At 53.7% G+C, this 112,093-nt stretch overlaps 4 protein-coding genes and 1 non-coding gene across 11 annotated transcripts; 2 read left to right on the top strand and 3 right to left on the bottom strand.

Moving 5' to 3' along the window:
• The first annotated feature begins 458 nt into the window (after positions 1-458).
• ZNF79 (zinc finger protein 79) lies at positions 459-13,866 on the top strand. Of its 3 annotated transcripts, none has more exons than XM_057722321.1 (5): positions 459-880; positions 5,080-5,168; positions 7,180-7,306; positions 7,853-7,948; positions 12,563-13,866. In XM_057722321.1, the coding sequence occupies exons 2-5, from the start codon at positions 5,136-5,138 to the stop codon at positions 13,732-13,734; spliced, it is 1,428 nt and encodes a 475-aa protein (XP_057578304.1). In that variant the 5' UTR covers positions 459-880; positions 5,080-5,135; the 3' UTR covers positions 13,735-13,866. The 3 variants fall into 3 exon arrangements, with proteins under 3 accessions (XP_057578304.1, XP_057578302.1, XP_057578305.1); XM_057722319.1 differs by lacking the exon at positions 459-880 and adding an exon at positions 1,085-1,380; XM_057722322.1 differs by lacking the exons at positions 459-880; positions 7,180-7,306 and adding an exon at positions 1,191-1,380.
• A 1,626-nt stretch (positions 13,867-15,492) lies between these two features.
• On the bottom strand, positions 15,493-19,242 carry RPL12 (ribosomal protein L12). The gene is made up of 7 exons (XM_057722323.1): positions 19,084-19,242; positions 18,338-18,411; positions 17,250-17,348; positions 16,834-16,915; positions 16,158-16,244; positions 15,711-15,823; positions 15,493-15,542 (listed from the first exon to the last, which is right to left on the bottom strand). The coding sequence occupies exons 1-7, from the start codon at positions 19,118-19,120 to the stop codon at positions 15,537-15,539; spliced, it is 498 nt and encodes a 165-aa protein (XP_057578306.1). The 5' UTR covers positions 19,121-19,242; the 3' UTR covers positions 15,493-15,536.
• Positions 16,327-16,453, bottom strand: LOC130847229 (small nucleolar RNA SNORA65). The gene has a single exon (XR_009052014.1). It is a non-coding gene; the product is annotated as a small nucleolar RNA SNORA65 (small nucleolar RNA).
• Positions 19,236-58,797, top strand: LRSAM1 (leucine rich repeat and sterile alpha motif containing 1). Of its 5 annotated transcripts, none has more exons than XR_009051384.1 (26): positions 19,236-19,361; positions 19,751-19,906; positions 21,500-21,602; positions 21,908-21,950; positions 22,619-22,663; positions 23,697-23,774; positions 24,873-24,941; positions 26,979-27,063; positions 27,826-27,947; positions 28,861-28,951; positions 31,916-32,046; positions 35,677-35,706; positions 36,110-36,232; positions 36,585-36,724; positions 37,586-37,630; positions 43,370-43,440; positions 45,914-46,013; positions 47,533-47,620; positions 48,589-48,663; positions 50,251-50,331; positions 51,873-51,968; positions 53,866-53,964; positions 54,711-54,842; positions 54,984-55,065; positions 56,651-57,639; positions 57,733-57,846. XR_009051384.1 is itself a non-coding variant. In XM_057722317.1 (26 exons), the coding sequence occupies exons 3-26, from the start codon at positions 21,531-21,533 to the stop codon at positions 57,856-57,858; spliced, it is 2,172 nt and encodes a 723-aa protein (XP_057578300.1). In that variant the 5' UTR covers positions 19,236-19,361; positions 19,751-19,906; positions 21,500-21,530; the 3' UTR covers positions 57,859-58,797. The 5 variants fall into 5 exon arrangements, 1 of the variants encoding a protein (XP_057578300.1); XR_009051381.1 differs by having other exon boundaries at positions 21,908-21,964; XR_009051383.1 differs by having other exon boundaries at positions 19,675-19,906; positions 21,908-21,964.
• A 1,182-nt stretch (positions 58,798-59,979) lies between these two features.
• NIBAN2 (niban apoptosis regulator 2) lies at positions 59,980-111,189 on the bottom strand. The gene is made up of 14 exons (XM_057722318.1): positions 110,928-111,189; positions 80,030-80,160; positions 75,004-75,132; positions 72,889-72,994; positions 71,536-71,703; positions 66,906-67,021; positions 66,226-66,330; positions 65,972-66,134; positions 64,726-64,913; positions 63,879-64,034; positions 63,294-63,410; positions 63,068-63,175; positions 62,860-62,971; positions 59,980-61,991 (listed from the first exon to the last, which is right to left on the bottom strand). The coding sequence occupies exons 1-14, from the start codon at positions 110,980-110,982 to the stop codon at positions 61,399-61,401; spliced, it is 2,247 nt and encodes a 748-aa protein (XP_057578301.1). The 5' UTR covers positions 110,983-111,189; the 3' UTR covers positions 59,980-61,398.
• Between the last annotated feature and the right edge of the window lie 904 nt (positions 111,190-112,093).

Raw genomic sequence — 112,093 nt, 5'->3', positions numbered from 1 at the left:
GTAGCCTTGAAGACACCTTGATTTTAGCCCAGTGAGATCCATCTCAGACTTCTGACCTCCAAAGTTCTAAGCCCCGAAATCGCACAAGCCCAAGGTAGAGAAGGGCTTATCTCAAGGAGATCTGTGGGTGTGACTTGCCTAATGGAGTGAATCCCAATGAGATTCATAGAAGACCCACAAATTTAGAATTATATTAGGAAAAACACTACCAGCTGTGACTGAAAGGGACAGAGACAGTACAAAATGAAAAAAGGCTTAGCACCCTCAAACTCATTTCTGCTTCCCAGGTAACACATCCTCATCTCCTTAACGTCAAAATGCCCCTAAAACTAAATTGGTCATCAGAAAATTGCTTGATTAGTGAAGATCAACAGGCTTGTGGGGAACTTTCATCAGTGTTCTGAGGAAGCCCCCTGAAATACCCCCTGGGGCAGCACGGAAGCCTCCAAGGACAGAATATTCAGGATATTCTGATCGGACACTATTCAAGTGTGCGTCTGCCCCGGAAATTGATAAAGACGTCCCTTCCTGCTGATAGGTTTTTATCCTAGCGTTCCTGGCCAACCCGCGGCTGCCCCGTTCACACTGAGGAGCCCTCGCTTCCCTTACCCCTCCCAAACTCTTAGGAGGGCTCGAGAGGACCGTAAAGGCGGCTGGGTTTGGACCCTGAGCTGAAGGACGAGGGGGAGGACCTCGTGGAGCCGGGGTCCCGGGCACGTCCAACCTTGAGAAAAAACCAGGAGCCTGGCGCTAGCGCAAGTCTGCGCCTGCGCGAAAAGCCCCGCTCCCGGGAGCCTTCGCGGCCAAGTCGCCTCCAGTCCAAGAGGCCCCAATCATTGGACTCGGTGGACCTGAAAGGCATGTGTAACAAAGCGTGATGGTAAATAGATTCTGAGAGCGAGAACAGGCGGAAGCCGAGCTGGGAAATGCGGTCCACGGGGGTGTGCGCGTCACAACCCGGCACCGTCCGGGAAAAAAGGCTTTGGCCAGGAACGGGGCCCGGAGGTTTCTGGGAAATGGAGTCCGGTGGGGCGGGGAAGCATATGCGCATGACCGGAAGTGGCGCCATTCAGGCGCGCGGCCTTTGGAGCGAGAGGCGGGCCTGCGACCGCAGTCTCTGAGTTCGCGCCGGTAGCGGGCGCCGGTAGCGGTTGCCGGTAGCTTTCTCCCGTAGCGGGCAGCGCTTTTTCACGCGGTGTTCTGCCTGAGACCGAGTCGGCGGTGGCGCCACGGGCTCCCCAGCCGGGGCTGGACAGGCCGGACCGAGCTCAGCGCCGCAGGCTCAGAGCGGGGCTGGGGCTGCCGTGAAGCGACGCTGACGCTCAGAGAACTGCTGGAAGGCAGTGGCGCGAGGTGGGCCCCAAATGCTGGAGGAAGGAGGTGAGGAGTTGGTGGAGCGGTCTGTGGCTTCCAGCTTGACCGCTGGCACTGTTTGTGACTCGGATCAGAACTCGGCGGTCATCCTTTCCACGAGTAGTTGAGGACGATCCTTTTTTTTGAAGAAAGAATTCCGGGCTCACAAAAGTTTGGGGAGCTCAGCCCTGGATCATCTCCGAGTATCCTGTTCCTTACTCCGCTCTGTGGATGGACCCATGGCATTAGGAAGTAGAGAGAAATGGGCCCTGGGGAGGAAAATGGGACGAACTCAGAGCCTCCTCTGTTGCCTCTGATCTTCCAGCCCTCTTGAAACATCCAGGGATGCTCGGAATGGGAGCCTCTTGGCTTCCCCTGATATTGAGGATGGGTTCAACCCATTTGGATTGTGAAATCGTGGAGGATGCTGGGGATTTAGAGTCAGAAGGCTAGGATTCCTGTTTAAGCTGTGGGGTACCAGCTAGGTCTCTTAACCTGTGTTTCTTCATGAAGGAAAAGATAAAATAAGGTTAACTACCTCGTTCACCTCTAAGAACTGTAAGCATCAAATAAAATGACGTTTTTGAAAGCACCTTGAACGCTTTCCAGAACAGAACAAATGTGTATGTAATCTTAACCACCGAGGCAATGCCATCCTTCCCTAGATCACAGGGTCCCTGTATGGGTCTGTCACTCTTCAAGTGCAGTTTCACATCCAGTGTTTCATGTTTTCTTCCTTCAGAGACCTGGGAGCACAAGCAGGGTGGTTATCATCCTCCCCATAGTAACAAAGACGGAAATAAGTACAGTGAATAGGTACAGATAGGTACAGCTCGTAACATGAAGTCTGTACTAAGACCAGTGTACAGCCCTGTTCATTTTTTTTGAGCTATTTCTGAGGACTGCACTACCTCTATCATTTTTAAAATTCAGATATAAATTACGTGCTATAATATTCACTTTTAAAGTATACAATTCAGTGGCTTTTAGTATATTCTGAAAGTTATGCGACCATCACCACTATTGAATTCCAGAACATTTTTATCACCCCGAAAAAGAAACTGGTATGACTCCACATTCTCCCTTCCCCCAGTCCCTGGCAACCATTAATCTACTTTCTGTCCCTATGAATTTGCCTATTGTGGACATTTCCTGAAAATAGAATCATACAATGTATGTGTCTGGCTTCTTTCACTTAGCATAATGTTTCAAGGTTCATCCATGTTGTAACATGAAGGAATGTACTTCCTTTTTATGGCTGGATGATATTCCGTTACATGGAATATATCATGTTTTATCTGTTCCACAGTTGATAGACACTTGGGTGGTTTCCAGTTTGGGCTATTATGAATAATGCTCTAAACATGCATACACAAGTTTTTGTGTGGACATGTTTTCATTTTTCTTGGGTATATACTTAGGGGAGGAATTACTGTATAACTCTAGTGACTTTGGTAACTCTGTTTAACTTTCTGAGGAACTGTCCAGACTGTTTTCCACAGTGGCTGCACCATTTTACATTCCCAGTAGCAATGTATGAGGATTTCAGTTTCTCTACATCCTCATCAACACTTTTTTTTCCATCTTTTTAATTTTAGCCATCTTAGTGGGTGTGAAGTGGTATCTTACAATGGTTTGATATGCATTTCTTCCGTGACTGATGATGTTGAGCATCTTTTCATATACTTATTGGCTCTTTGTATCTTGCGTAGAGATATATATTCAAATCCATTGCCTGTTTTTAAGTTGGGTTATTTGTCTGTCTCTGTTGAGTTTTTCATATAAAGAATTCTTTATATAGTGTGGATACTAGACCCTTACAAGATATATGATTTGCAGATCTTTTCTCTTTCTTGATAGTGTTCTTTAAAGCACAAAGTTTTTAATTTTTATGAAATTCAGTTTAGTTTTTCTTTTGTTGCTTGTGTTTTGGTATCATGTCTAAGAAACCCATTGCCTAATCAGAGGTCATAAAGATTTGTATTTGTATTTTCTTCTAGAAGTTATAGCTTTTACATTTAGGTCTTTGATCCATCTTGGGTTACTTTTATACATAGTGCAAGGTAGGAGTCCATCTTCATTCTTTTGCATGTGGATATCCAGTTGTCCCATCTCTATTTTTTTTTTTTTTAAGAAATTTTAATTTCTTGGCACTTTTGTTGAAAATCAGTTGTCCATAAATGTATGGATTTATTTTTGGACTCTCAGTTCTTCTCCATTGATCTATATGTCTATCCTTATACCAGTACCACACTATTTTAATTACTGTTGCCTTGTGGAAAGTTTTGATATGGTGAATGAGTCCCCCAGCTTTTGTTCTTCTTTTTCCAGATTGTTTGGCTGTTCTATATCTCTTGCATTTCCATGTGAATTTTAGGATCAGCTTATAAATTTTTGCTTAAAAAGCCAGCTGGAATTTTGATAGGATTGCATTGACTCTGTAAATTAATTTAGTGAGTATTGTCATCCAAGATTATTGTCTTCCAATCCATGAACATGGAATGTCTTTCCATTTATTTAGATTGTCTGTAATTTCCTTTAACAAAGTTTGGTACTTTTCAGTGTAATGTCTTGCACTTCTTTTATTCAGTTTATTCCTAGGTGTTTTGTTCTTTTAATGCTCTCGTAAATGGAATTGTTTTTTTAATTTCATTTTGAATTGTTCATTGCTAGTGTATAGAAATACAGTTGGAGAACTGTTTTTTCAATCCTTTGCCCATTTTTCATTGAGTTGTCTTTTTATTGTATATTCATGTTGTATCCTGCAACCTTGCTGGACTTGTTTAGCTATAATAGTTTTTCTGTGGGTTCCTGAGGATTTTCTGTATATAAAATCATGCCATTCACAAATAGAGATAGTTTGAATTCTTCCTTTCCAATCTGGATGCCTTTGGTTTGTTTGCTTATTTTTGCTAATTGCTCTGGCTAGAATTTCCAGTATAATATTGAATAGAAGCAGCAAAAGCAGTCATCCTCATCTTATCCCTGATCTTAGGGGGAAACCATCAGTCTTTAGCTCTGGGTTTTTCATAAATGCCTCTTACCGAGTTGAAGAAGTTCCTAGTTCATTGGATGTGTTTTATCATGAAAGATATCAGATTCTGTAAAATGGCCTTCTTGGTGTTCATTGAGATGATCATATATTTTTTTTCCTTTGTATTAATATAGTGTATTATATAGATTGATTTTCGTGTGTTGAACCAACCTTGCATTCCTGGGATGAATCCCACTTGGTCATTACATTGCTTTTTTTGATTAAGCAAATGTCTTAAATTTGCAGAGCCACTTTCTCCAAAGAACTTAATCGGTAATAGTTGTACGCCGTATATTTACGTGCTAAGCATTGTGTCAACTGCTTTGACTGCATTTAAATCTTCACAGCAACTTTACAAGGGATTGTTATCCTCATTTTACAGATGAGAAAATTGAGACTTAGAGAGGTTGCATGATTTGCACGCTGCTGGTAAGTGGTGGGTTTGGAATACTTGAGAGTCTGTTATACTGTAATGCCTCTCTATGTCTGAGTGAATTGATGGAACTTCTGAGGTAGGGCGAGGATTGGGAAAATTTATATCACATTGCTGGTCTGCAAATTCAGCCTCATTCCAGTGAGCCCTGGGACGTATAATGTCATCTGAACACTATCTTTAGTATGAGAATATGAGACTTGCTAGCTTGGTGAGCTATAAACTTTTATGCCTCGTTGGTTTCTTTCTCTTCCTCCAGAGCCACCTTCTCCGGACCCTGCCCTTCCCCAAGGGGAAGACACAGAAGAGGAACGAATGGCAGCTGGTCTCCTCAGAGCCAGGCCCCAAGTAAGTTGGAAATTTACTCTGAGAGGCAGGCTCTTTTTTTTTTTTTTTTTTTTATTAAGGGTGTTTGGTTCTTGATTACAAAAGGAATTCATGTTCTTTGTAGAAAAATCTGAAAAATATAGACAACATACCTGCCCCCCCCCCCCCGCAAAATCACCCTTAATCCCACAAAGAAAAAACACTTAATATTTTGATTTGTGTCCTTTAAGTTATTCTTTTTTTTTTCTGTTTTCCCAAAATGGGTTTGTCCTGCTTTGTAACCTTTTTATTTCCACTTAATAGAATCTGATTAATATTTCCCCTACTTCATTAAGCCTATTCTATGGAATTATTTCTAATAAGTTCCATTTTATAGTCCTTCTATTAGGGTAAGAACTGTCTTCTTTTTCTTGACTAGACTAGGAATTGGTCTGTTTTCATTTTTAGAAAGTCTGCTCTTGGATTTCCTCATCAGTTCTACTCTTTATTAACAAAATCTTCTTTATTAGATTTTTTGCTTTTGCTTTCCTTAGATTTATTTAAAAAAATTTTTTTTTAATCTCTTGAGTTGAAAACTTAGTTCATCTTCCTTTTTTGTTCATATATGTTGAATGTTTTTGGCTGTGGGTCTTTATTTTTTAGATATGCCAACATTATGACTTTGGTTTCTTGTCTGCACATTTAGCTGGTCTGTGCTCCATGGAGACACAGTTTGTGTCTCTTGTCCACACAGAACTTCCAGCTATAGTGTGATTACAGGGCATAGGGTTTTACAGCTCTGTTAGCTCAACCTTATTAAATTACCTATTTCTTCCATACCTTTATTTTGTTGTTTATTTTGTATTAACTCTGTCAACAACTGAGCTGTTTAACATTTCTCATAGCTATAATATTTTAAATTTCTCCTTGTACTTCCTACAGTTTTTTCTTTATGAATTGTATATTTGTTATTTGGTTCATGACCCTTATATCTTCATAGTGGATTTTACTCTCTTGCTTATTATAAAATGACCCAAATATTTTAAATATTTCATCATTTTTAAAAATGACCCATTTAATGCATTTCCCAGTGTGAATGATGTATTGGAAGGACAAGTAAAATTAGAAATCAGGAGACGAGTTATGATTTGGGAAATGATGCTGGCTTAAAACAAGGCAGTGGCAGGGGCATGGAGACAAATGGGTGAATTCACATGCTATCGAGGAAGAATGAATTTGCAGCTGATTTGTGGGGAGCTGCAGGAAAGGGGAGGATAACACCCAGGTATCTGACACGGCCAACTAGGTGACTGGAGGTACCATTTCCTAAGCTGAAAAAAGCAAAGACTTTCTTGCCTCCATGGCTTTGCTCATGATGCCTCCCCTGCCTTGGGTATCCTTCTCTTTCTCCATCTGAGGATCCTGCTTCTTCAAGGCCAGCTTGGTGACTGCCTTCTCTCTGTGGTCTTCCCTGAGTGTCCTACCCCTGCCTTCCATCTAGGATTCCTCTTCCATTATCCTAGTAACTAGTCTGTCCATCTCTTTGACACATTATTACAGGTGGTTGCAAATGTGCCCTGCTCTCTTGCTGTACTGTGGTGTCTGAGTTCATGGGAATATTTATTAAATGTTTCGAAAGCATTCATCATTTACATTTCTTTGCTAATTTGCAGCTGATTCCTTGTTGCATAAACTCACACATTCTAATTTTGTTTTTTCTATATTGGTGCTTTTAATTCCCAAGCACCTGTTAGTTTGTGCCCAGTTACTGCTCGTATATATATATATATTTCCTTCTATTTATATATAAAGTCTACCAGAATTATAAACATGTGAAGACAAGAGAGACTGTGTTTTATTTATTTTGGGACATTAATATCTAGTATCGTGTTAGGCACATAGGAAGTGATCAATAAATGCTTTTCTGGAACTACCCTGAGTCCTTTCAAAGACCCTTTGTAGGCTCACTAACCAGCACACCCAGAGCCGCCACCCTCCCCACCCCTCATATTCTAAGGGCACTGGGCAAGAAGAAATGTGCTTGTTGTTTCAGGGACCCACACCTCTCAGCAGTGTGACTGTAGCTTTTACCCAGGAGGGATGGAGGCAGTTGGCCCCTGCTCCGAGGGACAGGTTCAAGGAAGGGATGCCAGAAAAGTCCAGAAACCTGGTCCTACTGGGTAAGGAAACCATTTAAAATTCAGAATTTGTTGAATTCTGAAAACCTGTGGCACTTCCCAGTGCTGAGTGATCCTTAATGGTTGTGATGCACCAGAAGGATAGTGTTTTATTCCCCCTCATGCCCTAGTGAAAGTCTCTGCATTCTGGGTTGGGAAATAGGCAGTTTCATTTTGTCCCCCCCAAGTCTGTGCCTCCCCATTTTCTTATTTCCCAGGAGGGGTGGGGTAATCTTCAGACCAGTTCCTCCACAGTCAGTAAGTTCCCATCTTCCTAAGTAGCTTGCTTTATGGGCTTGCTTAAGCTCCCTGGCTTGACCTCTCCTTGAGGCTGTTTCTTTAGCTCCTTTCCGAAATGCTCTACCAAGATCTTGGCACCGTATCTGTCTTCCTTACTGCTGTGTCTCCTAGTGCCCAGTACCAAGTCAGTGCTCAAATATTTGTTGAATGAATGAAATGAATACCCTGTTTCTATTCCCCTCGGTTCTGGGTGGCTGTTTATACTTAATACAAATCTCTAAAGCCCACTTTTTTTTCCCCCTTAAATAGGACTTCCAGTCTCCCAGCCTGGTATAAACTCCCAGTTGGAACAAAGGGAAGGTTCATGGATGCTGGAGAGAGAAGGCCTAAAGAGTACCTGTCCAGGTATGTGAGCAAGCACTAAACCAGTCATAGTCTCAGGGGCAAAAGCCCCTTTGAAACATGCGTTAGTGCACTGAGTATGTTAACAACCAGTGAGGTAGATATTGTTGTCCCTGTTTTATAGTTGAGGAAAATAAAGCTGAGAGAAGCTAACCCACTGGTTCAGAGCCTCACGGCTAAAGTGGCGAGGCTGGGGTTTGAAGCAGTATCAGTCAGACTCCAGGCCCTCTGTTCTGCACCGTCTCCTCAGTCTCCCCTGGCAGGAGGTATTTGGGAGCACAGGTGGTACTGCTGGCCAAGCACATTCCCTGCTTCATGTTTGCCTCACTGAGGATCTCAGGTGCCCACCTTTCCCCATGCTTAGCTGTGACACCTACTGCTGTTCTGCTCTCTGACTGACCCTTTATTGGATTCTGCACCTGCACCCACACCCCCACACCTTCTCTACCTCTTCATGGCCATGCCGGAATTTTCTGAGAGGCTGATACTAAGAAACTCAGGAAAAACAAAAGCAAGGGAAACCATAGTTTCTGCGTTTATCTCTTGCTACTCATCTAAGGCTGCTCACTCCACCCCCACCTTCGTATTTCAGACCTTGCAGATGTGTGACCTCTGGCAGGGCCTGTGGTTCCAGCCACTTTTGATACTTTGAAACTCAAAGCATCAGAGATACAAATGAACATAACAACTTTAAGGTGACAAAATTTTAAAGTTTTCTGTAACTGCAGCCTAATGCTTTATATCTTTAGCGACTGATTGTGATTGCTGTAGGACAATGAAAACAAAGCCTCTGGATTACTTTGCGCACGGTTCACCCAAACTCTCTTCCTCCCATTTCATCCTCTTTCTAAGCAGCCTGTCACGTGTCACCTCAGCCCTGGTTGTAACTCCAGGCACCACTCACACTTGCTGAAATACTTCCCTTTACAGGGCGCCTCCCTGCGTGGTGCTTCCTTCTCCCAAACCCCCGCTTCCCAGCACAGCATACTTGCTATGCAGGACCTTTTAACTTGGATCCAGAGACCTTGTGTGGAACTTCAGGAATTGAATGCAGTGTTTTGTGGCAATAACTGCATTTTTCTGGGAAAAGGTTTCATCATAGTCTCAGAGGGCTTCAAGATCCTAAAAAGTTACTGAAAAAGATTCAAATCACTGTGTTACTAGAAACAGAAGTTGGGAAAAGGTGTTACCACGAAGGATCTGTGCTCTGAGGTATTAGTGTAGAGTGTCAGTGTGGAAGCAAGTCTGGATGTGCACCCACGAAACACGCACCCAGGTCCTGGCTTGCTACGTGTTAACTGCATGGATTCAGAGTAAACCACTAAACTGTGGTCATCTGTTTCTATATCTGAAAACTGCATTACAAAACCTGTCTTACTTATTTGACAAACTAATATATATGAAAAAAAGTTGTTGACAATGTAGGGCTGTATTAATTTTGTGAGGGTGAAGTAGCTGGAGGGAAGTTTAAAATCTGGCTATTAGAATAACTAAAACACTGCTCTTGGTACGCTGCACCTCCTCTCTGAGACCTACCGAGCGTCCTGGGCATCAGTGTGCCTCATGGGCTGGTTTTGGGGCTATCATTCCATCCCACCCCTCCCACGGTGACAGACAGACCAGGTCTTCAGCATGCCTTTGCCTCACTGCTTGGTACATGCCTGGTGTTGTTTTAGCTACTGGAGGTGCAGCAGAGAACAAGCTGTAATCCCTGCTTACATCCTAGTGAGGAACGTAAATAAAATGAGTAAACAAAATAACCAATATAATATTGGATAGTGATGAGTACTGTAAGAATGGGAATGCAGGTGGGGGTGGGGGCTCTTCTAGATTGGATGAATAGAAAAGACCACTTTGAGGAGGTGACATTGGCGCTGAGATCTGAAGGAAGAAAATGAACCAGCTGTGTAAGTATCTGGAGGAGGAATGTTCTGGGCGACACCACGCATTGAGGCTTTGAGTTGGGAGTGAGTTCGACTTGTATTAGGATCAGAAGACCTTAGGACTCAGTAAACAAGAGGGAGAGTTCTGGGCAGGGGGCAGATCGTGTAAGGCTTAGAGGCCATGGAAGGCGTTCAGGTTTTATTCAGATAGGAAGATAGAAAGCCACTGAGAGCTTTGAGCAGGGAAGGGATAATATTTGTGTTTGAAAAGATTATAATATGTATGGAGACTAGACTTTCAGGGTTCAAGACTAGAAGTAGGGAGATCAGTTAGGACATTCCAGTGACAGGATGGTGGCTGGTAAGGAGAAGGATTCAGGACATACTTGGGTGTTAAAGCCAACAGGACTTGTTAGTGGATTGGGTGTGAGAGGGAGAAGCATTAAGGATGACCCTGGCCTGAGCAGTTGGGTCAATGGGAAGACTGACAAAGATACTAGCTTGAAAAGGAAAATCAGCGGTTCTGTTTTGGGTATATTGGTCTCAGGTATTATTAGACCATCTTATACAGGAGCCAGCACTCAGGGGAGAGGTGGGCTGAGGCGGGACAGTTCATGAACATCACATGGTCTTTTTTTTTTTTTTTTTTTTTTCCCTATTGGCCACACCAGGAGGCATGCAGGATCTTAGTTCCCTGGCCAGGGATCAAACCCATGCCCCCTGCGGTGGAAGGGCAGAGTCCCAACCACTGGTCCTCCAGGGAACTCCCCACATAGTTGTTTTAATTGCTCCTTTCTCCCACACTGCTTCTTTTGTTGTCACTTTTCTTCTTCTTTCCATCTTTTACTCAGATAGATGGTCAGTTTTTGAGAGCTGTCAAAGCCATATAAGACCAAATACCAACTAACACAGAGATACCCACAACCCGAAACAGGGACTTCTGTGCCCTCGGTAGCCTGGGCTTAAAATGCATGTGCAACTTAGAGGGAACCCTGCTTAATGGGAAACCATTTAATGTGATTTCCAAGGAAGAGGTCCAAGATACTAACAAGCATTCATGTAACACTTGCTGTTCCTCAGGTATCGTTCTGGGTCTCTTGTGTTTCAGCTCATTTAGGCCTCATAATAATTCTGTAAGAGAGCTACTTTCACAGATAATAAATCCAAGGCCTAGTAATTTGCCCAAAGTCACACAGCTAGTAGGAGGTAGAGCCAAGATTTAAACCCAGGCAGTCTGGGTCAAGATTCTGTATAGAAATTCAAATAACCTGCTATTTTCCTAAATAAGCTAGAAACAGGAAGAATCTTTTCAGGAAAGTGGACCCTTGTGAAAAGAAGCTCCATAGCCTGCCCTTAAACTTCACTCCCTTAGCTGTAAGCCTCTATGACGGAGACAGAGAGAGATGTCTGGGACCAAAGGGTTCACTTAGTTTTAACACTTCCCAAAAATTATACATTAATTCACACTTTAAGGTCTTCTCTTAAAATGAATGAGGTCCCAAAGAAGATTAAGAATCATTAACTCTTTTTTAAAGATATCACTCACCCCCATCCGTATTATAAAAGCAATGTTATTCTTTTTAAAATAAACTTTTTTTTAATAAAAATAAGTTCATTTAAAGTTTAGAAAAGAATAAAAAAATTGAGATCTTATCATCCCACCACACAGAGGTAAACTTCAGTTTTCATATTATGAAAAGAAGTGATCTTTTTCCTAAAATTAAGATTAACAGTATGTAATTTTACATATTTTCTTTCACCTCACAGCATATTGTTTATTTTTATCCCTGCATATTCTTTGAAAGCAAGGTTTTTATAACTTTTTATTATAAAAATAATACTGTCATTGGAGAACATTAGGAAATACAGATAAGCATTGAAGAAAATAAAAATTACCCCTGCCTAATCCCACAACCCAAAGACAACACAGCTTATTTTCATATTGTCTATCTTGCCAGTGTTTTTTCAATAATACCTTCCTACAAAAGGAATTACAGTGTACAGATTTCAAACATGACTTACTGCTAAATAGTGTCCCTTGACTGGCTATACTGTAGTCATTCCTTATTAAACAGGTGTTTGCTTTTCATCTGACAAATGATGCAGTGCTGGTGACAAATGATGTCAGTGCAGCTCTGTGTAATTTCTCATTAGTTCCTTAGGATAGATTCTTACAAGTGGAATTCTGATGTCAGCATTGTAAAGACTCTTGACACAGGCAGCCAGGTTGCTCTCCAGAAAGCCTGTCCATTTATGCAGCCGCACCAGTGTGTGATATCCCAAATGTTGCTGTCTTACTAACATTCTAGAATTAACTTTTTTTTTTTAAATCTTGCTGATAGGTGAAAACATTCATCTTGCTGGTATCAGTCATCAGCTTTTTAAAGTGAATTGTTCAAACCTGGTAAGCAGGTTGCCCAAAACCACACCAAGAATTGCGACTAAGAAGACAGCTTAAGACAACCCAGTACTTGGGAAAAGCACAGGAGAGGAGTGCATCTGAGGCAGGATCAGTATAAACTTATGCTGTTTAGGAGAGGGAGCAAAGGGTGCTCATGTCCATGAAAAGCTTGCTGGTCGTGATTTCGAACAGAAGCATCCTGGGTGAAAGGGGGTGAAACATCGAACCTATCCCACATTAAGAGCTCAGCCAGACTCCTTCAGCCTTTTGTTTTTCAGTATCTTTTCTTTCACCAAAAGAATTTTTAAAATTGCTTCCCTAAATTTTCTTCAGATTGGAAGGTTGTATCTGAATCACCACCTGAACAAGACATTTCTGAAGAATCATTCCAAGACCCAAGTGTACAGATGCCCTCTGGGGAGTCAGATCACAGGAACAGTGAACTAGGGAAGAGCTTCAACCTGAGACCCGTTCTTTCTCCACAACAGAGAGTTCCTACAGAAGTGAGACCCCGTAAATGTGAAACACACAGAGAAAGCTTCAGGAAGAATTTAGATATAATTAAACCTCACAGAGCAAAGCCATACACGTGTAATGAATGTGGCAAAGCCTTCAGTTACTGTTCTTCCCTTTCTCAGCATCAGAAGAGTCACACTGGGGAGAAGCCATATGAGTGCAATGAATGTGGGAAGGCCTTCAGCCAGAGCTCATCTCTTATTCAGCATCAGAGGATTCACACTGGAGAGAAACCATATAAATGCAGTGAATGTGGAAGAGCCTTCAGCCAGAATGCAAACCTCACAAAACACCAGCGAACTCATACCGGGGAAAAGCCCTACAAATGCAGTGAGTGTGAGAAAGCCTTCAGTGACTGTTCAGCCCTTGTTCAGCATCAGAGAATTCACACTGGAGAGAAGCCTTATGAGTGCAGTGACTGTGGGAAGGCCTTCCGCCACAGTGCAAATCTTACAAACCACCAGAGGACTCACACAGGGGAGAAGCCCTACAAGTGCAGCGAGTGCGGGAAGGCCTTCAGCTACTGCGCGGCATTTATTCAGCACCAGAGAATCCATACAGGGGAGAAACCCTACAAATGTAACGCATGCGGGAAGGCCTTCAGTCAGAGTGCAAATCTCACAAACCACCAGAGGACTCACACTGGAGAGAAACCCTACAAGTGTAGTGAGTGTGGGAAGGCCTTCAGCCAAAGTACAAATCTTATAATCCACCAAAAGACCCACACTGGGGAGAAGCCTTACAAGTGTAATGAATGTGGGAAATTCTTCAGTGAGAGCTCAGCCCTTATTCGACATCATATAATTCACACAGGAGAAAAACCCTATGAGTGCAATGAGTGTGGAAAGGCATTTAACCAGAGCTCATCCCTTAGTCAGCATCAGAGAATTCACACTGGTGTGAAACCCTATGAATGTAGTGAGTGCGGGAAGGCCTTCAGGTGTAGTTCAGCTTTCATTAGACATCAGAGACTCCATGCTGGAGAATAACTGGAAACGTAACCAATGTGGATGGGGATGTGACAGGTAATGTCAAGGCATCTGGGACATCTAAATCTTGGTTCAGAGCCACATGCAGAAGCACCTTTATTAATAAAGTCACTATTTTACATGTTGCAGGTGGAAGGTGTCAGGTGCTCTTTCTCAACATCTTAATAAGCATAGACAGCCCAACTTCAATTACACCGTTGTAGAGGTTTACCTTTAATCACTCCAGAAACCTTGGTTTATAAAGAATGAAGGACTTCGTTCTTCCTTAAAAGGCCAGGTGTTTTGCCAGTGGTCTGGGCGTAGTGATCTCTGCTTGAATGAGGGCTGTTGCAAAAGGAGAAACAAGAACATTGGCCAGGAACAACCATTCCCCATAATGGGGCCACAAAGGTATTGATAGATTCGGGAGTGAATTCAAGCAAGCAAGGAAATTCTGTGGCCGTTACTATGGGGCTGGGGGAGGGTGCTGAATCTAGTCACAGCTGCACACACCTACACTTTGAGCTGCTCAAGTGCTCTATTCTAGTTACTGCTGTCAAGCCAACACTGAGGGAAGGACAGTGAGGTTGAGGGTGCAAGAAGAAACTAATGAAATCCGTCAGCAAGGCACTTACTTTTAAACGGAGTCCCTAAGGGAGGGAAGGCTGATAAGACTGGGGCAATCTGACGGCAGCCATGCTTCCCTAGCTCAGAGGCAGGTAGGTCATGTTTACTTTGCCCTCTTCCTGACAGCTGAGTATCTTTCAGATCAAGCTTTTAGCCTGTTGGCCTGCTTCCTTTTCTCCCTTGCACCCCACTAGTATAGATCTCATCTCAGCACTTATAAACTCCTGTGAGCTTACTTGGTTTTTGGTTAGGTAAGCTTGATTCCAGAGACTCCTCGTTACTGGTCTACTGTAAGTGAAGCTGGTTGTACCTGCAACCATCACCCAAGGCCTCTAGCTTTGATTCCTTGGTGACTTGCCATGTCTTGGAATGTTCCTCACTCCAGAGATCTAAGGTAGTCCTTTCCACTAAAGGCAGTTTTCCACCCATTTGCACCTGTAATTAAAAACCACCTAAACCACCATGACAAAATGCGACAGCAAAGTGACTAATGGCAGGGACTTCAGGCTTCTCAGGGGTAGCTTTGTCTCAGTGTCCATGTGTTTGAGGTTCACTCACTGCACATCAAATATCAAGGTGAAAGTGAGTGATGAGCTCTAGACAGAAAGTCAACAGAAACAGAACTAAAGACATGGGAAGCTTAGGACAGGTGAAAACATTCATTAGAAAATAGTCTGTTACTGGTTTAATGCAAAACAGGGTAGGACTAGGAGCTGCTAACTGTAGTTAGTAGACTTGAACTTCATTTTCACCTTAACTTACGATCAGTCAAGGACTCAAAGGTCAGCATCCTTGGTTGTCCCATCAGTGGTTCTGAACCACAGCTGTACAGTGGAATGGACAGCACAACCCTGAATCATGCACCCTGACCCCGCAGACCCACAAATGATTAAATTGGTTTGGGATGAAGAGCTCCTTCCCCATGTGTTTCTTATGTTTAACTGTCAAGTTTTCTTTCTGACCAGAGTTCCATGAATGTCTCCAAAAAGCAGACTTCCTCTCTAGGTGTCTTCTGAGCTAGTCCCATACAGGACAGAAATCTGTTGTCCAGATTGCTGCTTCATCCCCGGTTCTGTCACCTTGGCCACAATGACCACCATTTGACCACAAAGGCTAGGCTCCCCCAAGGAAGAGGCCACATCAAATAGTGTGTTGGTTGTCAAATAACCCTTTATTACTTTTCTTTGCAGTTCTTCTTAACTCTGTGGAAAGGAAAAAAAAAATCCTCTCAGTAATAAGACAAAAAACCTTTATCTCCAAGCCCCACTATTAGGCACTCCTAGAATTTTCTACCTTATCTCCAAGGATACATTAGCTCCCCCTCCAGCTCTCACCCTAATTTTAAGCAAATCAACGCAGAAGTCACTTACAGCTGGGCATTCCACCGCACCACTGTTGATGTCATCTATGATGTCGTGAGGGTGGCGGCCATCAACATTGCAGCCCACAGACTGGGCAGTCCCCAGGATCTCTTTAATGGTTCCTATAATTAAGATAAGGTGGAATCAGAGGGGCTGTCAGTCCCTAACAATCCTCAGATACCAGTGGGGAAATACAGGCAAAGAGACGAATAACTGTCTGATGGAATACAGGAATAATTATCACTGTTCCCCTAATCCAAAATTCAGAGCTCCGTATATATAAAAGTTCCTAATACAAAAATATCCACAGGTCCCATGATACAGTCTTTCAAACCCAGAAGACGCCACACCCCAATCTCAGATCTTACAGAATAACGTCCCCTCTAAGTGGGAAAATGCCACTAAGTGAATACATCTCACGTGACAATTAAGGTGGCCCTCTTATTCTGTTCTTACCAGAGAGTTCTCTAGCTAAAGATCGATGCCGCATCTGTCGGGCAATGTTGACAATTTCATCAAAAGTAATGTTTCCACTGTGCTTAACTGCAGAAAAAAAAAAACAAACAGCAAAAGGTTTGTTACCAGATGAGGGCAGAGCAGACCAGTCCTCTCTCATCCATTTCTAACCTGTTCCCATGCTTTCGGCACAGAGTCATCCACATGAAGAACAACCCTGTTTCCTAAGCTGGGTTTAGTGTCAGCTCACCACTGGATTGCACCAGCCAACAGAACTGGTCAGGTGCAGTGGCGGGTGGCTAGGGACAAAATCAAGTCTTTGCTAACCTTATGTGGAAAGGACTATCTGTTTTGAAGAGGAGAGAAAAACAAGCTGAAGTGACTGGAGTTGGTTAAAGCTATTCATAGTGTCTGTCACCAGCTAGGAAGCTGCCCTTTCCTGATAAGTGGTTTTCTTTCTCATCACCCTGCCTGACATTTCCCTCCTGCAAGCACTAAGTGGGATCTGTTCCAGGGATTGGGGAGAGCCACATGGCACTTTTTGGCAGTGCCTGGCTCCGTAACAGCTTAATACCTGTGCCATCCCTAGGTTTCATTAAACGGAGCATGTGCAGCTGTGTATCAAACACTGGGCACACAATACCACTCACAAATTACCAGGGAAAAAGCCACTCACTGTTTTTCTGCTTCTTTCTGTCTCTTGGCGGTTCTTTGAGGGCTTTGATGATCAGGGCAGAGGCAGAAGGTACCACCTCAATCTGTGGAAGAGATTCTCAATATGAATAAGCCCATCCTCCAATGAGAACCACCAATACTACCATGCACCTTGGCTCTCAGGAACCATGGGCCAGACACTACATTTACTGTATGCTCAGGTAACTTTCACAACCTGGAACACGTCCTACCCCAGCAGACATAAGTGATTTACCCAATGGCTCAAAAGTGAGAAGAGTTAAGATTTGACCCATGCTCTCAAAGCCTTCACCACAGATAAAACTGCTCTTAGCTCACCACTGGTGGTGGCAGGTGGCCATGTCAGCAAAAACCTTCCTCCCAGGAATCCCTACCTCTGCCCTCCCTCAAACCAAGTACCTGGGCCTGTCTGTTCTGAATGGTCAGTTTCACTGTAATCCTCAGACCTTTCCAATCACCAGTTGCCTTGGCGATGTCATCACCAACCTTTTTTGGAGACTGCAGAAATAAAAGGTCTATAATCACACCATGCCCTAAATCAAACCAGTCTGAAAATCTGTCCAGTCCTTCTCACCTGGCAGCACAAGCGAGCTGTTTGAAACACATTTAACTTTGCCTACCCAATCAAAGCATGGCTATCGTCATAATAAATTGGTAAAATGAGGCTGAGGCTGTGGGTTTAGTCTGTCCAGGGCATAAACCACAGGTTCATGGCCACAGTGGGGCCAGGTTCCTTAACTATCCTCTCTTAAGGACCCATGTGGTAATTTTTAACCCTTTTACATTTGAATCACTGGAAGATCTTTAAAGACACCAGGTTCCAGTGTCTGACGAATCCTAGTCAATCTGTGCGGATGAGGTCTGCACATTTGCTGCTTTACACTTAAACAGGAGAGATGTCCAGGTGAGTGCCAGCTGGGCTAAGGGCAAAGGAAGAGTAATGAGGACACTGCTTAAGCAAACCCAAAGTAGGAGAGCTTTTCAGATAGGAGACCACCGCTCAAGGAATAAAGGCCTAATTACATTCAAGAAAAAGGAACTTCAGTAAAGAGTATAAACAGCAGGTAAATAAGTCTGATCCCAGGTAAAACCAGTCATATCAACCTGTAAGTTCAGACCAAAGCTGTTAATACAAGCTACTGTGACTTTCACCAACATCTTCATGTCACAGCCCATTTAATCTTCCCAGCAGCCATACGCCCATTTCCCTAGAAAACAGGCCCAAGTAGGCTGGACAGTGTCACTAAGCCACTCGATTTCTAAAACCTCCTCTATCCTGTCCCTCAGGGACGCTGTGAGCAGCAAAGAGACCCTGGAAAGTTACAGGTTCAAGGACTTTTCAATGGTGGCTAGTGCCAGTGCAGGCCCATTGGGGGATGGCAATCTCTCACTGTCAATGGCACCTCAGACACAATCGTGTTTGCACGAGCCAGAGTCTAACTCTGCTCTCCTCATACAAGAAGCGCCCCTCCGCAAGGATGACTTACCAGACCCAGGGGGCCGATCTTGGGGGCCAGGGCAGATGTGGCACCGACTTCCCCACCGGTGCACCTCAGGTACACTGGGAGAAAGAAAGGATTAGTGCCACCGCAAGGGAAGCCCTAAGTCACAGCCCTCCCTCCGCATCTTTCCGGACCTGGCCCGCAAGGGAAGCCCTAAGTCACAGCCCTCCCTCCGCATCTTTCCGGACCTGGCCCGCAAGGGAAGCCCTAAGTCACAGCCCTCCCTCCGCATCTTTCCGGACCTGGCCACACCACCTCTTGCCTCTTCTCAGAAGAGCGCCAAGGACCTCGGCGGGGAGCGAGGCAGGGCAGCCCCTCCCCCCAAGGCGTGGACCACTCCAAGCGCCATGTGGGACAGCGGGCTTCGGCTTGGCTACCGCTGCCGAGGCCCACAGCGCGCTGCCGTAGAGGCAGCCGCGGCCGCCGGCCAACTCAGCCTAGGGGAAAGCGCCCAGAGACAAACCTTACCCTAAGGCGTGCGGGCTGCAAAGCCGCGACAGCTCGTCCGGTCCTCCCTCCCCACCTACACGTGGGGAAGCCGAGGCCCAGAAACAATAAGAAACTCGGCCAGGACCACAGAGCGCCCCGAACGCAGCACCAGAAGGCCGGCCTCTAGGGGGCTGCGGGCTAAAGCCCGACGTGGGGAAGCCAACTGCGGCGGGGGCCGCAGGCCGGACGGAATGCGGGGGGATGCTCCATCCGGAAGCCCCGGCCACATCTAAAGCACGCACCGACTTTGATCTCGTTGGGGTCGAACTTAGGCGGCATGGTGGAGGCGGCTGGTGTCGGATGAACCCGGATTCGGGACGACCGAAGAAAGTTGCACCTAGGCCTCCTCCGAGCCGAAAGCGGAAAGACCGGAAAGTACGACAACTGCGCCAGATATAGACCTGAAAGGGCAGCTCTCGCGAGAACTGCCGTCTCCACCCAACCTTCCAGTGACGCCCTTGCCGCCATATTGCTTGTGGGCAGGCACCTAAGACTGACGGCAGCAGAACCTAGCACTGCGGTGAGCTGTGGCTGGGGGTTTTGAAGGGAGGGTTCGGGCAGTTCTCCTGGGGGAGGCAGACAACAGAGGGCTGCTCCCGAGATCCCAGGCCCCGCTGCTCCCCGTTCTCCCTTATCCTGAGGGTCACCCCATAGTCCCTGTCACCCAATCCCAGAGCCCCGCCCCTCTCCTGAGGGTCCGCACCCGCATTTCGAGACCCCACGGCCACAGCGACCCGGACCACCTTCTAACTCTCTCGTGATGTGTGCATTTTAGCTATTAAAACCATTTTATTAAATAAGAGTCTAAATCCGGTCCGACTCTTAATTCTAAGATTCTGCGGTCCCCGCTCTCAGACTTCGTCATCCTGGTCTGCATGACTTTCTGAGATTCTGAGTTTCGGTCCCCAGTTCCTGTGTTTGGAGGAGACCAGACTCTGTCTCCGCCGGGCCCGTGCCGGGTGGTCTGTCACCCCTCGTCCATGACCAAGCCCTACGAGAGGTCGGCCTGCCTTCAGGTCCACCCGAGGAAACGAACGCCGGGGACCTGTTTATCCGCAAAGCTAGGTTGGGCACTGCGCACTCCAGCCAGGGGAGGATGGGTGTGGCTCTTCGCATCTGGGCTGGACGTCGGGGGAGGGGACGGGTGCAGGTTGGGAAGAGCTGATCTTCTAGGAGGAATGGAGGAGAGATGGCCATTGGGGAGGAGGTGAGGGAAGGTTAGTCACAGGAGCAGCAGGATAAGAGCTGGTCGTCAGGGAGAGATGGGGGAGGGCTGTTTTTAAATTATTCCCCATCCCTGCAGACAGGTGGGGTGACATGAAGGGCCTGAGCCAGCTCTGCAGGCTTGGCCAGCTCCCCAGATAGCCTTCGCCTCTGTTGGCCAAGACCTGTGATCTCTACCCCTCCCGCTGAGGACTGGGTGTATGTCTTCAACTGCATCTCTTCCCTGGCCCCTTTCTCTCTAGCTCCTTCAGCTATAGTAGGCCCTGAATAAATGCTTGTTAGATGTGTGGTGCTATGTGGTTAACATTTATTGCATACTCATCATGTGCCAGGTACTGTGCCATGGGCTTTACAAGTATGGAAAGACTTGTAAAGACTTACAGATAGAGGAAACAGGCTCAGAGAGGTGAACCAAGGGGACATGGTTGGTGGGTGAGAGATCTGGGATTCAAAACCAGTTAAAGAAAACAGAAAGGAAGGAAGGAAAAAAAGAAAGAAGGAAGGAAGGAAGGAAAAAATTCGATTTCATCCCAAAGCCCATGCTGTTAACCGTAAGCTTCTCTGTGTGATTGCTTCCTGGCTTGTCAATGTCCCATATCAAGTCTGATATTTTCTGATACTGGACAGACGTAGAGCACCTGGCTTCTGAATTCAGGACAGTGTACTTAATGTGTGTGAAGTTATCAAAGCACCAAGGAGTTGGGCAGACTCCACAGAATGAGAACTTGAAAGGGCAGAGTTCCAGGCTGGTCTTCCTGCAGTCCAGGCTGTACCACCAGATCACTGGACTTGATGAGCACTGTAAAGAGGGCTGTGGTGACAGTCAAAGAGAATAATAACTGTGAGAGTGGCAGGGTGCCTGAGGATTGCTGTTGAATTTTATTTAGCTCAGAAATCTCTTTGGTTATGATGTAGTTGGGTTCCCCAGGGTCAAGATTAGAGCTGGCAAAAGCCATGTAGTTTTGGTTTGCTGGTGCCACTCTGATAGTGTTTCAGGTGCTAAAAGTGATTCATCAGCCAAGTCTGTTAGAGTCCTCAAAGAGCATCCTTAAAGGACCAAAGGAAACTTCTCCAGGTCAACCCCCTTGTCTAACATGGAGGAGAGATGGGGGCCCAAAACAGGGAAAGGGTATGCCAGGGTCTCACAGTGGGTCAGGGGCAAATGTGGGCTCAAACCCAGGTCACCTGGCTTGCTGTTGTGCTGTTCCACATCCTGCTGCTTATTGTTTAGTCAACAAAGAGCAAAGAGTACTGAGCACCTGCTGTGCCAGGCACAGGGCACAGATTGATGGTCAAGATGGACACAGCCCCTGCCCTCAAGGAACTTATAGTCCAGCAGATGAGCTACATGCTCTATGTTACTGTGCTACTTGTCCTGGGTGTTTGGGACCTGTGACAGATTCCCCAGATCCTAACTTCTCTCCTATGCCCTAGTGTTGTGAAGATTGCTCTAGGAAAAAGAAGGATGCCGCTCTTCTTCCGCAAGCGGAAACCCAGTGAGGAGGCTCGGAAACGCCTGGAGTACCAGATGTGTCTGGTGAGGGAAAACAGGTTTTCTCTGAATCCATCCCCATCACCACCTCTGCCCCATGCAACAGGGCTCCACACGGCACTTCCCCTCCAAAGACTGATCACACTCCTCGTTACTTGTTCATACCCTTCCTTGCTGGACCTCAAGCCCCATTAAGGCAGGGATCATTGGGCCACCTTCAGAAAGACAAGTTGAACCAGATGGCGTCTGTGATCCCTTGAAGCCCTTTAATCCTATATTTCTTTGCCTGATTTGTCTACTCTGGGAGGATGTTTTGCTCGAACCCTGTTTTTAACTCTTTTTATCCCTAGGCAAAAGAAGCCGGGGCAGATGACATTCTTGACATCTCTAAATGTGAGCTCTCAGAGGTAAACTGAGGTGGTGGTCTGCCTGTGAATTTTTGTCTGCCCTTCTTTCTTGCATCATGTGTCCCTGGTGAAGATAGATGTGGACTGAGGCTTTTGAAAGGCCAGAAGTTCTAGTCAAGAGATATTTCCTTAGATTTTGTTCTTATCTGAGAGAATTGAGATGATCTTTTGGCCTCAACATCGTCTTCAAGAGTCAAGGGCAGTCCAGTGGTTAAGACTCCACACTTCCAATATAGGGGGTGTGCGTTTGATTCCTGGTTGGGGAACTAAGATCTCACATGCTACTTGGCCAAAATAATAATAATAATAAGTTTAGCTTAAAATTTAAAAAAAAATTTTTTAAAGAGTCAAGGAGGCTAGAAAATGTACCCACGGATTCTCAGGGCACTGGGAGGGCCACGGATTCTCTGCAAAGCACCAGAGATCTTTCTTTTGCCCCTCACAGAGTTCATGATGGGGTGGGGTGGGTGGGCAGGGGGGTCAGCCGACTGCTGATTGGAAGGGAGGGCTGACCACCCGAGCAGCATCCTCCAAGCCTTCCCCACGCTTAGACGTATCCACCTCCTGCCCCATCGCTCCCCAGTGTGTGTGCTGCTCAGGACGGAAGTTAAAGACTGGCAGGAGAAGCACTGATTCTTCTTTATCTTATCTTAGATTCCATTTGGGGCCTTTGCAACATGCAAAGTTCTGCAGAAGAAGGTGAGAGGGATCTTCATTTTCAGAGAATTATTTATTGCATGTTTGCTTGTTTGAAATCAGGTGGGAATTCTAGGAGTTTTCTTCCTGGCATAGACATCCCGCTTACCTCAGAATCGCATGCTTTCAGCCTGCAGCAGGTGTGTTCACAGGAGAGCAGGTTTTGGCATTGGGCAGCTCTGGCTTTGCCGTCCTGGCTTTGCCCCTCCTGAATTGGGCAACTTCCTTAGACTCTTACATCTCAATTTCTTCATCTATGAAATGAAGACATCCCTGGTTGTACTCTCACAGAGGTATTATGAGAATTAAATGAGCGACAGATGGGTAGGCAGGTTGATAGCAACATAAATGCCCCGAGTATAATGCCTGCCACATAGTAGACACTGAGTAATAAAAACTACATTGTTATTAATAATAAAAACTACACTCATTTCGTTCTGGTCACCCAGGGGAAATTGAGTGGAATGAGTGACTTTTCAGAAAGGTATTGCAGCCTGGAATGCATGTAGGTGAGAGTATCCTAGGTGAAGTGTCTAAATGAAGGTAGGTAAACAGTGTTCCAGCAGAGCAGTGAGCTCCTTGACACTGGCGGTATCCAGGCAGGGGTCTAGGCCTAACAGAAACAGCAAAGATGACTCGGATTGAGCGCCGGACCACGTGCTGGCCCTGGGCTCGGTGCTTTTGGTCTGTTAGCTTGTTAACCACCAGTGGCAGCCCTCGGAGGCAGGAATTTATTATTCTCTGTTTTCCACAAGAAGATGCTGAAGCTGAGGGAGGTTAAGATCAGGACAGCTGCACAGGGATCCAGTCTCAGGATGGAGGGTAGAATTAGACCTCTAAGGTCCCTTTCGTCCTGGAAATTCCAGATGTTAAGGTCATCTGGTTCCACAGTTGGAGACATCCATTGTGATGTCTGCAAGAGGGGAGAACTGGGCAGGATGGGGCCGCTGGCAGCCTGTGCTGAGCTGGCTGCCCCGCCTCCAGCCTTCCGTACTGCTGCTCTTCTTCAGCCTAACGCGCCTTCTTTTCCACACAGGTGTTGATTGTCCACACGAATCACCTCACTTCCCTGCTTCCTAAATCCTGCAGCCTCCTGAGTCTCGCCACCATCAAGGTACTGGGGCCCTTCTCCCAGGCGTCGGGACTCTGCGTGGCGTTGCAGGTGGCAGTCGGCACGTCTCCTCTGTCAGAGTTCATGCCAGACGCGCCTAGTGTCATGGCGACTCTGGGGTTTGATCAGCACTGTTTATGGGGTACCTTGTCTGTGCTTTGTGTGGGGCGGGGTTGCAGGCCCTGCCCTCAGGGAGCTTATCTGATTGGTGGAAGGCAAACCACAAGCTCATAGCAAGTGAGCTGGGAGGGCAGGGAGACCTATGGGCCCAAACAGAAAGGAACAGGAAGGACGCCAGGCATTGTGTGGTCAGTGAGAGAAAGCTTGGTGAGCTGGGGCAACTCCCTCCTGACCGCCAGCTCCTCCAGGACAGGACTGGGATGTAGTCACAGTGTACGTGAGGCGGGACCCCAGGATGGTTCCGAGGGAACGTGAGCTGTGACGGTGGGTGTACACACTGGGACAAAAGACGGGCAGCGTGGGCTTCAAAGTGGTTTTCATGGCTCATGCCGGTGTGCAGGGATTAGGGGTGGCTTTTACTTCTCTTCGCTGTTCTAGTCCAACATGCATTATTTTTATAATCAGGAAAAAAGATAACAGTAAAAACTATGTTCATGTATGTGTATATTTCACATATATGCATTTTATAGTACGTATGTGCACACACGCACACATATCCTATTCCTTTTTTGCTCATTTTCATTGTTAAAAACATTAGCAAATACAGTTAAGCATCAGGAAAAACATAATTTCACACTCCTGAGAACTACTATCACTATTTTATTGCATATTTGGTAGTCTTTTACTATGCAGATATATGTTTATATGACGAGGCGTTTGCAATGTGAATATTTATGCATACTGTTTTATAGCATACTTTTTTCATTCAGCAGTAAAAATAAATATTTGATAAATAAGAGAATGAAATGGTATACTGCTTTTAAAAAGGAAGTGAGCTGGAGTGATCATTTAGTTGAGGGGGAAGGGTTGGCTTCAATGAGGGCCTCTCACCCCACCACCTCCTGTCCCTCTGGTGCCTGAACCCAGAGGGGCTTTCTTAGTTGGTGACTGTTAGGTGTTAAACTCGTTTCCCTTCCACAGGTTCTGGATCTTCACGATAATCAGCTGACAGCCCTTCCTGATGATATAGGGCAGCTGACAGCGCTCCAGGTATGGCTTCAGGAAACAGAAAACCCACCTCTGACTACCTAAGTAAGAAACTGCAGCCACACAGACCTGGAATGTTCTGGTCATGCTCTGTCTAGCCAGGGCTGCCCTTGGTGCCGCCGGCTCCTCCCCCTTTGCTGTTGAGATGCCTAGTGATGGCATCATCGTTGCAGTCTGGGCTGTGGGCATCTCGCCACCATATTTTTGGCATGGACTCTTGGGATTTCATCATGAGGCTTCCACAACTTTACAGAAAAAGAGCACCCAGTGAGTCTGCCTTTTCCAGACGCGGAGTTCAGCACTCTGACTCGCCCGTCTCACAGCCCCTGCGCTTGCTGGGCGCTCATTGCACACCAGCGCCAAGCTCAGCGCTCCGCTTGTGTGGTCAATCAGTCGACTGCCTCACAGCCACGCTGTGAGGAGGTATGAGCATCATCCCCAGTTCACAGAGGAGGACGCACGTCCTTCACACTTAGATTAAAATCCCTTCTCTTCACTGTGCCCTGTCAGACCCTGTACATTGGGCCCTCCTGTCTTCCCTGCCTCCGTTCCCTCTCTCTCCTCTTGGCTGTCTGCACCCAGCTCCTAAAACCCTCTGGCCCTCTGCACCCCACCCCCAGCGAGGCCTCTCCAGGTGGCTCTTCCTCCTGCCCGAGTGGCTCTTCCTCCTGCCCGAGTGGCTCTTCCTCCTGCCTGAGTGGCTCTTCCTCCATCTCAGCCCAAATGTCCCTGCGAATCCTCTCCGACCTCCCCATCTAGGTGGGTCCACGCTATTCGCGTCTGTCTCAACCCGTGTGTTTCCCTGAGAGCACTGACTGCAGTCTGTAATTACTAGTTATGCCCGGCTGGCTCTCCTCCTGAACTGTCATCCCACATGGAGGAGACTCAAGGTGATTTGAATGCACTACCTGCGATGTGGGTGATCTTATCACATTTTACAGAAAAGAGAACAGGTCTCAAAGAATGACTGTAACTTGCCCACGATCAAGTGGAGAACATGTGGCAGAACAGTAGTAGCTGCCCCCATTTGAGAATGAGCCATAGTGAATACTTGGGTGTAGGTTCCTTTGGGAGTATTTTACGTATATATTTTTGTGGAATTGCTGCATTCACTATTTCATAATCTTTGGATATCTGGTAGTGATAACTCATAACCATCCTTTGGCTCATCAGATATTCATCTGCCACATTATTTGTAATGTGTTTACCTTTCTGTTGTACCTATTTTTTTTTTAATTTTATTTATTTATTTTTTTTGGGGGGTACACCAAGTTCAATCAACTGTTTTTATACACATATCCCCATATTCCCTCCCTTCCTTGACTCCCCCCGCCGAGTCCCCCCCACCCTCCCCGCCCCAGTCCTCTAAGGCATCTTCCATCCTCGAGTTGGACTCCCTTTGTTATACAACAACTTCCCACTGACTATCTTACAGTTGGTAGTATATATATGTCTGCGCTACTCTCTCGCTTCGTCTCAGCTTCCCCTTCACCCCTGTTGTACCTATTTTTAATGGCTTCTTTGTGTGTCATCCTGCTGGTGTCACTCACCCCTTGGTGCCGCATCATGGAGGGAGCAGGGCCTCCGGGATCCAGCGGGTTTCAATCCCAGCACCAACAGCTGCGGCCTTGAAGCCTTGGGCAGATCCCATTGCCTTTATGCGCTCAGCTTCCTTCTGCTAACACTGGGGTAACTAGGCCTCCTCACGTGCTGCCTCCCCAGATCTCTGAGTCTGCTCATCCCCTTCTTCCTCCCACCCTGATTGTGGGGCCATTGTTGGCTCTTTTGTGGTCAGTAGAAATGATAAAGCCTCAGCAAGAACCAGGTTCGAAGTCTGGCTTTGCCCTCTTGGATGCATGACTTCACCGCTCTAAGCCTCAGTTTTCCCATCTCTCAAATGGGATCATACAATCTATATTTTTCTCACAGGACTGTCAGGAGATAAAGAGGTGTGTGTGGTACCCAGATGACACCTGGCCTGAAGCAGGGTGGACACTATTGTCTGTGTGTATACGTTCTCGTGCCATTTTTCTTTCTTAGGTCTTGAACGTGGAAAGGAATCAACTGACGTATCTCCCACGTTCCATTGGGAACCTGATCCAGCTCCAGACCCTCAATGTGAAAGGTAGGAGCCAGGAAGCCCTGTGCATGCAGCTGGCGTCCACAGGGTGCTGCCTCTGGGAACCATTTGGCGTGAGGGCAGCCAGCCCTCAGGTGTCACTCTAGACTGTGTGACCTCCTGTTCGGTCCGTCTGTCTTCATGGTAACCAGAGACAGATCATCTAGACGGTTCCTGTGACTCCTCCGAGCCAGGGCCTTACAGGGAGGAGGGCAGACGGTGTTGACAGCTAGGCCCCAAGCCTTGGTCATTCGAGTTTAGAACAGTGGGCAGTGGTGAGGGTGACAGAGCTCAGATTCTAATGCGTGCCTCCCCATACCCCCAGCTCTTTCATTTCTTATTGTCCTTAAGTACTTTCTGCACAGAATGCCCCAGTTTACCCATTTGTAACATACAATGAGAAAAATAATAGCACCCAATTTACTAATCCCTATGTGGTCGGCACTGTGCTGAGCACCTCACGTGCATAATCTCGTTGAATCCCTCCGTATTCCTATGAGGCCAAACAGTATTATCATCCCCATTTTACAGATGAGGAAACTGTGGTCCAGGGAGGTCGGCAGTTTTCCAAAGTCACTTGGCTAGTAAGTGGTGGAGTGGGAACTTGAACCCAGGTCGCTGAAACTCCATTGCCATGTTCTTCCTCATGGAGCCTTGGGTTCCAGGCCCTGGCACGTGCCCCCACCTCCCCGCATCCTGGCAGGTGTCAGGCAGGAAGATGGTGAAGCGGCTCTGGGGTGCTGAGCTGTGCCATTGTTCTCTCTCCAGACAACAGGCTGAAGGAGCTTCCAGACACCTTGGGGGAGCTTCGGAGCCTACGTACTCTCGACATCAGTGAAAACGAGATTCAGAGGTTGCCACAGATGCTGGCACATGTTCGAACCCTGGAGGTAGGTGGGGAGATGTTCTCACCTGGGGTTCTGCCTGGCCTGCCCACCGCTCCCCTCCCACATTCCTGGAGGCCTGTGGGTGCCCTGGTCACAGAGTGCTGGAGTCACAAAGATCGCAAGGTCCTCAGGGGCTCACGGAGCCTGAAGTGTGAACGGTTGTAATTTTGTGACTTTTGCTGCCGTAACGGAGGCAGAAAAGCAGATTTCTAGAGTGAAGAGAGCGTGCCGAATCCTGAAGGGGTTAATTAATGCTCTGAAAGACGAGGCGTTTGAGCCAGACCTTGTGAGAGGAGAAAGCTTTGGAGAAGTGGACACTCCAGGTGGAGGGAACAATTTGGGAAAAGGCAGGAGGCGGGAGAGCACAGGGCGCGTTGAGGGTGGGGGGAGGGTTGAAGTTGCTGTGGTTGAAGTTGCTGTGCCTGGAGGGTCCGGAGCATAAACAGCTGCGATGCCATCCAGGAGGGAGGGGCCTCCGCCTGGAGCTGGGGAAACTGCGAATCACCAGAGCAGGGCTGGTGGGCAGGGCAGGGCGAGCGCCCGGGGCGCTGTGGTCGTCTCCCAGGGCTGCCCTGAGGGACCCCAGGCTGGGGAGGCGAGACCAGAGACCTGTATTCTCTCACGGATCTGGAGGCTGGAAATCCAAGACCAAGATCTCGGCAGGCTTGGCTTCTTCTGAGGCCTCTCGCCTTGGCTTGTAGGCGGCTGTGTTTTCCCTGTGTCCTCACATCGTCCTCCCTCAGCGTGTGTGTGTGTTCTAATTTCCTCGTCTCTTAAGGGCACCAGGTCACACTGGTTTAAGGCCCAGACTGGTGACTTTGTTTCGAACCTGATTACCACTTAAAGACCTTATATCTTGATTGTGTTGAGCAGTGACGTGAATGACATATAAAGAGGCATCCCCTTGTGTCTGTAGACTCTGAGCCTCGACGCGTCGTCCATGGTCTACCCCCCACAGGAGGTGTGCGGCGCTGGCACTAAGGCCATTCAGCAGTTCCTCTGCAAAGGTAAAGCTGGGGCAGCCTCCTCCTTTGCTCAGTAAGCACCAGACGTGGCCTCAACCAGGCGGTTGGAGGAGGCCACGGTCCTTGCCTGCTCAGAGCTCTCCAGATCTGGCAGGAGAAACAGGCAGAGCAGCTCGTCACACAAGGAAATAAGATTACCGATTGTGGTTAAGAGAGTAGAATGGGGTGCCTAGTTTAGGCTGGGGCCTCAGGGAAGGTCTGTCCAAGAAAGTGGCTCAGCTGAAACCTGAAGGATGATTAGAAAAGAGAGAAAGATGTTCCCGGCAGGAGGAGGTGCATGTTGAAGGGCCTGGAGGGGCAGGGGAGTGGAAAGCATGATGGAAAGAAGGCCGAGTGGGCGCAAAAGCAGAGGTGAGGGGAATGGGATGAGGCTGGGGAGGGTGCCCAGTACAGATTTGCTTTTCACAAAGACCACTCCAGCTGCAGTAAAGAGAAGGGATTGGAGGAAGCAAGGACGGGGACCAGTTAGGAGGTCACTGGGGTTGTCCAGGAGAGAGGCCACGGTGGGTTGGACTTGGAGGAGGGCCACCCCTGGTCTGGGTGCCAGGAGGGGAGAGCAGTACACCCAGTTACCCCTGTCAGCCTGGATGTTCTCACCTAGGGGCTCTCGTCCGCCCGTGGAACTTTTAGAACATGGCCAAGCCTCACATACACATGGTCACCTGGTGTGTGATGGAGGCACCTTTGCAAAGCAATGAGAAAGAAACGCAAAGGTCTTTTCAATGAGCAATCCTGGATCAATTGGATATCCCTGTGGGGCAAAAAGAACCTTAACCTCTTCCTTAGACAGGCAGCACTAACCAGAAAAGACTAATAGATGAGATTTCATTAAAATAAAAAACTTCTCCTCTTCAAAAAACACCATTTGGGGAAAGAAAAGGCAAGCCATAAAGTTGGAGTTGGTACTTGCAAAGGGTACACATCCAACAAAGGACTTATTCCTAGGAGGTGAAAAGAACTCCTACAGATCAGTAAGAAAAAGCTGTCAAGAGACTTGAACTGGAATTTTATAGAAGAGAATATCCAGAGAGCCAAAATATCTGAAAAAAGTGCTCAACATTGTTTTCGTCAATTAAAAAAACTGCAAATTAAAACCACAAATACTTAAACCCTAAGACACCCACTAACATGGTCAAAGTGAATCTGTCAATACCAAGATTAGGAAGAAGCAGAGCAGCTGGAGCGTCCATACTCTGCACATAGGAGCATGAACCGGAAATGACTTCAGAAAATTGTCAGTATCTACTCAAGCTGAACGTTCAAAAATACCCTGTGACCCATTGGCTCCATAGCTCGGTGAATGCCCAAGAGAGAAACGCACATGAACAAACGCCCAAAGCCGTGTCTGGAAGTGTTCATAGCAGGACTATTCGTAACAGAGTCCAGTGATGAGCTGTTTTATGCTCCCATATGAGCACCACGCAGTAGCCAGAGAGGACAGACTGCCGCTGTGCTCAACCACCTGGCTAAGCTCGCAGACAGTTGTGGAGTGAGAGGAGCCAGACGCGAAGGAACATGCACTTTCATCAGCACCTGAGCTCTGAACCAACCCTGCTTCCTGCTTCTAAGAGTGTGCTCACTTTTCAGCATGCATCAAGCTGTTCATGAAGATTTTGTGCTCTTTTCTGTGTATGTGTTATACTTCAGCTAAAAAGGAAAGACGTTACACACGCATCACACAACAGCTGATCAGGCCACATATCTACTAGATTAGTCTTTGAGCAACAGGTGATTGTAATGGGTACCCAGGCCAACGGTTGAGCTAGACCAAACCCTTTATTTAAAAAGATTTTAATGTTATGCAATAATAGGTGTACGAAAGGCATAAGGAACAAAGCAGTGAGCACATGTATACCTACCATACAGCTTAAAAAATAACCCTTCTGGGGAATTCCTTGTGGTCCAGTGGTTAGAACTCAGCACCTTCACTTCGAGGGCCCGGGTTCCATCCCTGGTCAGGGAACTAAGATCCCACAAGCCAAGCAGTGCAGCGAAAGGAAGGAAGGATCCTCCAGTTTATTTAAACTGTGTAGCAGGTATATATACGTATGTAATATTTTTTGTTTCAATCTTTTAAAAACGTAAAAGAAAAAAACCCACAGAAGATGTCATACTAGGTGATTCTATGCCCTGCTTTTTTCACTCAAGAATAGGCCTTGGGGGCTTCCCTGGTGGCACAGTGGTTAAGAATCTGCCTGCCAATGCAGGAGACACGGTTTCAAGCCCTGGTCGAACCCGTGGGAGGATCCCACGTGCCAAGGAGCAAACTAAGCCCACAAGCCACAACTACTGAGCCTGCCCCACATGCCTAGAAGCCCATGCTCGACAGCAAGAGAAGCCACCGCACTGAGTAGCCCGCGCACCACAACAAAGAGTAGCCCCTGCTTGCTGCAACTAGAGAAAGCCTGTGCACAGCAGCAAAGACCTAATGCAATAAAGAAACTAATTAAAAAAAAAGACAGGTTACCACTTGGAAGAAGATAGTGTGACATATGTTATAGACTCAAGGTTATTAACTAAAATATGTAAAGAGCACCTACAAATCAGCAAGAATAAGGCAAAATGGGAAAAGGGTATGAATCCTTTCAAATTATGCAGGAGAAAACTACACAGGAAATTATGAGTAAAGCTGAATCTTGGACCCAGGCTTCTCTACTAAGCTCAGGTTTTTTTCCTTCACCTCATTCTCACTTGGATGGTAAAGAGGCAGGGGGTGGGGGGCTTTATTCACTCAGCTGAGGCTTATTGAGCCCTTGCTACATTTAAGGCTCAAGCATTAGGCCTGTGAGCAGCCCAGGAGGGTCCAGCGTCGGGGACCAGTGGACTGAGGCGGGGATGGGACAGCATCCTGGGAGGAAGGGAGGGAGTGAGGGCGGCAGGAGCGGACTGCTCTGGGTTCCAAGGCTGTCTCCTCCCTCTTGGTCAGCTAGTGTCCGTCTCTTGCAGAGTCAGGGCTGGAATACTACCCCCCTTCTCAGTACCTGCTGCCAGTCCTGGAGCAAGATGGAGCCGAGAACTCCCGGGACAGCCCTGACGGGCCCACGGACAGGTTCTCCAGGGAGGAGGTAGAGTGGCAGGTAAGGTGCACCCACCTGCTGGGGTGTGGAGTTGGGGTTGTGGTGTACGCCAGGGACTCTGGGCACTGGGGGGACATTCAGAGCGTCAGTCCCCGGATTCCTCCATCAAACTAGAGTTCACCTCCCTTCAAACGGACGTGCTTAGAAGCTTTCACAAGGCCTCCTAGGCAGCCTCACCCCACTAGCTCACCAGCCTTGCTGTGCTCCTCTCTGTCCCTGAACCCTGTGGGGCCTTGGAACGTGCAGTTCCCTCTGCTGGAATTCTCCCTGCTCACCTTCTCCCGTTAACTCCATCTCCTCCTGCAGTTCCCTGTTGAAACATCACGGCCTCTGAGAAGCCTTCCCTGACACGGCAGCCCAGGTCAGACCTGTGCGCCTTCTCAGAGCGCCCTTGCGTTTCCTTGGGAGCGTTTATGTTGCTGGACTCAGGTTCAGCTGCTCGTCATTCAGGAATCCGATGCTGAGAGACACGTGTTGGGTAAAAGGAGAGAGCTTTACCGGGGAGGCTGGCAATCCTGGGGAGAAGGCGGACGCATGTCCTGAGGAACCCACTCCGCACCGTGGATCAGGGGGCAAGAGCTTTTAAAGGGGAGTTTCGGGGGGTGCGTAGGCGGAGGGAGGGTCTCCATGCGGAGAAGCACTGGCAGCTCTGTCACCTTGAAGTTGGTCAGGTGGCGGCCTGGGCAGCGTCACGTTGATTGTTTTCGGCACAGTTAATCTTTAACTGCAGGGTCGGTTTGTTCCCATTTCCTTGAGACCAGTTCTTGGAATGGTGTGAGAGGGAGCAGTTTGTCATGGCTGCAGTCTAGTTTTCATGTAGTTAATTTCTTCCACCTGGTGGGGCTTTCCGTCTCTGCAAAACAGCTCAAAGTATATGACTCAGAATAGTATCTATAGCCTTTGAGGAGGAACTGAATGTCCTTGACTTTGTTTAATGGCTCAACTATTATTATTTTGTCTTGCTTGAGTGTTTTTTGTGGGTTCTTTTTTTTTTTTGCTTGTTTTTTCTCGTTTCTGTGATTAAATTTCTTCTTTGGCTAAAGTCTCTCTACAGACAAGAGGCAATGGAGGACATTATGGGGGGAGCAGGAATCTGTCCTGGGAAGGCCCCACAGGGCCCTGCTCCGTTACAATCACCACCCTCAATTACATGAAGAGTTACACAGGAGAGGATTTGTGTACTGTGTCTCCCTGCTGGATGGAGCTTCAGGAGAGTGGCCCTCCCGGGTTCCTGGGGGTGACCTAGCTTAGGTCAGGGATGGGGCAGGAGGCTTGCAAGGGTTTGTTTTGCCACAGTAGCCAGGGTGCACCTGATGGCGGAGCCAGACAGAAACTGCCTCCGCTCACCCCCACAGCCCTCCTGCTCCCCTACAGGAGGCCCACACACCGGAGCCTCTGGTGGCTGGTGGGGGGGTGGGCACCAGCTGTAGCCAGTTTGGCTTCATATCCTCTCATGATTTTTTGGGAGGATATGATTTTTTGGATTATTCTCTGGTCCCCTGATGCCACCCTTCCCTGTATTCCAGTGCTACTGTGAATGCTTTCGTAGGTTTGTATTCCCTCTGACAGCTCAATGAGAATTCTCAAGGGAGGAGATTACTGTCCAGGAAAATTGTGTCAATTTATACATTTCAGTTCAGTCTGAAGGATCAGCAGACTGAACATACAGAGAGCTCTTTGGAATCAGTATGAAGCCGAAAACCATCCTAAGAGGAAAAAATAGACCAAAGATACTTTAGAGGATAAAACAGTACAAATGATCAGTAAACATTAAAAAAAAAATGCCCACTTCACGAGTAATTAGGAACAGGTAAATTAAAACAATGAAATACCATTTTCCTCCTCAGATTGACACAGATTTCACTTTGATAATTTCTGTTAACCAGAGTGTGGGGAAACAGTGGCCCCATAAATTGCTCTTGGGAATGGAAATCAGTATCCCCACAGTGGAAGATAACTTGACAAAATATGTCAGCATTTTAAATGGGCACAGCCCACAATCCAGAAGTCCCACTTCTCAGTATATACCCCAGAGAAACACTTGCACAAAGAGACACTTAGAGGAATGTTCATCGCAGCCTTACTTGCAGTAGTGAAATATTGGCAGCCCTTGAGATTCTGTCAGTGGGAAGAGGCTGAACCGATGTGTCCTATTCATACCATGAGAAAGATCTACTCAGGCTTGGGTCACAGGACAGATGGTTAAGTTGAAAGGACAACTCACAGAACACAACAAATATATTTCCATTTTTATGTTCAAAAAGGAATTTCAAATACATAAAACAGATCCGTAATTGCCAGTGACTGGGGGTGGGAGGAGGGTTTGATGGCAAGGGGCACAGGAAATTCAGGTGGTTATGGGGGAGCTGTTGTATATCTTGATGGTAGTGATGGTTACCTGACTGTATGCAGTTGTCAAAACTCTTAAAGCTGTACACTTCTTTAAAAGGATGGATTTTACAGTATGTAAATATACCTTCATTAAAAAAATGTTTATATACGCACATACAAATATATATATATTTCCAAAGGCACAGATTGTACGTAACTAGATGCACGGACTTGGGTCTAATAATGATAATTCCAGGGGACCCAGTGGGGTGAGGGGACAGGATGAGGCCTAAGAGTGGTCAACGGGTACTTTTATATGCCATGCTTAGTTTTCTGTAAGGAGATTATGTTCGGATATTATCTGTGTAATTAAAGATTCACTTAAATTTTACCGCTACCTCAGCATAGGAAACATCTTGCTTATCAGGTGCTGCTGCTACCGCTCAGACTGACACTGACCCTGGTCTCAGAGCCAGATGACTACATAGAAGGGCCGCTTAAATAAGCTTACGTGTGTGTGCTGACGCTTGACTACAGAAGTCATTCACGCTCCTTGTTGTAAATCTAAACAGTAGAGAAATATGTGATGCGACTGTCACCCCCCTGCCCTGCAGCCCCAGCCCCTGGCAGGGATCATCCTGAGCTGATTAACGCGTCTCCTTTGTGGCTTTCATCTCAACAACCACAAAGCTGACAACTGAGTTTAGTTGGTGGTGTTTTCACAAGAGCGGCATCGCGCTGCGCAGAGTGGGAGGGGGCAGACATCCTTCTCTGGCTGCACCCACATTCGCCCCATCGTTTGACAGCTGTGTAACAATCCATTCTATGGGCGAACCGTGACTTCCTGAAGTAATCGCGTGTTCATGGGCATTTGAGTTATTTCCGCTGTTTTCACTCTTTTGAACAATTCCACAGGAACTTGGGCACACACCTCTGTGCATGTGTAAGTGTTTCGGTGGCTGGAGCTGGTACTGCAGGTGTGCAGACATACAGGGGAATCAGATACCCACTCTTGGTCTCCTTTTTGGAGCACCATGCCTTCTCAGTGCTGCATTGCCAGAGCTGTCTTGAAGACCTTCTCATAGTGTGCCAAGCCCAGTAGTTCTCAACCCTGGTGTCCACCAGAACCATCTGGAACCCGTTATCAAACAACACCCCCCTATTCCCACCGGCCCCAGCACTCTGATGCAGTCCTCCGGATGGACCTGCAGATCTGAGCAGTGAGAGGCTGCCCCGGGGATTCTGGTCCAGTGAGGACCTGCCCGCCTTCTCTTGACCACTACCTTTTCTTCCTCCCAGAACAGGTTCTCAGACTATGAGAAGAGAAAGGTAAGAAAATGCCTTTTGTCCTCTGTCACTTTTCTTCTCGTTAAACATCTCAACCATTATAAAAGAGGAAAAAAGTTCTTCCTGGCTTTAAATTAGGGTAAAGTAAAGCTTTCCCCTTACATACATAGCCTCACCACAGTCTCATGCAGCTGGGAGGATGTTGCCACTTGACAGATAAGAAGACTGAGGCTTGGAGAGGTTGAGCCCAACCCCAGGCTCTAAACCGCAGGCCTGTGCCAATGAAGAGCCTGTTTGATTACAGTCAGGCCCTGTGGGGGTGGCAGCTCAGTGTTCAGACCTGCAGCCTGCACCGTTCAGCGTTGGGGGGTGGATTCCCCCTGCTCTCATGTCCTAAAGCCCACAGAGCCTGTGCCAGCAGTCACCAGGGTCTACATGCTTGCAGGAACAGAAGATGCTGGAGAAACTCGAGTTCGAACGGCGGCTTGAACTCGGGCAGCGCGAGCACGCCCAGCTCCTTCAGCAGAGTAACAGCCAGAAGGACGAGATCCTTCAGACGGTCAAAGAGGTTTGTGAACGGCTGAGTGGGGTCCAGCCTCTCTGCTCCCTCTGCCGGGGGCCTCTTGACTCAGGCCGAGGGCCCTCTGACGTGGGAAGGCAGTGGGAGTGAGTTCTCTCACTTCCCTCCTCCAGGACGTGGGCGGTGGGGGGGCATCCGTACAGATCACCTAGTCCAGGCTCCTCCCATGTGTGGACCCCCTGAGGCCTCGCGAGGGGAGAACCTGGTCCAAGGTCCACACAGAAGGCGCTGGCAGGACAGAGGAAACCTCGTCTCCTCATCCCAGCCCAGGGCCCCTGGCAGCCCTACGGCGTCTGAGGGGGTCCCAGCTGGCTCGGGACCTCTGCCTGTCCTGCCGCAGGAGCAGTCCCGGCTGGAGCAGGGCCTGAGCGAGCGCCAGCGCTACCTGGATGCAGAGCGTCAGCGGTTGCAGGAGCAGCTGAAGCAGACGGAGCAGAACATCTCCAACCGGATCCAGAAGCTCCTGCAGGAGAATCAGAGGTCAGGCTCCCAGCCACCTGGCCCCCAGACCTTCCCCCACATGATACCCTTTGAAGAGCTCCAGATGAAGGTCTTTTTCTCCCTCACGGTCTCTGATTCTGCCCAAGGTCTCGGTGCTGCAATTCACACCAACGTATAAGGAGACTGATCTGGGCATGACCAGGTTTGCCTCTTGTCTTGGGGCTGCTACTGATTGGCCCTTTGCCTCCCAAGTTTCCCATCTGTAAAATGCATAGGTTTAACAAGTCAAGATCACGTCCTTTTCCAGCATTTTGGGTTCCAAGTCACCAGTCTCACTGAGGTCAGCCATTCGCCTTATAGTGAGATTTGCCTTAACACAGATCCTGTCCAAGGCAGGAGCTGAAGGGAGCAGGTCCCGACGGAGCTTGGGAGAAAGCAGGTCAGGTAGAGATCTCAGGAAGCCTGAGAGGTTTAGTTGGGGGTCTCTTGGGGGAAGATTCCAGAAACAGGCTTCTGCCATCCCCCCACCCCCACCCCCCACTGCTTCCAGCCTTCCTGTCCACTGTCCTCTGAGTCTCTTTCTCCACCCTCACCCGCAGTTACGCAGCCGGCTAGCCTGCCGTGCTCAGTGAGCCCACCACCGAGGGCACCGAGGAAAGCTGCCATCTGTTGGGTGCTTCTTACATGCCAAGCACTTTATGTCTGTTTTCTCATTCACTCCATGAAGTTTTAAGAAATTATTGTTCCCATTTCACAGATGAGGAGCTGGGGTTTGGAGTGGTTGAGGCATTGGCCTGAGAACACAGAGCCCCTGTGTGGTCGGTTCCCAAGCCCCCCTGAGCAGTTCTGTTGGAAATGGGCCATCTGGTGACTGCAGGCTTTTCATGGTTTTCTCCACAGGCAAAAGAAAAGTTCCGAGATTCTAAAGTCACTGGAAAATGAAAGGTAAGTGTTCTGCTCTAGTGCTTCTTGGTGCTGCTTCCTTCCTGGGGGTGCATGGCTCTGGGGAGAGAAGATCTCATGATTCTCAAGGATTATGCCAGAAAGTTTTCCTAAAGCTATGAGGAGATTCACCTCTTTAGGGAGTATTGAATTAGAAAGAATTGCTGCCTTCCAGTTTGTTAAAAACACATAGACACTCCTGAGAAGAATCAGAAACGTGAATAAGGATGTATGTATAATGTCCAGCTATGTTTCTAGAATAAAAAGAATAGAAAAAAAAATCCACATTTCTGGGAAGAAAAACTTTTACATAAATTATGTACAGAGGAATAATCTGTAGCCATTAAATATCTTTTTTTAAAATTTATTTTTGGCTGTATTGGGTCGTCATTGCTCTGCTCAGGCTTTCTCTAGTTGTGGCAAGTGGGAGCTCCTCTTCGTTGCTTCTCATTGTGGTGGCTTTTCTTGTGGAGCACAGACTCTAGGCGCACAGGCTTCAGTAGTTGCAGCACACAGGCTCAGTAGTTGTGGCTCATGGGCTTAGTTGCTCACAGCACGTGGGATCTTCCCAGACCAGGGCTCAAACCCGTGTCCCCTGCGTTGGCAGGCGGATTCTTAACCACTGCACCAGCAGGGAAGTCCCTTAAATATTTTACAGAATATTCCTTATTAAGGAAAACACACCGTATTGCTAAGTGGAAAAGTGGTGTCTATAGTGTATCATTTCTTAAAGACACGCTGCCTATATCTGTGCTCAGAAAGCAAAAGGATATTGAACATTTTTGAGATGCAGGCATTGGAGGTGATGATCTTGTTTTTTCCCCTTTGTGTCTTCTGCACTTTCCAAGTCGACTGCATTGAGGTGCCCACCTTAGTGGTTAGAAAAGGAGGGACGGCCCCTACCCTCCACTCCCTGGGTATTAATTAATTATTTAACCAGGGGTGTTAATTAATCCCTTCTGGTTCTCAGGGACCCTAGAATAGCAGTGTGGATCTGGCTGCTGTGCCTGGGGGGAGTCTCCCCTCCCTGAGGGCCCAGCCTTCCAGGCTGCCTGGGCAGGCCTCCTGCAGAGGGCTCCTGGGGTGTTGCAGGGTAGCCCCACCACCCAGCCCGCTTCAGCTGGGGTGGTGGCAGCGGGGGGTGGTCAAGGCTGAGCTGAGCTGTGGCCGATGGCATCGCTTATTCGGCACACTGACTGAGTGCCCTCTCTGGGGTGGGCCTGGGGTCCAGGGATGCACAAGATATGGCCTTCCCTTGAGCAGCCTTGGGCCTGGGCGGGAGGCAGGAGTGCTTAGACGATACGTGCTGCTTCTAATGAAGTCAGACCCTGCAGGAAGCAGTGAAGGATGTTGTCTCCCTCCAGCCACTGTGCCAGTTTGAGGAGGAGGGGCGGGGGGGGAGGAACTGTACATACAAGCAACATGCACATACATACACGCAATTACTTTTTTTTTTTAAGAACTTTTATTGAGATACAGTTAACAGACAATAAACAGCATATATTTAGAGTGTACAATTTGGTATCCCAATTTCCCAGTTCATTCTCCCCCCAACCCTCTCTGCTTTCCCCACTTGGTGTCCATATGTTTGTTCTCTACATCTGTGTCTCTATTTCTGCCTTTCTGACTCATTTCACTTTGTATGACAGTCTCTAGTTAGTTTATTTGGGATTTTTCTTGTTTCTTGAGGTAGGATTGTATTGCTATAAACTTCCCTCTTAGAACTGCCTTTGCTGCATCCCGTAGGTTTTGGATCGTTGTGTTTTCATTGTCATTTGTCTCTAGGTATTTTTTGATTTCCTCTTTGATTTCTTCAGTGACCTCTTGGTTATTTAGTAATGTATTGTTTAGCTTCCATGTGTTTGTGTTTTTCACAATTTTTTTTTCCAGTAATTGATTTCTAATCTCATAGCATTGTGGTCAGAAAAGATGCTTGATACAATTTCAATTTTCTTGAATTTACCAAAATGTGATCTATCCTGGAGAATGTTCCGTGTGCACTTGAGAAGAACGTGTAATCTGCTGTTTTTGGATGTAATGTCCTATAGATATCTATTAAATCAAGCTGATTTATTGTGTCATTTAAAGCTTGTGTTTCCTTATTAATTTTCTGTGTGGATGATCTGTCCATTGGTGTAAATGGGGTGTTCAAGTCCCCGACTATTATTGTGTTACTGTCGATTTCCTCTTTCATAGTTGTTAGCATTTGCCTTATGTATTGAGGTGCTCCTATACTGGGTGCATATATATTTATAATTGTTATCTCCTCTTCTTGGATTGATCCCTTGATCTTTATGTAATGTCCTTTCTTGTCTCTTGTAACATTTTTTATTTTAAAGTATTTTATCTGATATGAGTATTACTACTCCAGCTTTCTTTCGATTTTCATTTGCATGGAATATCTTTTTCCATCCCCTCACTTTCCGTCTGTATGTGTGCCTAGGTCTGAAGTGGGTCTCTTGGAGACAGCATATATATGGGTCTTGTTTTTGTATCCATTCAGCCAGTCTGTGTCTTCTGGTTGGTGCATTTAGTCCATTTACATTCAAGGTAATTGTCGATATGTATGTTCCTATTACCATTTTCTTAATTGTTTTGTTGCTGTTTTTGTAGGTCCTTTTCTTCTCTTATGTTTCCTGCTTAGAGAAGTTCCTTTAGCATCTGTAGTAGGGCTGGTTTGGTGGTGCTGAATTCTCTTAGCTGTTGCTTGTCTGTGAAGCTTTTGATTCTCTGTCGAATCTGAATGAGATCCTTGCTGGGTAGAGTATTCTTGGTTGTAGGTTCGTCCCTTTCATCACTTGAAATATATCGTGCCACTCCCTTCTGGCTTGCAGAGTTTCTACTGAGAAATCAGCTGTTAACCTGATGGGAGTTCCCTTGTATGTTATTTGTTGTTTTTCCCTTGTTGCTTTTAATAACTTTTATCTGTCTTTAATTTTTGTCAACTTGACTACTATATGTCTTGGCTTGTTTCTCCTTGGATTTATCCTGCCTGGGACTCTCTGTGCTTCCTGGACTTAGGTAGCTATTTCCTTTCCCGTGTTAGGGAAGTTTTCAACTATAATCTCTTCCAATATTTTCTCAGGTCCTTTCTCTCTCTCGTCTCCTTCTGGGACCCCTATAATGCGAATGTTGGTGTGTTTAACATTGTCCCAGAGGTCTCTTAGGCTGTCTTCAGTTCTTTTCATTCTTTTTTCTTTATTCTTTTCTGCATCAGTGATTATCACCATTCTTTCTTCCAGGTCACTTATTCGCCCTTCTGACTCTGTTAATCTGCTGTTGGTTCCTTCTAGTGTATTTTTCATTTCAGTTATTGTGTTGCATATCTCTGTTTGTTTGCTCTTTAATTCTTCCAGGTCTTTGGTAAACTTTTCGATCTTTGCATCCAGTCTTTTTTCAAAGTCCTGGATCATCTTCACTATCATTATTCTGAATTCTTTTTCTGGAAGAGTGCCTATCTCCTCTTCATTTAGTTGTTTTTCTGGGGCTTTATCCTGTCCCTTCATCTGGTACAAAGTCCTCTCTTTTTCATTTTCTCTATCTTTCTGTGGCTGTAGTTTTCAGTTCCACACTGCTGATACTGCTTGATACTGCTGTCTGCCCTCTTGTGGAGGAAGCTATCTAGGAGCCTCCTGTGTGCTTCCTGATGGGAGGGACTGATCTCTTTTTTCCTTATTCTTTTCCGCATCAGTGATGATCACCATTCTGTCTTTCAGCTCACTTATTCGCCCTTCTGCCTCAGTTAATCTGCTATTGGTTCCTTATAGTGTATTTTTCATTTCAGTTATTGTGTTGCATATCTCTGTTTGTTTGCTCTTTAATTCTCCTAGGTGTTTGGTAAACTTTTCAATCTTTGCATCCAGTTTTTTTTCAAAGTCCTGGATCATCTTCACCATCATTATTCTGAATTCTTTTTCTGGAAGGGTGCCTATCTCCTCTTCATTTAGTTGTTTTTCTGGGTTTTTATCCTGTCCCTTCATCTGGTACAAAGTCTTTTGCCTTTTCATTTTCTCTTTCTGTGGCTGTGGTTTTCAGTTCCACAAGATGAAATACTGCTGATACTGCTTGATACTGCTGTCTGCCCTCTTGTGGAGGAAGCTATCTAGGAGGCTCTGGGTGCTTCCTGATGGGAGGGACTGATGATGGGTTGGGCTGGGTGGGTGGAACTCAGTAAGATTTTAATCAGCTTTGGTGGGCGGAGCTCAGTAAAACTTTAATCTGCTTGTCTGCCAATGGGTGGGGCTGTGTTCCCACCTTGTTTGATGTTTGGCCTGAGGCTACCCAGCACTGGAGCTCACAGGCTCTTTGGTCACGCCAATGAGCACTTCCCAGAACCCCTGCCACCAGTGCCCCCGTCTCCTCGGTGAGCCACAGCCTCCCCCCACCTCCGCAGGCAACCCCCCAGCACCAGCAGGTGGGTCTGGTTCAGTTCCTATGGGGTCACTGCTCCTTCCCCCTGGGTCCTGGTGAGCACACTTTTTTGTGTGCCCTCCAAGAGTGGAGTCTCTGTTTCCCCCAGTCCTGTGGCGGTCCTGCAATCAAATCCTGCTGGCTTTCAAAGTCTGATTCTCTGGGGATTCCTCCTCCCGTTGCTGAACTTACAGGTTGGGAAGCCTGACGTGGGGCTCAGAACCCCGACGTGGGTGGACTTCTGCAGTATAACTGTTCTCCAGTTTGTGAGTCACCCACCCAGCATTTATGGGATTTGATTTTAACGCAGTTGCGCCCCTCCTACCGTCTCATTGCGGCTTCTCCTTTGTCTCTGGATGTGGAGTGTCTTTTTTGGTGAGTTCCAGTGTCTTTCTGTCGATGATCAGCAGTTAGTTTTAATTCAGGTGCTCTTGCAAGAGGGAGCAAGCACACGTCCTCCTACTCCACCATCTTGATCCTATCTCCACAATTACTTTTTTATTTCTGCTTATATCATAGATGTATTTCCATGCCCCAAACCTCATTATTTGTAATAGCTGTAGCAAATTCCACTATATAATTATATCATAATTTACATAATTAGCCCCCTGTGAACATTTAAGTGGTTTCTGGAGTTTTATAAGTACAAACAATATTATAGTAAACATCTTCTAGATATACCCTGTGCACTTACATGAATGTTTTTGAAGGAAATATTCGAAGAATACTTGGATAGGTACTGCCAGACTGTCATCCAAAAGCATTTTGCCAGTTTACAGTCCTCTCAACAGTATATGAAATGACTGTTTCTCTACCTGCATTGCCATCACCAGTGGGTATCTGTTTTCTTAAGCTCAACCAGCCCAATAGGTGAAAAGATTTTACTTCTTTCATTTTCAGTGGTGTTAAGAATCTTTCCATCTGCTCTTTGATCACTTGTATTTAAGCATCAGTGAATTGGCTGTTTATGTCCTTTGCCCATTTTTCTAAGGGAATGTTCATCTTTTTATGCAAGAAACTCCAGCTATAAAAGTTAAAAGGGCCCCAGTGGAGTCATGTGATGCTAAGGGCATTCAGAGAGCATGTCCTGGGACTTCCCTGGTGGTGCAGTGGTTAAGGCTCCGCTTCCACTGCAGGGGGCATGGGTTCGATCCCTAGTCAGTAAACTAAGAGGCTTCATGCCTTGAGGCACAGCCAAAAAAAAAAAAAAAAGAGCATGTCCAGGTTGGTACATCAGGGAGGACTTCCTGAAGGAGGTGGTGTTCATCTGATGGGATTCCATATTGGAAATGTTACATTTGCTGAATAAATGGATTGTTTTTTTTTTTCTAGAATAAGAATGGAACAGCTGATGTCCATAACCCAGGAGGAGACGGAGAACCTGCGGCGCCGTGATATTGCCTGTGAGTCTCGGGGAAGGGTGGGGCAGGGTCTGACTGAGGGGCAGGAGTGGACAGCCATTTGTCTGTTGGTCACATATAGAGGGCAGTGAGTGTTACCCCTCAAGAGGGGTGATCAAGTCCAGTCATGGAGCATGGGCTCTGGGGTCAGGCTAGACTTGGATTCAGAATCCCAGCACAGGCACACGCCATATTTCCTAAGGGGCATTAATGGTCCCTCACTTTTCCAAGCCTCAGTTTTCATATCTGTAAAATGGGGAGAAAGGTAATTATATGCCTCATAGGGTCATTGTGAGGGTCAGGTAAGATCATGCTGGCACAGAGTGAGCAGTTCCAAAGCACAGCTATTAGGGCTACTCTTTTCGAGAGCTGCAGTGGCCCCTCTTGTGCCCCTTGGAGCTCGCCTTCCTGTCACTTCCCAAGTCCTGGGTGCCCCACTGTACACAGAGCCGAGGGGAGGTCTCGCCATCTGATCCTAAGAACATCAAGCCACGTGGCAAGGAGACAGTTCCTTGTTATTTAAAACAAGGAATGATTCTTTTTGAATCACCCCATTCTTCAGAGCCTGAGTAATAGAATGGAATATTCTTTTGTTTGTTTGTTTGTTTGTTTGTTTGGCTGTGTCCAGTCTTAGTTGCAGCACGTGGGATTTTCATTGATGCATGCAGGATCTTTCGTTGCAGTGTGCGGGCTTCTCTCTAGTTGCGGCGTGCGGGTTTTCTCTTGTCTAACTGTGGCGTGCAGGTTCCAGCGAGCATGGACTCTGTAGTTTGCAGCAGTCAGGCCTCTAGTTGAGGCTTGCGAGCTCTGTAGTTGCGGTGCGTGGGCTTAGTTGTCCCGCTGCATGTGGGATCTTAGTTCCCTCACCAGGGATGGAACCCGCATCCCCTGCATTGGAAGGCGGATTCTTTACCACTGGACACTAGGGAAGTCCCAGAATGGAATGGGATATCCTGTGCGCCCTGAGTCAGGGTTCATTGTGTACCAGGCAGTGGCCAGCACCATTCATACACCATTGCATCCCCCTGCCTCCCGATGAGATGTCATATCACTAACGTCCCTATTGTAAAGGTCACCGTCATCCACCATTTATAAAGAGAAATTTTGTGTTTGCATCTCTGGAGGGATGTTTATCAAATTAACTGATTGGGAATAGGCTCACTGTTGGGGACTCTTGTTTTCACTTTTTTCAAACTTCCCTATTGCTTAGCTTTTTTAAAAAATGAGCGTGCTATTTTTATAACTAAAAATTTTGATTAAAATAATGAAAAGGCAAGAAAAGGTAGTAACCCAGAGTTGTCGAGGGCATCTGGTATCAGGCTGTCCTGTGCGCTGCCAAAGGGAGTGTGAATCAGCAGGCTCTTTCCGGAGAGCAGAGAGGGCACTGGTGTACGTCATCTATGACCTTAAAGCTGTGCGCTTCCAAGAATTATCCTAGGAAATAATCAAAGAGTCAGATGTTTGAGCAGGGGTATTTATAGAAGTATCATTTCATAATCACACAAAGACTCCAAAGGCTCTAAAACAGAGGATTGTCTTCATTAAACTTTGGTAGTCCATGCACTGTCATACCCTGTAGCTGTTAACGTCACATCACCATGTTGACATAGGAATGCATCCATAAAAGGTGAGAAAGTAATATTTAGCGTGATAACATTTTAACTTTCTTTTATTATGGTGAAATATACAAAGCATAAAATTTACCATTTTAACCACTTGTAAGTGTGCAGTTCTGTGGCATTAGGTACGTTCGCATTGTTGTGCAACCCTCACCACCATCCAGCTCTAGAACTTTTTCATCATCCCAAAGGAAAACGCTATCCCCACTCAACAGGGACTCCCCGCTTCCCCCACCCCAGACCCTGTGGAACCACCCTTCTATTTTCTGTCTCTGTGAATTTGACTACGCTAGGGGCCTCATTTAAGTGGAGTGATACAGTATTTGTCCTTGTGTGACTGGCTTCTCTCATGTAGCATAGTGTCCTCAGGGTTCATCCACGTTGTAGCTTATGTCAGAATTTCCTTCCTTTTTAAGACGGATGAATATTCCACTGAGTGGCTAGAGCACATTCTATTCATCCATTCGTCCATCAACAGGCACCTGGGGTGTTTCCGCCTTTTTTTTGCCTGTTGTGGATAATGTTGCTATGAAGATGGGTATACAAATATCTGTTCAAGTCCCTGATTTTAATTCTTTCATTTAAATTTTTAAAAATCCATCAATATACATTAAAAGTTGAGCAGAAGAATATATATCAAGATGTTATAACATTTGAGGGACAAAACTAGAGAATATTGTGTGTGTGTTGCTCAGTGTGTTACAACTCGTCAACCTTTCAAGCTGAATTTACTTGTATAGTTTAAAAAGAGAGAGAGTTTTTTTCCCCAAGGGTGGCTGTCAGGTGGATGGCCAGGTGACCCCCAGGAGGCCACCAGCCGGGAGTGGCTGCTCAGCTCTGTCCCCGTGTTTCCTCAGCTGCCATGCAGCAGATGCTGACCGAGAGCTGTAAGAGCCGGCTCATCCAGATGGCCTACGACTCTCAGAGGCAGAACTTAGTCCAGCAGGCCTGTTCCAGGTAAGGTAAGGAAGAGGCTTCCCGAGTGAGGGAGCTGGGGGAGCTGGCTCAGGGCCCAGGACCGTGGGGTGAGCGCTGGCACTGGAATCCCCTGCCTTGGGCCACCCCACCCTCAGCCACATGGTCGAGGGCAGTGACCACTGGTCTTCATGACTCTTCTACCTGGACCCTGTGATTCTGTGTTGGGCCACGATAAAGGGACAGTAGTCAATCACTGCCACCTCTCGTGCGCTGCCTGCCTGCCAGGCACCCGGCTCAGTGATGCGCATCAGTTTACGGAATCTCTGAGGGCTACACTGTCCCTAGCCCCATTTTACAGGGGCAGCTCAGGCTCAGGGAGGCTATAGAACAAAGGAAACACAACCAGCAGGTGGCAGAGCTGGGGCTCGAGCTGGCCGTGTGCTCTTGACCCTGGTACTCGTTAATCTCCAGGGGTCGGGAGTGGGGACAGTGATGGGGATGCCTTCATGCCGACAGCATGTTACCCCAGCGCCGTGGCCTTGTCGGTTGGAGCTGCGGTGCCCAGCAGAGCCCGTTGAGAAAAGCTCCTTCGGCGCTCCGGAGCCCCAGACAGGGACAGGCCAGCAGCCCCGGCTGCCCTTGTGTTTCGCCTCCCACCTGGGTGGCTCTGGTGCAGCTGCCACCTCCCCCCGACCCCACCCCCCGAGCACCTGGAGCACACTCACCTCCCCCAATGTCCCTGCAGGTGCGGGGTTCTCCCTCCTTCCTGGTGGTGTGACCTTGTTTTTAGGAGTGTGGGCACTAGGGCCAGACAGATGTGGATTCCTGTCCCACTGCTGTTACTAACTGTGAAGTCTCGGGCAAGTTATGTTTCCTCCCTGAGCCTCAATTCTCCTATCAGGAAAATGAGGATAAATCACAGTACCTGCTTCTAGAGTTGTTGGGGGATTTAACGTTAATGATCACAGTGTCTGCCACGTGAGTCTAATAAATAAGAGCTATTCGTATGAAACCCAAACTTAAAACCAAGATTGTACCAAAGTATGCACATATTAAGGTAGCAGAGTTTGGATTTTTGTGTCAAGGTCACTAGACTTGTTCTAGGGGGATGAGAGCAGGTCCACAGCGAGGGTGAGACACGCTGGGGTGGAGGGTGAGACGTTAGTGCCCAGGAAGGACAGCTTTCTCTCAGCCTGAGTGGCTCACCTGGGAGGTCGTGAGTTCCCTGTTGGTGCAGGTGGGTGGGCAGAGGCCAGGCAGCCACTTCAGGGGGGCATCGTAGAGAGGATTCTGGTGCGGGGGGGCACGGATGGCAGGTCCCGGGAGATTGTCTCCCCAGCTCTGGAGACACACAGACTCCATCACCCTCCTTCCAGGGCCGTGGGGTTCAGACAAAACTCCATGGCCCGCCCCTAGCCCGGGACGTGGCCCCAGCAGGCGCTCCGTAAGTACTGTTGAATGAGTAAGTGGTTGGTCTCCGTCTCCTCCAAGGTGCCTGCACACAGTAGGTGCTCAGGACAAGTTCAGAGAGTGAATGAATTTGATGTCTTTCTGGCAGCATGGCTGAAATGGACGAGCGGTTCCAGCAGATTCTGTCGTGGCAACAGATGGATCAGAACAAAGCCATCAGCCAGATCCTGCAGGAGGTGAGCCCTGGGGGCAGGGGCGCAGGAGGGGCACAGGAAGCCCAGAGCAGATGGCAGAACATGTGCAGGTGCCATCCTGGACAGTGTGCAAGAACCAAGATGCTTAGAGGCTGAGAAACTTACAGACCGTCAGGCTGAGCGGGCAGGGAGAGGCCTCTTTGGGTGGTGGTTTCTACTCACTGAAGTCTAGAGAAGCATGCCCCCCCAGGCAGCCGCCCGCGCATGCTGCGCGGGGCTCCATCGTGAGGACATGACGGGCAGGAGGCAGTGGCGCCCACCCCGCAGAGTGAACCCAACGGCTCCTCACTTCCAATCCCGCAGCACCTCCCTCTGCTCTCTCCCTCCCGCTTAGCGGGTGCACAGTAGGAGCTACTGAGTGGACGAGACCAGGAAGGACCCCTGTGATGTGTCCCCCCTCCTGTGTCCACATTGTTCCATCCCAGCTTTCCCCACAGGCCCTGTCGGAGTCTCGATCCCCGACCCTCACATCACCTCCCTCCTTTCTTCCTCTGTGATGTCGTCTTGTCACTCCTTGGCCCACCGTCCCCTCCCCTCTTTCTCCCCAACTCTTCTTCCAAAACGCTTTGACTTAGTATTTGTGAGATTGTCTGAGGAAAGGCTCTATTTCTTAGAGAGGATGTCAGGCCTTGTGGTTAAGGTAAGGCTTGAAGCTGGACAGACTTGCGTGTGAGTGCCAGCCAGTTCACCTCCTCGAACCTCACTTTCCTCATCTGTGAAATGGGGTGGTGAAGGCACCCCCATCATCGCTTGTCCCGTGTGCAACTTGGGAAGAGCCCTGAGCACCGTGTCCGGCACGTAGTAAGTGCTTAATAAGTATTTTAAAAAACTAAGCAAGGGAGCTGAAAAGTTGTCGTCTCTCTAAGAAGCAGCAAAGGCATACGTTAAGGTGTGTTCGACACAGGCTTCGTGTTCCCCGCGGGCCCTGAGCGGCCATGCTCTCGTTGCAGAGCATCATGCAGAAGGCGGCCTTCGAGGCCCTGCAGGTGAAGAAGGACCTGATGCACCGGCAGATCCGCAAGCAGGTGAGCGCGGGCCGCGGCCCCCCACCCGCCCCGTGGGCTTTCAGAGGCACAAGGAGGAGGCGTCAGGCCACAGCTAAGGCTGGAATCGAGGCCAGCCTGGCAGGAGGTCTCCCCGGCACCTCCCTCCCCTCACTGGGCCTCACGGAACCTCCTTGGGGCGTCAGGAGGTGCCTGGGGTGGCACTGTGTGTGTGGCTGGGAGGACCTGTGCCCGCTGCTTCTCACGATGCCCTTTGCCTGCCTGGCAGCCCCCGCGCTGACCAGCCCCAGGCGGGACCCCTCAGCCGGCTCAAGCCCCCACGTCCCCGTCGGCCCAGGTTGAGGAGCAGGCAGGCTGACTCCCCACCTGAGCGGGCAGGCAGGGCCTGGTGTCGGCTGAGGGGTGACCTGGGCCTGGAGGAGGGCGTGTGCTCTCGTCCCGCTCCCCTGCTGACCTGCGGGCCGCGCTGGGTGAGCCGCACGCTGGGCCTCTTGGCCGCAGGGCTGTGTCTGGGTTAAGGGCCGTGTCTGGCTCATGGGGCTCCCTGAGGGGGTGCTGGGAGACGGAGTGAGCTTTCAGGCTATGGGACGCGCATCACATCAGCACACTTTGAATTTCACATTTTGCATGGTTTTTTTTTCTTCTTTTTGTTCTTTTCTTTTTTGGCCAAAACCAACGTACCTTTTTATTTCCCCCTTTAATTTCAGCCCCACATTGCCGGACATGAATCTCATTCCTCTGACCAGGGGTTGGTGGGGTCATAGGAACATAGGCACAAAGGTCATAGCGTCATAGGCACAGGGTAGAGAAGGCCCTGACTGTGAGGTCTGACTCCCAGGGCTAAGAGCCCCCAGTCACACCCTGAAGGTATGTGGTGACCCCCAGACATTCTCACGATGGGTGGTTTTGACCCATCAGGCCAGCTGTTCCCCTTCAGACCACAAGTAGGAACATCCCAAAGAAAAGGCACACTCACCTGCTGTGTGCCCTTGAGCAAGTTATTTAACCTCTCTGAGCCTCAGTTTCCTTGTCTGTAAAATAGAGGCACTAATACCTTCTAATAGCCAAAGGAGAATTGATGAAATAATGTATGTAAAGTACATAGAACAGTCCTAGCACGTGGAATCTCAATAAATATCAACTACTACTATTGTTATTATGTTATTGTTATTATTATCCACTCCCTTCCATTATCCTCTGCTTTCCTCTGCGACAGCTGTTTAGAGGAAGCAAGAGAATTGGACTGGTAAGAGGCTCAGTGAGAATTCCATGTCTGTTCTTCACTCTGGTCCTCACCTTGAAGGAACGCCCCTTCTTCATTCCACATACCTCCATCGGCACCTGCTCTGGGCTGGCCCTGTGCTCAGCTTTTGATCAGCAGTACTGGCCAGGAAGCATGTCCACTCCCCAAAGCACTCAGGGCCTTGAAATAACAAATTTTTTTAAACCCCTGCTGATGAGTTTCCGAAGGCGCACAGGTCCCCTTCATTCCAGAGCCCTCCCCCCAAGAAAGGAGTCTTAGATCCACTTAGACACCCAAGAGCAGCAGCACAGCATTGAACCGTGGTTAATGTGAATTAAAAAACCCCTGTCTCATCTTCTGTTTAGATTAAGTTAATAGAAACTGAGTTATTGCAGCTGACACAGCTGGAGTTAAAGAGGAAATCCCTGGACACAGAGGCACTACAGGTATGTAGGGCTCCCTGGCCTGCTCTGTCCCCCAACCCCACCCCCGTCTCTCAGCTGCTCTCCAGCAGACAAGGCAGTGATGCTGGAGGATGCCCTGGCCTCAGAAGGCTCATGGGAGCCCAGTCTGGGGGCCCAGCCCACCACAGGCCAAGGTTAGGGGTGGGGTCAGTCTATTGCTAGGCAGGAGGGTCAGAGGAAGGAGGGTTTCATTGCCAAGGTTCACCCAGGCTGCATCTCCATCTCTGTGTCTTCTTTGTTTTGGAGCCGGTTGCTACTGAGCTCCCTGTCTCTTTAAGCCATGCTTCTGGGGCGCTGGTTCTCACGGGCTGACATCCTCTGGGGAAGGAGCTTTCTTGGTGTCCCAAGGAGTCTGGAGGAGAGGGCCCAGCTGTGACTGTGTCGCTCCTTGCAGGCAGCTTCTCTGTGAGCTCCGGCCTGGGTGTCCTGCTCACAGAGATGGGGCTGCAGGGACCAGCAGACAGTGTTCTGGACTGCAAACCTGGGACCCAGGCTGTCCCAGCACAGTCTTGCTGTGTGACCTGGGTGGGGAGGGGAGGAGGGGCAGCCCTTTCCCTTCTCTGTACCTTAGTCTCCCCGGTTGTACACAGAGGGGCTGGATCAGTGGTGTGTGAGGACATGTGCCCTGTACCAGGCTTTGGAGCAGAGCCTTCTGTCTGTTACCATCCCTGTTTCTGTCCTCAGTGGAGACGTCTTCCTTTGTCTCATGGGCTTCTCAATGCAGGAGAAGGACACTGGGGTCTGGAGTCCTGGTCACAGGTCTGCCACTGTGTGACCTTAGGTCGCTTCCCCTCCCTGGGCCTCCATGTCTCCCCTGCATAAAATGGAAATAGTCTTCCAGGCCCAGCCTGTGGTGCGGGGCCATCGGAGAGGCGTGGGCGAGCAAATGGAAAGGCCTCAGCGATGTGGGGGTTGGGGTAGCTCTGAGAGAAGATACAGCCACCGTGCTTGGAGGGTGCCCATGTCTCATGCCCATGTCTCCTGCCTGTTGGAGCTGTGGGGCTCCTGTTTCTGGGGTCTGCATGGGGTTTCCAAGAGGAAGAGAAGAGAGGAATGTGGACACAAACGGGGCTCTCTTGGGTTTGCACATCCCTCCGTCTGTGTAGAGCCTTCCTGGCTGGCGTGGGTCACTCACCCAGCCTCCCGCTGTTTGCTTCGCCCACGAGCTCCATAGTCACTGAGACCGAGGTCAGGTACCTGCTGCTTGTCATTTCCTTTGTTTGATGTTTCTCACCACTGCGCTGTCATCGGTCACTAGCTCCCATGCCTGGCCTCACCCCCCGGGAAGGGAGGTGCAAGCTGGGGAGAAGGTGGGGAGGGGCTGCCCGGGCAGAGAGGCCCCTCTGCTCTGTCCCCCAGCTCTCAGCCTGAGATCAGGGACAGAGCCTTAGATGGAGCTGGGCTCACTGCGGCCCCCCCGCTGCCGGCTGAGAACCACGTGAGGGGGATCCTGCTGCTGGGTGGGGACTTCTGGGGCCGGGGCGCCATGAGCTCCCAGCACGGGGCATGGTCTTGTGTTGCAGGAGATGATCTCGGAGCAGCGCTGGGCCCTGAGTTCCCTGCTCCAGCAGCTGCTCAAAGAGAAGACGCAGCGAGAGGAGGAGCTCCGGGAGATCCTGGTGCGTTTGGCCTCCATACCTGGGTTTGCTTTCCCGAAACGCTCTTGCCGCTCTTAGAAACACTTCCGTGAGTCTAGTAGTAGTTGTTCATCAGAGAAAAAATGGAAAGTACAAAGGAAAAGAGTCTCACTTCTGAGAGTTGCCTGTTGCTAATATTTTGAGGTATGTTTTCCAAACATCAGGATGCATGTTTACGGTGATGAGTGCACCTGCCGTAACACAGAACCGCCCACCCCTTTCTAACAACTCATTGGCACCTGCTCTCTCCTGCTCTCGTGTCCCCTGCGTTCCTTCCATGGCTGCATCGAGATGGGCCCTTGTTTGGCCTGTTGTCAAGCACGCGTCCTGTTTTTTTACTTTTAATAAGCAAGGCTCTCTGTCTCTGTGGATAAGTATTTGAGAACAGCCGTGGAGTTTGCTCAGGACAGATGCTCAGGAGAGGACTTGGTGTGTCCAGGGCAGGCCATTTGGGAAGCCTTTGACAGGAGTTGCTCAACTGTCCCCTGGACCCAAATGGGTTTGACTCTGGGATGTTATCGGGGTGGCAGGTCAGGGTCGCTTCCTCCAGAGCCCAGGTGCACATGAGTGGTCAGGACCCAGTGTCTCCCGTGGCGTCGTTACTGCCCCAGACGTCCCCTGAGCTGCACCGTGGGCCAGGTCCTGTGCGGGGATGGAAAAGAGTGAGGCCAGTGTCTTCCTGAGCCCCACACGAGCCCAGAGGGCGTGATCGTGCCAATCGGAAGCTGCCTGTTCCTCGCGGTGCCTCACTGCCGTCACCTGCAAACTGCATTCATGTGTGCCCTGCGCCCTGAACGCTGTGTGGGGCAGCCCCGCCGTGGCCGTGTGCGCCCGCCCTCAGGGCGCCTCGGGTGCTTGCTGTCCACCTCATCAGGACATGACCATCAGGGTCACAGGCCCCTGAAAAGAGGTGTGCCCACCACCCAGAGAGGGCCAGGCCGGAAGAGGGGAGCCAGCTCGGCACGGTCCAGGAGGGACCACCAGGGGGCTGGAGAGATGCCTGCGGTGAAATCCTGCCGCCCGCCTCACATCTGGCCCCCAGAGCGTGGCCGCAGTCCTGGGGGGGGTAGTGGTGGTTCAGAGCACAGGCTCCGAGCAAGACAGACCTTGGTGTGGATCCCGGCTGTGACACGGGGCAGCTCTTTGACTTGGGCCGGCTGCCGGTCACTTTGTACTAATCACTCAGTTTCTTCACCTGTGAAGGAGAAACTACCTCACAGACTTGTGAGGATTAAGTACGGGGGCATCTCCCAGCGCACAGCACTGTCTGGCAGGAAGCGCCCTGACGCCGCTGCTGCTGCTAGTATCGTGTGTTCACGGCTCTGTCGCAGCACCTGCAACACGGCCCGGCCCAGAACAACACTCAGGAATATCTGAGTGGCGGAACGGAGGAGTCTGCTTGAATAGCATGTTTGTAATCCTCCGGCTTTGTCAGATGGGTGAAGCCCACTCCGGAAGCTGAAGATGTCCTTAGAAGCCTATTGCTCTCCCTGCCTGGCACCCAGAGGACATACACAGCCTTCTAGCTGGGAAGAGACGGCTGCCTAGTGCTTTGCTCGAGCTGGCAAGAAGATGTCCCCCTCCGAGTCATGAGGCCCAGGGGGTGGGGGTGGGGGCACCAGGTGTCAGCAGCCCAGGTTCTGGTCCCACCCACCAGGTGTGCTGTGTCTGAAATTGTTCTCAGCAGTAAAGGGGGGGTAGTGATGCTTCCTGCCTGTCCAGGCTCAGCAGTTTAAACAGTGAGACAACAGTGGGTAGGAAAGTTCTTTGTAAAACACTGTCATCCACGCGCTCAGAAGAGCGAGTTCACCGTCGTCAGTGTTATTATCGTTTCCATTCACTGACTTGTAACTAACAGTGTCTGCTTCCTTCTTGGCAGACGGAGTTAGAAGCCAAAAGCGAAACCAAGCAGGAGAATTACTGGCTGATTCAGTATCAGCGGCTCTTGAACCAGAAACCCTTGTCCTTGAAGCTGCAGGTGAGGACTGCTGGCGCCCACCCCGCAGGAGCCTCGGGCCTCAGCGATGCCCGGCTTCCTGACCCGTCCAGTCTGATTCCGTTCGCGTTTCTGGTGACTCGTGCGCCAGGTCCTGAGCCCGGGCCGGGCAGGGACAGAAATGGGAGGGACGAGCGTTGGTTCTGGTGACGAACAGAGCAGAGACCCGGAGGCCACTGTGGGCTACCAGTGCAGGGGCTGCGGACGGGACAGACGTGGTCCCCAGCCTCCCCTGCCTGCCTCTCTCCCTCTGTGTCTCTGTCTCTCTATCTCTCTCTCTCACACACACACACACACACACACACAATTGCTATTTATTTTTATAAAAATGGAGTCTTTCTGTAATGCTATTTTGGCAACTTCCCTTTTCCCCTCGATGATGGCGACAGGCTGTTCTCCAGGCTTGTGCGCGTAGGTCTCCTCGTTGTTCCCAGACAACTGCACAGCGTTTAGGATCTGGACGAACCTCCGTTCATTTAAACAGCCCCCTCTTGATGGGTCCTTAAGTTGCTCAGAACATCAAGTTTACCGAGTGGCGTGAACTGACTTCCTCACGCATCTCTCTCTGTGCCCTCCCATGTCCATTTTTGTAGGAAAAGTTCCAAGAATACATGTAACATAAGAGGTAAAATGTATTTCGAACCCTTGGTTTGCTGTGGTAAGTAACGGCTTCTTGGTTTTTTCCCGTCCGGGGTGTGCTTGGCATCTCCTGTGGGTCTGTGCTGCAGGAAGAAGGCCTGGAGCGCCAGCTGGTGGCCCTCCTGGTGGAGCTGTCGGCCGAGCACCACCTGCCCATCTTTGCCCACCACCGCATCTCGCTGGACATGCTGAGCCGGATGAGCCCTGAGGACCTGGCCAGGGTGGGCAGCGGCAGCCCCTCGGGGGAGGTTAGGGAGGCGGGCAGGGCCCTGGCCCGACCTGGCCGAGGGGCGACTTGCTCTTCATGCAGTTCATGGTGAGGCCCCACCCAGGCCGTGACCTGCCCTCCTTGGTCCGAGCAGGTGGGCGTCTCGGAAGCTGGGCTGCAGCACCAGATCCTGCGCAGGGCCCAGGAGCTGCTGGAAGAGGCCAGGACCCAGCCAGGTACCGTCGCGAAGGCCTCTCCTTAGCGGAACCTTTACCTGAGGGCTGTGGTTGGGGCGTCACCTGTTTACACTTCAGGATGAGTCCTAAGGGCCGCTTCTAACCCTGGCCAGTCCTTAAGCTTCCCTCCTAAAGGAGCAATTTATAAATGGGACAAACAGGCCCCCAAAATGGTAAAAATGAGCTTTTCCTTGCAACGGTGGAGGGACCCTCCTGACTTCCCTAAAGCCACCCTACAGACATTGGGAACCACACACAGGATCCCTGGAGTCGAGGGAGAAACCAGCTGGACCCGGTGCCCACCCCGTGCCCAGCAGTGGGCCCAGGGCAGGCCTGTGGCATGGACACAGAAAGGCGTTGTGATGGTTGTGAAGGGGTAATGGCAGGTTGCAGAGGCGCCGTGGCCCTGCCCGGAGGCCCGGGAGTGGGGTGGTGCGGTGGCTGACGCCGGGGCAAGCGCGGGAGTCAGGTCTCCTGCGAGCCAAGCAGGACAGAACCAGGCATCTGACGACCACCGTGTCAGGTCACCTCTGCTGCAGCGCTAGGAAGTGGGTCCTGCTGTTACCCTCGTTTGAGGGGTGAGGAAACTGAGGCAGAGAGAGGTTAACGCTAACCCTTAGGGCGCTTCCTGATTGTGGCCGCCCTGCAGGGAGGGGCTGGGGGGACGGCTGCCCAGCTCCAGAGCGCAGGAGACCCTCAGGCATTCTCCTAACAGTTCTCTTTTTGATCCCAGGATTCAGTGTGTTGTATTAAATATAGAAGTGCCACCTTACAGTGATGGTTTGGGGGGGACGGGGGGCACCATGATACCCTTAGAGGGTCTAGGGTGGTTGTGATGGGCTTTAAAAAAAAAAACTTCAGGTTTTTCCCAGTAGTAAAAAATACTACTTGTAATTTAACCCATAGAATAAATGAAGAACATGAACTGTGAGGGGATGGGGATCAGGGATGGAGAGAGACTCGAGGGTGTCACTGGTGCACATGGCGTGACAGAGACAGACACGACTTCCGATGTCCTGCTTCAGAGCGGTTGGGACCCAGGCAGGGGATGCTGGCTCCAGGGCAGAGCGGTGGACCTGCTGGGGGCTCTGCTGGGGGACAGGGGAGCAGCCTTGAGAGCTGCTCCTTCCTCTCCCTGCTCCTCTGGGTCACCTGCGCCTGGGCCCCTGGGTGGAGAATCTGCGGGTGGGGTCTGGTCCCCCCAGAGCCCCTAACCCAGGGCCCCTGCAGGGTGGCTCCACCACCAGATGGCCCTGTGGTCTCCGGCAAGTGGCGTCCCCTCTGAGCCTCCGATTTCTCATCTCTGACAGTGATAAGCCCTACTTGCAGGCCGGCTGTGAAGGATTCAGGGCGTGTTAGGGCTAAGAGGCCCCAGTGGCCCAGCTTCCCAGCCGTCGCATTTTACAGATGGGGGAATGAGGCTCAGCAAAGAGAAGTAAGAGGGTGTGTGGGAAGGCAGGGTCCCTGATCAGACCCACCCCCTCCAGCTCACTGTCCACTTGGGGCAGGCAGGGCCAGCGCAGGCCCTAGGGATTGGGGTCAGGTGGGCATGACCCTGGCTCAGCGTGTCTGTCTGTCCCCACAGAGCTGCTGAAACCACCCGCAGGCGAGGTCCTCCCCACAGCCCCTGAGGAGCCTCCGGAGACAGTGAGGCCATCAGCTCCCCCTGCAGAGCTGGAGGTGCAGACCTCAGAATGTGTCGTGTGCCTGGAACGGGAGGTAAGTCGGCAACAGGCCCAACCCCGAGCCTGCCTGCCCAGCATCTATGGCCGTCCTGAGCCTCTCAGGCAAGAGTTACAGGAAATTAAAATGACCCGTGATCCCATGACCCAAACGAGCAATGCTAACGTCGTTTCCTGGGCCTTTTTTTTTTTTTTCCAAAAGAGTTTTTTTCTCCCACTTAGGAAATTTCCCTTCATGTATTTACTAAGTCATTAAATATCAACAACAGTTTTCTCCGAAGAGACTTTTTAAAAACCTGTTGTAAAAACTATAACCAAATTAACGCCTATTATAAAAATTAAGCCGTGTAGCATGGAAATTAAAAACCCTCCCCTCCGTCGACGGTGTGATCCTACTTAGAAAAGGCTGCCACGTTAGCAGCTTGATTACCCCGTGGTCTTTGCCGGGCCCGGGGAACGTGATGATACAGAGGGCCTTGGTGGTTGTAAATTCAACCACACCCCTGCTTTGGGCCCCAGAGGTGGCTTCCTAGTTCTTGTCATCACAACCAGTGCTGTGCTGAACAGCCTTGAACAGAACTTGGCGCACATCCTTGCTTATTTCCGTAGGATAACTTCCTAAAAAGAGGAAGTGCTGAAGCAAAGCACAGACACTTCCGTGGCTTTTGAGCCATCATGTTGGGGTCATTTTGAGACCGAGGGGCTGGCAAAGTACATGAAAAAACAAAACGTGGGAACAACCCGCACGTCTAACAGCGGGTCTGGTGAGGTAGGCCGTGGCCCCTCCTGCGTGGCTGTGACACAGCGGGGGCACGGAGAGTGTCCGAGAAGGGCCGTGGCACGTGTCCCTGTGCCGACTGGAACGTGACGACCGTGCCGTCCGATCTTTAAGGTGAAGAACAAGGGGGCCAGGGGGCCTCACTTGCCCCTTCCCGGGGGAACCGGGCCGGGGTGGGGTCCAGACGCTCCCGCGCTGTCTCCTCAGGCCCAGATGATCTTCCTCAACTGTGGCCACGTCTGCTGCTGCCAGCAGTGCTGCCAGCCCCTGCGCACGTGCCCGCTGTGCCGCCAGGACATCGCCCAGTGCCTTCGCATCTACCACAGCAGCTGAGCGCCGACCCCCGGCCCCGCCTCTGCCGCCTGCGGGCCCAGGGCTCCAGCTCCCCCCTTGTTCTCGAGGGACCGGTACAGCCCCCGCTGTCCTGGGCCAGGCGGGGACAGGAGTGTTCCTGACCGGGGATGGAGCCGGCCTGAGTACTGCGGAGGAGAGAGGACCCTTTGCGGCACGAGGACGGGGTCTGGGGTTGGAGAGGCAGTGTGCCTGCACCTGAGCACAGACGGAGCGTCCCGGCTGTCTGTGGCGGTCACGGCCCCTCCAGGAACCTCATCAGGGGAACCTGGGCAGTGCCTTCCCACCGGGCAGGTGGTGGGACTGCAGGGGGGCCCTGGCCGAGGAGAGGGGTGGGGAGGCCACTGTGACCTGTCCTTGGACTGACTGCCCAGAATGTGTTCAGGGTGGGTCTGGGGCCCGCAAGCGGCATCGGCCCCTCCTGGCCTCCCTCCGCTGCTCCCCGCGCTCTGGGCCCCTCTGCTCCCCAGATCTTACCTCCTCACCCCACGCAGCTCAAGGGCAGGCCAGGAGCAGGAACGTCAATAAACCCATCTCCAGCCTGCTCCTCCCGAGTCATCACTGATGGAGCCCCGGGGGGGAGGGGTCGCACCTCAGTCAGAAGGGAAGGGAGAGGTGAGGCGTCCTGAGTGTGAAGTTATCCAACCCTCCCTTGTTGCAGGGGAGAGACGGGGTCTCAGAGCGAAGGGCTCGGAAAGTCTGCGGAGCAGGTGGTGCTGCATGGGCAGCGCTGTGCGCTCTGTCCTCGTTACCCCAGACGAGGGCTCAGTGCCTGGGGCCCTGCAACAGGGACATGGTGGCGCCGGCTTTGGAGCCCAGAGCATCGTGACTCCAGAACCTGTGCAGCCGTGCAGGTCGTTCATTGCACAGTTCCTGAAGGAGCCCTGCTCCTTGTGCTTGCTGTCGAGCTGCACTTTTATTGTGCATTTTCTGGCAGATAGTTTCGAGCCAGGGGCGGCTTTTTCTTTGGGCTGGAGGCCGGCCTGCTCGGGGCGCCTGGGCTCGACCGCCTGCTAACTCTGACCCTGGCCAGCCTTTCAGACCCTATTTCCCCATCTGCTCAGTTAAGGGCCCTGATACAGGCCTGTGGCCACCAGGGGGCACTGAGTGCTCATCCCAGGCACAGCTGAGACCCAGGGGGATGCAGGGGACAGGCCCTTGCTCTCCCTGCCTCGTTGGGACTGTCAGCCCTGTAGGCTGACACAGGACGGATGAAGGCCCCTTGTGGTATGAGTCCTGCTTTCCAGGTACCAAGGGACCTCTGATGGTTCCCCTCTCCACATACCTTCCCTGGGCTCCGCTTAGCTAGGAGCGGGGACTGAGGCTGGAGGGGCTGGGAGGCACTTCGCAGAGCACAGCGTACGGCGGGTCTCCTTGAACCCTCACTAGGCCTCCGTTTTATAGATGAGGAGCCTGAGGCTGAGTTCAGTGACGTGCCAAGGTCAACAGCAAGACTGCAGCTGAGCCCCTGCTTTCTCACCTCAGCCCTTGCTGACAAGCCTGCGGCCACCGGCCATCATCCCCCCTCAGGGGCACGTTCTCACCCGTGGACGGGGCGGCCTGTCCCCACCAGTTGGTGTCGGGGACCCCATAACCTCAGCCCAGGTTCCTGGGCCTCCGCTTACACATCGGTGAAATGGCACAACGGTGCCTGCCACCTGGAGCTGCTGTGAGTCCCCGAGTCCTGCGCGGAACATGCACGGCCCGCAGCACGGGCTCAGACGCCCTCGCTGTGGGGGCAGGCGTCTTGAAAACACTGGCATCGCTGTCTGGATCCACGGAGTCCTGGGCCCACCCACCATGGGCACCCCAGGGCCCCGTGGCCACACACCGGCTTCCCTCCTGCCCTGACCATTGCCGGGGCCTCCCAGAGGGGCGCCCCACACACAGCTGGCTGAGGAAGCCAGCTGAGCTGCCATCAGGCGAATCACCTACCTGCGGTGTCCCTTCTCTCCAAGCCTCAGTTTTCTCCTCTGAAAGACGGGAGAATAGGGGCACTCTGGCCACTCAGTATAAGTACTCCGTCAAGCGACCATCCCAGAAAGTCAAGCTGCACAGGTGCTCCTAGCCCAGGTCTCCCTGCCAGCACCACAAGTGGGCCACTGGCTTTAAATAAAGCATTTATTGATTAGTAGACGCTTAAACAGTTTGCATAATATTGTCAATACAATATCTGGGAAGGATGACTGGAAAACCCCAAAAGAAGGCACCAAAGGAGAGCATCTTCAAATGGAATGTGTTGGTAGAAGAGGTTAGTGAGGCGTTGAGATTAGGGCTGGGGGGACTGGAGGGGAGGGTCCCTGAGCACCAGCCAGCACCGCACATCCTGTGGGTCAAGGGCCCGGCCCAGGAAGCAGACCGAGGGGATGGAGGACGCAGGACTGGGAGGGGGTCTGGGAAAGCCAGGAGGTCCCAGCTTCTGGGGATGGCCTCGGCTTGACCCTTACCCCCCAGGAACAAGCTGAAGAAGGGGAACGGCTGGGCCCCACGTGACTCATGAGGCTATTTAGAGAGTCCTGGAATTTTCAGGGCGAGGTGACTGGAGACTCAGAGCGGCAGGGTCCAAACCCTAGCCTGACCCAAGTGCTCAGTGGTGCCCTGGGGCTCCTCGGCCCCTCCCCCGCCCCTCGAGCCCGGCAGCTCCCTGGAGGACAGCGCGTACCTTGGAAGTGGCCTGCAGAAGACAGAGTCCACACCCACCCAGCCCTGCCACTGACCCGTGTGCCCCGCCCAGCACAGGGGGACAGAGAGACTCCCGGAGACTGGACTCCGGCAAGTGGAGGGGGAAGCAAAGGCTCAGCGTCCAGCAGCCCTCCATCTGCCACATCCCCACCTCGCCCACCCTCCCAGCAGTGCCTCCACAGGGGTCACGCCCTCCTTCCCTCAGACACATCCTCTCCCCAGACCAGCACATTCCAAGCCTTTCTCGTTCCTCCCCAGACCCGTGACCCCATCTCCCTCCGAGAGCAGCCCTCCCCCAGCATCCCCCCAGCCTGAAGACCCCTCCTTGCACGTCCCCTCCCACGGGGCGGGAGAGCGAAGCCAGTGTCCACTCCAAAACTGGCCTCTGGGGCCCAGCCGGGAGGAGGGAGGAGCACGGCCCAGAGACGGGTTCCAACAAGCCCCTGGGTGAGAGGAGGGAGCATCCATGGGCTCTGAGTCACAGCAGACGCTACTGTCACCACCCTCTTCCCGAGGATGGCAAGACCCACAAGGGAAACAGACCACAGAGGCAGGGCAGGAAGGGACGACTCGGGGACCCGGGGCCACCGAGCGCTCCCAGCCCCCAGCACAGGAGGAAAGCCGAGATCATCCCGCAGAAGAGAAAACAGCAACCAAGTGTGAACGAACCCAATAGTGACTCGGGCCGTCCCCGCCCAGCCCAGGGGTGCCACACCAGCCCCGCTCCACCCCCACCCGGAAGGCACAGAGCCGGTGCTCCCCACCCAGAGCCTAGCCTGCCAGTGCCTCGGAGGGAGTGGTCCTCGTGCCATGTCCAACAGGAGCTCGGGGGCGACTGGCCTAGAACTCAGTCTGCACCCCTGCGCTGTCCTCGGTGGTGGTGTGGATGGGGGGGCGGCCACCAGGGCCGGACACCTGTTCCCCGGTCTCCTGGTCGCTGGGCTTGGGAGGCTCGAGGTCCGCGGCCTTTCCAGGCGGGAGCTGCCGGAGGGGTGAGGCGGGCGGCGAGGCGGCCTCGGGGGCCACCCCGGGCTGGGGGCTCTCCTGTGCGGGGGCCCCATTGAGCAGGGGGCCGGCCAGCGGGGGGCCCTCGGCCCGCACATCCCGGGCCAGCAGGCCACGGAGCTCAGGGACGCTGTCCAGGGACGCAGGTGACAGCGGCTCAGGGACAGCCTCGAAGGGCAGCCCTGCCTCCTCGTCCTGGACCACGGACACCACCTGCTTGGCACGCCGGCGCTTCTCCGAGAGGGTGGCTGCTTCCGGGACGCCGGGGCTGCCGGGGTCCCCACTGCTGTCACCACTGCCACTGTACTCCTCGCCCCAGTCGATGGGCGTGCCCTCAGCCAGCAGGTGCAGGTTGGGGTCGCTGTTGTGCATGACCACGCTGTCCCGGTACAGGTTGTGCTTCCTCTGCACGGCGGCCTCCTTCACGGCTACGGGACAAGGGGGGTGGCGTCAGGGCACCTACCACGGGGCTGACGGCCGCCAGCACACCCGGCACTGCGCCCAGGTGCGGCCAGCATCGCCCGCCAGAGACCTCCCGCGGCCTAAGTGGGCGCTGTGACTGGGACGAGGCTTATTTCAGGCCTTGATGCTGGGAAGCAGGGGCTGTGACCCTAAACCCTGTCCCTCACCTGACATTCCCCAAAATGCCAAGGCCCCACAAAGAAACTACGCCACAGGGATGTGATGCTACCCCTCCTGGGGCCACACCGCTAATAGTGGACCCCCTCAGCCCATGGTGTATGTCTCCTCTTTTCTTTGTAGCTTAGCTGACCCCAGGAGGGAGACCTCTGGGTGGCCACCTCCACCACCCTCCAGGCAGTAAGAGTCCCAGGGCTTCCTTGGTGGCACAGTGGTTAAGAATCCGCCTGCCAATGCAGGGGACACGGGTTTGATCCCTGGTCCGGGAAGATCCCACATGCCGCAGAGCAACTAAGTCTGTGCACCACAACTACTGAGCCTGTGCTCTAAAGCCACAACTGTTGAGCCCATGTGCTGCAACGACGGAAGCCCATGCGCCTAGAGCCCATACTTCATCATGAGAAGCCACCGCAGTGAAAAGCCTGCACAGCACAACAGAATGGCCCCCGCTCAACACAGCTAGAGAAAGCCCATGTACAACAAAGCAATGAAGACCCAATGCAGCCAATAAATAAAAATAAATTTAAAAATATATTAAAAAAATAAATATACAAGATATTAAAAAAAAAAAAAATTGTGTCAACAGCAACAGCATGGCGGGGCAACCCCCACCCGCGGCTCTGCAGCCAGCGCCCCCGGGGGCCGGGCGGCACGTACCCTGCAGGATGTCCTTCATGACCGTCTGCAGCACCACCTCCTCGTACGTGTTCTCCACCAGGATGAACCTGGCAAAGTCCTCGAAGATCAGCTCCTGGAACCGGGACAGCTCCTGCCGGGCGGGGCGGGCGTGGGGGCGAAGGGGGGGTCAGGGCGGCTGGCCAGGCCCAGGCTGGGGCGGGGCGCGCGGGGCAGGGGGCGCGCTCACCGACTTGCAGGTGGGCGCCAGCTTCTTCAGCAGGAACGGGATGGTGATCTGCAGCAGGGCCTCCCGGAAGAAGCGTTTTCGCACGGTGCTGCTGTCGTAGTCGTATTTCTGCCGGGAGAGAGGGGCCGGGCGCGGGGGGCTCCAGGTCAGGGGGCTCCACCGGCCCCTGGTCCCCTGAGCCTCCACGTCCCCCAGGGTCAGGGGTGGGGCCTGGCCGGCGGCTCACCTTCAGCACCCGCTCCAGGATGCGCTGGATGGACTTGCACAGCTCCTCCTTGGTGGGCCCCTTCCCCAGCTCCTGGTGCAGGAGGGTCTCGAAGGTGTACACGGCATTGTCCATTTGCTGCGGGCGGGGCACACCATGGGGCACGTGAAGGGGGGGCCACCGGGAGGACAGGGCACCTGTGCGCTCAGTCTCCCGTTCACTCACTCGCTCCTGAACTGAGTGTCTAGAGTGCTGGCTCAGTGCCGGGCAGCGGGGCCCGTCCCTGTGTCAGGGAAACAGAGGCCCTGTGCCAGGGGCTTAGGGAGTAAGGAGGGCTTCCCACAGGAAGGGGTCTCTGAGACCCAAGAGATGAGTCTGAATGAGCCAGGTGGACAGAGGGACAGCTGTCCAAACAGATCAGAGAGCACAGCCAAGAGACCAGAGCCGCAGAGAGCATGCCGGGGCCGAGCGTGACTGCCCGAGGCCCGTGAGGAGGAGGAGGACAGGACGGGGCCGGGGAGGAAGGCCGCTGGGGCGGGGCCTGGGGACGGTGGGTGTGGGGAGTGCTGGGGCACGGGGTGAACTGGGGGAGCCCCCTGGGCCCACCTCACGCATGAGGATCTGGGCTCGCTGCTTGAACACAGACGTGCTGGACACGTCGAAACGCTGCTGCAGCCCATCCAGCCGCAGTGGCTCCATCTTCTCGTAGCAGCTCTGCATCTTGAGCGGGTGGTACGCCAGCTGGGACAGCTTCTCCATGTACTGCAGGGAGGCAGAGACACACGGGACTTGAGCTGGGGCCGCTGGAGTGGCCCGGCAGCCCCCGGGCCCTCGGAGTCCAGGCCCTGGCACCAGGGAAGGCCATCCGGGGGTGATGGTCACAGAGGCAAGTGCTGGAGGAGTCGGGACAGGAAGGATGGGGCTCTGGAGGCGGGAGGAGCGGCGTCCGGCAGCACAGCACGTGGGGAGAGGCAGCCTGGGCGCTGGGTGACCTTGGGCAAATCGCTCCCCCTCTCTTAGCCTCGGTTTCCTCAGCCTCCAAATCAGGAGGTGGTTTTCCACGATCTCTAATGTCCTTTGTGGCCCTCAAATTCTATGACCATGATTGTCAGCAGACTCCTCAGTTTGGGGCGTAGAAGAGGCTAAGATTACAGGACCAATTCTATCTGCACCTGATGGCTACGTGGGGCTCCAGGCAGCTGACTACCCCAATACGGGGTCTGTGGGAGGCTGTTCGCCCCGAGAACCAGGTAACTCAGAAGTGAGAGGGGCTGGTTCCGTTTCCAGGGTGCACGACATGGCATCTATGTCCTTGCTCGGCCCCTTGGTCTCCCGCAGACCCTCCGTTCACGGCCTGGGAGGGTAGCGGCCAGCCCTGATCACAGTGAGGGCCTGACGGGGGCCAAACCAGGCCCAAACCCAGACCCAAACCCGGGGCCGGTGCCCGGCTCACCTCGCCCAGCTTGTCGATGCCACCCTCGTTGATGACGTTCAGGTTCATGTCGGTGACCTCCTTGAAGAAGACGTCCCGCACTTCGGTGAAGCCCTGGCTGGTGGGCACCATCAGGGCCTCCAGGATGGACGGGATGTAGGGCTGGACGTGGTTCCGGACGCACACCTCCGCCTTGGGGAGGATGGAGGCTGCACCGAGGGAGCTGGTTAGCGGACTGCATCCCCGGGAGCAACTCCCGCCATCCCACACCCCCGAGGCTAGAGGCAGGCTGTTGTATGAGTCTTTAGAGAAAAGCACTGGGGACAACATTAGCACATGGAAGGATTTGTGAGGAACAGCCGATAACGCAGCACAAATAACAGGGTGTTCTGAGATTGGTCCCTGATATTCCTGAAACTGTGATGACAAAAAACTAAGAAAACAGCTCGTGTAAAGGTCTCGAGGTTGGCACTTTTTCTGCTTCGCTAGAGGAAGAGAGGAACTCACCTGCGGGGGGTTGTGCGCCTTTGTTTTAAAAAAAGAAATGAAAAACACTTCCGTGTATTCCGCGAGCCTCTGGGTTCTGCAAACCCCAGTTCGGCTCTGGAATGGTGTGGCCTGGCTCAGCCTAACTATGGAAAAGGCTGCTTCCCTGTGGGCAGGGACCATCTCCAAGACAGTCTAACCAAGGCATTTTCAGCCAGGAGGTGTTTTGATGTTCCCTCTTCTCCCCAGCCCAGCTAATGCTGCTTCTTCCACAATAATTGTCAACTCTCAGTGTCCTCCCCAGCTCACAGTGAGTGCAGCTGCTAGAGAACAACCCTCGGGCAACTGAGGACCGTCACGACTGTGGCCAGTGTGTGATGGACGACGAGTGAGTGAAAGGATCCCAACAGGCTGAGAAGAGAAAGGAGCATCAACGGACCCGGGAAAAGCTAGCTGAACGTGAATCACCAAAGTCAAGCTGATGTCGCTAAAACAACACATGGTAAATCTGACCAAAGACGAACAGCAAGCTTGAACCTCCTCGACATCACCTAGGTCACCAAGATCTGGGTCTATAGAAATAGCCGGCAAACAACTCACAGGGGTCGGAAGAACTACGGCTCAGATGTGATGCTGGTTTTTTAAAAAAAAATAATCAAGTCATTGCTGTGAAATGTACACGGATCCCTGAAACAGGCAGGAGGGAGACCCTGACCCTGGAGGGCAGGTGGTCCCAGCATGTCCACCCGGTGAGGACAACTGCAACAGGTGACCTGCCTACCTCGGATCTTGCTGGCCAGGTGCTCCTTGGAGGTGATGATCTGGTCCATGTCGGTGCGGATGACTGCCTCCATGGCCGGCCGGGCCAGCTGCAGCTTGGATAGCACCGCCTCAAAGCGTGCCTTGGCCTGTTCGTATACCATGTGGTACACGGCGTCCGAGATCTGCGGGCAGGGTGGTAGTGTCAGCGCCAAGCTAAGGGTACCGGGCAGCTGCGGGCCCCCCGCCCCTGCTCCTGAGCCCGGGCCCACCCACCTGGATCCACTGCCGCTGTCGCTCCTGCGGTTTCCCCTTCAGCCGGGGGGCGAGCTCTGCCTTCAGCTCAGGGCCCAGCTCCTCCATCACCAGGTTGCTCAGGATCTAGGACCGGGAGGCACAGGGCAGGGCAGGGATTGGAGCACACCCAACCCATCTCCACATTCCGGCAAGCCCAGCCACCGCCCCACCCCCTCCAAAGCTGCTCTTTGCTCCACGTCTCCATTGCCCTCCCTCCTGAGGGTCCCAGCTTACCTGCTGGGGTGTCCTGTAGGATCCTGTAGGGACCCCACCTCAGGACCTTTGCACATGCTGCCTCCCTGTCTGGACACCCCCCCCCCCCATCCCCCTTGCCTGCACACGCAACTGTGTGCATTTACTTGTCAAATGTCTGTTTCTCCTGCTAGACAGAGAGTGCCCTGAGGGCCAGGACCGCGTCCGTCTTATTCACAGTGGACCCCAGCACCTAGTTCAGGGTCGGTGCTCAGTTAATAACTGAACAAAATAATAAGTAGCTCCACCTGCGGGACCCACCTCAGCCTCCACCTATCTGAATCTGAGCTTGGCATCTCGGTCCAAACCTGCAGCCTGTGCCCTGGAGCCCCGCCTGTGGGCTCACCCCCGCCCTCTGGGCCCTGGGCTGACTTGCGCAGCCTCCCCACCCGCCTCCCTGGCCTCACCTGCACCTCGTTCCCACACAGCATCTCCCAGGTTCCGTACAGCTCCTTGGACTGGCGGTACATGCGGATGGCGTCCGTGAACGCGGGGCCCTCCACCTTGGAGTCCTCAGGGATCCCTGCCCAGGAGAGGGACAGAGAAAGGAGGTTGGCAGGATGGCCGTGGCCCCCACAAAGACCAACGGGTTGACTGCCCACACCGCCCCCCCGTGACCCCCACCACGCTCGCAGTCATGGTGACAGGAGCAGTTGCCATGACAATAACAGCAATAATAACCCACCAACAGCAGCGAGACAGCCCTCCTTATCCTCCTCATCTCCTTCCATCCTCCCAACCAGCCCAAGATGTGGGCACTGTCATCTCCTTTGCTTTTCCAGATGAAGAAACAGGCTCCGAGGTCAGCCCATGGCCGAGGGTTCAAGGCCAGTGAGCGGCAGAGCCAGGACCAGAAGCCACCACCCCCATCACCCAGCATGGCAGACAGGATACCAGAGGCGCCCAGAGTCCCTCCCTCCATCAGGGGCCTGCAGACTTTCCCCGCAAAGGGCCAGGCAGTAAATAGTCTCTGTGGGCCAGACGATCTCCGTCCCGGCCATTCAACCTGCCGTCGAGGCAGGAAAGCAGCTGCCAACAGTCTGTGAACGAACGAGCCAATAAAACTGGTTTACTAAAACAGGCGATGAGCCCGATTCGGCTCACGGGCCATAGGCTCCCAAGTCTCATTGCAGATCACTGAACTCTAAGGGGCCTCAGTTTTCCCTTCTGAATAGTGGGAGCAATGACCATCCTGGCCTCACACACCCACGGTGGGGCTGCAGGGGCCACAGTGTGAACTGTGAAGCCGGGCCCGGGCACAGGGCCCGGCGGGCACCGCATTGCACTTTATTAGAACTGCGGCCACGAACGGCTCCTGCTGCCCTGGGTCCGCCTCGCTCACTGCAGTGCATCCAGGGGACTGGAAATACCATTTCTCTCCTTCTGTTACTGGTGGTGGCAGCGGTGGCCGAGATGAGTTTGCCTACCTCCCCCGTGCTGGCGAGGGGGTTGATGAACAAGGCGTGGACCTCAGACTGGGTGCTGGGGAGACAGGCCGCAGGAAGTTGCAAAATCTGACTTCGGGAAGAACGTGGTTAAGCACCTCGGAGCCAGGCAGTGGGCGGCTGCCCTGGCCGTGTGCCTCCGACCGCTGTGTCCCCAGAGCCAAGGGAAGGGGAAATGGCAGTGGAGCCTCCGAAACCCGGGCTCCCACTGCCATGACTACGGGCTGAGTCACCCCCACAGAGAAAAAGCCCCTCTCTGGCGTGGGGGGGACCCCTCCCCTCCCACATCCAGCTGACCCGGCAGTCACTGCCTGTTGGGGCTGGGAGTTCAGCGGTGGGGAAACTGAGGCCCAGCCCTGCAGTGGCAGCTCCCCGGACTGGCATGGGAGCGTGGGGGCGTCTCACCCTGCATTTCAGGAACCTGTGATGAAGAGGGAGTGATGGGGGACGAGCAGGGGGGTCCCAGCTGGGATGCCACACAGAGCCCCGGTGTGGGTGCTCCCCAGCTGGGCCAGGGAGGAAGCCCCTCAGGCTTAAGGAGGGGCACCGTCTCCCAGAGACCAGGTTTTGCCTAGAAAATCCAGCTGTGTGCTACATGCAACCCCTCAGGGGGTTTACATTCTGCAGACAGCAAGCCCGGCGTGCCGGGCAAGGGTCGCTTTCCAGGCGGCAGGGCGGTGAGCAGGAGGACTGCGCGGCAGCAGGGAGGCCGCCGACATCCTGGGCTCTGGCCAGTCAGATGTGCAGCCTCAGACCCTCAGGATGTCTCTATTCCGCACGCCAAGTGGCTGAGTCAAAAGTGAGGGTCACCCCTCCTGAGCTCCTCCCCTGAGCCTGGCTGTTAGGGGCTGACCTGTGTCCCTCCAAAGTCCTCTGTTCAAGTCCTGACCCCCAGCACCTCAGAAAGTGACTGTGTCTGGACACAGGGACTTCGAGAGATAATGACGTTAAAGTGAGGGGATTAGGCCGGGCCCTGATCCAGCACGACTGGTGTCCTTCTAAGAAGAAACCTGGACAAAGTGCTCACACAGAGGGGGTACTCTGTGGAGACACAGGGGGACGGCGGCTGCCTGCTAGTCAAGGAGAGAGACCTCGGGAAACAGACCTGCTGACACCTGGATCTTGGGCTTCCACCCTCCAGAGCTGTGCAAAACTAAATGTGTGTTGTTTAAGCGCCCAGTCTGTGGTCCTGGGTGAGGGCAGCCCCGGCAGACTAAGGCTGAGACCCCACATGCACTCCCTCATCGAACCCCACCGGCTCTCAGAGAGAAGCTGTTCCCAGCCCCACTTTCCCCAGCGAGGAAACGGGCTCAGGGAGGCAAAATCAGTGGCTCGAGGACACACCGCTGGGGACGGCAGCCCCAAAGCTCGCACCCAGAACCAGCCGACCCCGGCGAGACCTGGAGACTTCCTGCCCGTAGGGTCCTTGAGGTCAGGCCGAGAAAAGAGGCTGCGTTCCTCAGCCCCGGGCCGCAGGCAGCGGGGGACGGCGGTCAGACAGGAAGAGGCCTCGACCTGTGCACCCCAGGCCCGCCCCGCGGGTGCAGCTCCGGCCCGGCTGCCTCTTGCCACCCCCAGCAGCTCCAGGAAGGCAGGATGTGAGGGGGGGCCCTGGACGACCTGGCATCCACCCAGCCTGGCCTCCTGCCCCGCCCACCCCCCACTTCCTGGCAGCCCCCGGAGCAAGCGAGCAATTCCAGGCCCCACAAATTCCAGGCCCAGCCTCTGAGGAAGCCGAGAGCTTTCCCACAGTCCTCAGGGTGGAGGAAAGACGCCTCCAAACCATCCCGCCAGCTCCCAACACCTTCCTGCCGCAGGACGCCCCTCTCCACCCACCCGGCCTCCCCTGCTGCCCGCAGCACCCACACCCGCACCCCTCCTCTCCCCGCCGAGCGCACTGTGTGCCGGGCACGGGGCCAAGAGCCCCACCCAAACCAGCCCGTGTATCCCTCCCCGTAACCCAGCAAAGTGCATCACCACTGCCTGTGCGCACATGGGGAACCCAACGGGGGCTCTTCCCCGCTGGCTCTGTCCGCACCCATTAGCCTTGGAGGCCTGGAGTGGGAGGAGCTGGGCCGGGGAAGGGGGGAGGGGAGGAGGAAGAGGGGGAGGGAGGAAGGAGGAGGGACCGTGCCCCCGGCCAGGCAGCCAGAGCCCAGATCGTCTCTGCCCAGTCCTGGCCCCTCGGCCCCCGGGGACCTGGGAACAGGAGGCCCTTTGTGGGCGGCAGGGCTTGGCCTGACGGAAGACCTGGTTCCTGCCGCCCAGCAGATTCCAGCCGGGGCAGAGGCGGCCCTGGAGAGTGGCGAGGACGGAGGACAGGTGGGGTAAGCCGAGTCTGCACGGCCGGCCTCCAGGTGTGGGTGCCTGCGGTTGGCCCACGGGGTGGAGCTGTGCGCAAGGCGCGCTGGCGGGCGGGGAGGGTGGGGCGAGGGCAGGGGCAGCGCCTGCGTCTGCTGCCCTGAGGCCAGGTCACTGGGAAGGAAGTTCAGGGTCCGGAACGGGGTTGTTCCTCCCCCCAAAGGCAGAAAGCCCCTAGTGCCCCACCCTCCCACGGAGTGACAATCACAAGCCTTTATGATCAAACCCCTTAGAGCCCTACAAGGCCCTCCAGACCTGACCCCAGTGCCCCCTCCAGCCCCATTTCCGGGCACCCCCTCCCCACTTCAGGGCCTCACGCATCCTCCTCTAAACTGCCCCCACCCCTGGGCCTCCCTTCATGCTTGCCACAACCTCCGTCTGGAACACGCCTCCCTCCGCGCTACAGCTGTTCATCCTCAGGTCTCAGCTGGACCATCGCCTCTTCAGGGAAGATGCTCCGATCGACCGCTCCCCACATACGTGATCAGCACCCCCCTCGACACATCCCCACCCTCCAGGCTCCCCGGTGGCTCCCACCCAGCACCCAGCACGGCTGTGACTCATCACCCTGATGTCCGCATCTGCTTAACATCTGTCCCCCCACCAGGCGGCCGGCAGCACGGGGGCGGGGACCGTGTCTAGCTTCCTCGTGGTATAGTCAGTGCCCAGCCCCGGGTCTGGCTCAGAGACGTTCAAAGTTTTGTTGAGTGAATGAGTGAGCTGGAAGAGACCTTGTAACCTTACAGATGAGAACCTGAGGCCCTGAGGGAGGAAGGGAACCTCCCAGAGCACAGTACAGGTCACTGGTGAGAAAGAAACGACACCATAAAGAACTCTTTACCCAGCGCGGAGCAGATTCTCACCGTGAATCCTCACAAACCCTCTCACCCCATTTTAGAGAGGCTCCAAGAGCTCAGTTGGTCTCCTAAGATCACGTTGCTGGAACGTGGCAGAATCAGGATTTTTATTCCGTAACCCAAGGGCTCAGCAACCGAATCCCTCTGAGAACAATTTCCCCAACTTTTTGTCTGAGCATCGCGGAACTGTTTTCATCAAGGAAGGAGCTTAAGGGCAGCCGGACAATGGTTTCCATTATAACAACCCCAGAAGGAAAAGCAGAGCCGCTCCTAGAGCAGGGCTGCCACGCCACACTCAGCCGCTAGGGGTCGCCACTCAGCACAGAACCCAGGTCGCCCCGGATCCCCGCCCCGGGAGCCTGAAGGCAGCTCACCGTTGTTGCAGTGCCGGACGCAGTCCTGCAGGACAGCCTGCCACTTGTCCTGCTCGGCTTCCGTCATCATGCAGAAGTAGTAGTGACGCGCAGAAGGATGCCAGAGGATGAGCGGGAACTGCGTGGGGCACTTGAGGATGGGGGCGGTGCCCGATTTTGATGTGGTCCCTGTGGAGACAGCACCCTCTGAGCAGCTGCCCTCTCTGTGGCTTCCCTTGGCCAGAGGACGGCCAGCAGCTCACCCTTCGCCCTATCCCGAGGGGCAGACTCAGGTCCAGAGAGGGCTGGCCTGTCCCGGGGGATGACCCGTGAGTCAGTGGGGAGGCCGCTGCCTTCTCTTGTGCTCCGGAGCTGGGCTAAGGGAACACCAGGCTCCCCCAGCACCATTTCTTAGAGCTGGTAATGTGCATCCACCTCCCTGGGGTCAGGTTCTAAACTCCGTGCACAAGGCACAAATAACACAGGGTCAGAGCCCTCAGGGTCAAAGGCCAAGCATTAGCTTCTTGGGTTTCCCTTCAAATTTCAGCTGCAGAGGCCAAAGTGTGGCTTAAATGTCCAAGGCGGGCGGGCGGCATGGGGGCGGGGGATAGAGAATAAATAAAAGGGGATTTTTCTCTATTTTGTCTGCGTGGATATTTGAGATCCATTGAGATAAGCGGTCCTGGGCTGTGACCTCGCCACTCCTGTTAGTAACAGGACAATGGTAGTTCTCTGGGCCCTGGCTCTGGTCCTGTGCTGGGCTCAGCACACACAGTGCCTCATGGGGTCTACATAACACCCCAAGGTCAGCCCTCTCAGCGCAGGGGCTGAAATCCAAGAAAGCCAGGTGACGCCAGCTGAGCCCTCAACCACCAAGTCCCACAGGGGGGTACAAACTGCCCCCTAGGCCGGCATCTCCCCCACCCCCTGGTCTCCCTGGGCTCATCTAAGAGGCAGATGTGATCCCACAAGGCTTCTGGGTGTCTCTGATGCGGTGAGGTCACCTAGGATAGCGCCTTACAAATGCAGTATTGACTCGGCAGTTTACAAAGTGGGGCACCTGGATCACCGTCTCCCAGAAGCCTCTCAGGCATCCGGGGAAGGGGCAGGGTAGAGAGAGATCCCCCTTGCTCAGCTGTGATCGCCCGGCTCAGGAAGCAGGGGCTCGGGTGAGGCAACCCCAGTACACGGGGTGGCCGCAGGAAAAGCCCTCTCAGGCCTCCCCTTGAAGGCTCAGGCTTGTGCTGCATGCCTACATCAGCTCTAGGCCCAGCTGGTCTTCCTGCAAACGTGCAGCCTGAGCTCCAGGATCAGGGTCGCCCTCTCCCCTGGCCAAATCCCCAGGCACTTCACCTGGGATGGGTGGTCCTTTACCTGGTAAGGAGTTGCCAACGAGCTCCAGGTACTGGTCCAAGGAGGTGAGGATTTTGTAGCCCGCACTGTTAATGACAGCTCGGGGTGGGACCTGCCGCTCATAAGCCTGAGGAGGGGGCAAGAGAGATGGTCCAAGGGGTTATGGGGATGGCCAAGCCTGAACCCCATCTCCAAGCCTGGCTCCAGGGCACCACCCAGTGCTGCCTGCCCAAGTCAGGGAGGAGGAGGGGATGGAAGAAGGGGAGGCGGCAAGAGAGAGGAGTTTGAGCACGACCGTGACTAGAGGCCACATGGTGTAGGGACCTGGACCCAGGCGCTGGGCTCAAGTCCCGGCTCCACTGAGTGCTGTCTGTGTGATGCCGAGGACGAGCCCCCTGTGCTTTAGTTTCCTCGCCTATAGAACCAGGGTAATAACAGTTCCTACCTCACAGGGCTGCCCGAGGACCCAGCGAGATAACCCACAGAACGTTTAGCACAGTGCCTGGCACAGCAAGGGCCAGTAAGCACCGCTGGGGTGACTCTTATTATCCCCACTGCTAGGACGGCCTCTACGGGCAGCAGCGACCACTGGCCGAGCATTCGTTACATCCCAGGCGCTGTGCTGTGGGCCCCGATTGCTTCATTTCAAACAATTCTCACAATCCAGGGACCTCCCTGGTGGTCCAGTGGTAAAGAATCCGCCTTCCAATGCAGGGGACGATGGCAGGTTCGATCCTTGGTCGGGGAACTAAGATCCCGCGTGATGCAGGGCAGCTAAGCCTGCGCGCTCTAGAGCTGCGTGCCACAACTAGAGAGAAGCCCGCACACCGCGACAAAGACCTGACACAGCCAAATAAATAAGTAAATATTTTTAAAAAAACAACAAAGAATTCTCACAGTCCAGAGGCAGGTACCATTATTAACCCCAAGTTCACACAGCTGGTAAGGTAGCTGACCTGGACGTGAACTTGGTCTGTCAGCCTCTAGAGCCCAGGGTCTTGGACCATGACCCTGAACTGTCTGCTAACGTCCTAGGTTCTGAGCACCAAACAAGTCCCCTTGGGAGGAGAATTAGGTCTGGGCACTACTTTCTTACACCAGTGGGGAGAAAAGACGGTTCTGATGTAGCAGCTCATACAGCAGGGCTGCCATGCTGCACCCTGCCACTAGGTGTCACTACTCAACACATTTCTTACGAGTGACTGGAACCTCCAGGGCAAAGATTTTCAAAGGGTGGTCCCCGATACCCTGGACCTTGTTAGAAATGTGCATTCTTGGCCCCACTGCAGACCTGAAGCAAACTCAGGGTAGGCCCAGAAACCTGTTCTTTATACAAGCCCTGCAGGTGATTCTGGTGCATTGAGAGCCGCAGCCCTGGGCACTGGGTTGCTCTGTTACTCTAACTGATTTGCCTCAAAGCAGAGGGCACGCAAGCCTGTCCTTTGGCTGCACTGCAGAAATGTTTGGTAGGAGAATGGTTTGTGGCTCAACCACATGGGCCTTCCCCAAGGGCCCAAAGCAAAGGAACAATCGAAGGACACTCATTCTCCCCGCTGCAGGGCAGGGAGCTGCGAGGGGGGGGCATCAGGAAGGAAAAAGACAGGAGCACCTCGCCAAGGGTCCTCTGAGGCAGGGAATGGCCAGTTTGCTGTGGCTGTTGAAGAGCAAGGAAGGGAGGGGACTGCGGAGCAGCAGGAAGCCCAGGGCAGGAAGTTGGCCGCGCGGGAGGAGGGCCCTGGAGATGGAGAGATCTGGAGGGCCTTGCGGGTGGGCAGGAGTCAGTGGTGAGTCGCTTATGGGGTGAGAGGCAGAGTGAAAGGTGAAATGCCCCTTAGAGAGGGCACCCAGCAGAGCAAGCTTTGGGGAGGTGAGAAGGGGTGAGGGAGGCTGCTGAGGTTCTGCTTTGGCCCTGGAGACAGAGAGGGGGGGTGCAGATGGCAGGCTGAGGGTGGAGGTATGGAGTCTCAGGTTTAGGAGTGGGGGGCGTGCATGGTTAACTAGCATAGAGGACGTGAGGACATGAGGACGGCTGGCCGGGGGGAGATGCAGAGAACGGGAAGAAGCGGCCTGGCCGGGCCAGGGGGAGCAGGGGCCTCAGTGGGTGCACCCACAGCTGGGATGGGGGGGGGGCCTCACCACTTTGTTCTCGTAGAGTACCAGTCCGTAGTTGTGTGGCACAAGGCTGAAGCGGTTCCTCCACTTCTTGTTGTCCTCCTGGTACTGGAAGAGGTTCCCCGAGAAGATGATGCGCTCATCCAAGGGCACCTACAGGAGGGAAGGGGGCGGGGTGAGGCCCGGCACAAGAATGGGGTCCTCCAAGAAGGGAGCACGCCCTCCATCCTGACCTCACCAAGGCTTCCAAGGCAGGGCTATGTCTCACCCATCTGGCAGATGAGGGAAGTGAAGGGGCCCCCTGGGGTCCAGGCAGAGCATCAGTGATGCCAGGACTTGAACCCAGGCCAGGCACCACGATACGGGACCCACACAGGATCCCACCCAAGCCTGGCCCTAGGGAGACACGGCTGCCTCGGGACTGGTCTCTGAAGCCCAAGTCAGGCTGCTTCCCCATCTACCCCCACTGCAGCGTGGGTGTGCCACGGTCACTCCAGCTGGAGGGGACACACCCATCGACCAGCACTGGGAAGGCCCCAGCACCTGGACAAATCTCTTTCCAGCTCTGGGCCTGTTTCCCCTCGGAGCAACAAAAACTTGACCAAGGCAGTTCCATGGAGCCTCCCCAGCTCTGACAGCTGAGAGGATGGTGTCCATGACTCTGGGTGGGGGAGGAGGGGACCTCAGCCCGGAAGGTTCCCATTTGACCAGCATCCTGGTGACTAGTGGCCAGTGAGGGCAGCAGAAACACCCAGACCTTCCTGCAAAGCCCTAGCTTTGACTCTACCGCTGACTAAGTGTGACTGCAGCCCTGACATCATCTCTCTGAGCCTCAGTCTCCTCATCTGTAAAACAGGACAGTGACAGCACTGACTTCACCGAGGTATGTCCAGGATTCTGTGCAAAGATCACACAGGCAGTCAGCACCCGGCAGGCAGTACAATACGTGCAGCCACCACAACCACTACTGGGGTTACTGTTGGCGCTTTCTCCTGCTCCTCGGGCTGACTTATTTGGGGAGGGGGAGGGGCGGCCATCCACAAGTGCTTCCTGAACAGACTGGCACTGGGAAGCTTCAGGAAAGGAGATACAGAGGCCACGAGGGAGCAGGCCTACCCCTGGATGGGAGGTGCTTGGGGAGTCAAGTGGCCCTGTTTCTCAGCAGCTTCTATCTGTTCTACAACAAATACGGCGCCTTCTGCAAAAAGAAACATGCATCATTTGTAATAAAGGGAGAAAGTATCATTTTAATGGTGCCTAACCCTTCCCAGCTTCCTTGCTCTGCTTCTGGGTCTCCTGGGCAGCTGGAGTCAGATGTGAGAGGCCCCTCCCAAGCCCACCCCCCACCCCCAACCCCAGCCCTGCCTCTTCACAGCAGTCTCCTCTCCCCAGCAACCTCCCTGCCACTCTTCAAGGGGAAATGCCAAAACATTCTTGGAAAATGAGGGCCTATTGTGCTCAAACAATAGGACCCCGCAGACTGCTTCCTACCCAGGGATAAAAATATTTACAGGAAAAGAAAATGGCTCCCCCTACCATGGACCTCCCCACCCCCCCAACACACACATGCACACAGTAGGCTCTGCCCGGGGCGCAGTGGTCTTTATTTAGACGGGGGCCTACTCAACACAGCTCTTGAATCCCCATCAAGTTCTCCCAACACCCTGTGCAGACCCTCGCTCCCCTCCAGGCCCCTGGTCTGTGTCCTCCCCTCTGCTGAGAGCAGGAGCCCAGGCTTGAGCCGGGGGAGGCTGATGTCACAAGCTCACCGGCCAGGCGGGCCTCCCCAGGCCAGTGGGGCTCAGTACCTCCCCCCAAGTCCACCCCCAGATCCTGGGACAGCCCACAACGGGTGGTTGGTTGTGGGTTTGGGTTTTATTTTTAAGACTTTCAAATGGTAGAGTCATGTTTCCATTGGAAGATCTGCAGGAAATGAAACGGAACCCAGGCCAAATGTTTTGGCTGCTGCAAAGCTCTCTGATGCCACGATGGGCATCTTCGGTGAATAGTGAATGGTTAGAGCACAGGCCCCAGGCTCTGACAGCCCGACCTCCAGTCCCAGCTCCACGGCCCACAGCACCGGAGCCCGGACAGGTGACTCCACCTCTCCAAGCCTCACCGCCCACACCTGGCACAGGGGCTAAATCACAAGCCCTCTGAGCGGTGTTGTGCCAGCCCTATGAGCCAGGCCTGCGCAAAAGAACTGCTGTTTTATTATTTCTGTTTTTGTTATTACTGTTATTAATTGTATTATTATTTCTAACAAAAGCAATTTATGTGATGAGGATGATTTCTATTATGATATTGTTATCATGACTTAACCTCACGATGGTCAGTTTCCTGAGTGACAAAATGGAACCAAAAATTCCTCCTTTTTAGGGATTGTGGGTGAGTTCATCTTACTCTTCCTGCTTACATGTTACTTCTGTTTTCTTACCACGAATACTCAACCTCGTGGGTGTTAAAGGCGTTTCTTATGCAGAGTAAATGCTTAGTGCTTAGTGCATCAGGCAACCCCACTTCTGTCTTAGGTTATTGGTACCCAGGCTGCTTGTGACATTTCCTTCCAAATAGGGGAGCAATTCCAGCTCTGCTACTGGAAGCAGCTCACCTGGGCTGGGTCTAAGGCCATCTTTCCTATTACGCAGGTGTGTACCTGCCAGACACCCAGGCCAGTCCACCTCTGCTGTCGCAGGGCTGGGAAGTTGCCATGACATCAGGAGGCCAGACAATCTTTTCTGAGGCCCAAATCAAAGGGACAGGTGGTGCTCTGAGAGGCTCTGACACACAGCCCTGACCTCCCCTCCACCCTAGGCCAGCTGCGGGTTAAGGCAGAAGGAGCCTTTGGCTAGGAACCTGGAACCTGGCTTGAGCCCTGCGCCTCCCCCCTCCCAGGTAAGCCATGTAAAGGCTCCGCTCCGGGCCTTGGCACGTGCTGTTGCCTTGGTCTGATATTCCTCCTCCCATCAGGTCTTCCGCTGAGATGGCCCTTCTTCCAGGAAGCCCTCTTGGGCCACCCAGACAAGCCAGGCCCCACCGTCTGAGTCCACGCTATCGTCTCCTTCACAGCACCCACTTTATTGTGTAAAGGGCTGTTTACTGTCTCCAAGTGTCTGGGGGCAGCAGGGGCAGTGTGGCCCCAGCACCCGACCCGTCGCCGTCGGTGTGTGTCCCGAGTAGGGGCCTGTCTCTCGGGGGAATCCCTTAGTCTCAGCGGCAGCTCTCCCACCCCCTGACCTGCCGCCTCCAGCTGCTCCTCCCGCTGCGGTGACACCACAGGGCAACAAATCCTCAGAGCAGGGTCACGTGACACCAGCTCCCACCCCTTCGGTCTCATGATAAACAGGCACATCTTCAGTCTCTTGGTTTGGAGGGAGGGTGGGGTGGAATGAACTCGCAGCGTGGGGCCTTTGCGGCTCTTCTTTCTGCTCTGGCCCCTCTGTTGCCCCCTGCAAACCGCACCAGGCCCACGCCTCTGCCCACACGCTCCCCCTCCCAGAGAGGCCTTCCCAATAACCCGAATCCCTTCTAGCCTTCGGAGCCCCATGCAATCCCCAGCCCCTCTACAAAGCTGCTCTCTCCTCCGGCCCATGACTCTGCTGAGCGCCATTTCACAGACAGAAACACGGAGGCTCAGCAAGGTGAAGCCACGTGTCCGAGGTTACCCAGCAAGTGGGGACTCACACCTCCATGTGTTCTCTCACTGATTCCTCAGCACAGTCCTATGCAGGAGGTAGCCATCTGGCAGAGGAGGAGACAGCCTTGAAGCTTACATCAACGGCCCAGGCCGCTGGTTAATAAGAGGATTTGAACCCAGGGCCCCCCAACTTCTTTCCCACCAGACCACGGGGTTCCAGCCTCCGTCCCTCGGCTATGGCACTGCCCCCGCTCCTCGAAGCCTGAGCACAGGATGACCCGGGCAGCCCCGGGGAAGCCAACAGGACCGGGTGGGAAGGCTGCGGCAAGGCGAGCACGGGCGACTTCACAGCCCACCAACCATGGCATTCAGCCACGAATGACCTGAGCACCAGACACTGGGGGTGCCTGGCTGACTTGGTTCAGACACCGCTTTCGGAGGGACCAGCTCGGCCAGTCTGATCCCCGGAGAGAAGCTGCTGGGCGTTCTGCCCAGGGGCCACCAGCCAGGAGTCAGTTGCCTCTGGGCTGCCACTCAGCCACTCCAGGGCTGGGCCACCTGCAGGGCAGTGAGGCTGGCGCCCCTCCTCCTCATCACCCCTCCCTCTGCCACCTGCCCGGCCATCCGGTGGGCAGAGGGTGCAGGCCCCTGAAAAGGAGCGACCCCAGCGCTGGGATGTGCAGTGCCCTCAAACAGAACATCCCTGGGCTGACATGGGGCCCCCCGCCGCACCCCCCAGAGGAGCAAGGGCTGGCCTCTCACCCCAAGTGTTCAGACCCAGGCCTGGCAGCTTCCAGCTGGGCACCCAGAGTCCCACCAGTGCCCCTGCCAGTCCCTCACTGCCTCGGAGCCATTCCTGTCCCCGGCCCCACTCCAGGGGTGACCACAGGACCCCCTCCCCAGGAGACTCTGCTCGCCTCCTCTAGCCCATGCTGACCTTCAGGCTGGAGCGAGGCAGCTTCCAGTCCTCAGTGGACAAATATTTACTGCGCAAACACAATCCTACCACTGATGAAGGGATAATGACAAGGCAGGGATGCTGACAGCGTGGCTAGCTCGCCAAGCACCCACCCAGCCCCAGGCACCCAGCCACCTGGTGTGGGAGGTGTGCTCAGCCCAGTTTACAGATGAGTAAACTGAGGCTCCACGAGGTGAGGTAATTAGCTCGCGGGCACACAGACGGTAGGAGGAGGGGCTGGGCTTGGACCAGGCCTGTCAAGATGACTCAGCCCCAGCTCTGCTGATGGAGGGGCTGGCCCCGGGGAGTGGCCCATAGTACTAACGGGGCCTCGACACCACCACCAGGTCCCCTGCCCATTCAGAAGCCAGGTAAGGCCCTTAAAGACCACCCAGAGAAGGAAGGCCCTGGCTCGAGGCCACGGAGGCCACCCGCCCCTGGCCAGCACCACTCACCTTGCGCCAGAGCAGCTGGGCCTGCGGGGCCCCGGTGCCCTCGATCTCGTGTCGCATGCTATTGAAGAGGGACACGCCATACTGGTCCTCGTAGAATCGGAGGAACTCCGTCAGGATCTTTCCGGTTTTCTCTGAAAGGGAAGGACAAACGGGCCGTGAGGTGGGCACGATTGCTCCCAGGCAATGAGTGACCCGGCCCCAGGGAGGGGCACCCGCCTTGCCCCAAACCCCAGCTGGTAAAACCATCCGCACGAGCTCCACGCTTGCATCTGCATTGCAATTCTGGCTGGGGTGGTGCATTTCCTGCACACACATGGGTGAGCCTCCAGGCAGGGAGAGAGGCAATGACCGTGACAGAGAAACCACCAAAGACACAAGAAACCAACAGACACGTGAAAAGACGTTCAGCCTCACTCAACCTCGCCAGCCAGCAAACAAATGCAGACGGAACCAAGATTCTGTTTTCCCCCAGTCAGACCAGCCAGGACTTGGAGAACCAGCACTTTAACCAGAGCCAGGGGAGTGGGAAGTTGGGACGGCCTTTTTGTGGGGAACCGTGGTTGTGTGCACAGTTCTAAGGGTGCATGGGTGCCCTCTGATGCTACACTTGGTCCGGAAGGAATGCAGCCCACAGAACTCACACAAGAACAGCAGGCATCTGTGCACCAGAAATCACCAAAAACAAGCCAATTGTGCATGTGGGGAAATGACTCAATACCTAGCAGTTCAGCCAGGATGGTCAGAAGATGAAGGAGACCCAGGTACAAGCACCAACAAAGGGAAGGTGTCTGCACTCTGCCACGTAAAGAAAACAGTGCTACAGACAGAAGCCCACGTTGAATATCATCTCATTTAAAATTATTCCCGTGGGACTTCCCTGGTGTCCAGTGGTAAAGAACCCACCTTCCAAAGCAGCGGATGCCGGTTTGATCCCTGGTTAGGGAACTAAGATCCCACATGCCGCGGGGCAACTAAGCCCACGCGCCACAACTAGAGAGAGGAGACCTGCACACCACAGCTAGAGAGAAGCCCACATGCCGTGACGAAGATCCCGTGTGCCGCAACTAAGACCCAACGCAGCCAAAAATAAAATAAAACTTAAAAAATAAAATAAAAAAATAAAATTATTCCAGCATATGTATATGAAGTATTTATGCTTGAAGACTTCAACAAAGAGGTCCGGAAGGCAGCACTCCAGGCTGTTAAGGGCAGCACATCTGGGTGTGGGAATGGGAGGCACAGAGTGAATTTCATTTTCTGCTTTATTCACTTGCATAGCATTTGAATTATTTTATGAACATGATTCTTTTCACAATAAAAAAATAAACATTCTAAAATTAACTCATCTACCAAGTTAACATACACTTTGCTTTCGCTGGCTGTTTGCTTCTCTGTTCGGCTAAAGCAGTTTCTGAACAGAGAAGGGGAATATTGGGGCGCCAGGGCACATGCTGCCTGGGCGTCCCTATTTACAGATGAGGAAACTGAGGTCCAGAGAGGGTGGTGACCCACACCAAGGGGGCCTTCTCCTTGGGCAAGGCTTCCTGGTCCTGAGTCCCAACCTGGGGTTCATGCTGACCCATCATGCAGCTCCCCTCGCTGGGCCTCAGTTTCCCCCTGCACGCTGGGAGGACCAGACTCAACAATGGACAGGCCCTACCACCTTGGACAGGCTTGGATTCCAGCTTCCAAAAACCTGGTCCCTTCCCAAAGGAGAAGGGGCTGATGTGACGCCGTCCCTCCCATGGCTGGCCTCTGGATACCGTGGGTACCCAGCTACGACAGCATTTCATTTAATCTTCTCAATAGCTCTACGGGGGTTGGGCTGGTGTTATCCCCATTTCACAGAGGAGCACACCGAGACTCAGAGGTTAAGTCACTGGCACAAGGTCACACAGCTAGTGAGTGGGATAGCTGGAATGCAGCTCTGGGGCCCAGCCAGGAACTGGTGGCTGGGGAGGAAGGCTGAGGGCAGGGGCCACAGCCCACACCTAGGGTTTCGGGCAGGCCCACTCCCCCCGCTCCTTCCAGAGGCAGCTCAGCCCATGGGTCCCTCTCCTTAGGCCTGTGCTCCCCTTTCCTAGAACGAGCTCCCGTCTGTTCAGATTCTGTTTTGGGGGGAGGAAGGGGAGAACAAATGAGGAATTTGCTTTGAATGCCTATTTTTTAAAAACCATAAACAACCAGAGCTCTCTCAAAGACCATGGGAATTGTTTTGAAAAATGAGGAGACGGGAGGGGGTGGCGGGGTGAGGGAAGAGATGGGGAAATGAACTGGGGCCAAGCAGAGAAAATAGGATCGCGGACGACAATATTGACAAAACATGTAAGCAGCATCATGACCGCACCCTTTTACTGAGCGTGAACCCAAGCCAGGGGGTGGGCAAGTTTTACATGCACGGTCTCAAAGAATGTTCGAGAAAACCCCAGGGAATCAGTGCTACTGTTTGCCCATTTTAGGGATGAGGAGGCTTGCAGACCCAGGACCGGAGAGCCAGGTTCTCAGCCTCCGGCCCCGGGTTTGGCCCAACTCTGCATCAAAGAGCTGGACAGCCAATGGGCGCTCTCCCAGCCTGCAGGATGGGTAAGCTTGGCCCTCAGATCTCAAGGGTCCTTCAGCCACGGCTCTAGGATGCCCGACTCGGCCCTGGTGCACACAGCCTCAGAGACAGCATTATTTCCAGAAGGGCCAGAATCTGCCCTGATTCCTGGGGAGCCAGGCCCAGGAGGAAGCTGCCATCCTGTGTCGGAACTCGAACTCAGGTCTTCCTGACTCACAGTATGCTCTCAGCTGCCAGGTCAGCAAAGCCTAGACATCATGTCCACAGAGGGAGTGGCTGGGTGTAGAAGGGCCCGGGGCTGGACTGGGGAGGACAGAAAGGGGCGGGCCCATTCAGAGAAGCCCCTGGCATCACCCCAACGAGGGGCATCAAGGCCCACATCGGGCAGGACTATGGGTTGTAGAGGAAGCCGGGGAGGCCGAGGAAGTGAAAAACAGAACGAGGTGACCCAGACGGAAACAGAAAATGAGGGTGAGGCTGACAGGCCTGAAGCATCTGGGCTGAGAGGGACAGAGTAGGGGATGGGAAGGAAATTCACTCTCGACCTCTCACACTGGGATGCAGACAAGTTATCCAAGTGAAGCTGTGGGACCAGGGTCCAGGAGTAGAGGACACAGAGCTGGGAAAGGAGAAGTCACCCGGCAGAGGGTGGAGAGGGGAGAGGGTACGGGCAGAAATGTGGGGTGCCTCCCTCAAAGGAGTAGGAAAAGAGGAGACAGCCCCATGGGCCCTGCACCCCCAAACAGGCTGCAGCACCCCTGATTTCACCCAACTGCAGTTACAGGCATGCCTTGCTAGCCCAACTCGAGAACTGTATAGACCTGGATCTGTTTTCAGATAAACTCTTTGCTACCTGAGATTCCAGAGCCAAACAGATCGGAGAGTGTGGGGCCTCTCCGTATCCAAATCTGCTCTCTAACCTGGGAGCCGAATGGATTGGGATAGGGAGGGAGGCTGGTCTCTATCTAAGGACAGAGCGCAAAGCCCAGGAGGGTGGGCCTGGCACAGGCGGGGGCTGAGCAAGGGGGCTGCGGACGCTGCCAGGCAAGAGGTTAGGGACTAGGAGGAGGGTCCCGGCAGCGCCAGGGAACTGGGTAGCTCAGCTGAGGTTTGGCAGCAGAGGCAGCGCTGGAAAGGAAAGACCACGAGGGAAGAGGGCCACGGGATGGCTTCTTGGCAGCCCCGAGCACATTCTTGAGAGATGTCCTAAGACAACTTGGGAGGAACTGCCACGTGCTGGTACAGGGCAAGTGCCACAAGAAGGCAGAGGATGAGGACTGGGGCCGGGGGGATGAAGGGGGGCCTAGGTGTCAGGGCTGGAAAGACCTCGCAGAGGCAGGTGGGGGAGAGGGTTCAGTCCCCTCCAGGGACAAAGGGCTCCTAGGGGAGGAGCCCTGAACAGAGTCCCCCAGCAGCCTCTCTGGCCGGACGCTGCTGGAGGAAGACGCAGGCGGGTACCACGGCCCTGGAGAAGGCTCCTCCTGCCTGCTGAGCTTGGGGCCCATGGCCTAGGCAGTCCCCTCCCTGCAAGCCCTGCTCAGCACCCCACTCTCTCCCTTCTTGCCACCCTGCAGCCGCGATCTCCCTGGAGCCACCAGGGGGACCTTATGACTCAAATCCCACCACAGCATCCCTGCCTGGGTGTCCGCGGGTGGTCCCCGAGGCCGCAGGCAACCCTCTCTCCTCCACACCTGGACGTACCAGCTCTTCCTGCTTCCCCTCATGGTACTTCTGGAGACACAATACACCAGGGATTGGAAGCCTCATCACCCCAAAGGGGACTGTGAGCCAGAGAGGGTTAAGGGCTCACCAGAGGTCACACAGCCAGACCGAGGCAGGTGGGGTTCTAGCCACAGCCTGCTGACCCCCTCCTGGTCCCAGTTCTGACCCCTGTTCACAGGGCCCCACAGGGCACCCCTCCCCCAGAGGGCAGAGCAGAAGCAGACTGTGGCCCATCTCCAAAGGCAGGGCCAACCCCAGGGGTCCCTGGCCTGGGAACTGGGAGGCCCTGGCTAATTGCAGCAATGCAGCTGCTGCTGGGAGCTCCGGACAGGCTGGGGTGGCGCAGCCTGAGGATGAGTGCCGGCCTCACACAGCTTCCACACCTTCTCACACATCCTCCCTCCTTCCCTGCACTGACTCAGCCCCAGGTGCTGTCAGATAAGAAGGTATGGGGGTGCTGATGGAGCCTGCCCTCCAGTCCCAGGCCCCGTGAGGAGGTCAGAATCCCAGTTCTGAAGACCCAAGCCTCGCAAGCTGCCTAGCTCCATCAGGGCCTCAAGTTCCCATCTATAAAATGGGCATAACAGAATCTAGTGCAGGACCTCCATAAACGCTACTACTAATCACAGCCATCGTGCTTAGCTTGTAACAACAGTAAGGACTATTTGAAAGTTTTATTAGCAGGTATAACTTTCATAGTTTGAAAAACTCCAATAAAGAGTCTTTTAAAAAAGAATCAGGAAGAGAATTACAAAATGATGATAATGATAAGGATCCGTAGGTCTTCCACAGACAAAGACCTGACAGAGGGAGCGCTCCTGAGGAGGAAGGAACTGCATGGGCCAAGGTGAGGGGGTGGGAACGCCTGGACAGGTGCGAGGAACACGCAGGAGCCCCGCTTCCCACCTGACCCTGGTGGGCGGGGCTCCCTTGGCGTACCCTTCAGCCTCTGCGAGAGCCCAGAGCCAGTCGCTGACCCCTCTCGTGCCCCTCTGCCAGCATGTCCTGCAGACTTCGGAGATAAGTTCACCCCACTCAGAGCCAGGGCCCGGCACACGTACCCAGGGTCTTCAAATGGCCCCGAGGTGAATACAGGTAAATAAACCCTCCATTTGCAGGTGTATAAACCAAGGTCCAGAAGCTTAATGGCTCACAAAAGGTCATCTCACTCATCCGTCAACAAACGCTCCTGAGCACCTACGTGGGGTCGTCACGGGACCACCTGCGGGGGTCCTGATATCCTTACGAAACCAAGAGGACAGCATGTGAATTCTGGGACTCTGTGCCCAGCCAGCACTATGCTCTGTGGCCTCAGGGACCACTGCCCACCCGGGGCCTCCACCTCCACTCAGATTTGAAGGGGCCACTGCCCAGGACGTGGGGGCCAGGATGAAACACCCCCCCCCCCCCCCCCCGCCGTCTCTCTGTGTCAGGCTGTTTTGGAGTCCAGCTTTCAGGCGAGCTGGTTGAATAAGGGATCTTGCAACTGTATCTCTGGTTCTTAGGATGGCTCCGCCCCCCAGATGACTGGAACCCTGTCTACAGAGACGGCACCCTTTGGGACCATCAAGGGTGACCTAGAGGGGCCTCCTTACCAGCCAGTCTTCCTGACTCTGCCCCCAGCACTAACTCCCAGAGTCGACCGGGGTGCCTTTCCACTGAGGACTTGCATACGTTCAACAGGCTCAGGTAACACTGATGCTGTCACCCCCAGTTTATAGATAGGGAAACTGAGGCTCAGGGAGACTTGGAGATCTTCTCAAAGACACTCAGCCTAGGGAATTCCCTGGCGGTCCAGTGGTTAGGACTCTATGCTCTCACTGCCAAGGGCTAAATTCAATCCCATAAGCTGCGTGGCACCGCCAAAAAACAAACAAACGAAAAAGACACTTAGCTAGAAGGGGAAAGAGGCGGGTTTATAACCTAGTCTCGCACCACAGCTTACACATTCCCTCACCTCATAAGGCCTCTTCATTCGCAACACAATTTCCAACGCCCTGCCTTCCACGCTCTTGCTGGGTCTCTGTCTGCTCCCTAGAGACAGGCAAAGTAGGCTTTACAATCCCCATTCTACAGATGAGAAAACCGAGGTTCAGAAAGGCAAAATGACTTTCCCAAGGTCACACAGCTCGTGACTATCAGAGCCAAGACTGAAGTCTGGGGTCTCCAGCCTCCATCTGGTCAGACCTGGCAGGGAACCTTCGCACCTACTGGGTCCTCACTCATCCATCTTCTCTGGACCTTGCAAAATGGGTGGGTGGGTCCCTGTTGGCTCAGCTGATCTAAAATCTCAACGACAATCTAATCAGTGCTGCCCTCGCCCCAGGAGCCAACTGGGATGCTGGCCTCAGCATCATTTCTGAGCTGCTGGTGAGTCAGCTCTGAGTGGGAGGGAGCTGACCACAGACCCCTCAGGCTGGACAGAAGAACTGGTAGGCAGGGGTGGGGCAGGGACACGACCCACCCACCAACTAGCTGTGTGGCCTTGGCCAAGGCACTTCTCCTCTCTGAGCCTCTGTTTCCCCCTCTGCAAAATGGCACAGTAGTATCTGCCTGATCAGGTTATAAAAAGATCAACAAGCATAACGCACTTCACCCTGGCAAGAAGGAGGCCTGTGGCTAATGGGGGCTCCTGTAAAGTGCCTCTTGTCCAAGGTTCCTCTAACCCAGGGAGAGGCCCTTGAAACAGAGGCCGAGCAACCCCTGGCCTGGCCCAACCCCAGGACCAGCACTAGCAGCAGGCAAGGCAGCCGGAAGAATGTTAATCTCTGATTTTCCAAACTGACAACATTAAGGATCACGCTACTTCCTGCACTCAGATAACGGGGGCTGGGCAAGAACGGCGGGGAGGCCCCAGGGTGGCCCGAAGTTCCCTGGAGACTCTGGGGGCCACTGTACTCAGAGAGAAGGGGCTTGCTGAGCTGAGGATGGGAGGAAGGAGTACAGGGCTCCTCGGGGAAAGGGCCCAGAAAGGTACATTCCGAGAACCTCCAGTGCCAAGCTAAGGAGATGCTCAGCTACTTCTGGCCCGAGCACACTCCACACCTGTGCTAAGCCTCGCACCTGGCTCGCGCCCCGCCCCCACCACCACGCCCATCCTCAACTCAGCCCTGGGGCAGCTGGTGTCTGAATTGGAGGAGTGTTTCAGAGGAGGGGACCGAGCCCCAGAGAACTGAGACCCCTGCCAAGTGCCTCAGTTGGGGAGCAGCAGAGGCAGGATCTGAGCCCAGGTCCGGGACCCCCTCCGCACTGACAGGGCACCAGGACGAAGAGGGAAGAGGACCACCTCCAGCCGAGATCACATCCCATCAGCCCTGGGCCAACCATGGGGGCTTCACGCTGGCCCCAGCCCCGGATTGGCCCGGGCTGAGGGCACTGGGCCAGACCTGTCCCTGGCTCATCCGGTCCCTCCAGTGGGCTCCAGGGACACACCTCACCCACGAGGCCAGCCCGGTTTCAGGGCTGAGAGATTTGCTGACTGAAACCAGGAGGGCAGCACCCTGTAGGGCGGGGCAGGCCCACAACCGGCCTGCCTGGTTCCCAGAGCGCAGGGGAGCGGGCCCGAGGTGGGGGAGGCAACGGGGATACCAACCCCACCCACCCCAGAGCCGAAGGAACAGCAGAGGCAGAGCTGGGGCGGGGACTGAGCTTCCTTGTGTCACGGAGTTGTCCAAAGTACCACCATGTCCACCATCTGCCTGGGAGAGCAGGGAAAGCTTGGGGTCCAGAGCAGTGGGACACTCTCCTAGGGTCACACAGCATGTCTTGGCAGAGCCGGGTCAGGCCCCGGCCCAGGGCCTCTCTGCTCAACATCCCCCCCAAACCCCCCTCCGTATGACTACTAACACAGGACAGCAACGGCCACTTGCTGAGCAGCGCCTCCGGGCCCAGTGTGGTGCCGCACGCTCCCTGGGGTTACTTTATGTGTTGTCTCCACTTTACAGAGAAGAAAACCCAACTTCAGAGAGGTTAAGTGACTCCTCTGGGGACACACAGCTTGTAAATTATATGGACCCAAAGTTAACAGGGAACCAGAGTTTGGGCAAGTGCATCTCACCTCCACCTTCCAGGCTGCCAGCCCCTGGGGCTCCTGGCAGCACTGGCCCTGCGGCTGGCCACCGTCAGAGAGGCTGACAGGGCTCCTGTTCAGGACCCATAATCAGGGGCAAAGCCAGGAAGAGGTGGGGGTAATGACAGGCTCCATCGACCAGCAGGGGAGAGGGACTGGCAGCCAGCCCACGAGAAGAGCCTGAACCAGCAGCTGGAACCCTGCAGAGCCAGAGCCAGGAGGGGACAGGACAGCTGGGTGCCCCTCACCCAGGCCAGTCCTTGTCCCAGAAGGGGGATAGCACTCAGAGAGGGCAAGGGACTGATGCAGGGTCATCCCACTTCTGAACCAGAGAGGATTCCCACCCCAGCTGTGCCCTGCTCCCCAGTGCAGGGCTGCCAGGGTGAGCTGGGAGTCCTAGCTGACCAGGGGCTGGTCAGGAGGCCAGTGCAGCTCGGCCCAGACTCCACCACTAGCCACGGCCCCCAGCCACCAGGCTCCTCCCATCTTACTCCTGCCACAGCCTCCAGATTCCTACCCACCCACCCACCCCCCCCCCCCCCCCCGGCTCCTGGATCCCTCCGCTCCTTTCCACACACAGGAACCACAGGGATCTTTCTGTTACAACTCTCAACCTGAACCTCCTCTGCTCAAAAATTTCCATGGTTCCCACAGCCTTTAGGACAAAGCTCAAGCTCTTCTCTGTGCCCGCAGACCCCTGGGTGCCCTTCCTCACCTTGGGGTCCTGCACAGGCTGCTCTCTGGGTCAGGGACACCCCTCCCTCCTCGTTCTCCACTGCACCGTCCCTTCCCCAGGATGTCCCCAGGCTGGGTGGGGTGGGACCCCCCGGGTGGGACCCCCCCGGTGGGACCCCCCCTACTCCCATGGCTCCCCTGCTGATCTCACAGTGGGTAAGACCTGAGACCCCCCTGTCTGATGCCCCCAGGCAGTACCCACCATATCTGGGACTGACTGGCACAAAGGAGGAACGGGAAGAAAACCCAGAAGGAAAGGCCAGAGGCAGCGATCCTGAGCCAGGGCCGCCCCCGTGGGGCGCCGCCAGCCCCACTGAGCAACACATCTCCCCACACCCGCCCCAGAGATTCCTCTCCTCTCCGCAGAAAGGAATGCCCGACCCAGGGGCCACGAGAACGTGCACAACACTGTCCTTCTCCCTGGGGACGGTGGCTGCCACCCTCGAGGCTTCCGCCCTGCCGGCCTCAGGTGCCCCGAAGGGACCCTCCGCTGCATCAACCCTTCCCTGGGACCAGTTACTGGGGCCAGTTACGATCAAGGAAAAGCCTCTCCCCGTAGTCCGGCAGCCCCCAGCACGCCAAGGCCTGGAATGATGGACACCTGACGGTGCGCCAGCTCCGTGCTTCACATGGGAGATCAAAATGGCCTCGCGAAGGAGGGGTCTTCATCGCCCCCGAGCACAGAGCGGGAAACGGAAGCCTGGGGCAGCTAAGGAGCCTCCCTGGCGTCACACAGCTGGTGAGGCACAATGCCAGCTGGTGACGCCCAGCACCTGCAGGGGGATTTGCCACACTCTGAGCCCTGGCAACAGCCCAGGGAGGTGGGTACAGGTATCACCGCCCCTGAGGACACAGAGGCTGGGAGGCCCAGGGGCTTGTCCAAGGTCAGCCAGCTGTCAAGTAGAGAACCCCAGATCCAAGCTGGGACTTGAACCCAGGCTCTCAGGGCAGGGGAAACATACGGGAGACAGTCACGCAAAGCACTTCGTAAAGGATCTCGCTGGAACCCAGAGACTAAGGCTCACCTGTCACCGAATTCTCAGCACCTGCCACGGGGCCTGGTACACTGCCGCCCGCAAACACATCATGCCAAATCAGATCCAGGATCTCAATCCTACATTCCTCCCCAACGCCCCACCCTGGCCCTTCCCCACCTATCTCAGTGCTTCCTACCTCCACGCTTTCACGTGTGCTGTGCCCTCTGCCTGGAGCTCCCTTCCCCCTCTTTTCCATAGTTCAAACTCTTAACCGACTTTGACTTTCGGGCCAACTCAAACACCATCTCCTCCATCACAATGCTTTGCAGTTTCCCATTTGCATGTAATTATAATGACAAGTGGGGCATGAGCTATTGTAACATTGAGCCCAGTGCCAGGCACAGAGGCAGCTCCCATCTGTGTTAGAAATTATCATCAACATTATTTCCTGTAACCCCCACCCAGAGTTACTGTTAAACTCATTTATAAATGAGGAAACGGAGGCTCAGAGAGGTGAAGTGATTTCCCCAACATCACACAGGTAAGAGCAGAAGCCAGGGCACGAAGCCAAGCCAGCCTCTGCTCACTGCTCCACCCCAGCACCCAGAACTGCTCAGGTCACAGGTCAGGAGTCCTCGCTGACTCCCGGGCAGCTCCCCAGGTCAGGGTGGCATCGTGGTCACGTCTGTATCCCAGGCTCCCAGCACAGCACCAGCTTTGGGAGAGGAGAGGGGGTTTCTCACAGAGGCAGGTGTGTTCCAGGGCCAAGCTCGAAGCAAGAAGCAAACCCGGGGCTCAGAATGGCTTCTCTGGGCCTTAGTTTCCTCATCAATAAAATGGGCATAAGGTGATAGTCCCGCCTCTCACTCGGTGACCAGGGGTCCTCAGGAACTGTTAGCGTCTGTCCGTAACAGTCAAAGCGCCCTCAGATGTTGCTTTTTGTCAACAAAGGGCCACGTGAGCCTTATAAAGGTTCATGGCTGTGATCTTAACCTTCAGCACCTGTGGAATCCCTGCCCTGGCATGTTCCCTCATTAATGGGCCAGGCACACGGGCTGATTACCAGGCCACTGGGCCTGGGAAGGACGCTCTGAGATCAAGTCTGAGCTCTCCGTCGGATAGAGGGGGAAACCGAGGCTGGGGGAGAGGGGAAGAGGCAGCCAGGGCCCGTGGCCTGGTCAGTGGCCCAGCTCCTCCTGAGAGCAGCCGGGGGAGAGGACCCAGTGGGGCTTCAGCACCCAGCGAGGAACACTGCCTCTGGTCTTGGGGTCTCTGGCCTAGACCACTCTCCCAGAGCCCACTCTCTCCTCCTGGCCATCTCCTTCCTGTCCTCCCCAAGCGTGGATGTCACCCCCTCAGGACCCTGCTCCAAGGACACGTCCAGCCCCCCGAAGTCTCCACCACCACAGCCAGCTACTCCTCCTTGGTGCTTTCTGCAATCACCGTGACTGTGTCACTCCTGCCCCCACAACAGAGACCCAGCACCAGGCTCACATCTGCCCCAGGTGGGTGCTCGACAAACGAGTGCTGAATGAACAACCCCCGGCGGAAGGTCACCCAGTTTCGGAGGCCAAAATGGCAGCCCCGGAGGCCTGGGAAGGAGGCCGAGCAGGGTGGAGGCCGGCTGGGTCTCCCATCTCTAAGGCAGCTTTCGGGCAAGGCGGTGGGGCCAGGAGGAGCCGGCCAGGGTCCCTCACAAAGCTGCCTTTAAAGCTCTCCGGGGTTAGCAAATATTTAACCATGGCTCAGTGACCCAGGTCTGGTGGGAGAGAGCGTGCTAGGAGGCCGGAGAAGGGAGCGGGAGGGGCTGGAGTGCGGCCCCAGAGGAGCGCCCCTCCCCCCAAAGGCAGCCCGCAGCCCCGCCCACCCGGGGACGGCCCTTTCCCTCACACCTCCAGGAGGCCGCGCCTTGGTGGGAGGAAGTCGACGTCGATTCCCATCTTGACACAAACAGAGGGACACAAAAGCCCTCTCATCCTCTCAGGCTCCTCCCTCCCCGCCTGGCAGAGCCCGGTGTCGGCTGTGGGCACCCGACAGTTGGTGGCTTGTTCTGGGAGCCCAGGCCCAGGAGTCCCTGCTCTCTGGGAGCACAGACCCCAGCTGGGGTGGGTGGAGAAGGGATGCCCCCAGGAGCACCCCCCACCCAGGGCAGGACCCGTCCACCCACACCCACCCAGTGCCACGTCCGCTCTGGGGAGCACGTCTCAGGTGGGGCTCCTGAGGCTGTGTCTCGCACCAGGCCCTGCGGTGGCCAAGGCCACACCCCAGGCCAACGGAGCCATGAAGGATGGAAAGGGAGGTTGAAGGCAGCTTGGAGGACCAACCTCCTCATACTGCCCACCCCCTCACTTCCCCCATCCTCCTGCCTCCTGGCCTGGGAGCCAGACAGACGCAGAACACATCCCAGCTCTGTGCTCTGGTGGCCTCGCCTCCAGGCCTCGGTTTTCTCCTCTGTGCACTGGGGATAATCAGCTTCTCCCTCGTACAGCTGTCATCAGGCCGGGCAGAGGTGGCTGATCTGTGACGGTGGTTTTGTAGACACTAACTCCCATCCCCCACACACCCAGTGCCCGTTCCCACTGACCTCTCAGCAACATTCCTCGCCTCCCGTGCTCTTCTTTTCTTCCTCGCCATGCCCACTGGAGCCTGAGCCCTATAACCTAGGGCCTGGCCATCTGTCAAAACTGCCCCCAGGCCGTGGTGCCCCTCAGCACATACCTGCTCTCAGCCCAAAGCGCAGAGCACTGAGGCTGGACCAGACACCCAGGTCACTCTGCCGTGGCACCCTCACACTGGCAGGTGCCCACCACAGGCCTGGACCCCTGCTTAAGAACCCACTACCAACCTTCTCCTTAGCACCCAGATCGGAGTTAGACCCTGAGATGCCCTGGCAGAACCCACTGACTGAGCCTTTCCTCCTAAGACTAGCACCCAGCCTGGTAGCTGGCATCACCGCCCAGCCCCTCCCACCAGCCACCAAGAGACGGGGACTGGGGACAGCCCCAAATCCATGTTCTCCACCCGCCAGCTCAGGACCAACCAAGATGGTGGCTGGAGGCAGAGCCAGGGACAGGTGAGGGTCTCCGGAGCGAGAAAGATTTCATGTCGTCCTCCTTCATTCATTCATTCACTCGGCAACCACAGGGCACTGGGCATTCAGGAGTGAGTTAGACAGACCCAGTCCCTGTTATCTAATGAGACAGACTGTCAACAAAACCTACATGGTAATCCCCAAGCTGGGCGCAGCAGAAGAACCCAGGAGGGATGGCTAACCCAGTTAGCAGGGTTGGGGAAGACTTCCGGAGGAGGTAGCACCCGAGACATGATGGGGTGCTGGCGAGGCAAAGGAAGAGGGTTGCGTGGAGAGAGCGTGCCAAGCAGAAGACACAGGAAATGCACAGATGCAGACATGTGAGAAAACATTCATCTGTTCCACAAACATCTCTGAGTACCCTCCTGTGTCAAGAAGGGCACTTCCATGGAACAGCGTCGTGTCAAGGTTCTGGAATTTGATCTCATTTCAAATACTAACCCCGCTGCTCACTGAGTGTAGGACTTTGGACATGTGGCTTATTTCTCTCTGAACTTCAATTTCCTGGGCTGTAAAATGGGAGTAACAGCAGTACCCACCCGGTCGGGTTGTCATAGGGCTTCAATGAAATAAGTAAAGCCACAGAGCCGGAGCAGACAGGGGCTTGTGTTATCAATGATGATGCCTGAGCATTGATGGCCAGGGAATGAGTGGTCAGGTGGGCAGTGGGGTCTTTCACAAGCCCAGGGGTCCCACCTGTGTCCACCTGTGCTACTGGCAATATTCTGTGATGTGTTTCGTGCCATGAAATGGGGACCAGAAAAGTGGAATCAAAACAGCAGCTACCTGGTCCCTCAGCGGGCCACTCAGAGGATGAGAAGGTAACACACTGGGGGTCCAGTCTTTCTGGGCTCTTGTCCCTCAGAGATTAACTATGCAGAAAGGGGAAGTGGACAGAGAAATATCAATGAAGATTTGGAAAGCAAACACCCAACAAACCACAAGCCACCAAACCTCGGTGGACCACAGCACCTCTGCTCTGCACCACTGCAGTTGGGTGAGTTCCTTTTCTCTCTGAGCCTCCACTTCCCACAGGCAGCCTCACAGGGTGGGCAAGGCTAAGGGCGAGGCCAGATGGGAAAGTGCTTTGAACTCCACCAGGGCAGGACCACGGTGTCTTGCTTTCCTGGTATCTTGTATTTATACCTCTCTTTTTTTTTCTTGTTCTATTGAACTGACTAAGACGTCCAGATCAATGGTAATGAAAATACCTCTATGGTTTCAACATCAAGTTTGCTCAGGCTTGCTCAGTATGTGGTGAATGACAATGTAAAAGGCTGAGGACCAGGTAAGAACTGCTAAGGGAAAGGAGGGAGGACTCAGCTCATCTCCCCAAACAAAAGAGCTAGATAATTCCCAGGGAAAAGAGATGCTATGGAAAACCAGCCCCAGCCACACCCCAGCCAACATGGAGCCTGTTCTTGTGTGACCCACCCATGGCAGACCAGGACTCCAGAAGGGGCTTTCCATCTTAGGTGCCTAGTGGTGGGACAGGTGACCCTATAGAGTAGCGAGCTCCCTGTCACTGGAGGTATGCAAGGAGAAGCAAGATGGCCAATTGGCGAGGAGTCTGTGGAGAAGATTCTGTCCCAGGAGGTAGGTTAGCAGTAGAAACACAGACAGGGACTTCCCTGACGGTCCAGTGAATGAGACTCCAAGCTTCCACTGCAGGGGGCACGGGTTTGGTCCCTGATAGGGCAACTAAGATACCACATGCCATGCAACACGGCCAAAAAAAAAAAAGATAAAATACAGACAGGTAGACCCAGATCTGCTACTGACCATGAACTTCCCAAGCCTCAGTTTCTTTATCCATAAAATGGGGGTAAAAATAGCATACATCTCAAAGAGTTGTTGTGAGGACTAAATACGAGAATGTGTGAGAAGTGTTTGGCACTCTGCCTGACTGTTGGTAAGAGCCCAATAAATGCCAGCTGCCGTTCTAATAAGAACCAATCACTAATAAGTGCCAGTTACTGTGGCCAAAGCCTAACGGAAAAAAAGCTAAACACAGACACACAAATCCAGCACACTTCATTAGCTGAGTGCCCTCTGACACCATCCTTTCCACTAAGTCCAAGCCAGGCTCCTTCCCAAGCTGCCTCGGGACCCATACCTCCCCACCTATCTATCTGTCTATCTACCTATCGCTCTCCCTCTCTCTCTGTCTCTGTCTCTCTGTCACACACACACACACACACACACACACACACACACACACACACACACACACACACACACACAGTTGCCTGCAGTGCTGGCTCCCTGGGTCCAGAGGGGAGTGGGGTAGGGGCAGAGGGAGGGCTCGAAGGCAGGGAGGGAGCAGCAAAGGGAGACCAGTCGGGAAGGGAGGGAGAAGGAAGATGAGCCGCTATGAAAATTCACTCATGTGCTCGCTGCTGGGCCAGAAGGAAACCCAATCTCGGCTGGAATGCCAGGGGCCCTCGGAGGAGAGACTTCATGCGGATAGAAGATGGAAAGTTTATTCAAATAACAAGACTCCTGTGGCCTGCCCTCCTGAGCCAGCAGAGGACGCAGGCCCTGCCCCACCCTGGGGTCACCAGCTGCATGTCTCCTTGGGCTCCAGCAGGGCCAGAAGGGGAGGAACCAGGGCAAATTGCCTGGGAGGCCCCGCCAGCCTCACATTCCTTGTTCCAGGTGCTTGCGTGCCCCGCACCTGTGCTTCATGGGAAATTCTGCTCTCAGCCAACAGGCCCACGTTCTGTGTCTGCTTCTCTGGGGTCCTTTGAGGGTAAGTAAGGACAGTCTCACCGTCTCCCTTGGCAGTGATGACAGATTCCGAGCACGGATTCCAGGCAGTGATGCAGGGTTAAGAGCACTAGGGCCTGAGTCCAGGCACCTGACCACAACGGGGTGACCCTGGGCAAGTTCCTCACCCTCCCTGGCTCTCCAGCACTTGGTCTGCCCAGTGAAGGGGCTGAACTCCATCATGCAGGACCCTCAAGGCTTTCCTCCTACCGTGACCGCCCCTGACAGCCACACCCCCCATTCTGGGTAGAACCCCATTAATCAGGACATTTCGCTTTAACAATTAACCGGTGTCTGTTTCCCCCATGAGGACAGGGACCCCGTCCGTCGCATTCATGACCTAGCCCCAGCACCAAGCACATAAATCTCGTCCCTGGCTGTGAGATGACACCAGAGCGCCTGGATTCGGTCTCCCAGGCATCTTATGGCACAGGAAGAGGTTGGGGTTTCCCAGAAAGGCCAGCTCAGGCCTGGGGACAGACCCTTCCCAGCCCCGGGGGGCAGTGTTTGCCAGGGACTCTCCAATCCCAGGAGGACGCTTCCTATACAGGTGGGGCTGCGTCTGGAGCCAGCCAGGCTAGCCCAAGGTCACACATCAGCAGCAGGAAGGGTCACCACCCCGTCACGCTAACCGAGCCGTCACCTAAGCTCGGATCCTCAGTTTCCTCTTCTGGCGGATTCTGTCAAATGATACGGCACCTGCAAAGGGCCTGGGAAATTGGAGCTGAGCAGGCTGTGCACTTGAGCCTGGGGCGAGGTGAGGGGCTGGAGGGGGGTGTCTGCAGGACTCTCACCTGGGGCAGGCATGTCACCCTGCCTCTGCGTCCCCTGTTAGAGGAAGATCCCAGTCCCATGGAGAGACAGATGTACCAGCACTTTGAAAAACCACCACCAAAGTGTCGTGCACGGGAGGGGCACGGCGGCCACAGCCAGCAGAAACCACAGCGACATCACCACTTTCTGGGAGATTCTGGTTCCCCCAAATACCTGCGCTCTCTTGGCTCTGGGCCTCTGCAGAGCTGCCCCTCTGCCTAAGACTCATCTTTCTTCATCCTTGGGTCTCGCCTAGACATCCCCTTCCCCAACAAGCCTTTCTTGACCCTCCAAGTCTGGGTCACTGCTGCTCTCTGGGCTCCCAGAGACGCCCTTACCCCCCACCTCGGCTGGGGTTCCATGCTGGGTCCTTCTACCCAGAAAGGGGTCCTTGGGAGGATGAGGACCACGGCTGCCTCCCCATCCGGCACCCCAGTCCCACACATGACCTAGCACTGAGCAGGATCTCAAACGATGGTGGGATCGATGGATTCATCCCAGGGAAACGATTAAGGCTGTCCAACAGAGCACTGGTTTGCAACGATGAAAAACAGAAACAACCCAAATGCCCAGCAATAGGGGTTTGGCTGAGCAAGTTAAAAGGCAGACTATTGGAGCCATGATGGAATATTCTGTAGCCATCCTACACGCTGCAGGGGGATGACCTGGATGTAGATGCCCACAGTCCACTGTAGATTATGCATCAGGAAAATGCCTGAAAGTCATTATTTTTGGATGGTAGAATTATTGGCGATTTCCATTTTCTTCCTGCTACTTCTGTTTATTTTCTAATTTTTTCTTTGATACTAGATATTGTTTAAGTAACAACAGTAATAAAAGGAGGAGCTCTGAGGAAGCTCAGAGTTGAAAGGTTAAGCCTCCGGGGGCTGAAGATCTGACCTTTGGTGGATGGCTGGCAGGTGGGAGCCACTGCGGTTCTGAGGGTGAGGTCAAAGCTCGATGCCAAGACTTGACCTAACACCATCCTGTTGCATGAGTCCAGCCTGCCAGGGCTCCCCTGGGAGGGAAGTCCTGACTTTGGTGGGGGTGCTGGACCACAAGGGCAGAAACTCTCAGCTCTGAGTGTTCACTTCACGCTAGGCACCAGGAGTGGCTTCCGTCATAAAACCCACAACACTCTCGGAGGTGGTTGCACCATCCCCACTTTACAGATGGGGACACAGAGCCACAGAGAGCTGACGTTACAATAAAGACAGGCAGAGGGGAAGCCCTGAGCCCTGCAGAAAGGGGTCCTCGAGCCCAGCCCTCTGTCTCACCCGCCTTCAGCAGCCGACGTCCAGCACTAAGCACCTAGCAGGCCTGCACATCACCCAGGGGCCTGGACACGCCCTGGCCGGAGCAGTGAGCGGGACACCTAAGGGTTGCAGGACTGGTGGGTCACTGACCCGCCCAGCTGGACGAGAATCCACACACTCCTCTTGCCCCACTGCTCCCACCTATGCCCGCCTGCACTGCCTGGCACAGAGAGACTCCATGCTGGGGAATCAATCCACCATCTCCAGCGTGAACCCGAGTCTCACCCAGCCACAGCCACAGGTGCCTCTGGGGCCAAGCACAGAGTAATGTTAGCTGCCATTCTTCCCCAGAGCAGCAGAGGTAAACCCTCTTCCTAAAGTCCAGCTAAGAAGCGATGAGAAAGAGCTCCCGCTCCCTGATTCCCCTGCCTGGCTCTCAAGGCTGCTCCAGGTGGGGCTCTTGAACCCTCTCTCTGGCCACAGTCTCCGCGGCTCCCCTCCACAGACAGGCAATGTCTGAGCTAAGCTGCTCCTGCCACCTGCCTGTACCCCGACTCTGGTGGCCGAAATCCATCCTGTCCTTCGAGACCCAACGTAGCAACCACCCCACCCCACCCCCAGCACTTCCAGAACCTTCCCTGCTCTCTCCCTTTCTCCAAGCCCACCCTGTGCTTTGCAACCACCCCCGGGGGCTCTCATTAGGCTCAGGTGGCTCAGATTCTGGAGTCAGACAAAAGAATAAAATTTCCCCCAAAAATACGGTCAACAAGGGGGGATTCCCTGGCTCTCCCGTGGTTAGGGCTCCGCGCTTCCACTGCAAGCGGCACGGGTTCGATCCCTGGTCGGGGAATTAAAATGCCGCATGCCACATGGTTCGGCCCAAAAAAAAAAAAATACAGTCAATAGGCCTATTTTTTATTTGATATATTTACCACGCAAAAGACACCAAGAGAGAATGAAGGAAAAAAATGTAAATAATCCATTATTCTACCACCACCCCCAAAATTTCTGTTAACACGTTGATGAATTTCCTTCTACATTTCTTCTACGGCTGCACAGACATACAGCACATCTTCACTTTCAATGGCTACATATGACACCACTGAACATTACCTACTGATAGACACTGTTTTGCTCCTTTTTATTCCCCCCCCCCCACCCCGAGCAGCCCTTTCCACCCAGCCTTTAGAAGGACCCAACGCTTTCTGCACGCCGTTATTTCTGCCCAGGGATGCACAAAGAAAAGATTTCAGGGGCCACAAACCCAGGTGGGCACTGCAGCCATGCAGTCCCCAAGGCCGGTGGTCGTTGTCCTAAAAGCCAGGTGACAGACCAGGCCCTGGGTGGGGACAGCAGCAGGACCCCGGCCTGTCACAGCACCCCTCCTGGACGGGCCCATTTTCCTGACCAGGAATTGAGGCACCAAGAGTGGAGGGGACTTGGGCCACTTGGAGGACCCTGGGAGAGTCCCTGGGCCACCAGGAGCCCATCACCTCATGTGACAGGAGGGCAAATAACAGACACTGCCGAGAGATCCCACGGACAAGCCCCTCCTGGGCCTGGTGCGGGGCCCACGTGGGCAAGCCCTCTAGGAGCATGGCCATTTCATCACCATGTGCCCTGTGGTAATGATTTGATTAATGGCGGGCTGGTAACCGCTTGTTCGATGCATCTCTCCAACCGAGCCTGAGCTCCACGTGGGCAGGGCTGGGCGAGCTTGGTTTGGGTGCCACGCACACAGTGGGCCCTTGGTCAAGACGTGCCCTTGCATCTGACACAGAGTGAGTCGGCGGGGGCCCAGGACCCAGGTGTCCCGTCCCCCGCCTGTCACACCAGGACTCAGTCCTGGAGGCCCAGCACCCAGAGCACAGAGAGGTCGGGAGCCAGGGGGAGGGTCAGCCCATCCGAGGATCAGCCCATTCAAGGGTGAGTCCCTGGGCCCTGCCTCTCCTGGCCTCACCCTTGGGGCTCAAGGACAAGAACAAAAGACTCAAAGCCAGTGAGTCAGACTGAGAGGAATACACGCTGGGAGGAAGGAAGCTGTGTGTGTGCGCGCGCGCGCGCCCGTGCGCGCGTGCGCGCGCGGCTGCACGCGCTCCGGGCCTGTGGTCTCAGACACGGGATAAGAGGTAAACCCTTCTTCCAGGCGGGCAGAGGGGAAATCAGAACCAGCCAGGGGCCCTGCCCCTGCCCACGTCGGCCCCACCCACCTATACCCCTCAACACACTCTCTGCACCCACCAGACCCTTCATTCAAATAGCTTCAGGTCCCTATGCTGCGAGATGGAAACCTTGCAAGGACATTTACTTATTCATTCAGTGCTAAGGAATTAATTTAAGCTAATAAATGTTCATTATAGCTATTGATTATTCAGCATTTACTCTGCCCAGCACTGTGTTAAATATCTGTAAATGTAATTGATAAACGCATATAATGCCATTTAACCTTTGCGTTAAAATCATATCTAATATAATAGGGGAAGTAGTATTACTGTCATTCCCGTTTTACAGCTGGTGAAACCAAGGCATCAAGAGCCAAGTAACTGTCCTAGGGGCACCTGGCTGGCCGGTGGAGCCAGCTCTGTCCCACGAAGCCACATTGTACACCTTGTGGTGTTCATATCACGGATGAGAACCTAGGACCAGAGAGCGTGAGGCACCCAGAGGAGGCCGCGAGCCAGCCCGCCACGCGTGGGCCCAGGGAGCAGGGCTCCTGGCTGCAGGCTTAGTCCATGCGTCCTGCAGGGCCTCTCAGGGTCTAGAACTTGGCCCAGAGGGCCCCCCAGAGGCTCTCCTCCAAACCCTTCATTGAACCCCAGGGGAAACTGAGGCCCAGCGTGGAGGCTAGACCCAGCTCCCATCCACAGCACTGGACACTCAGGAAGAGGGGAGGGGAGTCGAGGGGCTCTGTGCCTAATCGCACGGGAAGCCTGCTGGGCCCCAAGCTGGGGGGCTCCAGGCCCGACCGCAGCCCAGCCCCCAGCCTGCAGGGCAGGCCCCAGAAGCAGCTCCTCTCAGATTCTTCCACAATCTCAACAGGAAAACAGGAAAGCTGAGCTGGGCGGCTACAGCCCGACTCAGAGTGGAGGTTTGTCTGCCAGGAGCAGGCAGGCCTGAGAAAGTAACCCTTCTGCCCTGAGAGAGGGCCTCGCCTCTGGCCACAAAGACTCAGGTCAGGGTGAGAGAAAGGGCTCGCTGTGTTCAGCCACTCAACCCAAATCGTCCTCCCCACCCCCCGTGCTCCCCCCGGCAACACTGCTTGAGAGGTGGAATCACCCCCATTTTAGAGACGGGGAAACTGAGGCCCAGAGAGGGGAGGGCCCCTGCCCAGAGACACACAGTGAGCGGTAACTGTGCTGAGCGGAGCCTGGAGGGCTGCCCTCCGCCAGGCTGAGCAGCAGTCGTCCTGGGGGAGCCGGCCTCTCCCCCCTCCTTTTCCTGGCAGCCTGCAATACGGCAGGCGGGGTGGAGGGGAAGGTAGCTTGGCTTTTTTTAATCCTCCACAACACCTCGCTGTCTGCGTGTGGACAGGCCTGGGCTGTCTCCTCAGACACAGGCCTATCTGTGAGGCCAGCACAGGGCCGCTTCTCTCACGGAGGGCTTGTTTGTTTACTCAGTTTTCAAAATTATAACCTTCACAGCCCCACCCGGGCCCATCGCTCCTTCCTGACCAGCCTTTGCTGTCTGGGGCGTCCAGGAATGGAAAGGGCCCTGGGTTCCCGTCCCAGCTCTGCAGCCTCTGAGACCCTGGGAATATCCTCTCCTCTTTCTGGGCCTCGGTTTACTCAGTTCTGAAATGGGTCCTTCCTGGCTAGCAGGAAGAAGGGTCTGGGCCCGAGCAAGGAAAGCAGCCACGGCCCATCGGCAAGCTCCAAACTCAGGGCAAGGCGGAGCTGTGGCCTGGGCAGGCCAGACCTCAAGCAAACCTCAAGCAAACCTTCCACGCTAACCGCGGCTCCGCAGCCCAAGGCGGCCCAGACTCCCCAAAGCTTCAGCTCCGTTCTCTTTTCTCCCCTTCCCACTCCCTCCAGGGAACACTTCCAAAAAACAAACAAAAAGCAAAAACAAAAATGGAAACAGAAGTGCAATTGTCAGCTCACTCCCCCCTGGAGGTCGGATCACTCCTAAAGTCCCTGGGGCAAAGGACACTCCTCCCCACAAGACGCAGCTGAAAGGGAACTGCCATTTACCCAACAGCTTCCATGTGCCCAGACCAACTGCCTTCCAGAATCTGCACCCACCCCAGAGGCAGACATCACCTTCCCATGTCACTGAAGGGGGACAGTAACTTGCCCAAGGCCACAGGGCCTTCGGTGGCAGAAGCCAGCTGCCACCCTGTCAGGGCCAGACATGCTGCCTCTTGAGTTGGTTTGAGAGTTTAAAACCAACATGCACTTTGGAAAACATAAAGATCCACTGTCTTTGTCACACAAACCACATTGCATTCAGCTTGACGGAAGCTTCTTTGATGGCATGAGTCCCATGAGATCAGAGCTCATGTCACTACTTCATCCCCACCACCCAGCTCAGGCCCAGCACAAGGCAGCTTTCAGAGCGGGCTCCTCCCTCCACAGCAAGATGGCATCAGGCAATAAATAACTGCTGGGCGCCTGCTCTGCACCTTCAACACAGCTCAAGGCCCACAGGCTCCCAAGAGGTCAGAGCCAGGAAGGCACTAGAGACTGTGCTAGTCCCCATTGCACAGATTGGCAAAGCAGGGCCAGAGAGGAAGAAGGACTTGCCAGAGGTCCCCTGGCACCAGCCCTGAGGCTCTTGCCTCCCAGCCTGAACCCATAAATGGCTCTGGCAGGTGGGAAGGATGAGCGGCAGGTAAAGCACAAGAGGGTGAGAAGCCTCCTGCCCAAGGGACTCCTCTTGTAGGAAATTCTGGCTTCACAAACTTGGCTGGACACAAACAGCTCTTGTCCGGCGTGGGGCGTGGGGCGGAGGGACAGCAGCTGTGGCTGGCTTGGCCACAGATGTGTGGGTGGGAAGGTGGGGTTCACAGTTTCCAAACCACAATTCATTCTTCTGCTGCCCCTCCTGGGTACCCAGTTACCCACTGGAGTCCCTGGCCCTGCAGGTGGATCCTGCACCCAGTGCCCTGGCCCACGCCCTGCACTTTCCATCCCCTGAGAGGAGGGACTCCCTCGGCCAATGTCCTAACACGGACGATACACAACAGTAGTGACAGGTGATAACAGGAGCCAGGGCTTCCCACATCACCTCACTGATCCCTCACAACAACCGAGCACGTCCGGGCTACCTTAGGCCCACTGTACAGATGGGGAACCTGAGGCCCAGAGAAAGGAAGGCGCCTCCAAATGGCAGGACAGTTGAGACAAGATCTCAAAGCCAAGTCCTCAGAATCCAGGCCCAGCCCTCTTCCCACTCTGCCCCTGGAAGCAAAGGTTCTCATATTCAGAGCTGCAGAGGAAGGGAGTGAGTCTCCCGTCATGAGAGGAATGGGAGCTGGGGCTGCAGGACCCCTGGCTACATCAATACAACAGCCTATGTGGCCCATCAATCCCACAGGGCTGAGAATAGGCACCGGACCTTCCCAACCTCACACATCACCATCACCAAGGCCTAGTTGCTCCATCACCCCTATATGCGTACCCATACTTGCGCACACACGTCCCCTGACCATACCCTAACTGCACTGGTTTGGGCCCCTCTCATCACTGGGCTCCCCTCCTCTCACCCACCCTTCTAGGCCTCCCCAAGACACTCAGAAGACAAAGTCCCCTCTTCTTTAAGGCTAGCCCCTGTGGCTCCCTTCTCTCTATCCCTCCCTCACCCACTAGGCCAGTATCCCGCTCACACCTTCCAGCTGAAGGTGTGTCCCCCTGATAACACTCCTCACCCTGCAGAGGGACAGCTGGCCAGGCAGCACCACATGGGCGGGGGCCCTGTAAGAGTCTGTGTTTCAGTGTGCCCCTGGTCTCTAGCACAGTGCCTAGCACACAGCAGGAGCTCAGTAACTACTGATTGAAGGAATAAAAGAATGACCAAGTGTGTCTGCGGCCAGAGCTCATGACACACCCGCAGGGTCTCACAGGCATGCAGATGGGGATCCTCTCCCTCAACCCCTAACATCCAAACCCATCCAGCCCTGCCTTTAGAAAGTACCTAAGACCACTAGGAAAAGGTTTTCAGAGGCAGAGAATTCCCATAAGTAGATACTGGTCTTGGAGTCACAGATGGGAAGAAAAGGCACAGAGAGGCATAGCCATTGGTCCAGAGTCACAAAGCAAACAGTCAACAGAACCAGGCCCAAGATCCAGATCAAGCAAGTAATTCTGGACATGTAGCCAGGCAGGGAGCGGGGAGGGGAGCCTGTTCCCATTTGTCTTTTGCCCCTTGATTTTCTGGGCCCTGCCCAACATTGGGCACAGAGTAGGCAATGCTGTTGACTGACACTGCTGTGTAACCACAGCCCGTCTCACCACCCTCCAGGTGCCTGCTGACCGCCGCAGATGTGCAGGGCCACAGGCTGGTGCTCCTCACCCTGGGTCAGGCCAACTTCCCGGAGCACATGGCAGGGGTCTGGGTGCCTGAGGCTGCAGGACAGACCTGGCCCATCTTCCACCAGGAAGTGTCGCTCCTAAGAGCTACCACGCACTGTATTCTTACCACTCACCAGCCCCGTGCCGCACTGTGCGGGGGCTGTTACTCTTGATTCTACCCCCTGAGAAGCCAGCACTGTCAACCTCTTTTACAGGAGGAAGACACTGAGGCTCAGAGAGAGTGGCCAACCTGCCCCCAAACAGCGGTCCATCGAGTGGTAAGGCTGGGACTTAAACCCAAGCAGTCATACTGCACAGCCTTGCCCAGACCTCTGGACTCCCTGCTGCTTTCTAACTTACTATCCACTGTGTCACCAGGCTGGTCCCTTCACCTCTGTGGGCCAGAGGTAGCACATCTCCAAATCGAGACGGCTCCCAGGGGATGGAACCAGGTGCCCTGGAGAGATGGGCACTTCCTGTTCTTCCAGTTTTAAAATGTGGGAGATCAGAAGATTGCAGCGTTCCGTGACTCAGGCCCTAAGATTTTGCCAGGAGGGAGACATGGCTCTGCTCCACCCTCAAGGGTTTTAAACCTAGGCACCTGCCTTCATCTTTCCTTCAAACTCTGCCCTGCATCGTCTACAGAAAACCCTTCTTCCTCAGGCAGGGAAGTGGGTGGGGGTGGGGCAGGGGAAGGAAAAGCAGCTCAGGAATTTCTGCGACCGCAGGAGGATGCTGCGAGGAGACCCGGCGGGAGTGAGTCATGAGCTCTGCCTGCGGAGGAGGAGGGGGCGCCGGCAGGAGGGCAGGACTGGCCAGAGACAGACTTGAGTCTAGCTGAGTAATGCCGGGAGGGACAGATCCGTGCAGCCCACGGGAGCCTCTGACACACGCCACTGTTCCCCCTCGGCTCCTCCCCCTCCCAGCCCCCTCTCCCTACCAGCTGCCTCTCTTTGGGGCCTTTTCCCAGCTGTCCCCCTGCCACTAATCTGCTCTGCCCCCGCGCCCCCAACCACAGGCTATAAAACGCTTGGGAGGGAGGTGGAGGGTGCAGATTCAAAGACGCAAAGGAAGGCTTGGCACAGAGTATGTGCTCAGTTAAACAACGGCTAATCTTACAGGTTCAGAGCGGCCCCTCCCTGCTCCAACAACTACCATCCTCAGGCAGGAGACAAATCAAGGGACTCCCTGCAGGCTGCAGGCTGGGGAAGCAGCAGGACAGGTATGTGGTTACACCCAGACGCCATAGGCATCAGTCCATGTCCCCAGGTCACCGCAGCCCCTTTGAGCCCACTTCCAAGGAAAGAAGCTCAGAGGGGTCAGGGGGGTCCCAGGAACGAGCCTCCCTTGAAATGCCCAGGTTGGTGGAAGCCCGCTGGGGGGTGGGGAGGGAGAGTAGGGCAAGAGCAGGAGTCTGTCTTCAGCAGGGAAGCTGCCCAGAGCGGGAAAGGAAACAAACGCAGTGACTCAGTGTGCCCCTGAAAACCACCTATTTGGTCACAGTGGGGCACGGCACTGTCCTGCATTAGGGGAAAGGCTAATAAAATGTCTGCATGGACAGCTTTGGGTGGAACAAGATGCAGCTTTGGGGGATGAATCCAGGGAGGGTCTATGACCTGGGAGAGATGTTTATTATACATCATTTAGTGCAAGGAGCAAGGCACCACTTGAGTCATGGTCTCAGCAATGTGTAACAATAAACACAGAAGGGAAATGCCACTAAAGAGTAAAGTTATTGCAGGATGGTGGTGAGTGACTCCTAGTTTTGTCTCTAAACCTCATTCCTCAGGCAGCAGGAAGGGAGGCCCGTGGCCCGGTTTGCGTTTAGAAAGGTCTCTTTGGCAGCATGTGTGGGAAGGGTGGAGGGGTGAGGTGGGAGGCAGCTCTGAGCAGGCGGGAAAGGAACACAGGCTGGACGGAGGGGGAGGGCAGGGTCAACGCCAACAAAAGCACGTTATGTAAGATGACACAAGAGCAGGGCAGAATCCCCAGACGCTTCACCCCTAGGGGCTGACCCAGACCTCGGCTAAGGGCAGCAGCCCCGAGTAGGGAGAGGTCGGGGCGGAGGGCGCCGCTTCCGGCCAGCCTGGTCTCCCTGCAAAGCCCAGGGCAGCATCTAGGAAGCCAGGCACCTGGACGGGGAGGTGGCCAAATGTGGACACCTCCACCCCTAAACTCCTGGGCCCTACAACCACCACCTGAACGAGGAAACGCAGGTTTTTAAAATCATTTGGAAGAGAGATTAATTATTTTGTTCAATAATACCCCCTTTCTCATATCTGATTGTCAGAAAGGGTGATAATACCTAGTACTGAAGTCTCACACGCTGTCAGGAGGGAGTGCCTACTGTTTACAGCCTTTTCAGAAGCTCTGTGTCAATACATCCGAACGTGAGTTCCATTTTGAGGCCGCTCTGATACCAGAACCTGGTGCAGGATATGCGCAAGGAGGTTCGGGCGGCACCGTGATTACTAGCAAAGCACTGGAAACAACCCAACGTCAGTTAACAGGGGTCTGTGTAAATAAACTGCGCCACACACAGGAAGAGACCCACCATTAAAGGAGGAGGCAGACTCCTGTGTTCTGACATGGAAGGATGTGCACAGTATACTGAGTGAAAAAAGTCAAACCACAGAAACATATAATTGGACCTCTTTTTATAAACAGAGCTAAATGTGTATGTACACAGAGATGGGCGTTTGGAAAGAGTGACACACCAGTCTTGAGGGATTTCTCCTGAGGAGTGGGACTGAAGGGAGGCAAGATGGAAGAGCTCTCATTTTTTTCACTTTCCATTCCCAAACTGCTTGTTGCGTGCGTTACTTTTGCAATGAGGCAACATTAGCAGTGGTTGCCTAGAGCTGGGATGGACTGGGGGGAAGTGGGGGTGACTACTAATGGGTAGAGAGTTTCTTTGATAGGTGACGTAATGTTCTAAAACTGATTGTGGGGATGGTTGCACGACTCTGTGAATATACAAAAAACCATTGAATGGTACACTTTAAGTGGGTGAATTGGTTGGCAGGTGAATTGCATTTCAATAAAGCTGCTATTTTAAAAAAAGAATTAGCAGGGGGAAAGGTGAAGCTGGCAGAAGGGAAGAGCACAGACACTGGCAAACTTCTGCACGAGCCCTCTAACCCTCTCAGGTGATAAACCTTAGAGCGTTGTGTGTATACGGTGGGGGGGGGGGGGGGGCAGGGGGGGCCGGGAGGGAGGATGCCTTGTCCCCCTCCATTCTGGTCAACAGAATTTCTGGAGCAATGATTGAGTCCTTCAAGGCCGTCCTTGAGGCAGAAGCCCCCATCCCCCTAACCCACACCAGGCAGGGCCAGGTTTCCTGACACGGGCACAGCACCCAACCTCTACTTGCATACCTTGAGCAACAGTGAGCTCACTCCTTCACCTGCTCCATCTCAGTTTATGTGGCTCAAACCATATGCAAAGAACCCCTCTTACAGCACTGACAGGAGCCACCGGGCACTTCCACTCTTATCTTTGTCCTGGCCTCTGTGTCAGGTAGAAGGTGTGAGGTGGCCTAACCGCCCCACCTCTCCACGTCCTAGCTCCTTGCCTGCCCTATGGGTCCCCCATCCCTGCCCTCTGGACCCAGCCCAGATAGCCCACGTGCATCTCACACATATGCGGACACGAAGGTAATCAAGGTCTCTAAAAACCCAGGTGGACCCTTGCAACCAGGAAACCAGCATCAACCCTGACCCCAGGGACTGGACAAAACTTGGAGAAACAGGACCTAAACCACAGCTACAATTCCTCCCTTCAAACTCCAAACACCTGGCCACTCTCAAGAACCACGAGTAAAGAACAATCTCAATAATAATGGCAATTGTTTGCTAAGCGCTCACTGTGCCCCAAGCACTGGGCCAAGTTTCTGACCTGCATTATCTCATTATTCCCATTTTACAGATAACAACATTGAGATTCCAGATACTGGTCCAAGGTCATGCCAGCTAACAGCCCAGAGTCAGTGTTGGGACCCTGAGCTGGCTCAAGTCTGAAGAGATCTGTGGGGAAAATTTGGGACGGTTAGCCGGAAGGGTCTTTGGCCCTCAGGGAGCACACCCTTTCAGTTACGGCAGGAAACTGAGACCCCAAGAGAGTAATTAAGTGGCTGCCTGAGGTTATGCAGGCCTCCTGGCTTCCAGGCCAGGGTTCTTCCTCTACGCAAACTCCTTGAAGAAGGACGAGAATCATCCTGCCACTAGCCTCATGGAGCCGCTGGTGTGAGAACAAGCCCCTGCTTGCCAGGAGCTTTGAAATCCCAGGAAGAAAGGCGCCGTGACAGCAAAACAGGAGCAGGGGCAGGAGCGCGCCTGACCCCTGCCAGGACTTGCAGGCTGGCACTCACCTGCTCACCCGCTCAGGGCGGGTGCAAAGCCCCGGAAGCCCCCAAACCAAGCCGGAGAACCCGACCAGGAACAGGCCTCGGAGCTCAGAGCACAGCTGACTTCTCTGCAGGGCAGCCCTGGGTCAGAAGGGCTCTGGAATTTTAATTGTCCTGCAGGAAAGTGCCGGCCGATCTGGCGGTTCCAGGGGTGGGGTGAGGGGGATGCGAGGATCACTGAGGAGGCAAAGCGCGCTCCATTCCCCACAACAGAGAACAGAGACTTCCCAGGCAGCTCACCTCCGAGGGAGGGGGCTGGAGGCTCGCTGGCTTCCTCCCCTCCCACTGCAGGAGCCCCCTCAGGTGAGCCTGGACCAAGAATCTGAGGCATTTGAAGAGGGTTATTAATAGCACTGAAGTGTTGAGAAGAAAGAGGCCAGCAGACTCTGAGTGGGCACAACCCCCTTCCACCCAGCCTGGCATCCACAAAACAAACCCAACCCTGTCCAGGACAGGACACTTCACCTTCTGTGGCCTCGGTCCCCTCCCCTGTAAAGTGGCAGTTCTCAGCCCAGGAGGTGGGAAGAGGGGGAGAGCCAGAGCTGGGTGTGGGGGGAGGAAAAACCCCACTGAAGTAGGCACAGCACACCCCCCAGGCCGGGTGAGGGGCCCCAACAGGAGGTCGTGAATGGATGGACTGTTACAAGCCCCAGGAGGCTGCCACTGACAGGGAGGGGACAGGAAGACTCCGCCCCAGCCTTCCTCCTCCCAGAGTCCAGGCCTGTCCTACAAGCAAGTGTTCCAGGACTTAACCCCCTGCTGGTCTGACACTGGAGAGGGTCTGACTCATTTCTACATCACCCTCACCCCTGGGCCCAGACCAAGGCCTGGCACAAAGTGGGAATCTCTGGCTGTGGGCTCAGGACCACAGTCACAGGGCAAACCTTTGTGCCCAGCCAGGGTGGGAACACGGCGTTAAGGGACCCTTGGTTCCTGTTCTCCAGGAGTCTGAGTGGGCAGAACACAGCTGCTGAAACTCTGCAGGACTGCAGGACCCATCATGATAAGTGTAGGCGGACACAGGGCTCTGGGTCCACCAGACAGGGAAAGGCGGATTCAACCAAGAGGAACGGCCTCCTCTTTCCATAGGCTGCCCCCCACTCCCACAGCCTACATGGACATAGGGTCTCCTCCATGCCAGGCCTGTGCTAAGCAAGCTATGTGAATGAGCTCACTTAAGTCTCTTTAATAAGGAAGAAATCATTCACCCCATTTTAAAGAGGAGAAAACTGAGGGGCCAGGACATTAGGAGACTTGTCCGAGAATTAATGGCTGGGAAACAGATGTCGGCTGCCCTTCTGAAAAGTGGCTACTGCGTAGGGCTGGGAGCAAGGGTGGCTGAAGAAGGCGGCTGAGGAGGCTGGGTTCTGGCGTTGACCAGCCTTCTGAACGAGCTGCCAGCATAAGGACCCTGCTGTGCCCAAGGCCAAGGACAGGGGTTCTGACCTACCCCTCGTGTACCCCACCTATCCTAGGCCCACTCCCCAGGCTCAGTCTCAGGCCTTGATGGGCCAAGCCCCTGGAACCCTCGGCCACGTGTACTGGGGCTGGGGCCAGGGCCAGGGCCGGGGCCAGGGCCAGGGCCAGCGGGGGATCGGGACAGTTAGGGAAGGTCAGGACACGCTGGCCGAGTGGGCCTGGACTGCTTCCGGGGGCGGGGGGTGGGGGGGGATATTCAAGGTGAAGGGGAGGCTGCGACCCCTCCCACAGCTCGTTTGAGGTAGTGTGTTGGGGGATCCGACGAGACCCGGCTCCAAAGCGTGGGTGGGAGTTCGAGTCCCCCCCGGGAGGGGGAAGGGCGGGCTCAGAAGGGGCCGGGAAGGGTCACTCAGACGTAGAAGAAACAAGCCTGGACAACAGTCTTGGTCCCCAGCCGCTCCCGCCCGACCCGGGGACTGACTCTCCGGAGACCCCGGCAGGCGGGCCGGGATGGGGGCGTGGCCGGGGCTCCCCGCCGGACCCCCTGCGCGCGCGGCGCTGCGCGAGACTCACCTGCGATGTGCTGGCGCCGGGCGTCGTCCAGGTGTGTGGACAGCACGTCCCCCATGGTGAGGAAGAGCCGCGGCCCGATCCGGCCGCCGCCTGCCGCTGCCCGCGCTGCTCAGACGGGCGCCGCTGGCGCCATGGAGCCGGCCCGCCCCGCTCCCGCCGCTCCCGCCGCCCCTCGCTGCGGCCTCTGCCCGGCTGGCGCTCCGGCTCCAGCAGCGTCCGTCGGCCGGCCGCCTCCGCCTAGCGCCCCAGCCCGCGGCCCAGCAGCCCAGCCGCCCCGCCCCGCCCCGCCCGGCCACGCCCCCGGAGCCTAGCCCCGCCCCCTCCTCGGTGGCGGGCGCGCAGGCGGGGCAGGGTCCCGGGGATGCCGGGACCGCCAGCAAGACAGAAACAAAGAGATGGTCGGAGAAAGGGAGACCTAGGAGAGACACGGAGCGAGGCGCACCGGACCGTGACCGAAGAAAGAGATGGGGCTGGTGGGGCGTCTGAAAGAACGGCGGTGCCTGGGGGGCTCCAGCCTTGGTGTCACCCCCTCCCCGACCCGCCTGGAAAGAGAATCACACCGAGGAGGACGTAGGGGACCGGCAGGCGAAGCTTAGGCGGACCCCTCCCGCCCTTGCTCCCCTGCCCCCAGCCCCGCCCGCCGCCGCCAGCTTTCAGGAAGTTCCCTGGCCTTGATGCGACCTGCCCCAGAAGGTGTGCTCTCCTGTGTTGCACAATAGTGCAGGGAAAAGGGAGGTGGCAGGGAGGGCTCTGGCCCAATGGCGCCCCCCCCGGTCCCAATGCCAGGCGGACATTCCTCAGGCTCGGGGTATGGGTATTTCACTTGGGAAGTGGCTTGTGGGACAGGGCAAGTCAGGAATAGGGGGAAAAAAAAATATATATATATATATATATGTATGTATATGTATATATATATAGTACTTTACAGTTTGTAAAAGATTCAGAACCCACGGACTACATATATATGAAATCTAGAAAAATGGTACTGATGAACCTAGTGGCAGAACAGCAATAGAGACGCAGTGTGAGAACGGACTTGGTGAGGGGTAGGAGTGGAGCCTGGGACATAGTGAGAGAGTAGCATTGACATATACACACTACCAAATGTAAAATAGATAGCTAATGGGAAGCAGCTGCATAGCACAGGGAGATCAGCTCAGTGTTTT

The sequence above is a fragment of the Hippopotamus amphibius genome, chromosome 2 (genome assembly GCF_030028045.1).
Source record: "Hippopotamus amphibius kiboko isolate mHipAmp2 chromosome 2, mHipAmp2.hap2, whole genome shotgun sequence".
Lineage (NCBI taxonomy): Eukaryota > Metazoa > Chordata > Mammalia > Artiodactyla > Hippopotamidae > Hippopotamus > Hippopotamus amphibius.
The sequence above is the reverse complement of the archived record's forward strand: the minus strand, read 5'-3'. Positions and strand labels throughout refer to the sequence as shown.

What these genes read in the sequence shown, in the direction of transcription:
- ZNF79 (XM_057722319.1), top strand. An exon ending in TCCTCAGAGCCAGGCCCCAA is followed by an intron (nt 5,169 to 7,179) that starts GTAAGTTGGAAA and finishes TTGTTGTTTCAG; the next exon opens with GGACCCACACCTCTCAGCAG. An exon ending in CAGAAACCTGGTCCTACTGG is followed by an intron (nt 7,307 to 7,852) that starts GTAAGGAAACCA and finishes CCCCTTAAATAG; the next exon opens with GACTTCCAGTCTCCCAGCCT.
- RPL12 (XM_057722323.1), bottom strand. Translation starts at nt 19,120, where the DNA reads ATGCCGCCTAAGTTCGACCCCAACGAGATCAAAGTCG. An exon ending in CCCCAACGAGATCAAAGTCG is followed by an intron (nt 18,412 to 19,083) that starts GTGCGTGCTTTA and finishes TCTTTCTCCCAG; the next exon opens with TGTACCTGAGGTGCACCGGT. An exon ending in TTTAGCTAGAGAACTCTCTG is followed by an intron (nt 15,824 to 16,157) that starts GTAAGAACAGAA and finishes TCTTAATTATAG; the next exon opens with GAACCATTAAAGAGATCCTG.
- LRSAM1 (XM_057722317.1), top strand. Translation starts at nt 21,531, where the DNA reads ATGCCGCTCTTCTTCCGCAAGCGGAAACCCAGTGAGGAGGCTCGGAAA. An exon ending in GCGGCGCCGTGATATTGCCT is followed by an intron (nt 43,441 to 45,913) that starts GTGAGTCTCGGG and finishes GTGTTTCCTCAG; the next exon opens with CTGCCATGCAGCAGATGCTG. An exon ending in CCTTGTCCTTGAAGCTGCAG is followed by an intron (nt 53,965 to 54,710) that starts GTGAGGACTGCT and finishes TCTGTGCTGCAG; the next exon opens with GAAGAAGGCCTGGAGCGCCA.
- NIBAN2 (XM_057722318.1), bottom strand. Translation starts at nt 110,982, where the DNA reads ATGGGGGACGTGCTGTCCACACACCTGGACGACGCCCGGCGCCAGCAC. An exon ending in CCCAGCTGCTCTGGCGCAAG is followed by an intron (nt 75,133 to 80,029) that starts GTGAGTGGTGCT and finishes TCCCTCCTGTAG; the next exon opens with GTGCCCTTGGATGAGCGCAT. An exon ending in CCTGGCCAGCAAGATCCGAG is followed by an intron (nt 64,914 to 65,971) that starts GTAGGCAGGTCA and finishes CCCTCGGTGCAG; the next exon opens with CCTCCATCCTCCCCAAGGCG.